The sequence below is a fragment of the Onychomys torridus genome, chromosome 14 (genome assembly GCF_903995425.1).
Source record: "Onychomys torridus chromosome 14, mOncTor1.1, whole genome shotgun sequence".
NCBI lineage: Eukaryota > Metazoa > Chordata > Mammalia > Rodentia > Cricetidae > Onychomys > Onychomys torridus.
Genome location: NC_050456.1, coordinates 39,595,546 through 39,709,039, shown reverse-complemented (window position 1 = coordinate 39,709,039; position 113,494 = coordinate 39,595,546). Strand labels below are relative to the sequence as shown.

Sequence of the window (113,494 nt, the reverse complement as noted above, 5' to 3'; positions counted from 1 at the left end):
GAAACTTATCTGTGGTGTAGTTTGTGTCAGTATTTCCTTTGTAAGAGTAGAGTTGTTGGCTTTGCTTTCTGAAAAGTTCATCTAGTTTATTTAAGACTGAGCCAGGCACCAAGGTTAAACACTGCACGATGCCACTTCAAGAGGTATGAGGGGGTCAAACTCAGAGGTAAGACTGAGGACTTTAGGGGCACAAAGCTTAGCAGGGGACATGAGAAAAACCCCAGAGGTAAAAGATAGTGATGGTCACACAACAGTATGAATGTACTTACTGTCACAGAACTATGCATTCAAAATTCAGTTGTAAAAGTCAACTGCATCAACTTACCTTTTTGTGTGCTGTTCTCTTCTGTTTTATTCAAAGGTAGCCTTGGAACTACAGTGTCTTTAGAAAAATCCTTTGGGCAGAAAAGAAAAGAGTAAGGCCAAATGAGCTGTACAATGACCAGTAATGAAGTACCATTGGCAGCCATGTGACCACTGGGATCTAGGGAGGCAGGCCTGCACATCTTCTTTATCTCATTCCCAACACTACAGGGTTCACAAGTGTTCTGAAGCCACTCAAAGACTTCTCAATGAACGAGCAAGTCGGTATCAGAACAGTGAATGAGGAAACAGAAACGGCACACAATTCTGGTTCAAATCCACAGTGATGAGATGACTCCACCTCAGCTGCTTCAGCTTCCTGTGCTAATTTGGGTCAAGGATGGTCAGCTGGAGGAGGGGGGCAGTCAACACATAGGGTTGTGTGTGTGTTTGCATGAATAGAGGCTAGAATTGATATCAAGTGTCTAACTCACTCCCCCTGTAATCTCTTAAGACATGGTCTCTTATGAGCCTGGAATCCACTAATTCAGCTCATCTGGCTGGTCAAGGAGCATCCTTTCTCTGCTGTCTAGCACTGTTACTAGCCACAGCTTTCAGGATCACTGAGCTCATGTGTTCTTAGAGAGTTCCTCTATGTAGGGTACATCTACTGCTCAACAGCTTTCCGCTCTTGCCTGTAATCTAGAACTCATCCCTAAGACTATTCGGTGCTGACACACTTGAACTCTTGAGGCACTGGATCGATTCCATGTTGCTCTTCACCTTCCTTTTAGCTGCTAAAGCAAAAGAAAACAAAGAGGGCTGTGGAGACGGCTCAGGAGTTAAAGCATTGACCTCACAAACAAGAGGATCAGAGTGTGGACCCCAGAACCAAAGTAAATGTTGGGAGAATGTGGCAGTCTGCCTGTAACTCCAGTCCCGGAAGGCCGAGATGGGGATCCCCAGAGGCAGGTGGTCGGTGAGCTCTGGGGCTGAGAGACTCAATGAACTAAGGTGGAAGGTCAGAGGAGGGTGCTTCCCGACAGCGACCTCGAGCCGTAACATGTACACACACCCCTTACCCTCCATACGCACACACACACGAGAGTGGGAAAACTTATTTTAAAAAAGTTATAGTGATGACATTTTCTAAACACTAATAAGACTAACAATACAGTAGACATATGTAACACCCCACCCTCTTCAAGTCATAGTCTATAGAACATTTCTTGAGCTAGTAAGATGGCTTAACAGGGGAAGGCACTTGCTGCCACGTCTGATGACTCCAACTAGATAGGAGAGAATAAACTCTTGAAAGTTGTTCTCTGACACACAAAAATGGCCTGTGCATGCCCACATACCTACATGTACACAAAATAAACAGATAAAAACGTGATTAAAAAAAAAAAGGCCGGGTGGTGGTAGCACACGCCAGTAATCCCAGCACTCGGGAGGCAGAGGCAGGTGCATCTCTGTGAGTTCGAGGCCAGCCTCGTCTACAGAGAGAGTTCCAGGACAGCCTCCAAAGCTACAGAGAAACCCTGTCTCGAAAAAAAAAAAAAAAAAAAAAAAAAGTGATTAAAAAAAGGTTGGGGGGGCTGGGGAGATGGCTCAGAGGTTAAGAGAATTGGCTGCTTTTCCAGAGGTCCTGAGTTCAATCCCCAGCAACCCCATGGTGGCTCACAACCATCTGTAATGAGATCTGGTGCCCTCTTCTGACCTGCAGATGTACATGAAGGCAGAACACTGTATACATAATAAATAAATCTTAAAAAAAAAAAAAGTGATAAAAACAAAATGAACAAGCGGTGGTGGCACATGCCTTTAATCCCAGCACTCAGGAGGCAGAGCCAGGTGGATCTCTATGAGTTCGAGGCCATCCTGGGCTACCAAGTGAGTCCCAGGAAAGGCACAAAGCTACACAGAGAAACCCTGTCTCGAAAAACCAAAAAATAATAAAATAAAATGAACAAGTGAAAAACAAAACATTTCTCTTCACCTGAAGTACCTAAATAAAACAAAACATGTTGTTAACAAAACATAACTTTTTAAGAACTTGATAATATTGAGGATTTAATACGACTTAGAATTCTTTTACTTACACTTTTATCGGCTACAGGAGAATTTTCTGACAGAAGCTGGTGATGTTTTCTAGCAGAAGTTAAATCCAATGAACCTAAGAAAACAAAGAAATCAGTGAGGGCCTCTCTCATGGTAAGTTCCAGCACTCAGTCACAGGTCCAATCTGAGTGGCTATTAAATCAAAACCTGACCTTCAGCAACTGTATAGACATGATACAAGAACTGAGACCTCTCTATTACCTTAAAAACCAAATGTGAAGACACTTTCCTGTAGAAGAAATTGAGAATATATTTGATATATTCCAGTGGAAGACTTTATGGTTGATATTTAGGAAAATAATGATCAGTCAAAGCAATTAAGTGGGTGAGATCTAAAATGTTTTAGCAGCAGACATGCTGTTGAACATCTTTAATTGCAGTACTCAAAAGTGAATTTCTTTAAGTTTGAAGCTGTCCTCGTCTACAGAGTGAATTTTAGGCCAACCAGAGCTACACAGTGAGATCCTCTCTCAATAAAATAAAATACGATTTTTGTTGTTGTTTTGAGACAGGGTTTCTTTGTGTAGCTTTGGAGCCTGTCCTAGAACTCGATTATGTAGACCAGGCTGGCCTCAAACTCACAAATAACCACCTGCCTGTAGGACTTTCTTTAAAAAAAAACAAAAAAAGATTGATTTATTTATTATGGATACCATGTTCTGCCTGCGTGTAGGCCTGCAGGCCAGGAGAGGGCACCAGATCGCATTATTGATGGTTGTGAGCCACCATGTGGTTGCTGGGGATTGAACTCAGGACCTCTGGAAGAACAGCCAGTGCTCTTAACCTCTAAGCCATCTCTCCAGCCCGCCATCTCTCCAGCCCTAAAAAAACGGAATCTTTTCAGGGGCTGGGGAAGCTGCGAAGCAGGTTAGAGTGGTTGCTGCTCTTGCAGAAGACTGGAGTTTGGCACCTCCAACAGGTGGCTCACTCACATCACCTGTCAACCTAGCTCTAGGTAGATCCAACTACTCTGGCCTCTAGGGGCACCTCTACTCACATACGGTTTGTTTTTTTTTTTCCTGAAAATTCTAAAAGGTATTTATTCAATGTGGAAAAAAGACATGATTCACCAGCACAAACCCGTATGTAGACAGGCATGGTAGTGCATGCCTTGAATCCCAGCCATCAGGAGGCAGATTTCTGTGAGTTCCAAGCCAGCCTAGTCTACACAGTGAGTTCCAAGCCAAGACTCTAAAGGGAAACTCTGTCTCAAATACAAACAAAAATCAGCAGATAGATATAAACGCCTGATCTAACAGAAGGCCTGCTATAGCATGCCTCCAAAAAGCAGCCAGCGTATTGTTCTTCTTGCACACCATTCATTAATATGGTCCTTAAGATAATCCGTACCACTTCACAGCTCTAAACAGGGCAGGTGAACTGTAAATACAGAGGCCACCAAAGACTAAGTTATGCATTTCTCCTATGCCAAACTGGATGGCACTAGAAGGTAGAACATTTGGTAAATATTAAGCAGATTATACAAGCTCACTGTATTCATCATGGGTGGGAACAAGAACAAGACGCAGGGACCACACCGGGAAACACAACGGGAAATATTCAGGTTTCATTCATTCCACATGCTGAAACATTCTGCAGACTGTCTGGCCATTTTCCCCGGGAACCAAGTTACTTTTCACACGTCCGTACAAACCAGACTTGTATCTTACACTTGAGAATGTGATACAAACAAGGGTTGAAAATAAAGACTAACGACTTACAAAAACATAAACAGGGTGGGGAACTGCAGCATTGGGAATCACGTACCATATGAAGCTCCGTTTGAGCTAGTCCTCATGCCAGCAGCCAGACGTTTATTTGCAGACAATGCTGGAGGAACACGGGGCAGCTCATCTTCCACCACAGCCGAGTTATACCTTTGGTTTGGGGAAACGACCTCTCGCAGTCTCCTCGCTGGCATTTTAACCCTTCTCCCCCTTTCCAGGCTAAACTCCAAGTTTTTCATATGGTTGGTCACAAAACAGGTCCCGCGCGGTTCTTAACAGAGGGGACTGTCTTCTGGGTTCAGACTTGAGGACGCAGTTTACCCTCTTTGGGAAAGAAGCAAGGGTAGAATTTTGGATCTGATAAGGAATACCGGAATTCTTAAAAAAGATTAGGAAACAGTCCTTAGCTTAAAAAAATAAAAATAAAAACCAAGACCAAGTATCCACAAAGCTGTACATTTCACGTTTGACGTTTAATCCAGGACCAAACGCGACCAGAATGTCTCGGGTGCCTACCAGTCCCACCGAGTCTGTTAATGCACCAGGGCAACACAAATGAAAGGAATCATGCCAAGCGCGAAGGAGCCGCCGTGGGACCGGTACTAACAAAGCGCTCCCCCAAACCAGGGCAGCCGCCGAAAGCCCCAACAGACGCGGAGGCGGGGAGACGGTCTGAGTGAGACCGCGCCGGGCAGGCGTCGCTGAAATCCCGTTCGTAAACAACTACGGCCCTCAGCTGAGACGAGCGTCGGCGCGTCCTTCCTGCGAGTGCAGACGCAGCTCCGGAGCCCCCGGCGTCGTCCACGGAGGCCCGCCAACACGCCGTCCCGTCGGCTGTCTGGACAACAGCTTCGGTTGCGCGCGGGTCAACACCCTCTGCCCGCGAAGCCCGCCCTGGAGACGCAGCGCGCATGCGCGTAAGGCTCCGTCCCGCCAACCGGAAGTGAGCGCTAGGGGCGCATCCTGGTGCTCTTCCTTTTCCGCCCGGGTGGAAACAAACCCCCCCCCCCAATGTAAACAGACGTCAAAGAGATGTGACTTTAATTTTTTTATTTTAAAGGCAGCCGCTCGCGTTTAATCTTGGATACGACACCAGGTATTCCTCCAGGGCTGAAGAGCTCTCCATCAGCCCAAATGAACACCTCGTTCGTTTATCGAGGGTGATGGACACGGTAGGAACCGTAGACCGTTAGAGACCTAGGGGGTAAGTATATGAGGCTTCCTCCACAGCTCGACAGATTCGGTTGCCGTGGAAAAGGAAAATAACAACACAGAGAGCACTGTCTAACAGAGCATCGCAAGAGTTAATTCTTAGGTGATTTTTAGAATTCACTTGGTGGGGGGGGGGGTAACTGGCTTTCCCTCCTCCGTGTCCCCAGGTTGTAACGAATCCGCGTCACAGGGTCCACGCTCACCTTGACTCCCTTGCCCCCACGTGTTCTCGGCTGTCCAGCGGCGCGGCGCCTTCTGGAGCCTGGAGCCTGGGATCTCAGACTCCACCGCGCACCGCCGCCCCTCAGCCCGGGGCCGGCGTCGGATGCGAGAGCCTGTGGCTAAGTACGCTCGCTTTTCCTCCGCTCTCAGAATGGCGGGTTCGCGGCGGTGGGGCGGGAGCGAGGTGGCCGGAGGGTCCTCCGGGGTGGGGAGCCGCCGCGTGCCCGCCGGTCGTGGGGCTGCGCAACGGGCAGCGCGGCGCAGCGGGAGGCCAGACAGCCCCGGGCCGGGGGCCTTGTCACCCGCGGGTAGTCACCTGGGACCCCCAGACACCGCCTGCCCGGGGCTGGAGGGCTCGGGGCTCGCCCCGCGGTGACCTTGAGCTTCAGACTCCCTGGCCTGAGCCTCCCTAGACGTCCCGGGGCTCCTACCCGCTCTGGAAGACGAGGGCTCGGCCCCTTTCCTTTGCTCTCGTCTCGGAGGACGCTCGGGTTTAGAGCTTTCCCCTTGCGCCTTGCTGGAGGCTGTTAAAACAGTGTAAGCGAAGATAAAACGGGGGAAGATAGCAACGTGAGTGACAAGTTTTTTTTTTGTTTTTTTTTGTTTTGTTTTGTTTTGTGGAGCTGAGGATCGAACCCAGGGCCTTGAGCGCTCTACCACTGAGTTAAATCCCAAACCCAAGTTTCGTCTCTTGTTATTTCAGCGGTGCACGTTCGTTCCGACGAGCCGAGAGTGAAAAGGCACCTCCAAGTCTCACCTTTGGAGAACCTGTTATTTTGTTGTTGTTGTTGTTGTTGCTAGTTAATGAGTTTTGTGGTTAATCATTTTGGTATGCTAATTTTCGCTTTTGTTGTCCCGTAAGTTTAATATGTTGGTTGACGATGGTACGAGTGTATTCAAAGACAGAGTGGCGATGTCAGATCTGCCAGAGACCTTAGAGATGAACTAACTTCCAAAATTTCTATGTAAAACTTAGATATGAAAAAAAAAAATGACCTCCCCCCCCACCCCAATTTCAAAACGCTGAGCAACAGCAGTCATTAAAGTGACTTGGATGATTTGAAATGGACTGTCAAACTTGGGGCTAACCTCCCAAGAAGTCTTGTTCTCATCCTCCAGTATTTGAGGATTCCTGTCTTGAGGCCAGACTTTGGATTGGGAAAACAATATGAATTCCTTTTCTAGTGCTTTTTGCTCTGATTAACAGAGTTAAGAGTTGTCTTATATTAAAGCTGGGTGTAGTGGCAACCTTTAATTCCAGCACTTGGCAAGCAGAGGCAGGCTGATCTCTGAGTTCAAAACTGCCTGGTCTACATAAGAGTTCCAAGACAGCCAGGGCTACACAGAGAAACCCTGTCTCAAAAAAAAAAAAAAAAAAAAAAAAAAAAGAAAGAAAGAAAGAAAGGAATGCCACAACAAACAAACAAAAAAGTTGCCTATTAATCCCACAGTTTGTCTAACTAAACCTCCTGCAAATAATCTAAATGGTCATGTGGAAGATAATAAAATAATTTAGATACTTGAACTCTCAAAATAGAGACTGATAGCCCTTGAACAAAAAGTAGCTCAGGGAATTATTATTTTTTTGTTAACATTTTTTAAACTATGTTTTTCTCCCCACCCCATTTCTCCCTTCCCCTCCCTTCTCACCCCTCCCTGTATACATCTATAGATAAATTTTATTTCACTGAAGCATTTGCAGATACGTTTCAGATATCATGAACTTTGGCCCTAATTGTTTCAGCCTTCTTAAGGACATTACACAGTCTCAGAACATTATTACACATAAGATGACATTTAGATTTTCCTAATTATCTAAAAAAAAATTCTATTATTGTTAGAATAGGGACTGCTGCCTTAAGCTCTTAAAAGACCAGGTCCCACAACTGGAAGTGATCTGCTGTCTCTCTCCCTTCCTCCCTTTCAAAATCAAAGCACAACGTACAACCAAGTGTAGCCCCTCCCAAACACCTGGTAACCGTGCCTTTGCACCCTGTTATGCAGCCTTGGGGAGCAACATCAACTCTGACTTTCTGACCTTGAGTCAAAGCACAAGCTGGAATCTTTGTGGGCTTCCACAGTGGTCCATACCTGTACCCACAGCACTTGTGAATATCCCAAGTTCAGTTCCAGCGTGGGCTACATAGAAAATTCTAGGACACCTGAGACCAGGTCTCAAAAAGCAGGACACAATTAATTATAGACATACTTAATAAATGTGAAGATGTAGTCAAAAATCAAAAGATCTTATAACACTTTGGGCTATATGGAGAATATTGTATAATAATTGTAGCTTATTGGATGTATCATACAGATGTTAGAGTGTAAGGGGGAAATCCTGGATTTTACAGTCTGAGTGCCTCTGGTGGTCCTGACCTGTTCTGGTTAATCTGAAAGTGTAAATTTAGTGTTTGAACTGTTAACTTTCTTTTAGAGTTATCGGAAGAATCCGAAGAAAAGTTTAAGGTTAGCATGACATTGTTTCTTTTTAATATATGCTAATGAACTACAAATTTCAGACTATATAAACGAATTTCACTTAGTAAAGAGGGGCCGCAGCTGTAATTAGGTGATGGAACACTTGCTAGCATGCACGACGCTCTGATTTTGATTTATACTATCATTCATTTTGATAATGGAAATGACGAGGCTCTAAAGTAAATGAGCGGGGCTAGAGAGATGACTTAGTGGTTAAGAGCACTGGCTGTTCTTCCAGAGAACCTGAGTTCAATTCCCAGCACCCACATGGCAGTTCACAACTGTTTGTAGTTCCAGTTCCAGGGGATCTGGCACCCTCATACAGACATGTAGGCACATAAGATAAATGAATCATTGAAAATAAAAAAAGTATAAAATAAAATCAATCAGCACAGGGTGTGTGGTAGCACCTTTGACTCCAGCATTCACACAGTGGAAGGAGAGAACCATCTCCTACGTTGTCCTGTTGCGTGCATGCTAAGACAAATGAAGGCAAGCTTAGAAATTTGGTTTTTTGAGACAGGATTTCTCTGTAGCTTTAGAGGCTGTCCTGGAACTCGCTTTGTAGACCAGGCTGGTCTCGAACTCACAGAGATCCACCTGCCTCTGCCTCCTGAGTGCTGGGATTACAGGTGTGCGCCGCCACCACCCAGCTTAGAAATATTTTTTAAGCCATGAGCAGCTGAGCAGGTAGAGGTGCTTGCTGCACGAGGGAGGCAGAGGCAAGCAGGTCTCTGAGGACAAGGCTAGCCTGGTCTACATTGAGAGACTTTGTCTCGAAAAACAAAACCAAACAAACAAAATGAGCTAGCCAACAGAAATTCATGTTTCATTAAAAGAGCCTTCCAAAGTCGTATAATAATGCATTCAATTTTCAGGTAAGAAATCCAGCCTCACTGAAGACATTCAAGGAAAAGGCGGGGCAGTTGCTTTTCCAGAGCAGAAAGGAAACTCATGCATCAGCAAAGGTTTGCACTTGATGGCTAGCAGCCTGCCTTTACTCTTAAGTTCTCTACTTCTATGAGATGTTGGTTAGCCACAAAACTAGCACTGTCCCTATGGTTATTCGCAGACCTAAGTGAAAGCTCTCCAGGTTGCAGAGGGATAACCAGAAAGTAACCCTGTTTTAACATTTGCCCCTACAGTAACAAGCCATTTGAAGTGATCTCGGGAAATCAGAATCAAATAAAAGAATAACCAGGACTGGAGAGATGGCTCAACAGTTAAGAGCACTTGCTGCCCTTCCAGGAGGTTTCAGTACCCATGTCAGGCTGTAACTCCAGCTCCAGGGGATCTCATACCCTCTGCTAGCCTCTGGAGGTACCTGCACTCACATGCATATATCCACACATAGACACGGGCTCACACAAAAAGGAAGAGATTGTTAGAGACATATTAAGAGACAGTAATAAAGTCACTTAGTCAGGCATGGTGGTGCACACCTGTAACCCCTGCACTTGGGAAGTATTTGGGCAGGAGGGTCAGGAGTTCAAAGTCGTCCTTGGCTACAGAACAAGTTAGAGGCCAGCCTGAGCTACATGAGACCAGAGTGACAGGAGCATGAGAGGATTGGGACATCCCAGTGTACCAATCCCTGATGCAACATTTCAAGATTTCCTGTATCATGCCACTCATGTGTTGCTGAAAAAGTCAAGAATTTTAACCTGAAGAAACATGAGGTTAGACGTAGGGAAAAGAGCCGGATTTTGGTGTTATTATCATGTTAAGTTTTCAGGACCTCTAGGGAAGGAGATCAGAAGTGTTGTCATCATGTAAGTTTCTAAGGACCTCTAGGGAAAGAGATCAGAAGTGGGTTTTTTGTTGTTGTTTTTTGGTTTTTTGAGACAGGGTTTCTCTGTGTAGCTTTGCACCTTTCCTGGAACTCACTTTGTAGACCAGGCTGGCCTTGAACTCACAGAGATTCGCCTGCCTCTGCTTCCCGAGTGCTAGGATTAAAGGCGTTCGCCACCAACGCCCAGCCAGAAGTGTTATTATCAGTGTTATTGTCATGTAAGTTTCTCAGGATCTCTAGGGAAGAAGAAGTCTCATTTTTGGTATGAACTGGAGATAGGCTGGTTTATAAGAGCCTTATATTGGCAGTGTATTAATAAAGCAAGCATGTTTCATTGTAAAGTTCCCATAAAACAGTAGCTTTACTACTTAATTTTATGCACGTTACATTACCAAACGGATACCTCAGGATACTTTCCATTCTTTGTATAACTTAGAAAACTGTGTATTTGTATGTCAGCCACATGGATGCAAGCACCAGAAGAGGGTGCTTGATCCTTTGGAGCTGGAATTATAGGTGCCCATGAGCAGCCTGATGTCTTGGGTGTTGGGAGCTTGAACTCTGGTTATCTGGAAGAGCAGTAAGCACTCTTAACTTATGAGCATTTCTGTAGCCTCTTTATTCTGAGATTATTACTGGCTCACGTAGAATTGTGACATTAGAGATCACGTATGCCCTTTATCCAGCTTTGCACAAAAGCAACATCTTAGAAAGCTAGCGTGCGGGGTCTCGCTTGGGATACAGACAGAATTAGTCCTGGTACAGTACATTTCTATCTCAGGTCTCATGTAGCAGCACCTCACTCCTCTCTACCCCCACTTCTATTGCAACTGCTGCCTTGTTCTACGTCCATGATTCTGTATCATTCCAAGAGGTTTCAGCCAGGCATGGCGGTGTACGCCTTTAATCCCAGAACTCAGAGTCAGAAATAGGAGGATCTCTGCGTCTGAGGCCAGCCTGCTCTATATAGTGAGTTCCAATCCAGTCAGCACTACATAGTGAGACCCTGTCTCCAAAAAAGGAAAGAAAGAGAATATTTCATAAAGTCATACAGTATGTAATCGTTCAGAATTGACTGTCTTCCGTTGAGTATTGAGTACTAGCAGTGTGACGGTTTTAGCTCGGGTGGACTGGTCCTCCCAGTTTGGTCTTCCTTGAGTGTTGAGTACTAGCAGTGTGACGGTTTTAGCTCAGGTGGACTGACCCTCCAGTTTGGTCTTCCTTGAGTATTGAGTACTAGCAGTGTGACGGTTTTAGCTCGGGTGGACTGACCCTCCAGTTTGGTCCTCCTTGAGTATTGAGTACTAGCAGTGTGACGGTTTTAGCTCGGGTGGACTGACCCTCCAGTTTGGTCCTCCTTGAGCTCCTGCAGTCCTTGTCGTTAGCATCGTCTCACCGGTGGAAGGAATCCCGCTGAGATCTTAGTAAGAGTTGCACTAAGTGTGTGTATTAGTTTGGGGGAAGTTGGCATTCTTATTATATTGAGTCTGTTAGTCTATGAACAAAAAATGCCTCTCCTTTTTGGTATTTCTTTAATTAAATTTTTTTTTTTGTTTTCATGTAACGTACTTAGATCATTCCCTCCCCAACTACTCCCAAATCCTCCTTACCTCCTTAACCTATCGTCTTTCTTCAAAAACCAAGAAACAAAACCCCACAGAAACAAACATCAGAACAAAGAGACAAAAAGATGAATAAAACATGCCAGAACCAAGCAAAAAGAAACAGAAAGCCCTCAGGAATGGTGCTGAGTTCATTTCTTGTCGTCTAAATACTGCCTCTCCATTTTGGGGGGTTTTGATGTCTTTCTATAGTTTTCAGGATCTAAATGTTGTACGTGTTTTGATAGGTTGACCTCTGACTCTTTCTGGAAGGGAATCACGGTAATTAGTATTACATTTAATTCCATTGCGCATGTGCTTGTTGCTAGTTGTGGAAGTGCAGTTTGGTTTGTGTGTGTGTGTGTGTCACTAAGACCTTGCTGGGCTCCCACTGGGTTCTGAGTTCTTTGTAGTTGATTGTTTGGGAGAGTGTGTCATCTCAGATGGGGATAGGTCTGTGGCCCTCTTCCAGCCTTTATGTCTTGGGCCTCCCTTCCTTGCTTCACCACACTTAGTAATGGTCTCGTTGTACCTTATAGCAGGCATCTTTGTCTGCAGAGTCCCAAGAAGCCCAGGCTGGCCTTGAACTTACCTCGTACAAAGTTGAACCTCTTGCCTCCACTCTACCTCCCCAATCCTGGGATTACTCATAACACTCAGCTGCTTGCTTCCAGTCTTAGTAGCAAGTATTCCCACTTCCAGTAGGAATGTGGGTTGAATTTTTGTCATAACTGCCAACACTCAGGAAGCCAAGGCAGGGGGAGCATGGGTTTGAGACAAGCCCAAGCTACACAGTGAGACCTTGTCTTGAGGAAAACAAATATCTCAAGGAAAAACAAAAAATAATACCTTTTTGAGGCATGAAGGACTATAATTTATATTAATGTGGAGTTCAGTGAGTTTATGCTGTTCAAGGTTCATTCACCTGCTTGAATTCGTAGGTTTATGTCTTTAGCCAAATGAGGAAACCTATCAGTCCTTATGTATCTCCCCGGCTGAGAGGGGCTAACATGGCGCACATTCCCTGTGTGTCCTCTGCTAGCACCACAGGAGGCCTGATCATGGGAAGAAGGACAAAAACGCAAACCCTGAATCTCCACCAGGCCTTGTTGAGTACAAGAGAGGAGGACGACAGGTACCTCGGGCCTGCCGGTCTCTGGAAGGTTTCACTGACTGTTAGGTCTTGGCCCTGCTGATGGGAATAAAATCTGTTCTTTTATCAACCTTCTCTTGACACCACTCTAGTCCAAGTGTAAGAGTAGCTCATTGCAGCCTCTGGGGGGGTTAAGTCTAGGCTTCCCATTTGGCTTACGCTAATGGTGGTAGGGATATGGGCCGTTGGAATTTGTGTTGTTTCCTGTTTCTGTTTTTAGCAGTGGTGTTTGCTAGTACACTGTGTGTGTGTGTGTGTGTGTGTGTGTGTGTGTGTGTGTGTTCCTATCTTTTGCTGATCCTTTGTTGGTGTTTTGATTAGACTAAGGCTTTGGGGAAGTCTTGTTTTTTACTGATCCCATTTGGAGGTTGCCAGCTTCTCTAGTTTGACACTTACAAAACAGAAAGCTCACAAAGAAATTCGTCCCTGTGCTTCTTAGATCCCAAGGCCCCTGTCAGTCTGCTTCTTGCTCACTACCTCTGTTTGCTTAGATTTCCTTTATATGTGATGCCCAGCTTTCCAGCTGTGTGTAGCAAGTGGATGAAGAAAAGGCACATCTGCACTACCCCTGAACAGTGCATGGTATTTGTAGAGGCCTGCTTCTTTGACTGGTCAGTGGTACTTAACACCCGTGAAATTGCAGAACTGTTCTGCCTGGCACACAGCAGCAGAAGAATTTATATCCTGTTACTATTAAGGCATCCTCTGAAGTAAATACAGTTATGGTTTTCATTGGTCATTACTTCAGAGAAAACTGACTGGGCTGTAACATGCAGAATGAGGCCAGAACAGCACGTGCAGAAGCTCTAATGCTTTCCCTTATGTCTGACTTTGTAAAAATGTCAGTGGTCATCTAACATCTTAGGAAGGAGAAAAAGGATCAAAAACTCAGTGGGGGTGGGGTGGTACACTCATGGGACGGTTCAGGGGTTCAGAGCACTTGCTGCTCTTGGAGAACCCCAGCTCAATTCCTAGCGCCCACGTGGTAGCTCACAACCCCATGTAAGAATATGTAACCCTGTAACTTTGTTGGAGAATTCGAGTGTCGTTCATGAGCCAGTGTTGATTTGACCATAAATAAGATTTGCTAAAAGTAAATGGTGTCTGTCAGCAGTTGACAGGACCTTTGTATTACATAGATTAGTGACACAGATTAAAGTGACAACCAATAGGACAGCTAGGAAAATTTAGGAAGAATTTAAGAGTTTCCTTGGTTTCCCTCAAAGCCTTACTATGAAAGGGGCTTTATTAAGTTGCTTGGGCACTGTCTTATTGGATATGTGACTAAGACAGGGCCTGTGAGTTCCAGAGCTAGCATTAAAAAAATAACTTGACATTAAAATCTGTGAGATTATGGATGGTTTGTGATTATATGTAGTTAGAAATTTATAAAATAGAAACAGCTACCTTACTCTTTGAGTATCTTAAAAATGTATAAACTGATAAGTTTTGGTTTTTTTGTTTTTTTAACTTTGAAATCAGGTGATTGACAAACACATTGAAAGAATATGGCTGCACAGATACCAGAATCCGACCAGATAAAACAGGTAAGATACTATAATGAAGGGAAAAGGATCTTGGCCTGTCATGGTGTTGCATACCTTTAATCCCAGCATTCAGGAGGCAGAGGCAAGCTGATCTCTCTGAGTTCAAGGCCAGCCTGGTCTGCACAGTGAGTTCTAGGACAGCAGGGCTATGTAGAAACACCCTCTCAAAAGGCAATAGAGGTGGGCCAGCCTGAGCTACATGCTTGAGGGTGGAATTATCATGAGTTAAATATTTACTCAAAACGAAGAATATATGTCCCCAAACCACATTTTAAAATATTAAATGCCTATGAGATGACAAAAAGCATTTTCTGTTTTGCTTTTGAGGCCACAAAAGCATCTTATTATGTTGCTCAGTTGGGCTTCTAAGCCTTTACACTCAAGTGATCCTCCTCCTCAGCCCCTTAAGTAGCCAGGATATCAGACATCACCACTGCAGCTGGCTGTAAAAACTGTATTGGACCAGTGGGTGAGGAGAAAAGTACAGCTAGAAAGTAAGACCCTGTGTTGTCCATTAAAGCTGCTTAGTTAGCAAAGGAGTCCAAGCGAAGGGACGGGGTGCCAGGATGTTTCAGAGCATCTTTGCTGTAAGCCTGTGTTGAAAGCACTTCTTATTTCTAGTTTAAGGAGTTCCTGGGAACCTACAATAAACTTACAGAGACCTGCTTTTTGGACTGTGTTAAAGACTTCACAACAAGAGAGGTGAAGCCTGAAGAGGTAGGAAACGTGTTGCTCACTAAAAATTCCCCACGTTTGTTATAAATCACAGAAGCCATCTAAGCATGTCATTTGTTCTGACTGGGCTGCCACTGACATACCATTGCTTAGAGAAACCAAGTCAGTCATGAACCCTTGACACCAAGATCATGATGCCCAGTGGGACTTGACAGTCGCACTGACCAGGCGTGGAATGGATGGCCGAGGTGCACTTGACAGCAGATGGTCTCTGTTTGCCTGGTGGTCAAGTCGGCAGTGCTAAAGAAGCCTGGCCCAGCTCTCATCTGGCCCTGAGAACTTAGGCTGGCTTTAGAAAACGTGAAGTGTGGACATGGTGGTACATAACGCTCGCGTAGACTAAAACCCAGTTCTAATCAGCATCTCAACTTTGTCCTTAGAAAGATGTTTCTATATCTGCTGAGAAGTCAATAAACATTGTGCCAAGATCTAATTTCATTTGTAATTTAACTTACAAAGTTTAAGAGAGATACCAAGGATGATATTAATTTTTTAAAGGAATATGTTTTCACTATTCCTTGCCAATTTCATACTTGTAGATGATGGACCTTGATCGTGTGATACTCTTGTTTTTAAAAACCATACTTTATCTATAGATATATAATTTACATACTAAATAACACTATAGTAGAATGTTTTGATAGAAAACAGGAAAAGGGGGCAAAGATTAAGGTTGTAAAATTTTTAGTCCCTTTTCCAAAATGGGACAGATGTACTCAGTGACCAGTCATGCCAAGTTCGATGGACTTGAAAAACAAACCCAACCTCCAGTCCTGCCTCAGGAATAACACATGCCAGATTCTCCTCCATGCAGAAGAGGTTCTTACTATTTGAATATCCAGAATCCACCATGAAAAAATACAAATTACCACAGATTAAACTAGGAAAAAATAGCTTTATTATCCCCTTTCATGACTGAGGTGTGTCCTTCTGCCCACAGTCCATCCTTATCACCTCACATTACCTTCTCTTGGTCTCCTTTGTGAATTTTGGTACTTTACCTGCATTTATACCCATTTACATACATACATGTATGTATACGTTATCGTCTAGGGTCTGCCTGTGGGGGGAACCTGGAAGGTTCACTCTTTCTGAGCTTGGGTCACCTCAGTTGATATTAAAAAGAAAAGGGTTAAAGTGGGTGAAGTTACATGTGCTTGGAAACCCTAGCATTTGGGAGGCTAAGGCAGAAGATTCTGGAATCCTAGACTGGCCCTGGCTGCATAACAAGAGCTTGCTCAAGAGAAAAGTAAAGGTTGTAGTTAAGACTGTGCAGAAACAAGTTTCTCATGAAAAAGGAAGAAACCTTCTGCTGGGTATATGTTTATAATCTAGTTAAGAAGGTAGGGTTGTGGACCTTGAGTTCCTAGAAAATCTGGTCCAGACCTTCGTGAAGGCAGAGGGCACCATTGCTTCTGATACCTGTAGACTACAGGGATTTTATCATCTTCCAGTCTAGCCAGTGGATGGAAGCATAAACAGTTTGAAGCTGATTATTGCTTTAAGCCAAGAATGCATTTAATGTGCAGATCTACCTAAGGAAAAGCAAAGTTCCAGTGGTGGCTCCTTCAGAATACAAGAATGTTTATTTTTGTGTTGCCTTTTGGACCTCCCCCTTGTATTTCTAGGTTACCTGTTCAGAACATTGCTTACAGAAATATTTAAAAATGACACAGAGAATATCCATGAGGTTTCAGGAATATCACATCCAGCAGAATGAAGCTTTGGCAGCCAAGGCAGGACTCCTGGGCCAGCCCCGGTAGAAACTCCGAGACACAGACTTGCCCTGGGATTGCCGCAGCCGGTGCGCTGGCCATGCAGGTTCACCTGGTAGAACCCTGCAGCAGCGCAGCAGGAGTGGAGGGGAGCCAGCTGTCTAACTGCCTGACCAGTGGGAACCCCTGGAGAAACAAATCACCCTTCACCAGAAGGAAGCGGAATAGAAGGCCTTCCGCTTGTGAGAATGGTAAGAGGCGACATTGTTGAGGCCTTAAGATTCAGCTGCGTGGTCACCTTGATTACAAAAATAAACCATTGTTCCTTTCTTTGTGACTGTTAATTTTAAAAGCAAAATATGTGTCCAATCATGTATGAGTTAGAAAAAATTTATTACTAAAAGTAAAATAAATGAAAATATCACTGAGCGTTGTTTTTACTGTACAGAACACAGTATTCTGTCTGAGTTGTGATGCGCTGAGGTGTTCAGTCAGGACCATCCTTTAAGTACTTCTGTTCATACATGTCTGCCTCAAGTTGCTGGTAAATACACAAAACAGTTACTTGCTAATCATTTCAGCGCACTTTTTCCTTGCTTCTTTTGTTACATTAGATATTACACAGTCTTCTCCTAGCTGCATTTTAATAAATCTTTAGGGAACATCCCTTTTGAGGCTAGCTTGGAAATGTTTATGACTGTTATGCTCTATTACAGACTTAGAGTTTGTTTAAAAACTGGGAGTCCAGGCTAGTGAGGGCTCAGCAGCTAAAGGGACTTGGTAACAAGCCTGGCAACCTGAGTTCCATCAGTAGCAACCACATGGTACAAAGAGATCTGACAACTGACTATTGTCTCCTGCCCTCACTTATGCTGTGGTGCCTGTGTGAATGCATTCACACACACACACCCCAACATGAATGATTTGAGTGTAAATAATAACAGACAACAAATGTGACCAGTTGAGTAAAATGAACCAGTTAAATTTGCTAATAAACTCTAAAGCAAATTCATGCATTCACAGAAAATTCTAGCTGATAAGTTTAAGTACTTTGTTTTTGTTTTTAATGGAAATGGCAAAAGGAAGAGCTTCGAAGTGGCCTTTATTTGTTACCATCTAAAGTCACGTTACAGAACACCGTTAGCCTGTATTTACATTCACAAAGCTGTTTCTCTGTTTTGTCTCACGTTGGTGAGAAGTACCATTCTGCTTTAACATTGAAATGTGAAAACATACAATAACAAAGTACATGATTCACTATAGTAGAACACAGAAAATAAGCTAGTCTTACCTTAAAGAAAGAATAGAACCATAAATAGATACTACTTGAGAACCTTGAGGAGTCCACATCCATTGTTTCTGTGTAATCAAGTCCCCCATGATTAGATAATTTTTCACAAGGATAATTAAAGTTGTGCTCACCTGGCAAATAAGGGGAATTTTGTACAATAGCATCTGAAATACCTCAGGAGGGAGGGTTTGTTTGAAAAACCTCAGAAGCTCCTTCGGCTGCCCACACACTAAAAGGGCATTGGTGAGATGTTCAATCCCTATTCCAGGCTCTCCTGAAACAGATTGGTACATGTTAAGCAAGAAAAAAAATGGTTGTTTTAATGGTTGTTTAATAACTATATGTATGGGGGGGGGGCGGTCTATGAGTGTGTGTACACATGAGTGCAATATCTGTAGTAGCCAGAAAAGTCTGATTCCCTGGAACTGGAGTTGGGGAGTCTTGTTTGTTTTGAGGTAGGGTCTCTATGTAGTCCTGGCTTGATATGTAGACCAGGCTAGCCTAGCCTCAAACTCAGAGATCCTCCTGCCTCTGCCTCCTGAGTACTGGTATTAAAGGTATGCGCCACCACACCTGACCTTCTGGAACTGGAGTTACAGATAGTTGTGACGTACCTGATGTGAATGTTGGGAATAGAACCAGAACCTCTTATAAACTAACTAGTACTCTGTAAGGAAAGAACAGTAGGAGCTTTAACTGCTGAGCCATCTCTCCAGAGCTCAGGCCAAGATTTTAATACTCTTTAAAATGGATAATCTACAAATTATCAAGAAAGCAACAAGCATTAAAAGGTAAATGCATATCAGCCAGGCGGTGGCACACTACTTTAGTCCCAGCACTCGAGAGGCAGAGGCAAGCAGATCTCTGAGTTCCAGGCCAGCCTGGTCTACAGAGCAAGTTCCCGGACAGCCAGAACTGTTATAGAGACAAACCCTGTCTGGAAAAATCAAAAAGAAAAAACTCCTAAAAGAACCTAATGACTACGATGAGTCAAGAGCACAGCGGGGTTGGAGATTTGGCTCAGTGGTAGAGGGCTTGCCTAGCAAGCACAAGGCCCTGGGTTCGATCCCCAGCTCCAAAGAAAAAAACAAAAAACCACAAGAATGGGGGAGAATGCTGGGCTTCATGTGGAGCTGCCGCAGGGTGAATAACTCTATGAGGTTACACAGCTCACTCGCCTTTTCGGCATGCACACTTACATTGGGAATGTTCTGGACTGGGACATGGAGGGTGGCCATGCAAGGTTTTTTTAGTCATGTTTGGTAAAATATGAGAGCTGGAACATCTGGTGTGGTTATTAGTGTTTTGTCTGCATGTGTGTCTGTGCACTGTGTGCATGCAGGGTGTCAACAGAAGCCAGAAGAGGTCATTGCGTGCCCCTGGGACTAGATGGAGTTAGATGGTTGTGAGCTACCATGTGGATGCTGGGAATGGAACCTGAGTTCTCTGGAGGAGCAGCTGGTGCTCCTAACCATGGAGCCATCTCTCTAGCCCCATTTTGGTTGTTTTGAGACAAGATCTCACCATGTAGCCTTGGCTGGCCTAGAACTCACTATGTCAGTCAGGCATTAAGCTACTGCCTCTGTGGTTAAACTTTTAAAAAATAAACTGCATTATCAAAGCACCAAACAAGACTATATAACATGAATCACACGTTCTGATGAAAAAAGATAAGCCACTTTTGAGAAGGAAAAAACACCAAGTTTGCATTTTTGTTTCAATCATTCCCAAATTTGTACCTTACTCACCTGTAAGTTTAAACTATTATGTGATAGCTCTTTGGGAATAAAATGTGATATAATATGTATGTAGTTTTGTATTAGCACCAGAGATGTTCATCAGTTCTCAGACAGTAGATGATTTAATTGAAGAGTGTACTTAGAATAGCCTACTGCATGCCTAGGCCCTATAATTAGTGTACACTGATATGTGCAGTTCACTATTAACAAAAACAGCCTGACATTTTTCCCTGTTGACTTAGAATTCAAATTTTAATTCCTCACATTTTCAATAAAAATTAAAGCTGAAAAGTTTTGTCCATTTCAATTTCTCCATGCCCAGGAAGCATCCAGGTGGTTCTGTGTGAATGTCTCAGTCCCATGCAGTATCAGGATCTGGACTCAAGTTCTACCACTGAGGTACATCGTAAACACATCCACAGCTTGCAATTACCCCAAATTTTATGAGCCCCCTTGGTATGGAATAATAGTTGAAAATGTGCTACACTCATTATGCTGTGGAATATTTAATGATGCAAAGATGTGTTGTATTTGTTCAACTGTGAAGCTGTGTTACTTTGCCTGGCTAAAACACCTGATTTGTCTACTAAAGAGCTGAACAGCCAAATAGCAAGGTAGTAAAGAGAAATAGATGGGGCTGATGGGCAGAGAGAATAAATAGGAGGAGAAATCGAGGGAAGAGAGGAGGATGCCAGGGGCCAGACACAAAGCCAGTCATGGCATAAGAAAGAAAGGAAGTAATAGAAAAAAAAAAAAAAAAAAAGGGTAAAAAGCCCAGAGACAAAACGTAGTTAAAAAAGAACAGGATAATTTAAGCTAGAAAAACTGACGTCACTGAGAAGCTCACAACCTTCTGGAACTCCAGTTCCAGGAGATCTGACTCCCCCTTCTGGCCTTTAAGGACACTTCATGCATGTGGTGCACAGACATACTCATAAGTAAATTAAAAGGAAAGAAAGAAAACAGGTGATGTGATATGCAGGGAACTTGTAAAGCTTGAGGACAATACTTAATAACATGTCACTGACTCTCCATTACCATCCGCTACCCCTTGTCTGCGTCAGCAAATTCTTTGCCCTAGCTGTACTCAGCACCAGAATCAAGACCCCATTACTACATTAGTACAGAGCAGAGCAGACATCATTGACTAACATTTTAACAATGATGTAAGGTCTTTGCAGGTGCTTTTAGAATTAGGTAAAAGTTAAATCACATGTGGTCATGAAGTATAGGCCTCTATTGGCCCCAAATTAACTAATTAATTAAATGAGATAAACTAAACAGTACAGTGGCCATTTGTAATCATTTTTTATCATTAAAGTATTTAGAATATTCAAATCAGGAAAAGTGGTTTTGCTCTTTGAGACAAGGTCTCTCCTTGTAGGCCTGGCTATCCTCTAGCTCACTAGGTAGATCAGGTTGTTACTGAACTCAGAGAAAGCCTCCTGTCTCAGCCTCCCATATGAGGGGTTAAAGGGATGTGAGACCATACATGGCAGGAGATTTTTTATTTCATTTGGTTTTTTGAGACAGGGTTTCTCTGTGGTTTTGGGGCCTGCCCTGGATCTTGCTCTCACAGAGATCCACCTGGCTCTGCCTCCTGAGTGCTGGGATTAAAGGTGTGCACCACCACTGCCCAGCAGGAAAATTTTTATAATGCATTTTAGATGATTTTTGGAGACACTCACTCTGTAGCCCATGCTAGCCTCAAATCCACAGGTATTTCGACTCTGCCTCTTGAGTTCTGAGATTACAAGTATGTTCTACCATATTCAGGTTAAAAATTTTGTTTCTTAACGCTGGGTGGTGAGAGGAGGTGAGTGTTTCCCCTCTCTATGTCATAGTCCAGGCTAGCCTCAAACTCAATCTTCCTGCCTCTGCCTCTCAAGTACTGAGTTTATACGAATATGCCACGATGCCTGGCGAAACAAATAGTTTTTAAAGAAAAATAATTTAAAATTTATAAAATCCCTAGGTGCATGCTCTTAATCCCAGCACTTGGAAGGCAGAGGCAGGCATTTCTCTGAGTTTGAGGCCAGCCTGGTCTACAAAGTGAGTTCCAGGACAGCCAGGGCTACACAGAGAAACCCTGTCTTGGAAAAAAACAAACAAAAACAAAACTTAGAAAAGAATGTTTTTATTCTTACCTCTAATTAAACAAATTTGTCCCATCTGCACCTCTTGCAAAAAAAATTCTTGTAGTTTTTCCTTCCTTGCTGGATCCCATAACTAAAGGATTTATAAAATATGTAACGATGAGTAACGAATGTAAGGTATATCGATGCTGTCAAAATTATTATTTTCAAAGTACCTCTTAACAAATAAATAACATCTTTAAAAAAGAAGCGACTCTTAGGCCAGGCTGGTGGACATATATCTGTGTTCTCAGCACTTGGGAGGCAAAAGCAGGTGGACAGAATGTTCCAGACCAGCCAAGACTACAAAATGAAGTTCTGTCTCAAAGATAAACAACATAAAAGACACCTCTTAACTCTCATCTCTAAATCCAATGGATGGCAAGTGTTTCTCTAATCAATTTCTCACATGGAGTTACAGTTTCAGGGGACAAGAGAATAGCATGGCATCAGTTAGTTGAGATGCTCATAGTAACCCTCATCTCTATTTTAGTAGCCCCGCCTTTAATAGCAGACCTTGGTATTGACACTGAAGGTAGCTTTGTTTGTTGAAGGATCATTTCCCTGTCTGGGTTATTGGCGGTACCTGGTAATTCAGCAGTAGTGATTTTCTGGACCGGGGGAGGGGGGACATTTTTGTCATTTACTTGTAATTCCTAGTCAATGAGCTAACAAAGCTTCTGTACTCACTTTCTCAGAGAGGGTCAGAGTGTATGGTTGGGGGTGGGGTGGCATGGTTGGCGACTTGGCTGCAGCCAAGACCACAGATGACATCATCAAGGCTACTGTGCCTAGGGCTGTGCTTTCAAGCAGATCTGAAAAGGGATCACCTTAGGTCAGTTAAAATGGGAACCATTAAATGATGATAGGTTTTACTGGGTACATGTTTAGCGAGCACTATCAAGAGCAGAGGTCTAGAAACAACTAGAATGGAGACCCCTGAGCCCAGCCCCTCCCCATAGTCTGTAAAAGGATTGGTAGCACGACCTACGCCCAGTCTAATGGCCTTTGGGGCTCAGGGTGGAGAATCAGGGATGGTTCCTTAGAAAAGAGCACTTGAAATAGGAAGGTTAATAACCTTTGATAAGCAACACAAGATTCCAGGGAATCTTTAGATTACACCAGAATGAATTTAACCAAAATAATAACGACCAGTTACTGAAGGCCAACCAGCTATGGAATAGGACTTATCCACAAATTATTAATCACACTTAGGAAGAATGGCAGTTATACAGAAGTCGGTGTGCCAAGATACAGCTGGCAAGATGGGAAGTTACTATGAGGAAAGCCAAAGTCAATATGGAAGAAATGGAAATGAGTATGGGGTATGAGATAAAACACAGAAAAATAAGAATTGAATATTGAGTAGGGAAGATGAGGTGGTTGTTTATGCAAAATGAATTAAGGTCATAGCAGAGATGTCAATGACACCACAAATGGCATAAGGAGATGGGAGAAGCCATAACAAGCAAAAGGAGTGATTTACCTGTGAATACACGGCTGCAATGCCAACGGGAGCATGCAGGTAAATACTGACAGGACTGAAAAGTGGGACACATCTCAGGACAGCTAAGATCACTTTGGTAGGGGAGCAAGCTCTTCCAAGGAGAAAGGGTGGAGGTCTAGAGCCTGAGGGCATTCTGGTTTTCCCCAGAAAGAATCAACTGAGTGTGCTGGTCAAACTGTAGTGTTTAGGCTCCACCCAGACCTGCAAAGTAAATACGGGACCAGGGCTCAGAAGTCAGCATCTCCGACAAGCTCTCAGGTGCGCTTAGGCACTCCTCATTCTTTGACTCGCTGGTGCAGTTAGGGTTTCCTTGGCTATGTCTGACTATGTGAACCAACAAAGGTGTTCTGGTTTGGTCTGCTGATGTTTGTTCTGCATGTTTTGTTTGCATTTGTGCATGTGAGTGCAAGTGTGCATGTGTGTACGTGCACATAGAAACAATAGGATCCACCCAGGCACTGGGATTTCAGGCACACTCCACCAGATCCAGTTCTGTTGTTCTTGGTTTTTGATTGCCAGTGTGGGTTCTGGGGATCAAACTCGGGTCCTCATACTTGCTCAGCGAGCACTGTACTGAATGAGCTTTCTCCCAGCCCTGTTAAGACAGAGTTCTGCTATGCAACCCAGGCTGGCCTTGAACTCACAGTCCTCCTGCCTTAGATTCCTAAATGCAATAGGACTACAGATACGTCCCACCACATAATGGCAGGCTTCTGTCTGCACTTTCTCCTTTCTCAAGGCCATAGTTATATCTAATGAGGTGGACCTGTGGAGCATAGGTAGGAAAGGAAGGCCCTGGTGTGAGGAGAAAGGAAACACCATCAGAGGTATGAAGAGAGAATATTTGTTTTGGTTTATTCATCTACACAGTGAAAAAGTTAAGTTTAAGAATTATGTGAAAAAAATCTGGAAAGACCTGCTTCTTCATCTACCATACTTGAAGTCATTTGGGTTTTCATGATTTCAAATGCAGACTTGTCTGTCTTTAGCCCTTCACCTACCCAAACAATGTTCAACAGATATTTGATGGACAAACACTATTCTAGATGCAGAGTCAATGGAGAATAAAACACAGACAAGGTTGTGAGCAGCCTAGTCTAATAAATAAGAAACCATCTAATAGACACATACACACACACACACACACACACACACACACACACACACACACACAAGTGTAAAGGCAGCCATCATGGATACAGAGGAGGGCACAAGCTGTATCAGACCCTGCCCAAGTGAAACTGGTCAGGGAAAGGCATCTGTGTATACATGTGCCCTGCTCCTTGGACACTCCCTGTGGGCTTCCTTAAAAGTCAACAAATAGACTTTTCCCTTTTCTGTTCTTTTTTTCCTTGTCTCAACCCTCTAACTGGTGAGCACGAACTGCCTGTTCTCCCCAGCTAAGTCGCCTCTGCTCTAGCCAACCCAGTCACCACTGACAACACCAGAGACTGTGATTTTTATTGCTGCTCCCCTGTGTGGCTGTAATAACTTATTTTCCTTTCTAATCCTTCTAGCACACCCATTCCTGATCAATCTAAGGGTTTCTTTTTCTTTTTCTTTTTCCTTTTATTCGTTAAAAATGTTCCTGCTCCAAAATCATCAGTGGTTTCCTACTAAATCTGGATCCCTTAACCCAGGCTCAGACCAAGCCCTCTCAGATTCTGTCCCTACTAAGCTCAACTTCACCAGACACCGTTCTTGGCAGTGATTCCTTTGCAAAGCTGACTTACTGATCAGGCCCTGGCATAGTCCCTGCATCCCTATGCCTTCAACCCTAAAGACTTCCTGATACCATACCCCAAGTTCACTGTCATTCTTGACTCCGATCAGTGACAGCCCCAAAGCCTTATGTAGAAAAAAATTCATCTCCCCACCCCCCCAAAAAACCAGTCACAACAAATATTCCCTATTTTAGAATCTCTTTTCAGAACCTTGTCTCTCTATCATGAGCTGGAGTCTATCTCCTCTCTGCTTGAAATGGAGCAGTCCTTGGGTGGGGCCATGAGGAGAAGCATTGCCTGGCATGCTCTCCTCTCTCTGCATGTATTCCAATGCACTGCTGTTCTCCTCTGTGTTCAGTGCATATCCAGGATATGATATATACATACATGGAACTCAAACCAGTTCCAGTGAGGTCAACACCCAGCATTGTTGGGGAATACTATTTTAAGGTGTGTTGCTTTTGTTGATGTTGCATGTGTTTAACTCTGTGAAGCTGTGTTACTTTGTCTGCCTAAAACACTGATGGTTTGATAAAGAACTGAATGGCCAATAGTGGGAAAAGACAGGCGGGGCTGGCGGGCAGAGAGAATAAATAGAAGAAGAGATCTGGGAGGGGAAAAAAGAAGGAGCCAGAGAATGCAAGGGGCCGGCCACCCAGCTACACAGCCAGCAATGGAGTAAGAAAGACAGCTATATAGGAATAGAGAAAAGTAAAAGCCCAGAGGCAAAAGACAAATGGGTTAATTAAAGTTAAGGAAAGCTAGCAAGAAATAAGCCAAGCTAAGGCCAAGCATCTGTAATTAAGAATAAGCCTCTGTGTGTGATTTATTTGGGAGTTGGGTGGCAGGCCCCCAAAAAGAGACAGAAGATCCCAGAGAGTAAAAGGTAACCAAACACACAGCATCAGCTGCAAACATGAGGACATGCGCTCACAGTGAGATGACTGACTTGACAAATTGCCCTGGAGCCTGCCTCACGGAAGCCGAGTAGAAGGTGTCATGCCCACCCTAGCCGGCTCAAACCGCACTCAGGAGCCGAGGACTGTTTCACAGACACTAAGCTCAACCAAGCTGAAGAGCCGCTGTACTAATGCCACACTGAAAATGTTTTCTCTAGGATCTTGTTACACGTGTTGGCTTTGTTTGTCCACTGCCTTGCTTTGGGGTGATTCTGACACCCCTGTTACTGTTAATATCTGCCAGGCCTACCTGCTGGGGATGTCTTTCTGTATGCTGTGAATGTGTTGCTCTGATTGATTGATAAATAAAATGCTGATTGGCTAGTATCCAGACAGGAAGTATAGTATAGGCGGGACAAAGAGAAAGGAAAATTCTGGAAAGTGGAAGGCTGAGTCAGGAGACGGTGCCAGCCGCCACCACCATGAGAAGGAAGATGTAAGGTACTGGTAAGCCACAAGCCACATGGCAACTCATAGATTAATAGAAATGGGTTAATTTAAGATATAAGAACTAGATAGCAAGAAGCCTGCCATGACCATACAGTTTATAAGTAATATAAGTCTCTGTGTGTTTACTTGGGTCTGAGTGGCTGCAGGAGCTGGGTGGACACAGGAAACCTTCAGCTACACCTACCTTAGTGCCTCACACATAATTGGACCTTAAGTAGGCACAGGTGACCGCCTGGAAGATGGAGTGAGGCTCTTGCACTTTTGCGTTCATGGGAGTTAACTAAAGCTGAGCCAATAACCAAGATGACCAGGTTCTCTTTAAAAATTGTTAATGGGGGGGGGGGGGGGCGGCTGAAGAGATAGCTCTGTGGTTAAGAGCACTGGCTGCTCTTCTGTAGGACCAGGGTTCAATCCTTGTGTAACTCCAGACCCAGGGAGTCAGATGCTCTCTTCTGACCCCCACAGGCAGCAGGTGTGCACGTTGTGTGTAGACAGACATGGCAGGAAAAACATCCATACACATTTAAAAAAAGAAAATAAATAAAATGACCAATCCAGGACAGTGAATGGCTCAGCAGTGCTTTCCAGCAAACCTGACCACATGAGCGGATACCTGGGATGCAATGGGGGGAGGAGAGATTAGACCCCCTCAAGTTGTCTTCTGACCTTCGAATGTGGGCCATCCTTTGGCTGAAAAAACAAACAAACAAAACAATGGTGGTCACTCGCCTGTAATCCCAGCACTCGGGAGGCAGAGGCAGGCAGATCTCTGTGAGTTCCAGGCCAGCCTGGGTTACAGAGAGAGTTCCACAAAAGGTTCCAAAGCTACAGAGAGAAACGCTGTCTCAAAAAAACAAAAACAAAAAAACATAAAAACTCAACTAGTCAATCATATCCCTTGTTGGCTGGCCTGGAGACCTATGTACCCTGTGAGGTTATACGGGAAGTGCAAGTTTCTCTTCTTTCTTCTAAGTGAAAAAGTGCCTGTCCCTACATTTGCTCTCCACACGCCTTTCTTTTTTTATAGTGTCTTTTTTGGCCCAGGCTAACCTCAAACTCTTTTCTGTCTCAGCCTCCCAAATGCTGATCCTTCACACGTGTGCACTGAGCCCTGTTCATACTAAAAAACAAAAACAAAACAAAAAAAACACATTATTTTCTATGTGTATGGGTGTTTAACCAGCCTGTGTATCTGTGAGCACATGCCTGGTGCCTCTTGGAGGCCAAGAGAGGGTGTTTGATTCCCTGGACTGGGTTACAAATGGTTTGTGAGCCATTATGTAGGTGCTAGGAATCAAACCTGGGACCTCTGGAAAGGCAGCCAGGGGTCTTAACCACTGAGCCATCTCTCCACCACTCCTACCGTGTGTCCTTATCAAACCGACTTTTCCCTTCTTTGCTTCCCCTCTGTAAAGAAGGTTGAAAGTCGGTAAAGCAGGTGTCCGGCACTGGCAGGACTCCCCTTGGGTTTCTAGAAGGCTCCGTAGCGGGTCTGCACTTCACCTGCCTGGCCCACGCCTGGGCCTTGGGCTCTCCAGCTCTTCTCCCTGCAAACACAGGCACGGGCGGCTTGGGAGCGCCAGATGGCCTGGGCCCGGGTCCCAGGGTCCCGGGGGCGCCAGCCTGGGAACCGGCCCCGGCTCGGCCGCCCTCCCTCCCTCCCTCCGGCCGCCCTGGCACTCACGGTCCCGCAGGCAGCGCCGGAACCCGGGGTCCCTGCGCCGCCTCCGGTCCAGGTAGACGCAGTAGCCAAGCAGGGCGACAGCGCCGCCCGCCGCCAGGGCCGCCAGGAGGCCGACGCGGAGGCGGACGCTGGGCATCGGGCTGCCCAGCGAGCGTTGGGCGCGGGCCGGCCACGCGTGAGCAAACCCGGGGTCCCGAACCCAGGTCCGCAGGACTCGGAATTCCGAGCCTTCTGCAGACAAGACCCACCCCTGCGGCTTGCCGGCCTTCTTAGGCGGCTTGCATTTCCCTTGGATTCATTGGGTCCCAGATCAGCACGGGTTATCTCAGCCTATTCCCAGCCGGTGCTGGCCAGCCTGCTCTCCTGGGTGCCCTGGGCATCCAAGTTCTCCACCCGCCGTAACTCAGCAGAACGAAAGGATTCTGAAGCAATTGGTCTAGACGACAACACGAAAACCAAATTGTTATTTTGTTGGTGCTTTTCTTTTTGTGTTTGCTTTATTCAGCAGACACAACAACAACAACAACAAATTGCCAGATTTTTGCCCCAAAATACCATAACCCAGATAACGACAAAAAAAAACCCTAAAATTTGTTTTTTTCTTTTTACTTATGTGTATGGGTGTTTTGCCTGAATGTATGTGTGTCACCTGCAATGCCTGGTTCCTGCAGAGGTCAGAAAAGAGGGGGTCTGATCCCCTGGAATTGGAGTTACTAAGGGTTGTGAGCTACCACGTGGGTGCTGGCAAACCTGGTCCTCTCCAAGAGCAACAAATGCTCTAACCATTGAGCCATCTCTTCTAGGCCCATTTTAATCTTTCAACAGTGTTCCGTGTAGCTCATGGTGGCCTGGTACTCTCCTGCCTCAAGTTCCAAGAGTACTTAAGTAATTTTTGTTGTGAGTTATACGACTGTTACCTACTAATTTGCTACTTAACTAGGGTTATTATTGTCACAGGAAGGCAATCCCGACTGATCTAATACTAGTGGGGTTGAGAACTAGCCGTGGCCCTTAGTCTTAGCCTTTGTGGAAGTTATATTCAGCTTTCATGAGTAGTGTATGTTATTCCTATGATAACTTGAGTCTTCTAGTTGGGAAATTTATTATGAAAACCTGTCTGTAAACACAGGCAATATCATGTCTGGTATAATCTGGCACTGTTGAGTCACGAGAATTTTCCTGGGGAGACACAACACACACATATTCACTCCAGATCGGGATCCCACGCACGGCCAAAGTATGGATTCCACCAAAGTCCAACTTAGCGACCAGTGAGTTTGATTTATTTACAGGAATGTGGGCCAGGGGTTACTTAGCGGAGCAGAAATGACTGGAAGACAGCTGAACTACCAAGGCCCACCCCAGCGTGGGTGACAGCTCACAGAAGCTGGAAACCTGGACCACACAGCCAGCCTGCAGGCAGCTCACTCAGTTGGAGCATCCTTTCCTGGTGACATTTCTAAACCTCTTCTGGGCAGCTTGGTCGGTCTCGAGTCTTCTTTGTAGCTTCCTTCCATCTGAGGGGGACTCAGCTTTTATTGTTTACTGTAGCTGGAGTTTCCCTGGTCCTGCCTGGCCCAGGGTCAGGACAAATCTCTCTCACCCGCCAGTCCAACCAAGTAAACACACAGAGACTTACATTACTTATAAACTGTATGGCCGTAGCAGGCTTCTTGCTAACTGTTCTTATATCTTAAATTAACCCATTTCTATTCATCTATAAGTTACCACGTGGATCATGGCTTACCGGTATCTTAACATGTTCTCATGGCTCCAGCGTCTCTCTGCCTCAGCCTTCCTGTTCCCAGAATTCTCTTCTCTGCTTGTCTTGCCTATACTTCCTGTCTGGCTACTGGCCAATCAGCATTTTATTTATACAGAGTGATATCCACAGCAGCTTACAGTGGCAGGGAGGGGCCTAATGAACCTGGTCACACATGCTATGGGTTCCAAACTCAGGTCCTCACGTTTGCAAAGCAAAGCTCTTCACCTACTGGACCATTTCCCCAGCACTCTGGGACTGACTTTTGATTGAGATCCCGAGTGCTGCAGTTAGCTCCCAAAGGTGTTAAGGCTGACTGCAACTTCTACTGCCACAGCCTACCTATGGTATATTGTGGTCTTTGACTTTCCATGATCTACAGGGCGAAGTCTCTAAGAGAGAGGGGTGGGGCCAGAGACGTGTCCAAGTGGACCATGAACAGTGACATGGAAAGGAGGGCAGCGGTGGTGGCGCACACCTTTAATCCCAGCATTCGGGAGGCAGAGGCAGGGGGATCTCTGTGAGTTCAAAGCCAGCGGAACAAGTTCTGGGACTTCCAGGGCTACACACAGAGAAACCCTGTCTCGAAAAACACACAAAAGGGGAGCAACAACTCCCACAAAAATGAGAAATAAACAGCGTCACTTAAAATTACCAGAGCTCATGAAGAAAATGGTTGGAAAAAACCCAGGCCAGTCTCTACGGTAAACACAGATATTCTCCCCTCAGATACAGACACCAATCTTGCTACGCTGGTAATTATAACCCCTGTAAAGCTCCGAGGTCTTCAAACTAAGACTGTATTCATAGCAGTTCTCAAAGCATGGTTCTGCCCTGAGTAATAGCTGCCCTGTTAAAGAGCCCTGAAAACGTGGCTGAGACACAGTAAATGACACGTTTATAAATCACACAACTAGATCAGTTTTGACATACATGTACAGCCTGAAGGTGCCACTGAAACCAGGACAGTGGTCAGACCCAGTCCTTACCCTTTGCCGCCTCCTTCAGTCCTGACATTGGTAATCTGTATCTTCCTCTAGCAGTGGGTCACGACCCCTTTGGGAGCCAAATGACCCTTTCACAGGGGTCACCTAAGACCCTCAGAAAACTGATATTTACATCACGATGTATAACAGCAGCAAAAGTACACCTAGGAAGTAGCAACAAAGATAATTTATGGTTGAGAGTCAGCACAGCATGAGGAGCTGTGTTAAAGGGTGGCAGCATTAGGAAGGTTGGGAACTTCTCTGCTCTAGTTCTCAAGCATCTAACGAGAAGTTTATCCATTCTATCTACTTCCTCAAAGCTCTAGGCAATGCTCTGGAGTCCAGCACTGTCCCATTCCACCCACTCTGTTGAACTACAACTCTGCTGTAGGACATGACATACAAAAAGCACTCAATATGTTGGACCAGGTGCTTCAAGGGAACAAAAAGTGATTTCTGCAAATAAAAGTCCTATTATTAGTACCGATCTGTTGTAGATGTCAGCAGTTTCCATGTCTTTCAAACCAATACTTCAGTAAGATTAGCTATCACCTAACCAAATAACAAATACCCGCAGTGGTAGCCATTTTGAAAAGCTACAATGTTCATTACAAACAATGCTACCACTTGTCCATGTCCTTTATGATAGATACAGTGAGAATTACTACAGAATAAATTCCAAGTGGTCTATCTTGATAGATGTGTGTGCTTTAAGTAGCAGCAAGGTATTACCAAAATACCCTCTCCAAACACACTTCCACACTTATGCTCCCATCATCACTGAAAAGATTTCAGAAAATGCCACTCAGAATTCCGCATATCCTTTGACCTATACAGATACCAATCTTGCTACATTGGTAACTATAACCCCTGTAAAGCTCCGATGTCTTCAAACTAAGACTGTATTCAGTTCCAGTTTCATAAATGTATGCTACCAGATCTTCTGTAATTGGTGGTTAAGATGGCTAGAAGTTAGAAATAAGACTCTCAAAAATAGATTAACAGGCAGTACAGTGGAGTAAACAATAGTTAATGTGGAGTAATTACTCATTAATACAAAACGGTGTTCACGGTAGACATTCCAGTGAAGACAGCTAGCTTTAGGACCAGTGACCAGAGGGATGAGGTGAAATCCTCCAGCAGGGTGACACTGTCCACGCTGCTGAGTCCCTTCTGGTGGCTGCTGGCTCCTGAGAAGTCGGCAGGTGTCTCTCCATCCTTCAGCACCTTCAAAGTTCTACGAATACCAACCTAACCTGTTGGTCTAAGCGTGGGGACCACTGTCTCCATCTTCAAACAACATGATGACGCTGTACAGTATGACAGAAGAAACAAACTGGGATCGACTTTGGAAACAATAATGCAGTATGGCTGTGCATAATGACCACAGCAGTTCCTCTGCATTCACTGACCTGTCAAACTGTGAATGTGAAAGTTGAATGTGAATGTGTTCGTTCTATCAAGTGAGCATTTCTGTAATTTTCATTAATGAAATAAAAACAATGTAAAAATAACATCTATTGATGTTTAAAACAATTTTTATATTTATTTGTGTATGTGTGTGCATGTGTGCACATGCATGTGCCAAGGTGTTTGTGGGATGGTCAGAGCTGTTGGGTCTCTTCTTCACCATGTGAACTCCAGGGATCCAACTCAAGTTGGCAGCAAGCATGTTTACCTGCTGAGCATTTCAATGGGCCTTACTGATGTTTCTCAAGTTAGTGTTTTTAATTTCAACTTTGTTTTTTTGTTTGTTTGTTTTTTGTTTTTTTGTTTTTTTGAGACAGGGTTTCTCTCTGTAGCTTTGGAGCCTGTCCTGGACTAGCTCTGTAGACCAGGCTGGCCTCAAACTCACAGAGATCCATCTGCCTCTGCCTCCAGAGTGCTGGGATTACAGGCGTGCGCCATCAACGCCCAGCGATATATTTTTTTTTTTATTCACAGAGCAAAAGACATACAAGTAAATCCACCAAGATGTGAGACATGGTTATTTCTGGGCCAGCCAGCCAAACTAGCACAGTGAGTCAACGTACCACTCAAAATGAAAACATTAATAGACTGTCTAAACTTTACACTCCCCTACACCCCATCAACCAAGTTTTGGTGTCCTCATATTTTAGCATGTGACAGCTTAAAAGGAAAAATAAAGAATAGGAAGTAACAAGGGATTAAAAGCTAAAAATTGGTGCCTGGTGATTTGTGTTGGTAATCTCAGCACTTGGGAGGATGAGGCAGAAAGATTTTTTTGTTTTGTTTTGTTTTGAGACAGGGTTTCTCTGGGTAGCTTTGGAGCTTGTCTTGGATCTCACTCTGTAGAGCAGGCTGGCCTAGAACTCACAGAGATCCGCCTGCTTCTGCCTCCCGAGTTCTGGGATTAAAGGCGTGCACCACCACCGCCTGGCGGCTGAAGGACTTTGAGTTTAAAATTACAGACCTACATATCAAAGGACTGTCTCAAAAAAGAAAGATGGTTCAATGGTAAGAACCCTTGCTGCGGAAGTGTAAGGACCTGAGTTTGGATTCTAGCACCTACAATAAACTGGACATGGTAATGTGTCCATCTGTAGCACCATGTGGGGGCTGAAGACGGGAATAATTGCTGGGGTTTGCTGGCCACCAGCCTAGGTTCAGGCTCAGTGAGAGACCAGGTATCAAAGGAATAAGGCAGACAGAGCAGGACCCAGGATGATCTTCTCTGGCCTCTGTACACATATGCACAAACACATACATATATGCATACACCACACACTCCTCTGGCCTCTGTACATATATGCACACACATGCACATATATATGCATATACCACACTCCTCTGGCCTGTGTACATATATGCACACACATACATGCACATACATATGCATACACCACACATACACACAGAAGAAAACAAAGCCAACAAGCTCAAAACAACAAACCAAACTAGCACCTAAAGATAGCACAGGCAATTAATTCTTCCTGCTTCTCAAGAGCGGAGCTTGCCGGCATTCCGATGCCTAGCAAATGGTTTTTTTGCTAAGAACGCAACCATAGAGCAGGGGGTAGTGGTGCATGCTTTTAATCCCAGTGCTCAGGAGGCAGAGGCAGAGGCAGGAGCATCTCTGTCAGTTCAAGACCAGCTCTGGTCTCCACAACGAGTTCCAGGACAATAGGGCTATGTAGAGAGATCCTGCCTCAAAAAACTAAAAAAGAATGCTAGCCATTGGGAACAAATGGATTTGGAAGTCTGAAGAAATGCCTTCAGCCTCAGTTCTGTTATTTATGACTATCTTGACAAGTTGGGGCCTGTTTTCTCGTATTTCAAAACCAAAGAGCAATGCTTTCAAAGAACTGAGATTCTATGGATTGTCTCTCCACCATGGAATTGTGCATTAGGCAAGCACTCTACTCCTGAGCCCGTGAGTGTGGCCTTTGGTTGTCTGGCTGCATTCGCTCCCACTGTTTACTTTATCTTACCATCAACTATTTCATTAGGTTATGGTGATATTTTATTTGTGCTGAAATGTGATTTCATTTGTATGTTAATAAATAAAGTTGCCTGGGGGTCAGAGCTAATAGCAAGCCATAGCAGAAGCTGGGCGGTGGTGGCACACACCTTTAATCCCGATCACATGACAGGCAGATCTCTGTGTATTCAAGGACACAGTCAGCATGAAGACACACACCTTTAATCTTAATACCAACCATAGAGACCTGGAGGTCTGTATAGACAGGCAGTGATGAGGAGGTCATGTAGTTGGGTTTACAACCAATGAGAAGGCAGAACAGAAGTCAATAAAGAGACAGACACACAGGAAGTAGGTCTCTTTCTGAGGGGAAGGACAACAGCAACAGCGAGGGGTAAGGCAGTCTTGGTCTTTGCTCTTGGCTGCTGCTCGATCTCTGGGCTTTTAACTCTGTATTTGGCTCTGTTTCTTATTTAAGAAGACTGTTCAGGATTACGTCTACATTGGGTAAATTGTTAAATATACATGAACAGTTAGTTACCTTACGTACATTCCCTGTTATAACTGAATTCGAAAAACTGGGTCCTTTTAAAAGGTTTCTTCAGCAGAAGTTCTACAGCACAGGAGGCTCCATGGTTAAGGCCATTAACATCTTGTGTGAGAAGGTGACTGGTGATACCCAGGCGACTGAAGGCACATACAAGAAAAAGTCAAGGCAGTGTCGCGGTGGAGGTGGAGTAGAGAGGGAGAGACAGGAACGGGGGAGTGGATGAGGGAGCAGGAGTGGGGATGTGCACATACATGGATGCAGGCTTTAAACCAGCTTTCAGAAGACGCACTTCAGGGATAACACCTTAATCCACGAATGGATGGGCTTGTTGATTACGCAGAGCCAGTCACCTGGAAAGACTCCATTTGGTCAGTGTCCTGAGCACTGGGATTATAGGCGTGGACCAACACATGCAGCTTTGGTGCCACAAGTAGCTTTGCTACTTCATGGGAGAATTATTGATTTCCACATCAAATTTGGTTGTGGACATTCAAACTGAAGCAATAATGAAGGACAGAGAACAGCATCAGTATTCAGCTTCAACTTTTACTGCCATACTGCTTTAGTCTTTGGTGTATGTGTGCTGAGGGGCAGAAGCACCTGCTTCTACGTGCCTTTCCTTCTGCTCCACGACCTTGAATTTGGTATTTGTTTTTACACATGTGAGTATATATATTTATGTATATTATATAATTATATAAAATAAAACATACTTTCTCCAAATATAAATGTGTATAGTATAATGTATATTATAATATATGCATACATGTTATAATATACACACATATGTATTGTATATTATAATATATGCATATATATTTGGAGACAAGTTTCACGTAGACCAGACTGGCCTCAAACTATGTAGCAAAGGATATCCTTGAACTTCTGATCCTCCTGTCTACACCCAAGTGCAGGGATGACAGGCATGCATCATGTGGTTAGCTTCCCGCTCCTGTTCTTATGATCATACACACAAAAATCAATGTAGTCTGAGTATCCAAATCTTATAAAAATTATATATTTTAGATAGTTTGACAACTTGCTTTTCCTGACTTGCTTGGGAGGTTTAAAATCCATGTTGCCATAGTAAGCTTGTTCACTTAACTGTTCTGTAGTGTTATCCACTCTCTTTACTCATGGGCATTTGAGAGTCCCCTTGGGTAGAGTTTAGCTTAGTGGCAGTGAGTATGTCCAGCATGCACAAGGCCCTCAGGTCCGATCCCTAGCACTGACCAAGAAGGGTTCCCATCAGTTCAAAACCATCAGTATTTATAGTCTGTGAACCCGAGCACACCGTCAGCTTTCCTCAGGGCATGTGGGACTTTCTTCTCCTTACTGCTTTCAAGCCAAACCGATGTGTTCATTTATACTTGAATTGACAGTGTAAAGGTTTCCAACATGTGAAGGTGCCCGTCATGCTAGTGACATATGACATCACTGCATTAAGGAAGTACACACTAGATGCACAGCAAACCACTGCCATTAATGGCAGAACCACAACCACAATCCGAATATAACCATAACAAACCCCCCCAAATCCCTCCCTCTAACAATTCAGTGAGAGGAGGGTGCCGCTTAACAGGAACTCCCTGTGTACTGGCTGGGGGGGATGCAAGAATGTCGGATGACCTGAGAATCCCGCTTCTGGATATTCACCCCCCAAACTGAAAATGTGTCTACACAAAAAGATGTGTATATACACAGTGGCCTCATTCATTTACAAAGACTTGTCTTTGAAAACCGTATCTTTTACTGCAGAGTGACTTTGGCAAGGGATGAAGACAGACAACTCTGAAGGGTAGTTAACAGGTTAGTGAGAGGGTACCCCACCACAGCCACAAGAACCTGAGTACACACACAGCCGTCTCTCACAATGTAACAACAGGGCCCATCTTGGGAACAGTGTACTTCTAAAATCAGATGTGGCTTCCACACTGGTTCATCTTTAGAAACTAAGAGAAACTTTAGTAATTGCTGTTGTCCACGAGAGACCAAAAAGGGTCTCCTGGAGGACAGTGACGTAGAGAAGAGGAACAAGACAGTTTACAGGGCACCTAATTAAGTTTGAGTTTCAATGAGTAGCATGTTTTCTGCATGGGGTCTATTTACATTACATAATTATTGGTCTGAAATTCAGATTTTTAACCGAGTATCTCCTATTTTTACGTCTAATCTGGCAACTTAAAAAATTAATTACATTTATTCATTTTCAATTTATTATGTATGTCAGAAGTCAGAGAGTAGGTACTCTCTTTCCAGCATGTGGGCTCCAGGCATTGAACTCATGTTATCAGGCTTGGTGGCAAGCACCCATACCTGTGGAGCCCTCTCAGCAGCCCCTCCTCTGGCGACTCCTAGCAGACGGCACTCAACTCAGATTATCTTGCTGGATGTAATTTAAGAAGAAAGCCAATTACTTATACATACATTCATTTATTATATACATAAAGTTCCTTAAGCTTCACAACAGAGCTTGTCAAAATGAATTTTGCATGATACAGAGTACAAAATGAACATAGCTTCATAATTATGCTAACTACAATTATCAAACTTATACCATCCTTAATTTTGTTTTAAAAGATGCGTAACAGGTCTCTATGAATGAAGAGTAGCTTGTGCTTGTCAACATGGAAAATATCGTTAGGATTTGGGGGCGGGGGGGGGGGAGCAAGCTGGAGAACTGAGTATAAGGTACATACCTGGAGTCCCCAAGCTCAGAGGAGGATTATTTTGAATAAGGCCAGCCTGGAACTACCCATAAGGCCCAGTCTCAGGAGGAGTTAAGTACTAGAACAAACTGTACTGTGCTACTGAACACGTATTTGTTGGGAAATTCGTTATCAGCTCCAAATGCCATCCCCAGCTGTTCAACCCCATGACAAGTACTACTGGATGCCATCTTCTTGTGATGGAGTAAAACCGTGTCTGCAGCCACATGGGAATGATGGGGGAGGGAAGGACAGCCAAGGAGAGATGGGAAAGGAATTCACCGGCGTAGGAATATTGTATGTGGCAATTAGGTCATTAGGCAAGTCTACTTCAGTTAATTCCATGGAGTTGCTATTTCAACATTATCATGTTATAAAAAGAGCCCTAAGATCTTAAAAGTCTGGTTTTCTATAGACAGATCAACGTTTTTTTAAAAGCAACTGAGTAATGTTTTCCCTTGAATTGATTTAGCTGGTAACTGACTACTCTGTGTTAGACACTGGCTAGAACTGTGAGGTACACCTATGGCTAAGCAACACTGAAGGAGGAGGCTGCCCAGGAGGGAAAAACACACACATGCACAAACAAGGTGAGCTGTGAGGTGAACAGATTACAAAGCGATCAGGTATCCAAGCCGTCTTCTCCCTTACCTGCTTAGAACACTACACTACCTTGGCGCTCTTCCCATCTCCTTGACCTCGTCACCTTCCTTAATGGGCCTCAGTTTAACTGATGTTTTCTCTTCAAAGCCTTCCCAGACATTCCAGCCTTAAAACAGTTGGTGACCATGTTAGGATGTCTTGGCAACCGAGACTTCATATGCCGACCATACCTGTAACCCTAGCGTGTGCATGGCTGAGGCTTCTTGTGCAATATTGCTTTATCTGGGCAAAGATGTGTGATATTTGTTTTTGCTGTGGAATGTCACTTTAACTGGGTAAAGGTGTATTACATTTGTTTCTGCTGCATTGGTTTAACTATGTAAGGATATGTTGCACTGGTTTCACCTTGCCTGCCTAAGGAAACTGATTGGTCTACTAAAAAGCTAAACAGCCAATAGTTAGGCAGGAAAAAGACAGGTGGAGCTGGCAGGGAGAGAGAAGAGAGAAGAGAACAAGGGGGACGCCCCAGACCAGCCGGACAGCCAGCAGACATGAGAAGCAGCGAAGTAAGATACACAGAAAGAAAAGTAAAATTCCCCAAGGCAAAAGGAAGATAAATAAAGAGAAACAGGTTAATTTAAATTAAAAGAGCTAGCCAGAAATGAGCCTAAACTAGGCAAAGCATTCAAATTAATAATACATCTTTGAGTCATGATTGGGAGCTGGTTAGTAGCCCAAAAGAAAAAGCCTGGTACAGAGGCTCATCCTGGACTAAATAATAAGTTCTAGAAATTAAATGAGTTTAGCCAGGCATAAAAGTGCATGCCTGTCATCCTAGCATTAGATAGGTAAAAGCAGGTGCATCAGAAATTCAAAGCCAGCCTCAACTACAGTCAGTTCAAAATCAGCCTGGCCTGCATGTGACCCTGCCTCAAAAAGCCAAAGAAAAAAAATGTATTTAAGGGGGTCTGGAGAGATGGCTCAAAGGTTAAGAACACTGACTGCTCTTCCAGAGGTCCTGAGTTCAAATCCCAACAACCACATGGTGGCTCACAACCATCTGTAATGAGATCTGGTGCCCTCTTCTGGCCTGCAGTCATACATGCTGTATACATAGTAAATAAATAAATAAATCTTTAAAAAAATGTATTTAATTCAAAAGGGTAATTGATGTCTACCCTACTTGATCTCACTTATTCCATGAAGATAGGAGCCTTTGTGTCTTGCTCACTCATGTGGCTGAGTCTTCATCACGATCTAATATCTGATACACAGCTGGGCGGTGGTGGCGCACACTTTTAATCTCAGCACTTGGGAGGCAGACCAGGCAGATCTCTGCGAGTTTGAGGCCAGCCTGGTCTACAGGGCGAGACCCAGGACAGGCACCAAAACTACACAGAGAAACCCTGTCTTGAAGGAAAAAAAATCTGATACACAGAAGATACTCCATAAATTGCTGATGAATCAGTTCTGGTAATAGTTTTTGTATGATATTAAATATAGCATTGAATGTTTGATAGGTATGTTAAATTATAGGGCCCATAAGGAAAGTACATAAGCAAATCAATTCACAGAGATTTCTATGATCTAAGCCAATTTTCTAGATGTCATAATAGTCTTTTAAAATGTGCTTTCTGGGCTTGAGAGATGGCTCAGCGGTTAAGAGCACTGACTGCTCTTCCAAAGGTCCTGAGTTCAATTCCCAGCAACCACCTGGTGGTTCACAACCATCTGTAATGAGATCTGGTGCCCTCTTCTGGTCTGCAGGTACACACACAGGCAGAAAAACTATACACAGTGAATAAATAAATCTTTTAAAAAAATAAAAAATAAATAAAATGTGCTTTCTTTCTTAGTAAAAGGCTGGAAATTTAATAATAATAAACAGTAAAAGTACACAGAAGAATACTAGCACTGAAAGCTGTATTTTGAATATCTTGATTTATAGATAGTACATTCCTTTTTTTATATATCTTTATACTTTTACTTTCTTAGTCACATGCAATATGCAATAGTCTATTCAAAGTTTAGGCAAACTCAAAATAAGCCCAACATCTGAACTGTAGCGCCTAATCAATACTCAATTTCACATTTTTTTCCTTGCCCCCTAATGAGATAGTTTAGATAGTATCTACATATGTATTTAATGAACATGTAATTTTGCCCTCTGGAGCTACATCCCAATACTTTGGTACCAAATTTCTATCAGCTAAGAGGGACAATATTCAAACTAGTAAGTTATCTCAGATTCACCAAATTGCTGGTCAAGGAAATCACTAACATATCTAAAGTTGCTTCCTAGTTCCAATTGATTTTGAGTAACTTTTTCATTTTTACAATTAAGTACTACAAGTATTTTAAAAATTGAAGAATGTACTGAAATGCTTCATTTCATAGAATCCAATTTTCCAGCTATAAGTTACTGGCATTTAGAAAAAAAATTACTTTAAAGAAAACTAAAAATGTAAAGCCTATGTTTAAGACACGCCCACTGGGCTCTGTTTTTATTTTACATTGAAATACTTTTTTGCTTTGCAAAGAAAAGACAGGAAAGTTCATATTACAAGAGTACTTTTTTGTTTTAATTCTCTGAGAAAATGGAAGAAATCTGAATAACAAGTTCACAACGTGGCGAAATGCAGTTGAGAAACAATGATTTCAGTAATGCTCTGCCATGGCAAGTGTGTTTTACCTGTTTGCCATCATAGTCTGGAGTGCCCAGGCTATCACCTTACAGCATACGAAACACAGAAAAGGAGGCTTCAAAACAACCCCTTTTAATGTACAAACATGAATTTAGAAATTGTTTTTAAAAAAATCACCTTTTTTACATAATGTATATGCAAAACTGCTTTAAATACATGATTTTGGAAGAATTATTTACAAATGTATCAGCCTGTGAAACAATTCACAGGCAAGGCATACATAGTGGCTTTATGTAATTGTTGCATCTCGACTTTGGGAGATATAAATTTATTCGGCAGTAGAGCAAACATAAAACTGTGACAAAGCATCTTAAGGGCAACCAAAAATTTGATCCTCCGAACAGTTTCAATACTAGAACTGCCAAAGTCTCTACACAGGGACATCTGAGTGATCCAGATGCCCGCTTACAGCTGTTCTGTTGGAAGGGCTGACACAGACCGCCCTCAGCACATGAGGCTGTGGGATGCAGCCTCCTGCCAAAGGGCAGCTGACAGCCATTGCCATCCAAAGAGTGAAGTAACCTAGAATGTTCTTTTTTTTCAATTTTATTAATATTTTAAAAAATACATAAAAATACAACCATCCAATGTCTGAATAAATATATTTAACAAGTTGCAAGATAATACCTTATTTTACACAAAAATTTTCAGCTTTAGAAATCTTGTTAAATAACTTCATTGTTGTTATATATTTCATTTTTGTATTTTTGTAACAAAATAAAAACTCTGAAATTACATAGAAAAAAGACAAAATATTTTTGTCAAGGGATAAGATAGTCCACTGAAAACTTATTCACAATTCCACTGTAAACATTAATAAACATTAAAATATTTGCATAATTGTGTGCTCAAAAGTCCTATAAAAGTGGAAGACTTATCACAACTGCGGTTTTCAGTCAGCTACCTTCCTTTCACAATTGATTTTGTCCCATTTACACTTTAGATCTGGGCACACTACTGAACACACACTTTGGCAGTTCTACACAGCAAGTGCTTCCACAAAAAATGAAATAAAAACAACCAACAACATAAAATAACCCCTACTCGCCAAGTGCTCATGTTCAGATACAGCTCAGTGAAAGTACAGCAGTCACTGCTCAGCCAGGGCACATTCTGATGTGGATCATGTGCACTTGCTTGTCTATGACTCTAGAACACCTGAAAGCTTGATTATACAAATTCAAATTTGCTAAGTGCCCTTTTTTCTCTATCACAAAAAAAAAAAAAAGGAAAAAAAATACAGAGGAAAAATTATGACTAATATGGCAGGTCACCTACCCTTCAATTATTAATAAGCTTATTTTTTGCAACAATGAAAAAGAAGAGGATATAGCTACAATCCTGGAAAAATATACAGGAGATACTTAGCCAGCTGAGTGCTTTCTGTGGTTGTATTTCAGGGTTTGGAATTTGTGTCCATGGCAGCAGTCTGCTGGAGGGTGGGGAACCTTTCATCACCTGCACTCTACAGCAAGGACATTTTGGGGGGGAGATGACGAAGATGGGCTCATTCCAGTGTCGGATGAAGCCGATGACATGGAGGCCCCCGCATGAGACACTGTGGAATCAACACAACCAGGTTAGACTAAGGAATGGTGCACAAAGACACCGAAAATCGAAGTAAGATTGGTTGTTTGTTTTTGGAGACCATCTCACACAGCCCAGGCTGGCTCAAACTTGGTATGTAGCCAAGGAGGACGTTACATTCTGAGTCTCTAGCCTCTGCCTCCCGAGTGCCGGATCACAGGCGTGCCCCACCACACCTGGCTAGAACCAGACTGGTAACATCATTCACTTCAATCCCAGGCCAATTAAATGCTGTACAAAGGAGTAACGAGCTGTCAGCTAGTACTCTGTCTGACCCAGTTAAGTGAGGCCGGCATTTGGCCGGTTAAGGGACTTAGTTCAGAAGAGATGCCACAGGCTGGGACGATGGGGTGAGGACAGTGTCCAGTGTGCTGAGCATGCACAGGACCTGGGTCCCATCCCCAGCACTGGGAAACAAAAGGGACGACTAAACAGAACCAGACATCACAAAATGTAAGGAGTGAAGAGAGCTGGTCTGTGGGGTAGGCAGGCATGGGGTGGGGGATAAACTGGGCACAGAACCCACAGCCTTATTCCTGCTAGCTAAGTGCTTTCCACTGAATTACACCACCAGCCATCCCTTCCTCTTGTGATTACAAATACTGTAATGACGTCTATTTACAGTCTTTACTTAAAATGGACAAATTCTAAAGTTGGATCTCTTTCCATTTGCTCCATGCAATTTTTAGTATTAAGAACAGCTGGACTGGTCAAAGTCACATATAACACAGGTCATCCCCAGAAGTTCTGTCCGAGGGAGTGCACTGCTCTCAACCAGGTTGAATCTAACAGGTGTGCAGGTATGTGTGGGCACGGGCGGGTTGATCTAGATGCCTCCTGGAGCCGGCTGGACCCTATCGGGTGTGCAGGTGTGTGTGGGCACGGGCGGGTTGATCTAGATGCCTCCTGGAGCCGGCTGTTCCATCTATTTCTGTTCTCCCTGATCCTGGAGAAGTTGCTTGGCAAACGAGCTCTGCACTGGGCACCCCATGGCCTTTCACCACCACCCTAAGGTCTGCCCTAACTGTTTTCCTGTGGGGAACGGAGGAGGACCCGAGAATGTGCAGTCCTGAGTGAGTGTGTGTTGTTGGGCATGGCCACGTCAAGGACCACGGTCTCAGATCCACGGGAAAACAGCAAAGCCTTCCCAAGGGCCTGAGTGTAGGCGCCACAGTGTGTGCAGAAGTGTCACAGCCTTCTCCCCACTGATGTTTACAGCCTTTCCACTGCTTCCCAGACTGCGCCCTCTGGGGTTAGCTCCAGCTGTGTACCATAAGCCCTGCTTCCTCGGTCACTTGCAGTAACCCCACAGCCTTGCCCAGCTGTATGCAACCACCTCTCTGTCCTTACTCTATGGCGTCCCTGGAGCCATGCAAGGACTCAGCGTTTTTCTATGTGGACTCCTTGTCTGCAGGATCCTACACACTCTTTCTTTGTCTGGCTTCCGGCTTAAGAAACAGGATGCTGTCCACCCACTTCTGTGTGTACCTTTTACATGTAAGCTTTTAGCATCTGAAATTGGACCTGTAATTCCAGCACTGGGTAGAGTGAGGAAGAAAATCACCATGTATACTGACCAGCCTGGGCCAGAGAGTAAGACCCTGCCTCAGAAAACCAAGCTCACCTCCCACTGAAAACAAAAAGCTCCAAGAACTCACTCCTGCCCGTGGAGTGTAAGTTTGGGGGTGTGACTTTCCATAAAGGCACGTTAACGGTGCTGTCTTTTAACACAGGCCTCCCCTCTGGGAGTTGACCCAGCATTGTCCAAGGAGCTTTCCCCATAGTCTCGGTGTTCTCTGCAGAAATCCCACCAGTTAGGGCCCTCACCAGACTCTGCCCTGTCTCTTCTCTAATCTCATAACCCCTCCGGCCTGCCCTCCTCACCACCTACCCCATTTCTTCGACACAACATATCTATACACAGCTTTGTTGAGATGGTGTCTCTATGTAGCCCAGGCTGTTCACCCTCCATTTCTTTGAGTCAGGGTACGTCTATGTAGCCCAAGCATGCCTAGTGGAACTTCCTGCCTTCACACCCCAAGTGCTGACGTTGCATGTATACATCATCAAACATCTGTCTTTTGTACTTTCCGATGGGATTTTTTTCCCCCAGCACAACACATATCCTTTTTATTATTTTTTTTATAATCCCCATGTTGTATTTTCATAGATTCTTCTTTATCTCTGAAAACTTTCCATTTCTTGGACATAGGGTCTTACATAGCCCAGGCTAGTGTTGAATCAGCTAGCTAGCCCAGACTGGCCTTGATCCTCCTGCTTCCACCTCCCAAGTGCTAGAATTACAATCACAGGTATGATGAGCCCCCATGACTGGCTTTAAAGTTTTAGTATATTTCTGTGGGTTTTTTTTTGTTTTTTTTGGTTTTTTGAGACAGGGTTTCTCTGTGTAGCTTTGCGCCTTTCCTGGAACTGACACTGTAGTCCAGGCTGGCCTCGAACTCACAGAGATCTGCCTGGCTCTGCCTCCCAAGTGCTGGGATTAAAGGATCGAACCCAGGGCCTTGTGCTTGCCAGGCAAGCGCTCTACCACTGAGCTAAATCCCCAACTATTTCTGTGTTCTTTTAAAATAACAGTTCTCTGGGATTTTCCCCCCTCCTCTGTCTTTACACAAAGGATTTCTGCAAATATCTGGTCATGTGGCTTCCAGACGCAGGAAAGGGCCATAATAAGCTTACTAGAAGCCATGTCCGAGCTTCGCAGCTTTCAATGTGGTCAAAACACATGTGATTTGCAAGGGTCTTGCTTTTAGGTTCAGAAGCATCCAAATGTTGGTTTCTAGGGTAGACCATTTGTCTAGGCATAGTTAGCTTCTTCAGAAGAATCTTTTGGCAGTTAGTTTCAATGGTCAACTTGATTATATCAAGAAGTACCAGGGAGATTAGTAAAGAACTCCTCTGGGTATGTGTGTATGTAGGGCTTCCAGAAACAGAGCTCTCTGACCTAATCAGTGGAGCAATCCCATGACAGATTCAAAGGATGGTCTTCTTGGACAAGAACCACTGGAGGAAAAAGATCATTGGGGCACATCCTTGGGACTAGACTTTGTCCAGATTCCTTCTTACATTCTTTTGGTGAGAGCGATGTGAAAGTCACTAATACAAGAGCCGTCACATTTCTTCTGCATGAACTCCACAGAAACCTCGTCCTAGTTTCTCCCTCAGTGGGCATTACCATCCTGGACACTATCCTTCCCTCCACTCACACTGTGAGTGATCATTGCCCTGTGTTCTGGTCTGAGTACTAACGAGGTAGGGCACACACTTTCATTTCCTTTGCTCATATTTTGGCAGAGCTTGGCTAGATTCCTTGTCCAATGTTTGACTAGCTGGCAACTCTGTGTTCTTAAGGTCTGGCACAGACAGCACTCTTCTTAGGATTATTTAAAGTAACCTAACCGCCAGACTGGCAATATCACTCAGGGCACATTGTCCAGCAGACGTTAAGATACTGAGATCAAAGTCTGTGCCTAATTTGTCTTACCCCTGCACCACCTGCAGAGCCCCTGGCACGAGACACATGCTCATCAGTGTTGCTAAGCTGCATTAGATTGTAGATGTTTATGAATGATTTATGGTTCCAAATAGGTAAATGCTGAGGATACCTAAGGCCTATTCATCTTGGAGAACCTCATAATAACAACTATAGGGGCAGCCAGTTAACATTTGTTGGGCAGAGTATGCCCTCCTGGAACACTCAACATGCTCAGTAAGTCAGACTGTTTGAAAGAGTTCATTCGCCTTTCAAGGGTGTCATTTGGTTAATTCAGCTGCAGACACACCCGCCTCCTGCATCAGGAGAAAATCCTAAACGTAAAAGCAACATCTACTGCACATGAACTTATCAAATGATCTGAAATAAGAGAGATACACTTATAAATGATCTGAGTGTATCCAAAACCGAGGGGAGAGAAAGAGCATTACCTTCTCTGTCTTTCTTTTTCAATCTTTTCCTCTTCCTGTCGATGGTTGCAACTTCAGACTTCAAAGACATGTAGTATTTTCTGATTTCCTGTAGTTTTTCTTGGAGAAAAGAGATTCTTTCTGTACTGTTCATATTATCTAGTTCATCTAAAAGGAAAGAAAGTTAATCTGAATTTTGAAACAAAATAACTGTAAGACAAAAAGAATGCAATTCTATAGAGTCTAAACTTGCAAATCAGTAAAAGCTTTAGTTTACTATGACCTGACACAAGCTCTTTATGGAAGATCTGATTAAATTAAATCTATGATTAAGAGTTCTTTAGCCCAATATTCCATATTAAACATGTATCACTCTGGGAGCTGGAGAGATGGCTGGATGGCATCTCAAAACTGTCTGTACTCCAGTTCCAGGGGATCTGACACCCTCATACAGAGTATATACAGTCAAAACACCAGTGCACTTCAAAGAAAGAAAGACAGACAGACAGATAAGAAAGAAGAAAGAAGTCTAAAAAAAACCTAAAACAAACATGTATCACAAAACATAAGAAAACATTAAAAGAAAGCGACTGACCTGTAATGTAACTACATTTTTAAGTGTTAGTGGCAGAGAGGGCACTTTCTTTTCACTCATTTATATAACTCATACATCATACAAAGTCTGTGTGGCTCAGGTTGTCCTTGAACTTATGATCCTTCTGCTTCACCCTGGTGAGTGCTGGCTTACAGGGGTGAACCACACACTCAGTTCATGTTTTGTGTCTTAACTGAAGATTTTGTCATACTTACTAAGTTAGCATTATCCAAATTAAAAAAAAAAGAAAAGCAGATTTATGTACAAGTGATGACTATCGATTTGGAATGGCTACATAATTTGTTAATGATTACTAACACTATATCAAATCAACATTTCAAGACACGTTGTTACGCTTTACAATACACATTCAGGCTATCTGGGAGACCCTTACTGAGTTGGAAGCTCCACTTATACGTCCTAGGGGATGGATTTGGGTGCTTTTCTCTGTACTTCTCTTTTTCTCCATCTTTGATGTGAGGCGAGGTCCTTGCAGGGGAGCGAGCCAGCTTCTGCGGCTTAGCCAGGCTGAGATGCTTGACTGGCGTGCATTTGCTCGAACTGTCTATGGCAGGGAGGTCTTCACTGTCGCTGCTTTGTCCTGTAATGAATTTACTCCAGTTACCCATGACGGAAAGCCTCAAAGATCAAAACGCAGCAGAAGCGATAACACTTCTTGGTCTCACACAGGTAAACATATATATCAAGAGTTACAACAGGAAAAAAAGGGGAAATGAACTCTTGGGCTCTGGCAGCAGAGTCAAGACGACAAAGGAGCGTCATCCTCTGGAAAGCATCACAGTAAGATGTACACTATGAGCCGCCGCTGTGGCTCTGTGGCTCACCACCTTCAGAAGTCAACCTGTGGCAAATGTGGCTACCCGGCCAAGGCAAGAGAAAGTATAACTGGAGTGTCCAGGCTAAGAGACGAAACCCTACCAGGACCAGATGGATGAGACGCCTATTGTCTATTGAAGATTCGGACATGGATTCCGTGAAGGGACATCACCTAAACCCCAGAGTGCAGCTGTGGCAGCATCCAGTTCATCTTGAGGATTTCAACCAGTCAGAAAGTAAATGTTCTGGTTTCAAAAAAACCATGGGGGAGGGGATATGGATATATATATATATAACCATAAGTATAAAAAAATGTCTCAAAGTGATGTATTATTGAATGCTTACTTTTTCTCCCCACTGTTTGATTTCTATCATTTCAAAAAATGAGCTACAGGGACTGTGAGATGGTTCTGTGGGTAAAGACACTTGCTGCCAGGCCTGATGATGTGAGCTTGTGCTCAGGTACAAGATGAAAGGAGAGAACTGGCTCCCACAGGTGCCCCCCACACACTGTGACACATGGGCACCCCTTCCAAAAGTAAAAGAAGAATGAGCTACAGTTCACAAGAATAATGATAAAAGATCTAATATATTACTAAATGGAAAGGAGAGTTATAATATAATATTCTGTAGTTCTGTAGCTCCATGGATGCTGAAATAAAACATAAAAAAAAAATCTTAAAAAAAACCCCAGCTCAACTATGTATGAAGCACGCAAACAGATCTTGTTGTAAACGTGTCCAACATTTCTTTTTCTTTTCCTCTTTAACATTTATTTTTAAAAGAATGACCTTGATAGCCCAGAAAGTCAGTAACTAGGCCAAGCTATCCTGGAACTTATGATCCTCCTGCCGCAGCTGCCTGCGTGCTGTGATTATAGGCATGGTGGTCTACGCTCAATTTCTGATATATGTGTTAACAAAGGAGAATTCATTTCCAATTCATCCTAAGGGATGCTCGGATTTTCCCATAAAAACAAGCTGGAATTTCATTTTACATTTTTACCCCTACCCTATCTTTACTCTCAAAAGCCAAGGATTACACACTCAGTTTCCCAGCCTGTCTCCTGTCCTGCATCTGTCCTATCTGTATGGCTTTACTACCCTTAAGAAAAACACTTGATTGCTGTGTGTAGGATGGAGGACAGGCTGCAGCACATGCTGTGGAGGACATGTGACAGTCCCACCTTTATGGGTTCTGGGGACAGAACTCAGGTGTCAGGACTGTGTGGCAAATGCTTTACCCACTGAGCCATCTCACCGGCCCCCTACTGGGTCTTAATTATAAGGTTACATTAAGATTATTATTTGTCCTCAAAAGAAGAGTTTGAGCCAGGCGGTGGTGCACGCCTTTAATCCCAGCCCTCGGGAGGCAGAGCCAGGCACATCTTTTTGAGTTCCAGGCCAGCCTGGTCTACAGAGCGAGGATCCAGGAAAGGTGCAAAGCTACACAGAGAAACCCTGTCTCAAACCCTCCCCTCCCCCAAAAAAGTTTCAGTGCAAATTAAGAAGAGTTTGCTTTGTAATGCTCTACTACCAGGTCCCCTGGCATGAAGATCCTTGGGTTAAGTACCCATGTTCTTCAACTGTCAGATTCCTGTTTCCAGAGTCTAGAGCTGCCTCATTCTTAAGGGAGGGTGGGGACAGAGTAAGCTCTCTGTGGTGGGAGCTTTTTTCCATCTCTTCAAATTTCTTGAAAAGGAAAAGGAAAAGGAAAAGGAAAAGTCTTGTCAGCCAGACTGTGCTGGTGCACACCTTTAATCCCAGCACTCAGCCAGCAGAAGCAGGCGGATCTCTGAGATCGAGGCCAACCTGGTTTATAGAGTGAGTTCCAGGACTGCCAGGGCTACCCAGAGAAACCCTGTCTCTAAATCCAAAAGAGAGAAATGTCTTGTCACTGACTTCCTATCCTTCTAACTATGCCTGGGACTCACTGTGGACCAAATTCAACAGGTGAAGACGATCCTTACACCCCGCTCCTGCTGATTTCACCCCTTACTCTATTTTTGTTTGTTTTTCTCTTCTTTTCTCTCTCTCTCTCTCTCTCTCTCTCTCTCTCTCTCTCTGTGTGTGTGTGTGTGTGTGTGTGTGTGTGTGTTCATGTGTGTGGAGGTATGTGTGCACGTGCATACAGGCCAGGTCAACCTTAGGCATTATTCCTCAGGAGATGTCCACATTGTCTTCTGAAACAATCTCTCACTGGGAACTGGGGCTCACAGATTTGACGAGGCTGATACCCAGTGAACCCCACAACCTGCCTATCCCCTTTTCCCCAGCCTTGGGATTAAAAGTGTGCAAAAGCACACCTGGCGTTTTACATGAGCTCTGTGGATCACACATGAGTTCTCAGGCTCCCGTGCACTTGACAGACTGAGCTGCCCCCCACCCCCACCCCAGCTGTTTTCTCACTGATTCCTTTCCCACAGCAGTCTCATCCTCTTGTGAAAACAGACCTCTCTACACAGACTTTCTTCTAACCACCACACACCATCTATTTTCCTAATCCCGGGTAGCAACAACTCCATATTCCCCCAGACTCTTCCAACAATCTGCTGCCAGGTCCTATGTTCCGTATCGAAGTTAACTAGTCCTTGGTTCAGTTAGCGACGACACTAATCACACTGAGTCCTATTAATTTTACTGACTTCACCTCGTCATCGCCTTCATCCACGGCCTCCCGCTAAAGGAAAAGCCAATCATGCCCTTCTTTTACTCTTTACAAATTAGAAAACTATACTTGTGAGTGGGTGTTAAGTGTGGGCATCATGCATGTGCCATGGCACAGCCGTCCAGGTTAGAGGACAATGTTCAGGTGTCACTTGTCTCTGCACCCGGTATAGAGGCAGTCAGTCTCTCCCACTCCAGGACAGCTGCCCAGAGCTCCTGAGAGTCCTCCTGTCTCCACCTTCCATTACTCAGCAGCAGTCCTGGGATCACACATGCAGCCAGCATATTTAGCTTTTCCCATGGGTTCTAGATATTGAACTCAGGATGCCAGGCTGGTGGTACAGCTGGTACATTTACCTTCCGAGACACCTGTTTAGCCACTTCCTTTTTTATAATCTTTAAACTCTTACTTGAAATAATTTATACACTTATAAAAATTATACAGAAAACCAGAAATGTTTTCCAACCCACTTGAGGGTAGTTGCCTCATCACATCCAAATACTTCAGCATGAAACATTTCTTACAATCAGAACAATTTTTCATATTAGTTATCTAGCCCTAACTCAACTGGTTTGAAACAACAAACATTTGGTATCTCACATGGTTTCTGAGGAGCAGCTTGGAGCAGCTTGACTGGCTGCCCTGCCCCAGGAACACAGGAAGGGCTCACTTTAACTTTAGCCAGGCTTTGGTCTCGGAAGGCCTGACTGACTCACTGGCATGGCCACTGCTAGAGTTTTGGTTTTCTCCTGGCCCATGGCAGAATGCCTACAGCTCCTCACTGCGGACTTCTCCACAGACACACGGATATCCTTATAATATGGCAGTGACTTTGTATCAGGGTAAGAAGGAATCTGTGGGGCCTTTTATGACCCATTCTCCAAAGTCGCTGTCTTGGTTATTTCTCCTGTTGCTGTGATAAAGAAAAGACCCTGATAAAGGCAGCGTGACAGTTCAAGGGTACAGTCCACCCTGGCAGGGAAGCCACAGCAGAGAGGGCTTGGGGCAGCTGTCACCATGTAGGAGTGTCAAGCAGGGAGAGATGCACGCTTGTCCTCAGCTCGCTTGTACCTTTTCACAGACTCCAGGATTCCAGCCCCGGGAATGGTGCTGCCCACTGTGGCTGTGTCTTCCAACTGCAATTAACCTCCTCAAGATAATGTCCCACAGGCATGTCCAGGACTAAATCTAGCTAATCTCTCTCTCATAGTTGTGCCCAGGTTTGTCTCATGTGATTCTAGATCTTGTCAGGTTAACGTTAACCATCACAGGCACATATTATCACTATGCTCTGTTAGACACTAATCACTGAGCTCATCTCAGTCAAGGGAGGGAAGTTAGGTCTCACTTCTTAAAGGGAAAGATCAATGAATTTGTAGACTTTAATTTTAGGCCAACATATTCCTACACAGCTATCAACATTAGGAATTCACACAGATTGTAGTTTTCAGACATCCATTTGATGATCTAAGTACTCTTTAAATCGAGACGATCCAGGTGAGAAGCATGTATGCACTTAGTGGCCTTGTCCCTGAAGGCTCTTTCAATCCAGAACATTTTCTCTTCTCATTGCATTCATGACCTTATGGGCCTGACTAGTAGAAGCCTGTTACTGTGCAGGATATCCTCCAGGCCTGACTAGTAGAAGCCTGTTACTGTGCAGGATATCCTCCAGGCCTGACTAGTAGAAATTGCAGCCAGGATGTAAAGTAAATAAAATTTATATAAAAAAATTCTGCCACCCCCCAGCACAGCTACACACACAGGACTGAACTTGAAACACCTGAGCCTTTGTGAGACACATGTCAACCAGACCACAGCACAGGCTTCTCCTTGGCTCCTGTGAGTAATGTGGTTACTGATTTTAGGACAGAAGTCCATTTGTCTGAGCCCCTGCTTCCATCTATCTACCTATCTACCTACCTACCTACCTACCTATCTATCTATATATCTATCTATCTGTCTGTCTGTATCTTAGCATCTTATTTTATTGTTAATTATGTGTATATGAATGTGTCTCTTTCTGTGTGTGGTGTGTGCAAATGAACTTAGGTGTCTTGTGGACACCAGAGGCATTAGGTTCCCTTGGTGCTGCAGTTACAGGAAGTTGTGAGTTACCTGACCCGGGTTCTAGAAACCAAACTTGGGCCCTCTGCAAGAACAGCCTGTTGCTGTGTAGGATATCCTCCAGGCCTGACTAGTAGAAGCCTGTTGTTGGGCAGGATATCCTCCGGGCTGAGTTTGTTGTAGTCCTGAAGTATTGATTAGATTTACATTGTGCATCTTTGATGGGACTATCTCAGATGTTGCTGTTACTCTTTTCTTACTGCATTCTGCCCAGTTGTAGGTGATTTTAGTTTGTTCCACTGCTATGTAGCCAAGGCTGGCCTTAAGCTTGCAATTTTCCTGCTCTAACCTTCCAAATGCTGGCATTAAAGCACATGCTACTGTGCCCAGCTGGGTGTTCACCTCAATTACGCTAAGGTAGTATCTTCTGGATTTATAAACTATAAAATTATGCATATCCCCTTTGTCATTTCTAATCTAGTCTGCACCGTCCTTTTGTTAGGATATGAGCTGTTTTACTTAAGGCGTTATCTAGCAACAAACTTGTCAAAATCAATCGTTTTGACTATTGAATTTGTTCATACAGAGTTTGCTTTTCATGTAGTCTAATCCATTCATACTGATTTACTATTATCATTTCTTTTGGTAAGAATTAACTTTTCAGGAGGAAGAGATGGCTCAGTGGTTAAGAGCACTGACTGCTCTTGCAGAGGACCCAGGTTCAGTTCCCAGCACCTACACATTGGCTCACAACCATCTGTAACTCCAGTTCCAGAGGATCTGCTGCCTCTTCTTAACTCTGTGGGCACCCAGCAGGTGCATGGTGCATGAACATACATGTAATCAAACATTCATCTACATTAAATAAATATTTCTATACTATTTATAAATCAGCTTTTCTGACTAACGGAAAACATTTTCACACGACAACAAATGATTATTTTTCTTTTCTTCAAGATCTGGAAATACCTTTCTAATATTCAATCTTTCCATAAAATAATTTTAGCTATCCCAGTTCTAAGTAAAACTACTAGATAGTTTCAGATTAAAATGGATGGCTGGCAAGACGACTCAGTGGGGAAGAATTCCCACCATACAAGCCTGAAGATCAGATTGTGATCCCCGGAACTCACATAAAGACGGAAGGAGAGAACTGAGTGCACAAAGTTGTCCTCTGACCTCCACTACACTTGGCGGCATGTCTGTGCACACATGTATGCACACACACACACACACACACCCCATAATCCCAGAACGTAATAAACTCTCCTCACTCTAGGACTGCCTCAGGTGATCAAGCCACGCCTCTGCCGCTGTACAAACACCGGCACTGGGACACACCGACCTGTTCCGTTCTTTTCGCTCTTGGCTGCGCCACTGGTTCGCTTTGGGGTTCGCTTCTGCTTTTTCGCCACCAATCCACTACTTCCGTCGCTTGGCCTCTTCTGACCTGAAATAAAGGAAAAGAAAAACCTTGAAAACAAACCAACAGCTAGAAACAGACAGGTCCGTTTACGCACTTGTCCACATCATTTCTCTATTTTTAAAAAAGACAACAGTAAAATTCTGTCATATCTAAAACCTGAATTGTTGATTTCAACACAAAAGCAATTCCCCTAGAAAGCCTTACCCTTCTCTCTGCTCTCTCTCTCTTGTACAATTATACTACAGGTACCAGGGGCAGCGCTGGCTTCAAACCCGTTTGCTGATCCCCTCTCACAGAGGCCTTCTTGCGATTCTTCGGCAATACTATCAACTTCAATTGTTATATCGCTCTCGCTCTTTACACTTCGGGACTCGTCTTGACTGAGAGTAAGTGGGGAAGCTACTGAAAAGTTAGGCTGTGCTACAGGAGGTGGGGCAGGCGGAACAGAAACCAGACAGTTAGACTCAGAGCTTTCAACTAGCACATCCTCAATACTGGTCTTATCCTTCTCATCCAAATCATCCAAGTCTACCTCATGGCAAACCAAGGTTTCGGGCCCGATCAGAGGCATCCCGTCCTCCTCCTCTTTGAGTGGCGTATGGACAGGTTCTTCAGCTGGACTGTCCAGTTTCTCATGGGCCACCTCTTGGATGCCCTGGTTCGGCTCCGCGGTCAGTGATGGCATTCCTTCAGTTCCTGTTTCAAAGTGCTGCTCCAAATGTGAGCCTTTCCTGCCCTCAGCTCCCACACCATCGCTGGCCCTCTCTTGGGACCCGCCAGCTGCCGCTTCGGTTCCATTCTCAAGCCTTATTTTTTTCTCTGGTGATGAGTGTTCCAGGATTTTCCGTTTCAACTTTTTCTCTTTCTCATATTGGTCAACCTCATCTTCAGTAGAAGAAAAGTTTTTACATTCTAGTGAAGAGAACTCCAGGCTGTGAGTGTCCGAGTGAGCTTCACCGCCTGCTTCTTCCTGGCTGGATGACGACATCTTCATCATTTCTAAAGAAAGGTCTTTCGTCTTACTCCGCCTTCCCTTCCCCTTAGGGGACTTTTCCACCTGTTTCTTAACTTCTTCCGCTTGTTCCGCTTTGTTTCCAAAAATATGTACTATGTGATCGCTGTCCTCGTCCTCTACCTTCAGGGGTTCCAAGAGCTGCATCTGAGTCCTGTCATTTTCTTGTAACAGATGTACAATCTTTGGGTTCTCTCCATCTAGTTTATCATCGTTGACATTTTCACTTTTTTCGAATTCTTCTTTGATATCAGGAGAAAGCTCTTCATTTACCAAGCTCTTCTCCAAAGTGTCTTCTGCTTCACTATCAGATGAACAGGAGTCTGTAAAGAGACAGTACATTGTACAGATAGTTAAATTAAACACCAATGTAATAATTAAAATCTTACGAAATATGAACAAGATCCTTTATAGACTTCTGAATCCCTATAGATATTTCATATATAAAATAGATCATAGCATTTGTGTGTGCTAAAATATAAGGAGAAAGACTAAAATTAAAACATGTGATGACAGAGAGCATGGTGGTGTAGGCATTTAATCCCAGTGCTCTAGAGGCAGAGGCAGGCAGATCTCTGAGTTATAGAGCAAGTTCTGGGTCAGCCAGAGATACACAGAGAAACTCTGTCTCAAAAAAATCAGAACAACACAAAACCAAAAAAACAAATAAAAAATCCCCCTCAAAATCCAAATAAACAACAAAAGTGAAGATATAAGACTAGGAAGCCAGCTCAGTTGGTAAAATGTACTGTGTGAGCATGACCTCAGTTCAAGCCCCAGAACCCACATCAAAAAGCTGAGCCTGGGGCTGGAGAGATGGCTCAGAGGTTAAGAGCAGTGGCTACTCTTCCAGAGGTCCTGAGTTCAATTCCCAGCAACCACATGGTGGCTCACAACCATCTGTAATGATATCTGGTGTGAAGGTACACATGCAGGCAGAGCACTGTATACATAATAAATAAATAAATCTTTAAAAAAAAAAAAAAAGCTGAGCCTGGCTCTCATGAGTAATTCCAGGCCTGGGAGGCAGAGACAGGGATCTCTCGATGGCCAGACAACACAGCTCAACCACTGAGCCCCAGGGCAATGTCTCCAAAAAAACCAAGTCAGGGCTAGAAAGAAGGCTCTGAGGATAAAAGTGCCTGCCACCACCAAGACTGATGATCTGAGTTCAATCCTGAGGACATGGTGGCAGGAGAGGACCAATTCTAACCTCCAAATGTGCTGGACTCCCCCAAATCAATACACAAATGTGAAGTTGACAGCTCCTAAGGAAGCTGCTCAAGATTGTCCACAGGAATGCAAACACATGTGCATGTGCTCCCCTTCTTCCATAAACATGTGTGCATGTGTGTACATACAAATAATAAAAACACACTGTGTAGAAACACAATGCACAGCATGTTACCATGTCAGTTCTGTACGAAGAGGTCTTCAGTAGCCATCACGTTTAGGTACAGTACCACTTGAAAAAACAAAGAGCTGGGTGTGGTGGCACACTCCTTTAATCCCAGCACTGGAGGCAGAGATAGGCGGATCCCTGAGGCCAGCCTGGGCTACAGAGTGAGTTCCAGGACAACCAAAACTACACAGAGAAACTCTGTCTCAAAACAACAACAAAGAGAGAGAGAGTAAGAGAGAGATAGAAAGCAAGCAAGCATGAACTGTATTAAGACAATGCTATGCTAGACAGTGGTCATACACGCCTTTAGTCCCAGCACCTGGGAGGCAGAGGCAGGTGGATCTCTGTGAGTTCAAGGCCAGCCTGGTCTACAGAGTGAGATCCAGGACAGCCAGTGCTACACAGAGAAACCCTGTCTCAAAAAACAAACAAACAAAAGACAAAACAAAAAACAGAAAAACAAACAAGCAAAACAAAACAATAAAAAGATACAGCTAGTATGTTAAATGACTTGACCTGATGTAATAAAAAGCTTACCACTTTGTACCCTAAGGAGGAAACATGACATTCCATCTAAAGTTATTCTGGAAAAAGGATGTTTAAAACGAGCCATGTGAATTCCCCAACCCTCAAATGTTCTTATTAACACATGAGAAAGTACAGGCAAGCCACCTGCATGCAAGACAAAATTACTCACTTTATATCAGAAAAAATTTCAAATAACAAGGTAGCATTCTAAGATTGTATAAAACTATATGTTTATAAATAAAAATTTATGAACTTACAACACTTATACCCTCCCCAGAGAATTTTAAAAAGGGAAACACTGAGTGTTCATCTTTTTAAAAGATAAGGTTCTTAGTGTGTAGCCCCCGCTTGCCTCAATAAAGAGACCAGGCTGCTCTCAAACTCACAGAGAACTACCTGTCTCTGCCTCCCAAGTACCAGGATTAAAGGTGTTTGCCACTATACTTGACAAAGTTTTATGTTTTCTGCTGTTGGTTTTTCTTTTTTAGGATTCACTTTTATTTTATGAATAGAGTGTTTGCATGTATGTAGTGTACCATGTTCATGCCTGGTACCTGTGGAGGCAAAAGAGGGTGTCAGATACCCGGGAGCAGGAGGTACAGGCTTCATGAATGCCATGTGGGTGTTGAGAACTGAACCCCAGTCCTCTGCAAGAGCAGCAAGTGCTCTTAACTACTGAGCCATCTCCCCAGACCCCTGTGTGATTATGAAGAAAGGTATATAAATTTCTTGTGGTTTTAGTAAAAGTTAAATGTAGAATTCCATTTTCTCGTGTCCAAACATTCTTCATTATGCAGTTCAGTGTCAATGACGTTGGTTGTGAAGGCCGTACACTGCACCAGGAAATACCTCCTGAGGAATGCAAGCTCTCACTGCCAAGAAACCTTGAGTTGGTGTATAATGCTAACCAGCCAGCAGGGGGCATGGAGGAGGAAAGACATGCTTTCATGGCCAGAACACGGCAGCTAATGGTGAACCTGACCTTCAGGAGAGTTTTTCTCTCCAAGGAGGGTAATTTTAGAATATCGCCATCTCAAATCTCTTAAATTGCACAGATGAAATAAATAAGGGCAGAAAAGTGGAGGAAAATATTAAGGCACAGTAAAATGTGCTCACCTGTGCTCCTCACAAGTATTCTTATACCCTTAGTTTCTGGTCTCAAGTCTCAGCTCTGAGAACGGCCAGGGTCACAAACCTACAGCAGACACTGGTGCATCGTGGTTTGATGCTGAGCACAGCACACACTGCAACTCAAGGATGGTTTAACTTCCCTGCAGTTAAACTAGCTGTGTCTAAAATCCTTACGACAGACTGGTATCCGTTGTTAATATCACTAGAGTTTAAATTAAAATATACAGCAAAGTAAGTATTAGCTGCCAGTTAAATTGTGTAGTTTTAATCATGCTAAATCAAGATAGCCTGCTATGACTCTCACAAAGTGGCCTTTTCATTAATCATGGGCAACACGGCTATATTTCGGCCAATGATGGCTGTCTATAATTGTGCTTCTACTACCTCGGGACACTGCAGTTCTTCAGTCTGGTAAGCACCTTTATGACATCTGTACAGTGATGAGGCCTTCTTAGAAGTGGTGCATATGTATATGTAATGTTTTAACAGTCTTCAACACTCGAGAAACCTCCCGTCTCACCGGGCAGAGGGGAGCTGCCTGTCATACGGCCATGGGCATGTCTGGTACCTGATTTTCCTTCACTGTTTGACGTCTTAGATAAGCTGTAGGGCATGTTTGGCGAAAAGGCAGACTTTAAAGGAGGTCTTCCCCGCTTTGACTTCTGTCTCTCTTCGTCCCTCTTTTCGTCTTTTCCACTGTCTTCTTTATTCTGGGTAACAACAACAAAACGCATGAGAAGGGCCAAGACCTTTCAAAACTGAACACTCTAATTCTCCAAGAAAAACCATTAACTCCAAACTAAAAGGTCAGTTAATTTAAATGTCAACTCCTAATATGTGCTTATAGAGAAATCCAGAACAGCTTTCTCTCCGATTCACCTGAGTACAACCACTCCCCGGGTCCCTCACTTCCTGCTGAGGGAATGAAAGGCATTAGAAACAGTCAGAACACTAGGCAGATCTCCACAGCAGGAACCATGGCTGGAAGGTGTGGGCAGTGTGCAGTGGGCCAGCAGACAGCTTTGACATGGTGGAGGCAAGAGGAAGACAGTGGATTTCCAGAGGGATGGGGTCCTCTGTGTAGCTCTAATGACGGTAACAGCGATCTGTCCAAACCTACTGAAGGCACAAAGACCCAGAGTTGTTTGACAACTTGGATGTACACACCACCCCAATGTAAACTGTGGCCTTTACCAACTAGAACAAATGGTCTCCTCTGGTGAGGGTAGGGGCTGACAGTGTGGAAGACCATACCCACCCTAGGGCAAAGAGCACACTGGAAATCCTGTACCTTCTCATTCTTGCTATGAACGTAAAAGTACTTTACAACAGAATCTTACAGAAAAGATACACCTTGAATAATCCCTCTATCGTAAGTGATATGAATGTATGAACATACCTTAACTTTCTTCTTTTGTTTTTTCTTTGGTCCACCTTTGTCCAAGGGCCAGATTATCCTGTCAGCCTTTACCCATTCATCATATCTTAAAGAAAAAAGTTTAGCTTTCACAATGATATCCTATTTGAAATATATTCACACACACACACACACACACACACACACACACACACACACACACACACACACTCCATGCTCCAGTTTCTAGTGTTGGCAAAACTGTATGGAGAATAGGAATGCCTATTGGTAAGACATGCTAGCATCTGTCCTAGGTACTCTGTATAGCCACTAGTGATGGAGCCATAATTAAAGAGAAAAAACCAAACCCGGTGGTGGCGCACACCTGTGATTCCAGCACTTGGGAGGCAGAGGCAGGTGGGTCTCTGTGAATTTGAACCAGCCTGGTCTACAAAGCAACATCTAGGACATTACACAGAGAAACCCTGTCTTGAAAAATTAAAGAGAGAGAGAGAGAGAGAGAGAGAGAGAGAGAGAGAGAGAGAGAGAGATTGAGATTCTCAGAATTAAGAGATTCAGAGGTCTGGGTTAGCAAACTCTTGATTCTAAACTATCCGAACTGCTTTGTTTCCCAAAACTCTCACAATCTGAACTTATCAGCAGATTTTTGTAGTAGAATTCATTCTACGGATAATGTAAAGATGTCAATTTGCAAACAACCAGTTCCCAATCATTTATCAAGTCCCCTTTCTTGTCCTCCCCAGAGCTCTAGTATCTGCTATTTCTAATAAAACTTTATTATGAAATATGTCACTATTAAGACTGAAGTTACAGGTATTTGTATGTAATCTCCTTTATCTACGTTTGTTTTCTTTAGCCCAAGATGAAGACTCATGTCCCTTGACCCTTCTTCAAAACACTGTCAACACTTGAATTTCAACATAATCTTTCCCATTACTAGGAAGAGATAAATAGATTAAATTATTCAGAACTAAATAACACTTCTTGTATTACACAATTGCAGTTATTTATAGTATTCAGTAACATTGTAAACTAGTTGCCATGGAGACATACAAAGCGCATGGCCCAAGTATGTACAGGTTTTAGCTGCCCTGGTACCATGATGCCTATACTACAGCCAAAAAACCAGTTCCTGGTAGATTACCAGACATCTAAAACTTTCGGAACAGAGATGGCTATTAAAATCTTATTTAGAGGGGCTGGAGAGATGGCTCAGCGGTTAAGAGCACTAACTGTTCTTCCGGAGGACCCAGGTTCAATTCCTAGCACCCACATGGCAGCTCACACCTGTCTGGTACTCAGGTTCCAGGGGATCTGACATCCTCACACAGGCAAAACACCAATGCACATAAAATAAAAAGAAATTAACAAAAAAAAAAATCTTATTTAGAAACAGTTTTTTAAAATTGGTTTTTCAAGACGGGGTTTCTCTGTGTAGCCCTGGCTGTCCTGGAACTCACTCTGTAGTCCAGGCTGGCTTCAAACTCATAGAGATCTGCCTGACTGCCTTCTGAGTGCTGGGAGTAAATGTGTGTGCCACCACTGTCCCGCATATTTCTTAATTTGGTCATTTACTGAGGTCCTACTAAAGTACCAGGCATTATAAAACATACAGAGAACAGATAGAACAAGGCCTTGCTTCTATGTCTGATATAAAAAAATACACTGCATAATTGAGTACAGTCTAGTAAATACAGTAAGAATGATATATACCGAACCCAGGGCTAAAACGAAGAAAATATCTTGCTTCTAGTTTCCCAGAACACATCGGACCAAACAAAGCACAGGCGCCGTCCTGTCTGGAGGAACTCAGTATGGGCCACCCTGGCCTGGTCTGAGCGGTACGTCAGGCAGGTTCTTCTAGCAGCTACATTAGGGCTCCTCTCACACTTGCAGATGCTCCCATTTTAGAAACAAGACTAGATTATCTAGAAACTATAAGGATTCTTTGAAAGCCAGAATTATGCTAGCTTTCAGGACGATTTATGGACAACCAGAGACGCCTGAGTAATCAGTGGGTGACTAATGAGAAGAAGGACAGAAGCTGAGCACGTGACAGAGGAGCACTGCTTAGAGCCAGAGAGGAAAGCCTTAAGAAATGAGAAGGACGACAGGACAGAGCTGTTCTAGCACAACTCGGCTGCACACAGGGTGGACGGCTGTGAACAAAAGTGAACCTGAGCAGAAAGGTGATCCAACATGCTGCTGCTGAGGGGGAGTAGTCCCTCTCTGAATTTATCAAGACCAGATATTTATTAAGACCCTGTAAGGTTGTGCAAACAGCTAACACAGAGCACTCACTATGTGCCAGGTACCGTTCTATGCACTTCATGCGCTAGTTAACATAGGTATTACAATTCTACAAGTTATTTATACAGTAAGAACCCTGAATTCCCCAATCTGGAGAGGAAGGAACTGAGTCATAACAGAGCATACACCTAGTGTGTAGGAAAGGTGTGTGGCAATGTGTCAACCCAGAGCAGTCTGCATCCACACAGACACACACACACACAGACACAGACACACACACACACTCTCACACACTTTCAAAAGGCTTAAGAGAGAAGCAGAACTTAGACCGGCTGGGCCTCAGTGTTGCTCTAGCTGGTCTGACTCTCGAGGCCAGACTGAACCGTCTTCCCTTGAACATGACCAATTTCCCAGGACATCACACCAGACAAGTCTGCTACATGCCCATGGAGGCTCAAAACAAATCAGACAACTCCCTGATCGTGTCTGAACACAGAAAAAACAGGGAACATTGTCCAAGCCATGAAATGACAAAATATCCTCTCTCTCTAATGAGCCACTTCCGCTTCTCCACAATTACAGGATTAACTTTGATCTAGGCTTCCCTCTTTCTAGGTAAGATTTGCTAAGAGAACCAATCACAGACCTACATCAGCTTCCTGACTGTGTGCACACACAGCAAAGATTTCCTTAAACCTAGCACACAACAAAAGCTCAAATCTAAGTCCTACCCAGTACAGATTTTAATTGCTTAGCCAACTCAAAGTTCTCATAGCGCTTGACACTGGCCTGACTTCTCACAAAGGAAACAAAGATATGCACGGCCAAGAGGTGTGGGCCTCACCCCACAGAGTGCTGAACGATTGCCAACTCCTGAGGTGGACCCCAAGCTTTCAGACTAAGCCATCACCCTGGGACAGTGATGCCCCATGGCTTCCCTTCAAGTGTTCTGCCACCCTATAAAAAAAGGAATAAACTCAAGTTGTTCTGCTGGTCTCTGGTAGAAGGCACTGTTTAAAAAAACAGTGCAAAAATCAAAGTCCTCAAAAATGTGGAACCACGGTGTGCCTTATAAGCACACTCAAGAGTTTCCTACAACACTGCTCCTTGTTAACCAGGTAAAAGAACATGGTTTATTCCTCACCTGACATTCCACCCATAGTAGTGCACCAAGTATAAGATCTCCCCGTCATCAATCTCGGTGCCTTTGATGCTGGCTTCGTAAATTTTCTGAGTCTTTCCTCGGCCATACTTCACTTTCACTTTGGTTCCGGTCAGGCAGGGTTCTGCGTCGTCTCCCTCTTCCTCCTCTTCTGAGTCACATTTGCTTTCAGTTTCTTCCCTGCAGTGAATTACAACATTGATAATGCTACTAACCACTCCGGGGAGAATCAAACACAAGTGAACGAGAATCCAGCATGGAGGGGCTGTACAGCCTGCGTTCCCTTAGCAACATGTCAGTGGAGGAGAAGGAGAAGAAGGAGGAGAAGGAGAAGATTTCATGGACTACTTACTAAGGAATTTATTATGTAGAGGTGCACTGTACAAAGGTAAACCCATACTTCCTAAAGGCCAATCAATAATCACAGTTAATGATGATGCAGTAAAAAAAAAAAAAAATCACTTTAAACAAACAAACAAAATGAAAACCATATGCCCTGGAAGGGCTTTGGGATTCATCTCAAGTGCCACCTTACTAGAGAGAATTTTCTAAAGCTGTGTTGTAACTTCTTGCAACTCACTATCTTAAATCGACTTTAGTAGCCTTAAATCGACTTCTCACTTCAGAGTGGTTCTTAGCAAGATTTGTTTGGTGTGTAAAATAATGAACAAGGGCTGCCTACCTCAGGAACCCTGTCTCTTAAACTGGTGCAGGTTTTACACGAGGCTACTTGTTGAAACTGTAAGAAAGTGATGGTGGAAGAAAGCTTGATAGGGTTTTGTTGGTTTCCAGTTCCATTTCTAACTCCTTCCCCAACGGCTTTTCTTTGTTTTAATAGTTAAACATGGAGGGAAGTCATATGGAAAGTCCAGTGGAATTTGGAAACTATAACCACAGAGTGAGTGTATTGCCTATTAACCTGGCGAGGATTCAGAAGATATGCATGGGGTGTTCTAAGAACTTCAAAAGCTTCAGGAGCAGTCTTAAGGTCTCGTGTACAGGGCGTCAGAGCAGTGGCCCCTCAGCACACGACTGAAGCCTTGGTAACTCGTTTGCATCGGGAATATCTGCTCTCCAGGGACACTTCTCATGAATATCCTGAAAAAATCATTCCAAAACACATATAGAAATCGCCACGATTCCTGATACAGACTAAGAATGTGCCCTGTTTGTTATTTGCACACTCAAACTTTTATTTAATAAAATAGAATATTATCCTTCACACTGAAGATTGAATTCTGTGTTCTAAAATATTTGCTCCACTTATATATCAAGTATTTTAGCCATACATTTATTTATAGAGTCATTATTATAATTAGACCCTACTTTTTAAGTAGCTCACCTTTGCTTAGTGTTTTAAATATTTAAATACTGTACTCACTATTCTCAGCTCCCAATTATTTCCTGCTACTTTTTAAATCCTAATTATACTTTTCTTATAACTTTTTAGAACTGAAGTACTTCCCAGACAACCACATTAGCTCATGTGCCCATTTACCAAGCATCCAATACCTCTCCTAATCACCACTTACACTTTCCTTAACACTCACCCTCCCAGTGGTTTATTTGCAAATGGTGTTAGCTACCATTCGGATACAGCAGGCCACCTTCCCCAAATCTGGCTTAAGATCTCAAACTTCTAGTCAATTTAGCATTATGTAATAAAATAACTAACAAACAACTGGAGAAGAGCTTCTGTTTTCAAGTAAGTGTGTTATGCTGCTGTTCTAAAACTTCTTTTATTAATATCTAAAAATTAGTAAATCCATTTGATCACATGTACAAAATGGCCTACTACACGGCACAGTGAGACATTACCTTGATCTAGCTGAACTACTTAATTTGGGGCTATTTTTAAGTCACTTCAATCCATGCAAGTCTAATACATGGAAAAAAATACAGTTTTCACTCAACAGCAAATTGAACGGACATTAAAAAGCTGGAATTTACTGATGAGATGTGGGGCAAGAATGTACAAACTGGGTCAGGGGTGCATGCCACTTACTCTGATACAACTGAAGAAGACAAATGTCTTAACTAAGCTAACACACAGAGACATCTGCTAGCACTGTGCACCCATGTGGCTGTTAGCTTTCCCACGTTGTACCTTTTTTAAAATGGAAATTTTGCTGTCGCTGTTTCCTCTTGTCCACTTCCTCCATTTTTCTCCAGCTCCCTTCCCTGCTGTCAACTGCAGGACCTTTCTTTTGACTGGGTGGCGCAGCCTTCTTTGAGGCCACTGTTTAGGGCACAAGTGCTATTAAAATGGTGCGACCAGTATATTCTCCAATTCCGAAAGGCGGTACACATCATCTTCACAATGTGTCTCACCTTCATCAGACAAGAGGAACGGAAGTCCCGATAAGAAGACATTCCCTCACACCTGAATCTAAGCAGGAACAGAGAGCTGCTGGACCCCAGACAGGTGCCTCTGGAGAACGGACATAAGACAATGTACCTCTCTTGGCTTTTCTCTTCCTCTTCCTCTGACTCTTTCTCAGAATCCTCTTGCTTTCTAAGTTTCCTCTCTTTGGGCTTTGGCGTGGTTTTTCTCCCGAGCAGCAGCTCATTTTCTTTTTTCTCGGCTGTTTCATAGCCATCATTGACATCCTTATTTTCGGTATCGTCTTTGATGAATTTTTCTTCTATTTTCTCTTCTTCTATTTCTTTTTTAATGGAATTTGCATCTCGAACAATTTTCCTCCGCCCCTAAGAGAGGGGATAAACGCTTTGAGAGAGCCAACACTACAGATGAAGACGGCAGAGAAAGACATCTCTGCAGCTGTCTCTAAAGCCTCTACAGCAGTGACTGTGCTGCATCCTGGCTTGGGAGCAGAATCTGAACAAGAATGAACTCATATGTACTCTTCCTTTGGAAGTAAAAGATCACTCAATATAAATGTCTTAATTAGGTCCAACACTACCATGATCCTTGGACACATTATTATGTATGTTCATAAGGAAACACTTTTTCTCCCAGGGCTAGGAATGCAGCTCAGTGGGAACTCTAAAATACCTGCTAACCACGGTTAGAAAATATTAAACGAATTATCTACATGCCAATGATAGAATTCCCTACTAGTTATGCCGTGCTGGCAAGATGGGTCAGAGAGTAAAGGGACATACTTGCCACCCAGCCTGATGACATGAGGTCATGACCTATCTGGACTCACATGGTGGAAGGAGAAAGTGACTCCCACAAATTGTCCTCTGACCTTCACATATGTGTACACACACACACACACACACACACACACACACACACACGGTAAATGTTTTTAAATAAAATGTTTAAGTTACTAATGATAATCTTCATAAACCCACCCTCTAACTTATGACCGCTTTGAAAGTTCTGTGATCTCCAATCTCATTTTTTACTAAAATAAAAATCAAATGGCAATATATTTTCTTACAATAAAAATCAAATATCAGTATATTTATGTGTTATTATGCTTTAAGGACCTAATGGCACCAATGTCTACAAAATGCGATTTTGGACTGGAGAGATGGCTCAGTGGTTAAGTGCACTGGTTGTTCTTCCAGAGGGCCCAAGTTCTCTTATCAACTCCAGCTGCAGGACTTTGAGGGTATCCACGCACAAGTGAAACATAGACATACATATAAAAACAAACGAACGAACGAATGAACTAAAGAGGGAGATTTCTTTGAGTGAGGACCCAGAGCATTCACTGGGTCCCAGGAGGCACTTGTCCTGTTTCCTGTGACCTCTAACAACCCTCCAGCATGCCAACTGACTATGAAACTCATGAGCCTCTTCAAGACCTTTTACATTTTCCTGAAAGTCAGCCTACTATGATGGCAGAACACAGGAGGGATTTGAAAAAAAAAGAAAACAATAAAGAAGGAGCTGGGGAGGTGGCTCAGCATGTAGGAGTATTCACTGTGTAAGCCTGAGGACCTGGGTTCAAATCCCTTGCATCCACATTAAAAAAAAAAAAAAAAAAAAAAAGCCACACATGCACCAATAACCCCAGTGTGGGGGTGGGGGAAGGACCAGACAGCGGGTCACTAGGATTGCTGGCCACAGCCTACTTGCGGGTAGTGAGAAGTCAAATTTCAAGGGCCGAGGCGAGAGGAGCACCCCCCCCCACACACACCCCAAAACAAAAACTGAACAGTTGAATAAGGTAAGGTTTAGTTCACCCCGGTAATCCCAACACTTGAAAAATGGATGCTGGAGGGTCAGAAGTTCAAAGTTATCCACAGCTATACAGTGAGTTGAGTCTAGCCTGAGCTATTATGAGTCTCTCTCTAAAATTAAAATAAATAAATAACAAAACTTTAAAATAAAGAACTTAAATTTACATATTTCATGAAATTCACTAAAAGATTTCACTTATTCGATGACAGAATGGTCAGTTTAAAATCAGGATGTGTGGATGCTGGAGAGATGGCTCAGTGGTTAAGAACATTGATGCTCTCGCAAAGAACCTGGGTTTAATTCTCAGCACCCACATGGTGGCTCACAACCACCTGTAACTCCAGTTCCAAGGGGTCTGGTGCCCTTTCCTGGCCTCTGTGGGCTCCAGGTATGCATGTGACACACAGACATACATGTAGGTAAACACCAATACACACAAAATAAAACTGAACAAACCTTTTTATAAAGAGAGAAAAACAGTGCCTCCCCCACTCCAAAAAAAAAAAAAAAACCCACAATTTCTGAACATCTACAAGGAAAGGTAACTTCACTTTTCCCTTCCATTAAATATGGCTTCAACAACAAATAAGATATATTAAGAACTGAAAGCCAGGCATGATGGTACACACTTTGAATCCCAGCTCTTGGGCGGCAGAAGTAAGCAGATCTTTGTGAGTTTGAGGACAGCCTGGTCCAGGACAGTGAGAGATACATAACAGACAGACCCTGTCTCAAAAAACAAAAACAAAAAAGGAACCAAAATTTGATCGTATGGCAACCCATAAAATGATAAATCATGCTATGTAGCTACCACTGGGCGTGGATCAGAATAATGAATGGTAATCCTTTATAAATCTTTAGCCAATGGAGAGAAATACAGGCGGCAGTATGTGTGTGTGACAGAGAAAGAGAATGTGTGTGTGTGTGTGTGTGTGTGTGTGTAAGAGAGAGAGAGAGAGAAGATAAAATCAAAGTGTGCACAAATAAAGCCATATAGTATGCACACAGACTTACAGCTATGGCACAGGAATTACCAAGAGGCAATTCACCCAACTAGTTAATGAGCCCTTCCTATGTGCTGTGCTTCTTTATTCTAGAAGCATGGGGTCTCGTTAATGAGCAAAATCAACACTCATCCTTGCCTTCAAGGAATGCAACTCTGCTACAGAGGGAGGAAAAGAGAGAACACCAACCTAGACATTGCAGACAAGAGTCAGACAGGAGACAGGTAGCAATTATAAAGACAGCAGCCAGTGCGGGTTTCAATGAGGTGACATTTTGGCAAGAGACTTGAAGAAGCAAGAGTACATGGGACTAAACCAGAAGATAGAGACCCGAGCAGACTGTGAATTCTGCAGGTGTGTGTGTCGCTTTTGTCCACTTGGTTAGGTTGTTTCGTGCTGTGGCTCAGGCTGGCCTGGACCACACTGTGCAGCCCAAGTATGACAAGGCCCTTGCCTTGGGATCCTGAGTGCTGAGGCATGAGCCACCCACCATGCCTGGAGAGGAGGAGCTTCCCAACAGAGGAAGTACACCGTGTTGTCCGGGAAAGGTCCCTATGATAACCTTGTTACAACATTACTAAATACTGCAACAGGAACTAGGAGGACTGCACAAATCGTGTGTGCGCGTGTGTGCATGTGCACAATGAAACTTTTAAACTGATGCATGAAGCAGATAACACGAAGCACTCACTCTTGGAGACTTCAGTTCGGGGTCTTCTCTGTCACTGTTGCTGTCTGAATCGGTGTTCTCCTCGGGCTCACTCTTCACGTCCATTAAAGGCATTTCCTGTTCCACTTTCAGAGCCTCTTCCATTGAGTCTTCCAAGTCTTTTGTTTCCACTTTTACTTTTGGTTCATGGTGGTGAATAGTTCGGAACTGAATATTTGCAGAACGGCAGTACTCCTCAAAACCATAGAGATATCTAAACACACACAATGTTCATCTTAAGAAATCTTATGTCTTTGCATTTATCATGAATATAAGATGCATAAATAGCAAAACCCAAGGCTTTTAAAAAGCATTCTTTGGGGGTTGGGGATTTAGCTCAGTGGTAGAACGCTTGCCTAGCAAGCGCAAGGCCCTGGGTTCAATCCTCAGCTCAAAAAAGAAAAAAAGAAAAGAAAAAAAAATTCGGTGTAAAAAGCATTCTTTGGGGCTGGAGAGATGGCTCAGAGGTTAAGAACACTGGCTGCTCTTCCAGAGGTCCTGAGTTCAATTCCCAGCAACCACATGGTGGCTCACAACCATCTGTAATGAGATCTGGTGCCCTCTTCTGGCCTGCAGTCATACATGCTGTATACATAATAAATATAAATCTTTAAAAAAAAAAAAAAAAAAAAAAAAGCATTCTTTGTATGTTAGTAATCTCTGAATGCCTTTGTTACAATAAAACACAGGTACCAACTAAAACACTGTCCTGAGAACCCGAGACTGTTACAATTTAACAGAGCTACCTCAGAACTCTGCTCTAGAACTGAGGTTCTCAACCTGTGGGTCATGACTCTTTAAGGGTCAAATGACCCTTTCACAGTGGTCACCTAAGATCACCAGAAAGCATAGATATTTACATTACGATTCATATATGAAGCAGCAACAAAAATAATTTTCTGGTTGGGAGCCACCATGTGAGGAACTACATTAAAGGGATGCAGCATTAGGAAGGTTGAGAACACTGCTCTAGAACATGGATGTAACGAAAACTACAGCGTATGAGCTGGAAGTGCATGCTGTGGATTTCACTCTGTATAAATAAAATGCTGTTTGGCCAGTGGCCAGGCAGGAAGTATAGACAGGACAAGAGAGAAGAGAATTCTGGGAGGTGAAAGGCTGGGGTGGAGAGACACTGCCAGCCGCTGCCATGAGAAGCAACATGTAAAGACACTGGTAAGCCACAAGCCATGTGGCAAAGTATAAACTAACAGAAATGGGTTAATTTAAGATAAAAGAAGTAGATAACAAGAAGCCTGCCACAGCCATACAGTTTGTAAGTAATATAAGTCTCTGTATGCTTACTTGGTTGGGTCTGAGAGACTGTGGGACTGGTGGATGAGAGAGATTTGTCCTGACTCTGGGCCAGTCAGGAAAACTCAAGCTACAAGTGCAGATGATGAGCACCCCACATCCCTGACTTTAAGTAGTAAAGATAGTGACTTCTAGTTAGGAAATCAGCATCGCGTGGGAAACAGAATACCTTTCATTCACAAGTGTCTCCCAGCCACCTGTGAACATTTGCTTTCCTTGTTTGGAGTGCTAATGCCTAAAAAGGAGGCTGTTCCCTGCAAATATTTGTTTTATTTTTCATTTTTTTGGTTTTTCAAGACAGTTTTCTGTGTGTAGCCCTGGCTGTCCTGAAACCCTCTGTAGACTGGGCTGGCCTTGAGCTTAGAGATCCACCTGCCTCTGCCTCCCAAGTGCTAGGATTAAAGATCTGTACCACCACACCCGACTGACATTTATTTATTCCTTAATGAAGCCAGGCCAGACTACTTACTTTCTATAAGCAGTTTTTACATTGTAGGATGCAGCTGAGTTCAAAATTGGAATGCCAAGGTCCATATAAATTTGCTTCCACACAGCACCACTATCAATCTGAAAAATTAAGATTTTGTTAACAACTGTCAAAGGAAATAATCATTACACTAGCATTCTGTGTCCTTAAAAAAAAAAAAAAAAAGCATATGGGGCTGGAGAGATGGCTCAGAGGTTAAGAGCACTGGCTGCTCTTCCAGAGGTCCTGAGTTCAATTCCCAACAACCACATGGTGGCTCACAACCATCTCTAATAAGATCTGGTGCCCTCGGGTTGGGGATTTAGTTCAGTGGTAGAGTGCTTGCCTGGCAAGCGCAAGGCCCTGGGTTCAATCCTCAGCTCAAAAAAAAAAAAAAAAAAAAAAAAAAAAAAGCATACATCAATGCAACATCAAACTCCTCATCACACAAACACGTATTTCCCAAGCAATGTTATACTTACATTGTCACATCCCCCCTGATGATAGACCAGTCTAAAGAGCTTGAAGAGATTGAGATCTTTATAGCCCAAAACAGGTGGTTTGTTGATTGGAGTGCCTTTTTAATGTCAGAGGGAAAAATAAAGCATTTAGTCAAAGGGAAAACACTAATTTGAAAGTAAAGATAGTGACTTCTAGTTTGGCAAAATCCACTTATTGGCGGTATACATTTAAAGGTCCTTAAGTCACACAAGACAATCTCCTTCTGTGTTCTTTATACAGTTGTGTGAGCTCTCTGTTTTAGAAGCCGCACACTTCTATTAGCAATCAAGTTAGCTCTCTAACTAAAACCAAGTTAAACCCAAGACTGCTACGTGTGGTGCCACTGCTGGTTCACTACAGCTTAAGCAAAGGAAGCAGGAGGGTTATGGCTCCACTCTGGCTCTTAACCACATGGAAAGCTGTGTGCGGGTCTCTGCAGGATTACTTCTCAAAGCCCCAGAATGGCTAGGGCCAAATTACCTGAGGATTTTCTAGGACTAAAATGTCAGAGTGTGATGATTTATAATGGTTCTATTTCTTCTATTGCTATGGAAATCCTGTCCCACTCAGAGAGAGACGGCGGTCCATTATCTTCAGCTTGTGGAGACCAAGGATCAGGTGGGTTTTCTCGCCTGAGTACACATTACCACTGTAATAAATGACTACACAGAGTAGCGTTATGATTGGTCACTTTCTACTTCTATTTTAATCTTTTCTAAATACAAGGGAGACCAAATTTAATTATGTAAATACTGATTTCCTAGGGTTTTATTGCAAACATTTAACTACTATCAGGTAAAACTGATGGATTGTGGGCTTTCAATGGGATACAAGGCATTCCTAAGACAGCAGAAACAATGCCTATACCTCAAACACAGAGCTATAAAAATGACATACCTCTGTCTTCCATAAACTTATAAAGCTGTTGGAGGAAGTTGTCCCTCTCTTCAGGGTCAAGTTCTTCCTCAGGCTATAAAGGCAAGCACAGTGAAGAGAAAGAGATACAATATTATCTTGGTATCCAGGAAGCCCTGGGAGTCACATTTTAATGCTTTGGCTCCTTTGCTGTCGGGCTCAAACTCTAGGCCTCCCAAAGGGTGCACCACCACCGGTCTGTGCTCTGTCCTCAAGTCACATTCTGATGACAAAGACCAGCTTCAACTGTAGACCAAGCTATCCCTTTCATCCCACCTTCCACTCTGACCCTGCCTTGAGTATCATCAAAAGACTAGTGAGAGTTGAGAGGAAGATATTCCAGAATGCAGCAAGACGACTATTTTTACTTCATTTGACTTTATTTGGGGGAAAAGAACCCAAAAAACAAACAAACAAACAAACAAAAACCCAAAAATGACTATCATATGGTCCATACAAATATATTGGGAGATAAGCACAATAATGACAATTTTTTTTTTCCTTTTTATTTTTTCAAGGCAGAGCTTCTCTGTGTAGCTTTAGAGCCTTTCCTGGAACTTGCTCTGTAGACCAGGCTGGCCTCAAACTCACAGAGATCTGCCTGACTCTGCCTCCCCTGGGATTAAAGGTGTGTACCTTCACTGCCCAGGCTCTATTTAAGTGTTCCTATTTACTAACTATATAAATCTAATAGTATTTTCCTATAATATTATTACAGATTAAATAAAATATCCTTGGGCTGTCAAGATGAGGTAAAGGCACACACACACACACACACACACACACACACACACACACACACGCACACACATAAGTAAGTGTTTCAAAAATAAAACCCCTGTTGGTAGATTACCCATCAGCAAATATTACAATTTTTCTGGTTTTGTTTTGAGACGGTGTCCCAGGCAGGACAAGCTAACCTCGACTCTTCCTGAACCTCCGCCATCACCTCCCATATGCTGAGGCTGTAAGAATACACCACATCTGATTACAGAAATCACTGAAAACTCAGCAGTACTAATGAGAAATTAACAAAACACTAATGTTTCTTCCATATAAAGGATCATGACTTTAGAGGATAACTTTACTGTGTTCTAAGAGAATAATTCAGACTATTTGCATTTTAAAAACGATGTTCAGATAAAAGCAATGTTCAAGCAATAAATATCGATTGTTCTGTGCCTGGACGGCAGCAGGCACTTTAAGATCCTGTTAGCCTTTAAGAATTTTAATAGCTAATACTATAACCAGGATCAATGAACATGTAGTCAATTAAAATATATAATAAAATCTAGGAGGCAGGAAGATCTCTGTGATTCCAAGGCCAACCTGGTCTACATAGTGAGTGCTACCATAGCCAGAGCTACATAGTAAGACCTGGCCTTGAAAACAAATAAACAAATAAATAAATAAAAAGTTGTTCTTCATACAAAAAAGGAAAGTCAACCCACTGACTACAAATGGGGCACAAATAAGGTTCCAGCAAGCTATAAATTTTTCATGATTGAGTATAATTTTTACATATTAAAAATTGATAGCTTAAAGGCATTATATTAGTGGATAATAAAAAATAAAATTTTAGACTCTGAGGAAACATCATGAAATTTTAAGTTTAAGTACAGTTTTAAGATACAAAAACAAAATCAATAAAAAATCCAATTTACATATACCTACTTTCTTGAAAGGAAATTTCCACCAAAAAATAAACCATCTCCTAAGGAATCCTTCCCCACAATTTTAAGGAGCTGTGTTACATACACTAGAAGACGCCTCCCTGTCCTAAAAACTGCCTTTGTCTGGGATTCAGATCTGCTACTGGGTCTGCTGTCACTGTTCCCACGTCTCACCCTGCTCGCACCTGATTGGGAGCCAGCTGCATTGTTCAAGGACGGAGGTGTGGGAAAGAGCAGGGAGAAGAAAGGCAGAGGATTCTCTGAACTATCAACCTTCTTCCCTTCATGAAATCAAGCACCCTCTTTGGGTGCTTTGGAACTACACACTCAGTCAAAATGCCAGCTCAAGGAAGAGGATTTTAAGGATACAGACAATACATGTACATGATTATAATGTTAAGAAATTTATAATGGTATGGGCACCACTATATTCTACTTAGTATTACAAGTAGCTGTTTATCTACACTATCAGATTTCGACTTTTCTGACAAGAGGCATTATGTCTTTAAGTTCAAGTACTTCTTAACCATTAAAGCCTAACTCAGGAGTTGGAGGAGAGTGCTGTGGATGGAAATCAGAGCACATGGCACCTTTCTATTTTTGCTGCTTTGATTTTGGAAAGTGATGCGGACGGGCAGAAGAGGCCAACACCCCAGGTTGTGTAAGTGCAGAGTGCGGGAGCAGGGATGGAGTGGACAGTTCTGCTGGGATGGAGCTGCCCACTAACACTGAAGAAAGCCTTTCAGTGGGGCCGGCAGTCCCCAGACGGGGAACAGCAGGACGTGCATCTGAGGGACGCTGTGATCAGAAAAGGACAGCGGGATAAAGAACTGAACTTGCCGGGTGCACACGCCCTGTAATCCCAGCATTTGGGAGCAGAGGCAGGAGGATCCAGGAAAGGACCCAGAACCTGCTCGATGCCATAGGAGATATGAAGTTTCCAAAGAATTAGGTGCGTGTTTTACAGTTTTCAGCCGTGAATGGGACTGCCACATTGGAGAGGAAGAGGAAGCCATCACAGCAGTCCAGAAGGAAGAGGAGGAGGAGGATGCTGTAAATCCTGCCTTCGGTGAAGGAGAAGGGGAGGAAGTTGGGAGGGAGGGAGTTAAGGGTGAAAGGTTCGGTTGGTTGCTTTCTCTTTTCTTTAGTTCTTATGCATGCTGGCTGTGCTCAGGAGGCCTGTGAGCTTCGGGGCGTGGTTACTGTAGTCACATCTCTGATGACTGGCATGGAGTTAGACAATCACTGTGTGATGAAAAGACATTTTTGCAACTGAGTTCAGAAGATTTTCCTTCTGTGTTTCACACTGGCTGCTAAAAACAAATGCTCAGCAACAAAGCCATGAAAACATGGAAGAAGAAGGATGGTTCCAGATGTTCTTAAGACGCAGGTGACTGGCAAAACTGCTCACCTGTCCCTTCCTCACATACCTCTGGGAATGAATGCTCATTCAGAAACGGCGTAAATTCTAGTGACAAATGGATTTTCTACCACTTTATGGGAAGATAAATAGAATTTGTTACCTTTTTTTTTTTTTTTTTGAGTGTTTTCTTCTGCAATCTGGGCTAGCCTCGAACTAATGGCAATCCTCCTGTCCAAGTGTTGAGATTACAGGCATGTGCTACAAATGAAGTAGCACACACTCCGTGTTTGCTGTTAAGTTTCCTGGCTAGAAAATCTACTCCACTGGCTGTAAATCAGGAATTACTCAAACTGTCAAAATGCATACGGAGGCTGTCCTGGAACTTGTAGCTATCCTCCTGCCTCTGCCCCCGACTAGAATGCTGCAATGACAAGTGAGCATCACCACTGGTTTTACTTTCACTGTATTTACCCTGTGATAGTCAGCAGGGAGGAGAGAAACAGGAACACAAGGCCAACATTTAGCTCAGATACCCAACGATGCAACCAGGGGCTTCCGAGCAGTATCTGAGGGGAAGCTGGGAGGGATGAGACATGGGAAAGTGAAAATAAGAATGTGAACAGGAGTCAGTTCGTGAAAGCCAGACTTTCAAAGGTCAGTGATGAAAAGATATAAAACAGCAAAACTGATACCAAAATCTAGTGTTCATCTGATATGGGCTGAGAACTATTAAAGGTTTTCCAGTGAGCCAATTACAAACAAGCATTGTTAGAGAAGAACTCTTGGGCAAGGTCCAGAAAATCTCAAATTGGTCAAAGGAAAAAAGTTATTTAAAAACCACAAGAGTATGAGAGAGATTACTTAGAGTATACTGTCTAAGAAGAGCTATTTTGAAGAAAAGTTGTGTCAAAGACTGTTCTAATTAACCTTCAAACAACAGTCCGACACCTTGTTTCAAACAGTAACTTCTCAAGATTTTACATAATCCACATTTATTCACTTATTCAGAAACTAGGTGATGAGGGTTTAATATGGGCCAGACTCTTAGTGCTGGCTGTCTGGGTCCCCTGGGGAGAAAGGGTGAAAAACAAAATCCCTGACATGCCTTGGGAAGAAGAAACCAAAACCTAAAGGGCTTGTGAACCCTCAGCCTAAGTGTTCTCCTAAGAAAAAATTAGAAAACAGACAAGGTACTGCTAGTGTAGGAAGTCTGTGTTAAAGGAATCATGGAGTAATATGGCTAAGTTCCCTCCATAGTCAGACACACACACACACACACACACACACACACACACACACACACACACTGAAATTTACATACATATACTGGTAAGAGGGTTATGTAGCTTTCATTTAAAAACCAACAAGTCTTTAAAAATAAGCAGGACATTATTTGGGTTAGTTATCTTCACTAGTTCAAATACAGAGCTGCCTATTTTAACAATGGTAAGAAAAGATGCATCTTCCTGGTGGCTGATGTTTCAATACAATAGATAGATCACAACACCTCAGTGAAGCAGTTAATAAAGACTTCAATTTAAAAAGAAAGTCTTTAAATTTTTTAAATGGTTAGAGAGAGAGTTTCGCAGTTAAGAGCACTTTATGCTCTTGCAGGAAAAGGATTTGGTTCCCAGTACCCACAGTGTCTCGCAATCATCTGTAACTTCCGTTCCAGGAGATCTGATGCCTGATTTTGACTTCTGTGGACACCAAGCATGTGCACAGTGTACAAACATACATTAAAACAAAACTCATACTCATATACTCTGAAGGCAGGGCCCAGAGACCTGTGTGAGCACAAGGGAAGCCTGGGTACATAGTAACACCCATCTCACAAAACCAGAGAGGGAGATGGAAAAGGAGGAAGAGTTTAAAATCTTGATCTTTGATGAACAGAATTTCAAGTACAAAAGCTGACAGTTGAGCAGGAAACGGTGGGATAGAGCTGTAATCCCAGCACTTGGGAGGTAAAGGGAGGAGGAGCAGTTCAAGGTCATCAGCAGCTACAGAGCAAGTCTGAAGACAACCTAGGTTCCAGAGCTCCTGCCTTAAATACAGAGGGGAGATGGCTCGGCCGGGAAGGGTGGTTGCTACTAAGCCTTAAGTAAAAGCAGCAGGACCCACACGGTAGGAGAGAACCCACTTCTAAAAGTTGTCCTCTAGCCTTGAGACAGACTCTATGGCATATACCTGCCTCCTCCACCCAAATAAATGTATGCATACACAAATGAGTCAATACAAAACAAGAAAAATAAGTTTAAAAATTAAGTGGGAAATATTTGTGTAACGTCCAAGAGCTCTGACAGCAGTGAATTACCTGTATAAACAGACCTGGAATAAATGTGACATTAAGTAATGTTCAGCACACTGCTTTGAAAGAGAGATGGCATTACATAACATGCTTTAGAAATATTTCAATTCAAAAAAGGTAAAAACCACAACCTCTTTTGTGCCCTAAAATTATTTTATTCCCCAAGGGATCACATGTAGTTTCTGTTTTAAAAACTGACTTCAGGTCTAGTGCCGAGACCGGCATGGAGGAGGGTAAGTGTGAACACAACAGCGGGTAGGTGCTACCGCATTAGTCTGGGGGAAGACAGGGGCCGCCTGGACTTCGGCCGGCGCAGTATTTACTGAAAGAATTGGGCAGATTAAGGAGCTATTCAAGTTGGTATAAGACACAGGGTTTGTGTGCCTAAGTGGGTCGGGTGGAGAGGACCAAGAAAAATCCAAATGTCATCCGTGTGTTCTGTGTATCTAGCTTAGGCAACTGGGTATGGTGCTTCTACTGAAGTAAATTAGCAATGGCCAGGGAAGGAGAGAGGAAGGTAAGTGAGGCTGTGTGCATACTGAGTTTGAATACTTCCAAGTAAAAAGAAATTCCCATGAACAGTTTAACACAAATGCCTGTCGCTAAGAGACAGCTGAGATGCACATATAGATCCAGAGTTATTCTATCATTTGGTTGGGAAGTAACCCAGAAAACAAATGTCACATCATGAGAGCTGAATGCTACTAAGGAGTAAGATGAGCTAAGACACACTTCTGCTTGGCTGAAGGTTTCTGTCAGCAAAGTTGTTCTGGCTGTGATAACAGGACAAGACTTGATATAGTCATGAGGAGTCAGGGACGCTGCGTGTAACTGAGCAGCCTGGCTGGAGGGCAAACATGGCCAGCAGGTGGGGGATGCCAGGACCAGAAGTGCAAACAGAATGGGATGGGTTTGAGGAGGCAAAGACTTCCTGATCCAGAGCAGAACCCCAGGGACCTAGCTCTCAGACATGACACACTGGTGACTGGGCCCGAAAGGGCGGCACATTGTGGGCTGGCTCTACAGCTACTCCCGTGCAGTGTATAAGGATTAGGGAAAAGGCTGCTCCCATTGGAACTTACGAGTTTCTTTCCAAAGCCGGGGTGTAGACAAGGAGACATTCAAAGAAGATGACTTGATTACAGACACCGAACTGACCAGTAATAATTGGGGGCCCAATGCCACTTGATCCCAAAATTTACAGGCATACCATCCCTCACTGTTACGCACATGTGGAGCACTTCTAGGAGCCCAAAGGATGTGATACAGTCACAGTGAGACACTGTTCCACAACCTACCAATGTCTCCTTAACAACTATACAAACTACTGCCGTTAACTGTCCCCATTTGAAGTGGGGCATAGGTTGTATGGGACCATCAGGATAGGACATTGGTGCTATCAAGTTTTCGTATCACTCAAACCACTTAGATGACACAGACATAAAGTGTTATTACATAAAAAATGGTACACACACACACACACACACACACACACACACACACACACACACAAATAGAGCTGTATTAGAGTGCTGGAGAGATGGTTCCACCATTAAGAGCACTGACTGCTCTTCCAGAGGACCTAGGTTCAATTCCCGGCACCCACATGGCAGCTCACAACCATCTGTAATTCCAGTTCCAGGGGATCTGACACCCTCTTCTGGCCTCCATAGGCACCAGGCATGAAAGTAGTGCAAAGTCATACACAAGCTGATATAACACCTATACACAGTAATTATTTTGAAAATGTAGCTGTATTTGTGTGAACAAATGTATAAACCTCATTGGTCTCATTAGGTGAACTAGTGCAGTTCAAGCTTTAAGTTAAAACAGTGAAGATTCTTCAAAACATTAAAACTTTTCAAAAAAGATGTATGTATGTATGTATGTATGTATGTATTTATTTTATGTGTATGTGTGGTTTGCCTGCAGGTATACAAGTGTATCATATGCATGCAGTACCTGAGGAGACAAAAAAACGGCACTGGATCCCCTGGAGCTGGAGTTACAGATTGTTGTAAACTGCCATGTAGGTGCTAAGTACCAAACAGAGGTCCTTTGCATGATCAGCTGTGCTCTGGACCCCTGAGCCATCTCCAGCCTACAGCTAGAACATTTTTTATTTCCTTATTTGGTAGTCTAAATTTAAGCAAGTTGTTATATTTGAGTGTAAGCGAGTATCTAAGTTATTCATTAAAGGCTGGTGTTTCAGATTTTCTTAAAGCTTAGTTTAATTGAAGTTATTTGATATAGCTATAATATTTATATTACATTTAAGAACCTTTAGCTTTTATTGACAGTTTTCCTGAGTTATCAGGTATTTACTATGGATCTATACACAAAGTGATTTTGAACAATTATCAACAAATGTCTCTAATCTACACAGTCATAGATTGACACAGGTGACATTTTATTTAAATACCAAAAAATTAATATTCATATTTCCAGGAATTAAAAAACTTAAGCAGTTATGACTTTTACAATAATGGAAAATTATCTTGGGTACCAAATATAATGGTAATCCCTAGAAAATTCTCAAGATTGGAGAAATGAGTGTATCAATACATTAGCCTAAAAAGAGCAGTTCTTATAAAAAACTTCACTCATTTTAATTTTCATTGCTAAACATGAAATCTGAAACACAAAGCCATTAAATCAATGATGATTTAAGCTAAAACTAGTTAAATTCCTCTTGATAATTAATCTTCTAACTTCTTACCTATTTTTTTTCCAATAAATCATGTCAAGAAAAATGAATAACTGTCATCATTATTTATATTAATCTGGACTTTCCAATAAATTTCCAAGCTCAAAAAAATTTAGTAATGTCTTTTCTAATATAACATTTTCTTAAATTTTTTTTTCTTAACAAAGACATTTAAATAAGACCCAGAAAATAATCTCTGGGCTTTCTCCAGCATAATTACCTATTTGTTGCAGTTAATAATACAGACAGGGACTACTACTTTCTGTCAGACCCTCTTCCCAAGCACAGCATGAGACATATTGCTTACTCTCAAATCCTGAAGTAGCATGTGAATAGGAAATAAAATATTAAATAAAACAGCTACTGCTCCATTATAAAGCTGTTGACTCTCAAATCTTCCTGCTCCCACTTATGTTTAAACATCTGAAACATGATGGGTAAACAGAGGCTACTGCTCATTCGCACTGCAGAGATGGCTAACACTTGTATGATTCTGCTGCATACGCTTGCCTGCTAGTCTACACTGGGTGACAATATACAGTGCAGTTTAACGGCTTACAAAATGTTACAAAGGATCTTTAGATTCTTGAAAAGCATCATTCAGTCCTCCTAAGAAGTACACTATCAATACATCTTAGGTAGAATCATGATCTGTAATGCAATACAACAGCTTAGCCTCACTGGTGTGGGAAAGGCCCAGAATGACTAAGCCAGGTAGGCCCTGACTTATCAGATTATGCACTATATACCACACTCATGTTTCTCCCCTTGCTATGTATAGTTTAAAGCATTTCTTGGGTGATCAGTATATTAAATGTTTTAAAATTATTCTTCAAGACAAGTAAGAATGATTCAGCAACTAAATCTCACTCAAATGCAAGAGCAAGGAAAATGCAGCTGATTTTTTTCCCTAAAACAACCTAAATCTCACTCAAGAAAACCCACTAAGGTTGCCAGAGAACTAGTTTACAACAAGTATGTATCAATAAAGCAAATGCTATGAAAATGAGCATCTGAAAAATAATTTAAAAGAAACTGTTTGAATCATGCCTACACTTTGACTTTTTTTTTTTTTTTTTTTTGCTGTTATTTTTTTAGGACTAAAGCAACCATGCTCACTAAATTTTAGCAAGTTCATAAGTAACATATTGTAAAAAGATACTACTTTTCTAAGTGTCCTTATCTTTTAATTTTTCTTTACTATTACATTCAAATAATAGCCTCTGCTCTATTCATTTTTCCTAACACTTATCACTCGCAGCTTGACTGAAACATTACAATATTATAAAATTAATCACTGTAACATGAGCACTATCCACTATTTTATAGGCACCCTCTGCAACTTCTTACAAAGCTCGTTTTAGCCTTTGTTTAAAATTTCAGGGTATTTTTGAAGAGTAGGTAAAATGCATTCTGGAAGGAACACCTATTAAAAGTATTAGCAAAAATAAAGAGACTAACCCTTTTTTGGCATTTGGCAATATAAGATCCTAATTGATGTTAAATAAAAATCCAGAAGCTAAACCACAGACTGTTAACAGTTCACACCCTGAAAATGTGGCCTATTTACCCTGAAACACAAAACCTAAACCTAAATACAGATAAAATACAGCTATCACATCCAATATTCAGTTTTTAAATCCTGAATTTTACCAAACTGTCTCCTGACTGACATTCCTAAAGCTATCTTATGTTTGAGAAAAATACCCTTTACCCTCGAATCCTCTAAAAATAGATTCGTACTGTCTTTTTAACAAGAAACAATTAATGCTTGGTTATAAGCTCCACCGCATCAGCCACATAATCAACACCCAAAATTTTTACCTAATCCCATTTTTCACAATCCAAACAATAACTAAAAATTTTTTTTTTTTTTAAATCTTACCTATGTGCTGCATCTCCTTTCAAATGCAAAACGGTTAGCTTCCACTTCTACTTAGTCAGTGCAGGGTCTGGACATGCCAGGCTGACTGGCAAATCTCTGCTGTCCCTCTTAGGGCACAGCGTCCGCGGGGTTATACAGCACTACTTACATTCTCCTCCACATAAAAATCAGACATTACATGAAAGGGAAAGAAAGGCAGCCCATTTCAAAGCGGCTGGCAAACCTCCATTGGCAACCTGCCAAGCCTCTGCTAAACCTTCCTGTCTTTCTGAGCATGCTCACTTAAAACCAACAGCATGTTACTATGGTAACTCTGTAGGCAGCCTGGAAGTATGAACCGCCATTCTGATTCCAGAGTGGAAAAGCCAAATGCTGCAGGGAGTCAGAGGAGAGAGCTAGCATGTACTCTTCCTCACACACAAGTCTAGTCATGGCATTCCAGAAGTGCACATTTGTGCACTTCCACAAACAAAAGCAGCCCACATTTTCAGGGCTGATTTCTTCATGCTCAAATAGATCTTCGTTTTCAGTAAACTCATGCTCTTTGTTTTGCCTCTCAACAACCCAAATCACACTAGAATATTTATCCCAGTTAACAAAACACTGGTGAATAAACAGACAAACACCATGTGAGCAACCATGGTAACTCATGGATGATTTCTATAATCATCCTATGAACAACACAGCAATATTACAAAGAAAACCACTCCTGATTAAAAATACAACCTAAATCTCTTCTAAGATTTGCCAAGACTCCAGAAGAATTTTTCTTTGGGTGTAATTAAGAATTCCTAGGTTTCCCAGTTAGGAGAATCGAGACCTGGGTTCAAATCCCTCAGCTCTGGTTAAGCTGTGTCTGCTGTGGACAGTACCTTTCTGACTCTCATGGCACCCAGAAAGCAGGATGACAGTCACTTCACACACTGACAGTGAACACACAGAAACACCCAGCCCCCACCCCCTTGTTGATTATCCCTGAAAAGTACTTTTTGGTAACTTCACCCTGAAAACTGGTACTGATTCAAACACTGCACTATGAGCTGAAGAGCCACAACTCCTCAACCAAATTAAGCTAAGAAATGTTTCAGACAAAACCAAACAACAGAAAATCTAGACAGGGACCAAATACATGGAGGTAATTATTTTCACTAGAAAGAAAGTTTCCACGTTGCATGGAATCGAACCTACCGGTTCTTCTTCCTCCTTTTTGGGCTCTTTTTCCTTCTCCTCTTCGTTCTCCTCAGCTGGGCAGTCTTCATCGTCACTGCTGGAGGACTCAAGGATTTCACTTATATCCATTTTCCAATTATCAGGAACGATTCTAGCTTTTAAGAAGACACTTGCTCTCCGGAGCCCTGAAAGGAAACATGGACTTGGCTGTTCCCACAGGATGAAGAACATGGAATTAAGGGAGATGCATGGCACTCAGGGTCAGAAAGCTAAGTCCACACCCAGGCCTCACTCATAAACTAGTACAGGGCATCCGAGTGTGTCAGGAGTTAGAAGATTATGTAGCCTTTCTGACAGTCTGTTGGAATCTTTGTTTATTTACTGTTGTGAGACAGGGTCTCAACTGTCACTATGAAACTCAATCTAGCCTGGATCTTGTGACCCACAGGCCTCCACCTCCCAAGTGAAACCATGTCTGGCAGAGATTAGAAACAGTCTTTTAGAAAAAAGATTTCTATTTATGTGTATGAGTGGTCTACCTATAGATATCCAGTGGCATTAAGTCCCCTGGAACTGATTACAGATGACTGTGATCTGCCATGTGGATGCCGGGAACCAAACCCGGGTCCTCTGCAAGACTAGGAAGGGCTCTTAACCACCGAGCCATCTCTCCAGCCCTACTATTAGATAATAATCGTCAGCCAGGTGCAGAAGTGCACGATTTTAACCCCAGCCCTCAGGAGGCAAAGGTAGGTGGAGCTCTGTGAGTTCAAGGACACAGGTCTAAATAGTGAGTTCCAGGACAACCAGAGCTATGTAGAAAGACACTCTTCCCGTACCCTTCAAAAAGAAGAAATATTGCTGGGTGGTGGTGGCACACATCTTTAATCCCAGCACTCAGGCAGAGGCAGGGAGCTCTCTGTGGGTTCAAGGCCAGCCTGTTTTACAGAGTGAGTTCAAGGACAGCCAAGGCCACACAGAGAAATCATGACTCAAAAACCAAAAAAGAAATATTATTGACCAAACAGGCAAAGTTAAATTTGTAAAATTTACAAACCGGGTATTTTGAGACATGACAAAAATGCCATTAAGTAAGGGTGTGTTCAACATATTATCTGTGAGGTTTATACTCAGGAACCACGCAACCCAGCAACAAGAGAAGGAAGAAACCAAACGACTCATTGTTTTAAGTTAATGATTTTGTACTGACCACATGAGTCCATGGACCACAGGCTGGACACAGAATTTCAAAGAGTTAATGTTAGGTAACAGACTAGTCAGTACTGTTGCATATGTGAGTCTCTGTACAGTCAGTCACAGCATGAAATGATACGCTGACTCAGCTTCTTTTACCTGGCTTAGCATAGAGCTCAGATTCTGGTAGACTGAGAACGTCTAGTTCCTTAATGTCCTTTCTTGCTACAGAGTAACTACGAAAAAGAACAAAACGGGGGGAACTACTTATTAAATAGAAACATCATTCAAACAGTCCACATTAATACATACATAAGACCTCAAGAATCAAAATCATTTTGTCAAATAGTGTTCTAAAAGTTGTAGGCTATGAATATCCCGATCCTTAATAAAGTACTGGAGATAATACAAACAAAGGTAGTATTTTTTAAGTTTCATGACCTCAAAATACTCTTATTTGAGAGCCCTAAATTCACAATAGTTCCAAATATACAACTTTGCTACAGACAACAGTAGGAAATGAACAGTCATTTCAATACTTACAGATAACACCTATTTTGTTCAGTATTTCCTAATTTTTGTTAATGTGTTAAGATATTCTTATGATTGTCATATATATTATGGTATATTTTCCACAGAGAATAACAAATATATACTTAACTTTACTCTTTTTGTTGAAGAAAAACATGAAATTAAGGGAAAATTTCTAAAAGTCTGTTTCCTAAAAAGTGGAGTAATTATTCTACTAATAAAAAGTCTATTAAGAAGTTTCGTAATTCATACTATGAAATAGCACATGATAAAAATCCAGAATTTTTCAATTAAAAAACTATACACACTTTATTAACAAATAAATGCTTTTTATACTGTTCTCACTTATTGTTCAATTTTTATATAAAATTTATCAGCTAAAAGCATATATATATAAAAACTTAAACACATTAAGTAACAGCTTCTCAACTCCATCTTGAATGACTCGCCTTTATGATGGGTGGCCAATCACCGTGTCCCATTCCCATGAATCATTACCGGGTGTTTCATTACTCACAATTTAGAATCAATAAATGATCGAACTAAACACTGATCCTTTTTCACTGTGACATCATCATTGCAGCTGGGAGAGATGACCTGGAATACAAATTCAGAATCTACTGACTCCCCTTGTTAAAAAAAAAAAAAAAAAAAAAAGCAAAGACAAAAAAAACCACATTTATTTACTTATTTACTGACTAAAAACAATTTTTTTTTAAGTTCTAAGTAATTAAACCCAAAGCCTTTTGTATGTTAGGGAAACCCACAACCACTGAGTTATCCCCCTAACCTAGACTATGTTTAACCTTTTGATTATGCCTATTCGTTTGTGTGCAGGGCAGGGAGAGTTCAAGTATGCTATGACGCTCATGGAGGTTAATGTACAACTTGTAAGACGTGGTTCTCTACTTTCACCACGTGGGTCTCCAAGGGAGCCAACTCACGCTGTCAGAGTTAGTGGCAAGCATCTTTACCTACTGAGCTACCTTGCCAGGCCCAAAAAATGTGATTTTAAAAATAACCTGGGGGCAGGGGGACTGGAGAGAAAGCTCAGCAGTTGAGAGGACCTAGATGCCCCAGGTTCTGTTCCCAGTGCCCACATGATGGCCACACTTGTCTGTCACTTGAGGTCCAGGGGATCTGACACACTCTTCTGTGGTACACAGCATACATGCAGGCAAAACACCCCATACACAAAGAAATAGAATTTAAAATATTAATAAAAAAAGGATTTCATTAGCTTTCTAGATACTTAACACAGTCATTAGATAAAATAAATAACAAAATATAAATTAAAATACTATTGCTTTAAAAATTCTTACCTAAATAAAATTTTTTACTATGTTTACTTATTTGTGTGGGAGGGCACACATGTATCACAGCATTCTGTGAGGGTCAGTACTTGTTATAATACCTTTCTTCCCCCATGGGGGTCCTGGAGATCAAGATCAGGCTACAGGCAGCATGAGCACCTTACCTTGGAAGGACCTCGCTGGCCCAAGACTATTTTGTATCCCAAAGCAGTAACATTTATGGATATATGGGCTGTTCTCTATTTTTCAAATAGGGACTTCAGCTCACCCAGGCTGGCCTCAAATTTACAATGTAGCAAGGAATACTGATCCCGGAACTCCTCCCTCTTTACTAAGGGCAGTCTGCAGGTGGGAGGCACCACGGCTGACACAAATGTACCACCTGCATTACAGTTTGTTTGTTTGTTTTAATTGTTGGAAGCGGTAAGGATTTCTTTTGAAACAGGGTTTCACTATGTAGCCTGGAAATCACTATGTAGATCAGACTGGCCTCAAGCTCACACACAGAGCTCTGCCTGTCTCTACCTCCCGAGTTATTTTAATTGTGTGTACACAGGTATGCACTCACAGAGACCAGTGGTGCCAGACCCCCATGGGTGCTGGGAACCTCCCCATGTGGCCTTCTGCATTCGGGTCCTCTGCAAGAGCAGCATATGCTCTTAATCACTGAAGCATCTCTCTAGAGGGTCAGTTTAAAAAATATACCTGAATATGCATCTATTTATAAATCCAGCTATTAAAAACCATGCAAAATCTTTTTTAGCAGGGTTTGAACAGTTTTCGTCATTCAAAAAAGACCTAACAAAGAGATTTTTTTAAATCTAGCCTTTGAAAGTAAAAAAAAAAAAAAAAAACCACCTTACCAGTGTCATTAATAAACCATTTCTGTGTTGGGATTACAGGCATGGTCACATCTTAACATCAGATAGAAATACATGTCCAGTAGGTGCTAGAAACTGCCAGACTAGCAGAGCAGTTGTGCTTTTCCTCAAGAGTCAACATTGTGATGGAGGGCCAACGTAACACACACGTGTCACACTTGTGAGCATGCACACGCACACATCTCACAATTGGAGCATGATGCAGTGGTACACCAGTGGCACAGGACACTAGTGAAGGACAGAGTTGGCCCCAGTAGGCCAGAACAGGTGGAGCAGCAAAGCCACGGAGGACGAATAAACAACCCTAAGCCTCATTCCATCACCTGTGAACTAATGGCCTCCATATTGACTCTTGTCACTTCCGGTCTTTCTAACAACGGCGCAAACAAAGTGTCTTATGAACATCCCCAAACATGCAGTGCAAATGCCATTCTTTTGGAAACCTATGTGCAGAATCACCGCCTACTTTTCCGAGGACCATATGAAGACCCTTCCATCTCAGGGGTCAGTTATATTTGCGGCTGCCGTCTCATCTCCCCCAACTCTCACCTAACAGTCAGTCAAAGAGGACCCTCAGGGAGATAAATACCACCGAGAGGTCTTTTTCCTCGCATAAAATATCCTCTATTCTTCAAACTGCCATTTCTAAAACTTAAAAAAATCTAAGTGCATCCTTCCTAATGTCCTTATTCTCGTTTATGTACCAGTACTAAAAAATTACTATATACCTTCTCTTTGGTTGTTTTTTTGGTTTTTCAAGACAGGGTTTCTCTGTGTAACAGCCCTGACTGTCCTGGAACTTGTTCTGCAGACCCAGGCTGGCCTTGAACTTACAGATATCCACTTGCCTCTGCCTCCCGAGTGCTGGGATTAAAGGCGTGCTCCATCACCGCTAGACAAGCTCCATCGTATACCAAGTTAGCGTCCAGCTCCTAGGTCGAAGCAAACGTCCTGTTTTGGACTCCTGAGTGCTGTTTTACAGCCATGCAGCACCATGTCTGACTAAAGATTGTTGAGAATGCAAATTTTGTGAGGTTATCACCTATTTGATGATTTCTCCTCATAACTTAGATCTAGGTAAGTAGTCTGAATGTAGTGAAGATTAAGATGTCAGGTATGGTGGCTTATACCATAGTCTTAAAACTTTAGAGACTGGAACAGGAGGATCGCTATGAATTTGAGGCCAGCCTGGGCTACACAGTAAGTTCCTGGCCAGCTTAAACTACAGAGTGAGACAAACAATAAAAAGGGTTAGGGACCAACTTAAAAGCCTGAAGATGTAAAAAGGTAAGGGACAGAATGAAGAACACATCAGAGGAAAAACACCCGAGAGATCTCAATAAATGATAACAGAGAATGGGTAATTAAAGACAATGGCCAGTTGCTGGAGACCTGACTTTTAATTTCTAAACACATAATAAAATCATTAAATTTGTAATATTTCCAATATATGTCCAATAAGTTTTTCAAAGCCATTTTCAACAAGAAACACAGCTGACTAACTTTGCAATGACATTTCACTTACCAAAGCAGGGTACCATTCAGTCCTCTCGGCCGTGGACGCCACCCGGACAACCTTTCCTAGAAACTCATCACTGAGACGCCGCTTGTCCTCCTCCTCCTCCTCCTCGCCGCTCTCTTCTTCCTTTTCATCTTCAGTGCTAAGAGTCAGAACAGCCTGGTCGTTACGCTAACACAACCATCACTGGTCCCATCGGTGCTGACTGCTGCATGCTCAGCTTGGCTCCCAAGGCGCCTCGCCATTCTGACCAGGGCTGAAGACATGGACACTCTCTGGCCTCACACAATTAACTGAGCGACCTGAGTAACTCCTGAGTTCACTTCACTGCATCAGTGAATACCTGGACTCAGGTTCCCGGCCAGGACAGAGAAGCCTAATTATATCACCAATGTACTTTGGGTTTTTTGTTTGTTTGTTTGTTTGTTTGAAGACAGGATTTCTCTATGTAGTCCTGGCAGTCCCAGAACTCGCTCTGTAGACCAGGCTGACCTCGAACTCACAGAGAGCCACCTGCCTCTGCCTCCCAAGTGCTGAGATTAAAGGCATGAGGCACCAACTCCCTGCTTACCAAATGCACTTTTAAAATGGGTTAGCATTCTGGTTTTTAATGCTAGAGGCCAAATAACATAAGTTTAATTTTCTAGTGAGTTTTGAAAATAGTCCAGAAAAAGCATATATGGGATTTATTCAAATAATTTATCTGGGATAACCATTTACTCTTAAGTGTCTATAATATGCATGAATTATAGGTCCATACTTTTTAAATATAAAATAAAAATGAGTATGCACTCTCATTTAAAATCTTGATGACTATACACTGACATCTGTCATTCACTATGGCATACCATGCTGTTAACTATTAAAAGATCTGGAGGTATTTGGTTCCTTGTCTTTTTGTATTTTCATTTCTTCCTCTCAGATTCATCGCCTAGGAATCACCACATGTCTTCCTTTCTGCAGTGACTAATTTTCCTGTTAGTTCTAACACCTCTACTTGCTTTTGAGTGTCCTGTGTTAAAATATCAGTTTACTCGACTTATTAAAAATTATAATTATTAAAGACAACAGTGCTATTTTAGGAATAGAAGTATCACAGAACGGGGTTGGGAATTTAGCTCAGTGGTAGAGTGCTTGCCTAGCAAGCACAAGGCCCTGGGTTTGGTCCTCAGCTCCAAAAAAAAAAAAAAAAGTATCACAGAGCAATAATGATTTATTAAATCAATATCGTATACTGAGCACTTGTTACACTATGAAAAAACGCACCTAGCACTATATAATCGTCTCCCAAACTGGCGGACATTATCAATCCCATTGTCCTCAGCTATGAACTAGCACCAGGATTTTGTAGCATTTGTTTGTGTGTGTGAGAACTAGAATTAGATAATGTAAACACAGTCACTGTAATAAGGAGACACAACCACTAAGTGCCTGGACTGAGATTTCCAGTCAGGGGCCTCAAAGGTTTCTGAAGTTGCCTTTTTTACATTTTTGTTATATATGCTTCCAGCAGGAATGCACACAGCCAATATCTGGATCTGGGTTCCTAAGTATTTCTTTCCTATAGAAAGGAACAAAGGTCCCTGGAAAACTGGCAAATATCAAGGTTTGAGGCTGGAAGAAAAAGATCATGAACTCATGACACTGCACAGTGCCAGGAAGTGGCCATGTACTCAAGAAATGGAGACATGTATAAGAAGGATGCAAACCAGCCTGGGGAGCTGCCCACTGGCTAGATCTGGAGTAACTTGAATATCAAAATAAAAACTTTAAACAATGAATTATAGCCCATTATGTAAAATTATAATCTATGAATACATACTGATGATAAGGAAGATTTTCTTTAAAAATTTTAATTTTACATTTAACTATTCAGTGTGTGTGTGTGTGTGTGTGTGTGTGTGTGCTTGCATGCACGTGTGCTACAGCACACACATGGAGGTCAAAGGACAACCCCCACTGAGTTGGTCCTCTTCTCCCACTCTGTGACACTCAGATAGTCAGACCCGGTGACAAGTGCCTTCAGCCCTGAGCCACCCTGCTGGCCCAGGAAAATGATAACTAAATGTAACTAAAAAATGAAGCAGGAACAAAACAATTACAAGATCACCATGTTGCTCTCATAGCAGTACTGATATACCAAAGGAGCCTCAGTGAGTGATAAAGCCACTGAAGGAATAAGTGCCTGAGAAAGAACAGCATATCTACTAGCAAAGTAGCTCCGCACAGACTAATTAATTATCCAGGGAGAGAGGTAACTAAGAGAACTCTAAGTTCAGAAATTAGGCAGGAACCACATTAACTCGGTGATCAAAGGTAATGTCACCGATTATGGGACAAATGATAGTATGTATTTATGATGTACTTACACTGAGAAGAACACATATCACTTACTGTCAAAAATGTATAATTTTGAACTACAAATAAAAAACACATGAAAAATCTGCATTGAAGACCAGTCTACAAAACAACTTGCCTGGCCGGGTGGTAGTAGCACACACCTTTTATCCCAGCACGCAGGAGGCCAAGGCCGACAGATCTCAGTGAGTCTAGGACAGCCAGTGCTACACAGAGAAAACCAAAAAAAAAAAAAAAAAACCCAAAAATAAATCCACACAACTTGCCTGTACTCTTAAATGACAGTATTATGAAAACCAACCAGCAAAAAGCTAATGAATGTTTCCAGATTAAAGGGAACTCACAAACCAAATCACAGAATTGAAGCACATGAACGTGACCTTGGTTTGGATCCTGAAAGGATGATCTGAAGGCATCTAGGAGGACAGATGGACTTTGAAAAGCTGATAGCAGGAGGTAAAAGTCTCCTTAAGGTAAACTCTGTAAGCCAGGTAATGCAGGCCTCTAGGCCCAGTACTTTAGACCAGGAGGCAAGATGATCCTGAGTTTGGCTGTGCGTTACACATTTTACACATGTGAAACTGAATTTTCTGATTATGATATCAGTATTTTACTTAAAGGCAAATGATTGTTATGATCTCTGCTTCCTTTCACATTGCTCAGTAAAATAAAATTATAAAACTGGCCAGGCGGTGGTGGCACACGCCTTTAACCCACCTCTCAGGAGGCGGAGGCAAGAGCAGCTCTGTGAGTTCAAGGACAGCCTGGTCTACAGGCAGGGCCACAAAAAAATTACAAAACTGAAAACTAATTATAATAAGTATAACAGAGATGGAAAGATAAGGCAACAGGCCAGAAATATTAAAAACTGGGTAATCTAGTCAAAGGACACACAGAAACCCTTGGTATTATTATTTTAAGTTCAAAATTGGTTTTAAATAAAAAGATAAAAACTACAAATAATTACTTAGTAATCGAAACTCATACCAGTTAATGATGTTGGCAAACAAGTTGAAAGAGTCTTTTGGAAAATGGAGTTTTGATAATGTCTGGGCAAAGTAAAGGGAGTAATTGAGAACAAAGCCTACTGAGGATATGATGTCCTCCTTACAACATGCCATGGAAACGTTACCAACAGAACATGGCCTTCTGGGAAAGTCAACTGTGGAAGGCTGGAAGGCCTCAGCACCGTAACCAAATGTGAGACACTCACACAGGAAGTGAGGATCTCCTCCCTCTGTTCATCTTCTTGGCAATGACTGGTGTTCCAAAATGCTCGGGGTTTGTTAAAGGGAGCTGGTCAAGCGTCTGCAGAAGAGACAAATGAACTCAACTCACACTTCACGTCCTCATCAGTCGCCGCCGCTCACAAATCCACCCGACCACCTTACCTCACTCTCGGCAAAATGCCTCTCCCCTTTCAGGCAAAGAGAGGTGCGCCTCAGGGTTTTCTCGTCACCGTCATCAAACACTGCAACAATCGAGAGATGTCTGAGACTTTGTGCTCATCACTTGAATTAAAAAACCACTTAGATGTAAACAATGCCATTACTGCTATTTCAGAGCCGAATACTCATTACCTATTTCTCAGCTATTTTTCAATACCTTCCAAAATGAATACACCACAGACTCTTTTTATAAATTTCAAACAAACCCAGGTTTGTTCATGGCTGTCCCCGTAAGTCAACTAATTAAGTATCCCCACTTGCTTTACAGTGTCTATGCTGCAGAATCACCCTCTTTTTTTAAAAAATCATTTATTTAATTTATGTGCATTGGTGTGAAGGTGTCAGATCCCCTGGAACTGGAGTTACAGTTGTGAGCTGCCATGTGGGTGCTGGGAATTGAACCCAGGTCCTCTGCACAGCAGCCAGTGCTCTTAACCGCTGAGCTATCTCTCTAGCCCCAGAATTACCCTCTTAACATGATCTCTGTCAAAGAACAAATGTAAAATTGCCTTCAACCCTAGACTGAATAAAACCAGGTCTCTAAAAACAAAGCATCAGGTATTTTTCTGCACAGTTCTCAATGGAATACCTCTACTTTCCACAAATGTCTGATTTCTTCTTCTCCTCCTCCTCCTCCTCCTCCTCCTCCTCCTCTTCCTCCTCCTTCTTCTTCTTCTCCCTCCCCTTTCACGTTTCTTAATACAGGGTCTCTCTACACAGCCCTGGCTGTCCTGGAACTCATTATGTAGAACAGGCTGGCCTCAAACTCACAGAGATCCTCCTTGTTCTTTCTTTGTGTCTGATTTCTGATAATGGTGATAGATTATGTTATTTCTACTAATTTATCTAATAAATAACTTCTTATACTAGAAATCCTGGCTACCCAAATCTAAAATTTCCATAATGCAATTTTTTTCTATTACTAGAAAAGGCTATAAGTAATTAAAAAGGAAATACCTAAAAGATATTTTGATAACCTTTTAACTTTGTTATTTATTCATTGTGCATTATTGTCCAAAATATGTGTGTCAAAATTACAATATACGGGCTGCCACAGTGATAGAATGCTTATCCCCAGTGTGTGAGTGGGTATGGGTAAAGGTGATGTATGCAGCATTATCAAGCATAACAGATGAAAAATCCCAATCCCTGGCCTCACAAACCAAACTTAATATAATTCTGCATGTATCTGTATCAATATATCAATTTTAAAGTATAAAAATTTTAAAGAAAATTTAAAAGAATAAATATTTTAAAGAATAAAATATTCGGGTTGGGATTTAGCTCAATGGTAGAGTGCTCGCCTAGCAAGCGCAAGTGCAAGGCCCTGGGTTCGATCCTCAGCTCAAAAACAAGAAAAGAATAAAATATTCCATATTAGCCAGGCAGTAGTGGCACATGCCTTTAATCCCAGCACTCGGGAGGCAGAGACTGGCAGATCTCTGTGAGTTCGAGGCCAGCCTGGTCTACAGAGTGAGATCCAGGAAAGGCACTGAAGCTACACAGAGAAACCCTGTCTGGAAAAACCAAAAAGAAAAAAAAATTCTATATTTTAAAGAATAAAATCAAGCCAGGATGGAGGAGCACACCTTTAATCCCAGCACTCAGGAGGAAGAAGCAGGCGGATCTCTGTGAGTCTCAAGTCAGCTTGGTGTACTTGGGAAGTTCCAGGACAACCAGAGTTACAAAGTGAAACCTGTCTTTCAACACACACACACACACACACACACACACACACACTCCAGTTTTCCTTTCTGCCTCTAATGACATGGACACACATTGGAATGAAGTATGAGGAGACGAAGGGAAAGTATACCAGGATGGGATCTGGGGATTAGGATCACTGGCTGCTCTTACGGTGGACCCAGGTTCGGTTCTCAGCACCCACATGGTGGCTCACTCAGGTCCAGGAGATCTGTCGCCTTCTGATTACCACAGGCCCCAGACATGTACATGGTGCACATACATACATGTAGACAAGACACTATTACACATAAAATAAATCTAAAAAAAAAAAAAAAATTTAAAGACCAATTGGCACTGTCAAATTTATGTAAGAAAATATGCTCCGAGACCTAGAATGTTCCAATTTGGGAACCTCAACAATGTTTTCTATAATTCTTGTTTTATAAATATCACTTTGAAATAAAATTGTAATTTTGATGAGAAAAATGTATTTTGTTTCAACATCTATTATTATGAGTAGAAAATACTGTTAAAAATTTTCGTTCTTTTTAGGTTTTTCAAGACAGGGTTTCTTTGTGTTGCCCTGGATGTCTTGGAACTTGCTCTGTAGACCAGGCTGGCCTCGAACTCAGAGATCCACCTACCTCTGCCTGGGATTAAAGGCATTCTCCAGTCACCACACCTGGTGGGATTTCTTACTTTTAATTTTTAAAACCTTTTATGTATGTACTGTGGATAGGTGTTTGGCCTGCATGGCTATGTCTGTGCACTGCATTTATGCCTGGTGCCCATGGAAGCCATGGGACTGGGCTTACAAACAGTTGTGAGCTGCCATGTGGGTGCTGGGAATCAAACCCCGGTCCTCTAGAAGAGCAGCCAGTACTCTTAACTACAGAGGCATCTCTCTAGCCCCCAAATGGATTTCTGGAAAATAAATAGCTACTTTGTCATCTTATACAGGAACCTTCTGGTAAACAAAGAGAAAGTTTAAGATTCTAATTCAGCACTCATGAGGTAGAGGCAGCTGAGCTTCGTGAGTATAAGATCAGATCAGCCTGGTCTACACAGCAAGTTGAAAGCCAGCCAGGACTACAGAATGAGAGCCTGTCTTAATTCAAACTACACAAATGTAGATATCCAAGTACTAATTTTTACACTTTTCTGAAAGCCATGGAGAACACAACAACACAGTGGGTTTATTAATCCTGACATCACCATTATCAAAACCACAAGAGACACTCCAGGTACCACAATGACATGAAAGCCAAGTGGAGGGTAGTCCCAGCACTTGGGAAGCTGAGGAAAAGACTGCCCTGACTTCCAGACCAGCCTGGGCTACACAGCAAGAATGTCTCAAACAACAACAAATGAAATCAACTGTTCTCTCTAAGCAGCTGCTTTTCAGTTCAGACTTAAGAGGATAGCATATCAAGTAAAATATACAAAGACTTAATCATTTCTGAAACATTTGATGCTGCTCAAAACATCATATGTATAGATAATTCATTGAACATTTTATCACAGCCCAAAATTAGTCAATCTGATTATTATATAAAAATAAATACTAAAGCTTATTTATAGAAAAATGGCAAAGCTGAGACTCAAGACAGTATTAATCCTTTTTGCTTGTTTGTTTGTTTATGGTTTTTTGAGACAGAGTTTCTCGGTGTAGTTTTGGTGCCTGTCCTGAATCTCACTCTGTAGACTAGACTGGCCTTGAACTCAGAGATCCGCCTGGCTCTGCCTCCCGAGTGCTGGGATTAAAGGTGTGTGCCACCACCGCCCGGCAATATTAATCATTCTAAATAGACAAAATGATGCAAACACAAAAAGTATGAGCCCTAGCCCCAATCTTCTAGAATTCCAAGAAACAGATAATCAATAGGAATGTAATATGATATGCTACTAAGCATAGAAGACCTGTCTACCTGTTAGCATAAAACTGATTGATACCGTAAGACAATAGAATATCTAAAGTAAGTCATCTACCCAAAGATATTATAATTGACCATCATTTACTAAACTTCAATCACATCCTAATCCATTAAATAGCATTTGGATGCTAGAAGTTGCAATTTTCTCTTTATAGGTTAAGTTACAATTTAATTAACCAAAGACACAGCTGGTAGGTATGAGGAAGAAGTAAAAAAAAGAATGTGCACCACCCTAGGTGGCCTATTACACACTAAGTTATTGCTGTGAGGCTTGTTATAAGGAAGGAGGAGGAAGTCAAAGGTTTAGAAAAATCAAATTATTGGTATATATGTATACAGCAGTTATGACGGAACAAAGTATTTCACGTATTGAAAGAAAAATTTTAAATATGCCTATGTTTGGTAGAACCAATTGTCCTTTAAATATCATTTACTTTTATTTACTTAGCTGACAAATCAAACTATGAACATTTACAGTATACAACACATTTTGAAACATGTGTGTACATGATAACATATTAGCACGTGTATCACCACATTTTTTTGTGGTGAGAACATTTAAAATCTATCTCAGCGCTGGTATTAACTGGCCAGCGCCTCTTTAATTGGCCCCCTCCTCAGTGCTCTGTTTTACCCTGGCGCAGACTCTCGCCATGGAGCCCAAGCCTGCCTGACTTGCAGCCCTCCTACCTTTGCCTGGAGTGCTAGGATTACACAGCTCACCAATCCCATTTGACTTACCAGAAATCCGTATCATCTGATGAACACCCCCAGCCCCTCAGCCCTCCCGTCCCGTTCCCTTCATCCTGCTTTCTGTGAGTCTGACCTTTCAGAGTCTACATATAAAGGAGATGCTAGAGTATTTGATTGTCTGTGTTGAGTTTATTTCTGTTAGCCTGATGTCTCCAGGTTCATCTATGCAGTTACAAGTGGAAGACTTTCTAGTTTTATTAAGACTGAGCAGTATTCCATGGCAACAGACCACATTCTATCCAGTCACCCACTGACGGACACTTAGATAATTCCGTACCACCACTGGGCGGGAGGGGGTCCCAGTGAACATGGGAATACAAAAGTTCTCTGATGTCCTGGTTTCATGTTTCTTTAGAAATAAATGCAGAAATGGGATTTCTGGATGCATAGTAGCTATGTCCATTTTGCAGTCACGTGTTGTCGGTAGCATCCCAAGCACTCAGAAGGCTGAGGCAGAAGGACTGTGAGTTCGAACCAGCCTGGGTTACAAAGAGAGACCTTGTCTTGAAAAACAAAAGTTCAAGTTTTAGCTTTTTGAGGACCCTCCCTACTGTTTTCCATAGCAGTTTTACCAATTTATACTCTTACCAACAGGAGGGAAAGGCTCCCTTTGCTCCACATTCTTATGCTAACAGCTATTCTAATAAGTATGAGATGACATCTCCTGACAGTTCGAACTTCCTTAATGATCCATATGCAGTCATACAGTGGGAGTATATCCTGAGAAAGACACGGCTAGGTGACCGCAGCATTGTGAGATCATCTCAACCCTCGATGGTTCAGCCGCCACGCCTAGGTGACGCCACACCTAGGTGATACCAAATGTGTCATTGCCCTCAGGCTGCACGCCAAGCATACTACTGTACTGTACTGTATTGTAGGTCTCAACAACAGGATCCTAACATCTATAAAGCGAACACTTAGACACAGAACACGAACAGCAAACACACAGTACAGAAGGTAAAGGAGGGAATGCAGAGGCGGCTTAGTGCGCAAGAGCACTGGCTGCTCCTCCAAAGGACTTGGGTTTGAGTCCCAGTACCCACATGGGCTTACAACCTTAACTCCAATCCCAGGGGATCTGACACCCTCTTCTGGCCTCCTTGGGCAGCAGGCACACGTGGTACACAGACAGTCAGGCAGAATACCCACACACCTAAGCTTTAAATGGTGGCCTGTAAAGGCCACTTATTGTGAAAGAAACATACAGAACGTAAGTCAGGTAGAAAAGAATGAGTGTGAGGGCTGGAATATCACTCCACACCACCACTCTTCATAAACACAAAATAATGGACATTATTTTGTTCCGCAATAATAAATGTTAGATCACTGTAAGTCTATTTATCAAGCTATCTTTTAACTTGTTTTCATGATGGATCTAGCAATCACTACCAAGACCAGGCTGGCCTCAAACTTAAAAGGGATCTGCTTGCCTCTGCTTCCCAAATGTTGGGATTAAAGGCATGCACCCCCACACCTGGCATCTTTTAACTTGTCTCATGTAATAATACTCAGCTTAAAACACAAGCCTGTTTGTACAACTATACAAAACTATGCTTTTCCTTTCTGTACTTATTCTGCTCTCTTAAAGCTTTGTTGCTAAAAGCTCAGATTCAATCACACAGTAGTCTAGGCCAACACAGGACGAGGATCGCCAATAGCGTCGTCTTCTAACTCTCCATCTGGTCCCACTGGAAGGTGTTCAGGGACAATAACATGCAAAGTGGGATCATCTCCTATGATAACTTGGAAGAGTGTCTGAAGGGCTAGTCTCAGGCTGAACTCTGACACTAACAAGTAATAAACAAGGCATAGACACCAGGGGCTGGAAAGATGGCTCAGTGGGTAAGAGGCACCAGCTGTTCCTGCAGAGGATCCAGGTCCAGTTCCCAGCATCCATAGACTAGTTCACAATCATCTATAACTCCAGCTTCCAGGGGACCTGATACTCTGTACTGGACCCTATGGGCACCTTCATGTACAAGATGCATACAAATGCACAAACATACACACATAAAAATAAAAATTTAAAAAATGCATTCAGCGTAACTAAAATGTCATTATTTAGAGCAGTAGTTCTCAGCCTTCCTAATGCCGTGACCCTACCCTATAAGACAGTTCTTCATGATTTAATGACCCCCCTCCCAACCATAAAATTATTTTTGTTGCTACTCCATAACTGTAATTTTGCTACTGTATGAATCGTAATTGTAAATATCTTGTCTTTTGGGGGCCGACCCACAGGTTGAGAACTGCTGATTTAGAGCATGATTACATTTGCTGTATTTTTATCTTGGAAAAATGTCTACTGAAGTGCTGGATTCATCAACTTTCCATTACACTGACAAGTCCAAATTCATCTAGTACCACTTCAACTTCTGATAAGGACCTAATGATTGATGGCGTAATTGCAGGCAGATCGTAAGTTTAAATCTGAATCATTTTTCTGTTGTTCTTCACATGTGGTATAATGTGATGGTCTAGTTCCACTCTTCATTGAGAATACCTAGTTTTCTCAAAACATTTATTGTTATGCTCCTGGCACTTTTTCCAAATGTGACTATCCCCAAAATACACGGGTTTCTGAGCTCTCTTCTCTGTTCTATTGGTTCTCTCGACCTGCATTTCACATCAGAAAAACTATCTCAATGATTGCAATTTAGTAGATTAAGTAGGCAATGAAGGGCAGGCAATGTTCTCAGAGATTTAAATCAACTGTCACCAAGCTGACATGAGTGGAATTACTGGGATCCACATGGTAAGAAAGAACTGAGTTCCAAAAGATGTCCTTTGACTTCCACATGCACACTGTGACATGTACATGCCCACATGTGTTGTGGAATATTAGTTGAAGATGTGTTACATTTGTGTATGTTGTGAAATATTTGTTTATTGATGAAAAAATGTGTTGGATTCTTTTATGCTGCATTTGTTTAACTCTGTGAAGCTGTGTTACTGTGCCTGTCTAAAACACCTGATGGTCTAATAAAGAGCTGAATGGCCAATAGTGAGACAGGAGAAAGGATAGGTGGGGCTGGCAGGCAGAGAGAGTAAGAAGAAGGAGAAAAAGAGGAGGAGGAGGAGCAAAAAAAGGAGAAGGAGAGAGGACACCAGGGGCCAGTCACCCAGCTACACAGCAGATACGGAGTAAGAAGTAAACCAAGGTACATAGGATAGAGAAAGGTAAAGCCTAGAGGCAAAAAAAGGTAGACGAGATCATTTAAATGAAGAAAAGCTAACTAGAAACAAGCCAAGCTAAGGCTGGGCATTCATAAGAAAGAATAAATCTCCATGTGATTATTTGGGAGCTGGTAGTGGGCACCCCAAAAAGCAAAGAGTGAAAGAAGCTAACAACACACATGGCTGCACACATCCCAAATAAATGAGTGAATAAACAAACTGAAATTAGTAATGTCTTGAAGCTTGTTCTCCAGAATGGCTTTAAACTTGTCACTTAAGACTTAAGACTCTAAATACGTCAACAGAACTTTCAAACATGCAAAACACTTTCAGCACAGCAGCCAGACATGAAATCAACACACAGAAGTCATTAGCTTTTCTGTATACCAATAATGAGCTGAAAATGAGATCTGGAGAAACCTGATTAAAACAGCATGCAACACCAATCATTGTAGAGGTGGGAGACCTCTACAATGAAAGTTTTAGAATGCTGACAAAAGAGAATGAAGGTAACTAGAAGGTATGAAGACCTCCCAAACTCATGGATTGGCAGAATGCTGTAAACACACCTTTACTGTTGAAAGTAACTCTAGATTCAATGCAATCCCCCATCAAAATTACAGTAATATTTGGCGCTGGAGAAATGACTCAGAGATTAAGAGCACTGACTGTTCTTCCAGAGGACCTAGGTCCAATTCCCAGCAACCATATGGCAGCTCACAACTGTTTGTAACTCCAAGACCTGATACCCTCACACAGACATGCATGCAGGCAAAACATCAATACACATAAAATAAAAATAATAAATTATCTTTTATAACTACAGTAGTATTCAGCACAGAGCCATGAAAAGAACTCTGAAATTGATATGGAAGCACAAAAGACCTCAAACACCCAAACAATCTTAAGCAAAAAGAACAATGCTGGAGGCAAGTGCCACAGTACTGATCCCAGACTGCACTCCGGAGCCAGGGTGATAAAAACAGCACGTCAGCAGGAAAAGACAGGTAGATGAGAGGAAGAGAACAGAGGACCCAGAAATAACTCCGCAGACGAGGAATTTTTGACAAACATGTCAAACCTTGAAAAAAAGACACCATCTTCAACAAATGATGCTCATAAAACTTCATATCCCCACATCAAAGAATAAAAATTGGTTCCTCATCTTTCACTGCACATGGAAATCAGTATAAGCCTGGAAGCTGGAAAGCGCAAGAGGAAGACCCAGGCAAAACACTTCAATTCACAGGTCCAGGATTCCAACAGAACTATCAGGATGCTTTACATAAAATTAAGCTTCTACACAGCCATGGATACAACCACTACAGTGAAGACAGAGCCTAGAAATGAAAGCAAGTCTCTGTCAACTATATACCAGACAGGAGATTAATATCTAGAATATATAAAGAACTTCAAAAATTAAACAAAAACAAACAAACAAACAAACAAAAAAATGAGCTAATGAACTGAGTAGACTGCTCTGAAAAAAAACGACAAACAGCCAAGAAATACTTGGGAAAGTATTCAATATCCTTAGCCATCAGGGAAGTGTGGATTAAATCTGCTTTGCAACTGTCTCACCCCAGTCAGAATGGCTGTCATCAAAAACAAATTGTAACCAATTCTGGCAAGCACACAGGGAGAGAAGAACATTTAGACACTGGGAGAAGGGGAGAGGAGAGCAAACTAGTTCAGCCACGAAAGAGAACTACCAAATGACCGCTGGACCACTCTTGGACTTGAAGGGATTTGAGCCGACGAACCAGACAGACACTTGACAGCCATCTTCACTGCTCAACAGTCGCTTACGCCAGGAAATCAGATAGCCTCGCTGTACAGAAATGTGGTCCACAGACAACAGAATTTCATACAGTCGTAAAGAAAATTGAAAGTATGACATCCGTAGGTAAATGAATGGACTTAGAAGTCACTGTGTTAAGTGAAATAAGCCAGACTCAGAAAGACAAATATTGTAATTTTTTCTCTTCTATATGAAAGAAACCTACACTCCAAATGTGTGTGTGTGAGTGTGTGAGTGTGTGAGTGTGTGTGTGTGTGTGTGTGTGTGTGTGTGTGTGTGCATGTGATGAAACTATAAAGGGAACTATGAGAGGGGAAGAAGGAACTTAAGGAAAGGCAGGAAGAGATGGTAATGGGCAACGGATGATGAGAAAGCAGAAGAAAACTATCTGAGGGAAGGAAGAGAATCTCACGCTTCATCTTCCCAAGTACTACACATGAGCTATCATACCTGTGAGAAATATTTCTAATGTTCCCCAGAAACAAACAAATAAAACCCCAAGATTGCTGCTACTGGAGATGCTGAGACACAAGGACTGTGAGTTTGAGGTCAGCTTGGCCTACACAATGAGACTCTGGTTTTAAAACAAAACACCCGATGAGCTGAGATTACATACAGTTCAGTATTAGAAAGCAATGTGCTATTAGACTAAACAACAAACAAACAAAGACAAAAAAAAAAACAAAAAAAATTCCTTCATATACAGAACCCTCCAGCTGAAAGGTAATATTGGGGTTCAAACCCAGGGCTCGTTAAGCAATTGCTCTCCACTGAGCCACATTCAGCCCCATATTCTCTTTCAAACTTGTTACTCAGCTATGACAAAAGAGAACTGTCTATATTACATTAAAGATTTACTATCGGGGTTGGGGATGTAGCTCAGTGGTAGAGTGCTTGCCTAGCAAGCGCAAGGCCCTGGGTTCAGTCCTCAGCTCTGGCAAAAAAAAAAAAAAAAAAAAAAAAGATTTACTATCACTGATTATGATGGTAAGTCACATCACCACTGATCCTAACCCTATGTGGTCCCAGCAGAAAGCCTAGGTCCTCATCTGTCCCCTTTCAATAGTTCTATGTAACTTCAGGTATCTTTGGAGGTCAAAGAAGGTCAAGACCTGCTAGAGCGCTTTCTGTAGTTTTCTAATCTACAGTGCTGTTAGAAATTTATGTGACGCAAAGGAATTAAAAACAGTACAACTCAACAGGCAAAAAGTCCTCCCTGGAACGCACTTTGTTATACACACACACGCACGCACACACACACACACACACACACACATGCACACACACACACACACACACACACACACACACACACACGCAGTTTATGACCTGAGAGAGCTCACACATCTCATCTTGCCATGTTTTACAATTGTAATTATCCTCATTATCCTCTCACCAGCCTTTCGCCGTCCACATCCCTGTAAGACCTTATTTACAGCAGGGTGGTATTTGGAGTACACGTAAGTGAATAATGACTTTCAAACCCTTAAACACTGACAGAGCAATCTCATTTACACACTGAAGTGTAAAACTCCTTAATATTCTTTGTTCTGTTCTTATGGTATGGGGATCAAAGTCATGGCCTTGTAGACAAGTATTCTATCAGTCAACTGTAACTGAAGTCCTCCTAGTGATTTTTAGTTTTTCCCCCAAATAAGTGTTTTTGTTTGTATGTTCTGCCTTTCTTTTTCTTTTTGTAAAATTTACTTACTAAAAATATATTTTAATTATTTTTAAATATGTGGGGGAAGGGGTACGTGTATGTGAGTGTACACACCCATGGAGACCAGAGACACTGAATCCCCTTACAGCTAGCTACATGCAGTTGTGAGCCGTCCAATGAGGGTGCTGAACTGAACTTGGGTCCTTTAGAAGAGCAGTATGTCACCTCTATGATATTTACTTATTAGTGTGTGTGTGGGGGGGGTGCATGCATGCATGCACATGTGAATATTTTGAAGGGTTAGTTTTCTTCTACTACATAGGTTCTGACAATCATCCCAATTCAGTCGTCAGGCTTTTATGGACCACTTCTGCCCATGGAGCCACCTCACTGGCCCACATAGCTTGTTTTCTATGCATGTACTATGTGCATCAAAATCATCCAGTGTTTTAACAAAAAGAAGGCTGGCATTGCCATCCCTAGACCTACTGAATTTAAGAGGGTAGGGGTCCTCATTTTATATTCTTTAGATAAGAACCAGTTGTTCTTACATATACTTAGACATGCTTTTTAGTATCTCAGTCAAGTTAGCTTTTAAGTGGTTTGAGTTAAGTCACAAATGTATACGTTCATCTCTAATTATCCAGCACAGAAGAGCACTATAAATAATGCTTACTAGCAACTACTTTCTAGAAATGACAAAATGCTATTCATGTAGAGGATGGACTCATAATTCAATGATTATGCAATTTTTGCATTCTGGAATGCAAAAACAGGAAATGTGAAGATATGCAGGTATTGCTTCTGCAGAGCATAGTAAAGCTTAATACAGGTCATGAATGCAACCTTAAAGGTGAGTGCCAAAGAAGACATATCAGTATCTGAATATGCATCACATAATCTCACATAACCCTGCATCTATCAACTCGTTAACCTTTACCAGTACCTTGCTTAATATAGCACAATTCCATCAACTTCATCTCAGAGTCAGTATTACTTGCAGTTTTTAAATATTTAAAAACTCTGAATAAGGCAAGTGGTGGCGGTGGCGGCGGCGGTGGCGGCGGCGGTGGTGGTGGTGCACACCTTTAATCCCAGCATTCAGGAGGCAGAGCCAGGTCGATCTCTGTGAGTTCGAGGCCAGCTTGGTCTACAGAGTGAGATCCAGGACAGGAAACAAAAACAACACAGAGACAGAGAAACCTTGTCTCCAAAACAAAACAAAAAATAACAAAACAAACTATGAATAATAATGACTTAGCTCAAGGGAACACGTCTTGAGAGTTACAGTACCACATGAACCACAATTTCCAGGACGCCAAAGAAGAATTGAAACCTTTGAAAAAGTACTTGGAAAGAGTACATTTAAGACCCAACAAGGTTCTGGGTGTCAGTGTAAACACTCGGATAAAGTCCACGGACACGCTTAGTCTCGAAGTACTGAGAGGAGGTTTGGAAACATCACTCCAGCTATGCTACTCAATATAACCTCGGTACTTCAGTGCAACTTTTAAGTTTTAATTTGCATGTATTGTGACACTGGTTGCTTCTTGTTAAAGGATTTTAGTTCACAGACAGGGTCTCATGTACCCCAGAATGGCTTCAAACTCAGTACATAGGACTGCCTCCAATTCCAGATCTTTTTGCCTCTTGCCTCTGAGTGCTGGGATTACAGGAATGGACCATCATACTCATAGGGTCTTGCTATATTGCCTTGCCTGGACAGAAACTCACTATGTAGACCAGGGTGGCCTTGAACTCATAAAGACCCACCTGGCCCAACGCCTCTGAATACTGGGAACAAAGGTATTAGCCACCATTCCATTTTAGCCACTTTTTTTTTTTTTTAAAGCCAGCACAAGTTTACACATAGACCGGTAAGAATGAACTCACATTAACATGTACATTGTACATGTCGTTCCTGAAAGTGCCTAAGAGGAGAACCCACTGCACAGACCGTCAAACATGAAGCTACAAGCACTGAGGTTCAAATCCACTCCTGCAGACCTTGTCCCGTCTTTCTACCTGCTGTGACACCTACATTATCCTTGGTGTGTCAAGTGGCGGTAACCCCTGTTCATTCCTAACTGCAATTACAGAAATCACGTTAAAATACTGTCTTATGAAAAGAAAAAAAATCGGACTTTCGTAAAGACAAAACGTCCAAGGAAGCCACAACAGAAGTACTTTTAGATAAAAGATAAAAATGGCCCAGTTATCTGAACGATACTTGCTTTTGTCCCAACCGAATGTCACTACAATTTTAGCTAGCTCTATGCAGTAAGTTCACAGGAGAGAATGCATGTTCTCTGCCAACACACACATCAGTGTATTTATAAGGTAGAGGTATACCCGCCTCCAGTCAAAGCCATGTGTAAAGTTACTACTTACCCACGGTATACCAACTAGCATCTGTCAACTTGCTGATAATAGCTTCCTGGAAGGATCCATCAGATGTCCTTGTTTCAACAATAGCTCCGACCTAAAACACGAAGCTCAAATTTTCTCACAAGATTTAAACACACAGACCGAACCATCCCCATCAACGACATGAGTAGGAAACTTCTCAGTTGGGGTGCTCATCTCTTCATTGTGAAACCTGAGCTCCAAGTTCTTCAGCATAAGTAAGGGACTTGATGCTTGTATTTTACAAACTGAAAAGATAATTTGCAGTGTCTAGGATTCAAATCCTGACGAAAGATCTTACTTCCGAGTTTGTTCACTATATTGTATTATCTCCAATAAGCTTAGCTATATATAACAAATGTCAAACCATAAGACAACAAAAATACTTTGTTTCCTTTCACCAAAATATTGAGGATGAAATTCAGTACTTGTATTTATATAATTAGATTTAGAAACCTTTAGGTAAAGGTTCAGCTAGAGAGAGAGAGAGAGGAATGTACTAGTTAGCCTTCTTTCAACTTCCAGACCACTGTATATCAGACATGAACCAAAGTGGTACTTCCATATAACAAAGGTTTACTACAGAAACACATGGTCAGAAACGGATGGAAAACACAACATAGCTATTCATTAAATTGAATAATAAAACAAATACAGTTTATCGGATAAATCAAATGAAAAGTTTATGATATTTGGCACATCACAGGCATCATCTTAAATACTGCAACAATGTAAAAAGATAACAAGGAATATATTCAGCTGAGTAGGCAGCACATAACCACAGGTAGATCTCTGTAAGTTCAAGTCCAGCCTGGTCTACATACTGAGCACCAGGCTAACCAGGTCTAATTAGTGAGACTCTGTATCAAAACAAACAACAAACAAACTATATATACATATGTATGTATGCATTCAGTCCATGAACTCAAACCTGTATAAGGCAAGTGAAGCCGGGCAGAAGTGGTGCACACCTTTAATCCCAGCACTGGAGTGGGGTGGGGGGCAGAGCCAGGCAGATTTCTATGAGTTCGAGGCCAGCCTGGTCTAAGGAGTGAGACCCAGGACAGGCACTTAAACTACACAGAGAAACCCTGTCTTGAAAAACCAAAAAAAAAAAAGGGGGGGGGGGGGCAAGTGAAAGCACATCCTAAAAGATGTATGAAACCACTCTGTGAGCCAAGCACAGTGGTGTACAACTGTAATCCCAGCATTTAGGAGGCAGAGGGCTGTGCTACAAAGTGTTAGGGCAGCCTATGCAATGAGACCATCTGAAAAACCAAACCAGAAACAAAACAATAAAGAAATAAATTATCCAGCAATGTTTGATGTTCTTCAAAGATACAATCATTGCAATATCTGAGTTTACACTATGGTATCATTTGTATTTTGTTTTCTGATTCAACATTTCTATAAAAGCATAAGTGTATGTACAAATGCAAAGTCTGATCAATTATGGCATCTGCCTGTGGTTCACTAGCTTCAATTCCGAAATGTTTGACATACGTACTCGTAAGGGCCCCTTTACTTGGTCATCTTGCACCAACTGTGTTGTGTTATCCTGTTTCAGCAATACCTGGAAAACAAGACAATCTGCAAGTCACTTTTTTTTTTCTTTTTCTTTTTTTTTGGAGCAGAGGATCGAACCCAGGGCCTTGCGCCTGCTAGGCAAGCACTCTACCACTGAGCTAAATCCCCAACCCCATGCAAGTCACTTTTTAAGCAATGCCTCTGTAGTAACACTGCAGATGCCTCCTTAATACCCTGTAGTTACCTCTGGCCTAACAGTTATTACAGTGTCTTGTATTTATGTTTATTTCCTTTCTCATTAACTAGGAGCTCCTTGAGGGCTGGAGCCCTTGTTCATTACTGTTTCCCTTGTAGTTAGCAAGTGTCAGTGCATATTACAGCCATTTAATAACTGCTTGCCAAATGAACAAACCATAGATTTATAATCCCATGATACTATAAAAATGTAAAACTGCTTCTAGTGCATTCTACCAAGTCATAAAAGGTTTTGATTGTCACAAAATATTTTTGAAACCCTTCAATTTTTATTGCCTACTTAAAAACAGAGCTCTCATGGGCCTTAAGCCTTATGAGGCTGGGCCAGGTGTTGCATGCCTTTAATTATAGTACTTGAGAGGCAGAGAGAGGCAGGCAGATCTCTGTGAACTTGAGGCTAGCCTTGTCTACATATCAAGTTCTGGGACAGCCAAAGTTACACAGAAAGACCATGTCTCAAAAGCAAACAAACAAACAAACCTCTTATGATATTAGAAGGGATTCAGTTATGAATGAGCATCTCTTTCCAGTGTTCTTGGCTCTTGATGTCTACCAAACGTACAGGGAAACATCACAGCAGAGCAATTCCCCAAGTAACTCAAATTCCGGGTAGCAAGTGTGTTATGTGTTGTCTTAAACAACTGCTGTATTATTTTAGATCAACAACTGCGAGCCACAATAATTTTTTTAAAGGTTAAAATTGTCAAGGATTCTCAAATACTCAATTTTATAGTTTACACAGTAAAAGGCTGTATGAAATGAAGAAGAAACCAAGGTCAAATGGCATCCTAACAATTAAGTATCCCTAGCAGATCTATAGCTGGGCCTGTGACTGCGTGAGTCGCATTCCCTGCGACCAAGGACTCCTACATCGTAATTGTATTTGAAAAGTTAGGCTTGGTAAAACTACTCTCAGAGATTTTCACTGAGCTGTAAAATATAGTCCTGAGAATCTCCATCTTGAGCAAGTCTCTAAGAGGGGCTAATGCTCCTGATCTAGGAACCACAATTAAAGAATCAATGTTCTAGCCAATTCATTTGTTCATTCATTCATTCACTCACACATTAAACAAACTCTGAGTGGCCATAAGATATGAAGCACTACTGTAAGAATCAGGAGTAGAAACTCTAAGATGTCTTCTCCTTCTTATGGTATTTAACTCTGGTAAGAGAAGAGATATGTAACTGAATAAGGCATATAACAAGCAATAATACATGATACAATAATAGTAAAAATGATGCTATGACAGTTACAACAAAATATGGAAGCCAATAGAAAATATTTAGGGGCTGGAGAGATGGCTCAGAGGAAAACAGCACCGGCTGCTCTTGCTGGGGTCCTGAGTTCAATTCCCAGCAACCACATGGTGGCTCACAAACATCTTCTAATAATGAGAGTTGGTGCCCTCCTCTGGCATGCAGTCAAATACTGTATACATAGTAAATAAATCAATCTTTAAAAAAGAAAATATTTGGGATGTTAGCAAGGACTTTCTTCAATTACACTTTATGGTTCTATACTGTTAAAAACATTTATATACACAAAGCTATTCTTGGATTTCCATTAGAAGGGTATTCAAAACAAGAGACTAAGATGTGGCTCAGGTGGTAAAGGTATCTTGGCATGAGTAAGATTGTGAGTTCTAGTCTTAGCATCATAAAAACCAGGCGTGGTAGCTTATGCCTCTAATTCTTTAGGGTGGAAGCAAGAGGATCAAGTTCAAAGTCATTCTCAGATACTTAGAGAGTTTGAAGTCATTTGGGGCTACATAAGACCCCATCTCAAAAAAATAGAAAAAAAAAAAGGAACTATAGATTGGAAAATTTTCTACAGAAAAACAAACTATGTGAAGAGAGTTCTGAAAAGTTGTAGATATTTATTCACCTGTCCTTTTCTGTATTTCCTTCTATATTTCTAAATTCCATACAGGAATACACTAACTTTCTTTGTCTGGCCTTAAAAATGAACCTCTTGGCCAGGCACAGTGGCTCACTGTGGCTCATCAGCACTCAGGAGGCAAAAGCAAGATGATCACCAGAAACTGTCTGAAAAAGCCACAGACAGACAGACAGACAGACACACACACACCCTCAACTCCCGGAATCATTTTTAGTGTTATCTTGAAAACAGAATTCGACTGCACTGTACTTTCTAATCACTGAAACTGTCACTATCTGATGCAGAAAAAGGAACAACCAAATAATAACAGCAGGAGCACATTACCACCAACAGGAACGAGCCAAGTCACACAAGCATCACACCTTGGCGTTTGGACATTCTGGAATCATTTCTCAGGTTGAGTTCTTTATTTTTCAATTCTTAATCGACCTTGTAAGTTTAGTATACAATGGTGCTTGCTCGCAGCACTGGCTCAGCAGAAAGACCGATAAAGCGCAATCTCTTCAGCGTCCTCCAAGAAACTGCTACATGACAGGAGTGACCTGCCTAGCTTTCCCTTCTGTCACGTGCAGCACACCAAATACACCTGTGTATGTTCTGAGGGACAGACAGCCTCAGGAGCCCCGGGGGGCTGACAGTCTGCAGCACCTTACCTTGACTTTCACCAGCCTCTTCACGGTCTTGATCTTCGCCTCACAGAAGGCCCCTCGGTACTTGGCACTGACGTCAGTTCCCACTGTCAGGTAGGCGGGCTCATCCGCCGCCTGAGGAAAGAACGGAAAAGCTGCACATCACTGCTGTTCTCCCCGACCCCAACCTCCAACAGCATCAGAAGGGGCTACATTCCAGGTCCCTAGAACATGAAAATTACTTGCCTTATAGCAGTGACAATTTGGGGAATACTCCTAAAGCAAACACCTTATTAACACTACTTCATTTTATAACTCATTTCCTGATGCTGTAAAATGTTTTAAAGTTGCAACTGGAAACTACCAGGGGGGAAAATGATTTTTTTTCCAGATACAACATGTTTAAGAAATTCTACAATTTAATATATAGGAAACAGAAAGATAAGAAAAAACAGCAGGAATGCATTTATATTGAAAGTCTCATAAATTTTACTAACTTTAGACCTCCAGGTAATTCTGTTTCCTAGTTTAAAACGAAATATTGCTATAAAATTAATATTAACAAATACATAATTAAACATTTAATGAGACAGCTTTATAAAGGCAACATCTTTTGCTTGCTTTGGGCTTTAAAGACCAAGTGCAGGCTGTCTCAGTCTCCTAAACTCTAGGAGAGGCCAGGGCCACCAAGCCTGGCTGAGGCAGTCTCTTTTGATACAGTGTATCTCTACAGACAGAGAGCAAGCAAACTCTTTCAGAAAATGCATTGGCTGGAGGTTGCACCTGAAAGGCTTAAGTCTATTCAACTGATGAAAGCATTTATAAACTGATAGCTAAAGACTGTAGCCATATCTACTTTGCAACATTAAACTTCTCCGTATACTTAAAAGGAAATTTTATTAAGAAATGCCCACTTTAAAAAAAAAACTGGTCATGATCAGCGTTATACACTGAAATATGTGAGGAATTTCCATTTACAATTCATATTAATCTTGACTGGAAGAGATGATTGATATCTCAGGCTGTCATTTTTACCTATTTCAAAAACTGTATGTATTCATACAATTCAATTCAACACTACAAGTGCAAAAATATCACTGTACACTTTAGCTAAATATTTTTAAGAAACAATTTTTCACTTTCTGAAGTAATATTAAAGGAGGTTCCACTACTCCAAAATAAGAGAACAAGAGAAAGTTTGAGAAAGTACATAGATTATGTACTTTGAAACGTCAGTCCACTTAGGACAGAAATTGAAGAGGAATACTTTTTGGCAAATAAGTATCTGATCAGAAACACTGCAAGGGCCATAGAATCCCAATGCTAGGAAAGCTTCCTTTCCCTTTAAAAGGCAGACATTGACGTTTGTAAGGCTAGGAAGCTTCAAAAAACTCTACATGGAATGCATGCTTTAAGATATATCCTATGAAGACTGAACTAATCAACCTAAACACTGCCATCACCTTAGTTTACTTGATCCCAAGAAGAAAGACCCAGGACTATCTCCCTTACTCAAACTAGGCGTCATTTCTGTTAGAAAATGGCACTGGCAGTGGAAAGGGGGAAGTGTGTTTGGGTTTTTTTTTTGTTTGCTTGTTTTTTTTAAAGAAAAGAGCAAAACAAAAAAGCCTCCAAAAAACAAAAAAACAAAACAAAACAAAAAAACCCAAGGCAGGTCAAAAGATTACTAGCTTTACTTCAAGAAGGTACTGCCAACACAGGAAGTGTTTGAAAATCGAAAGGCTGCACCGACCTTTCCAAAGTGCTAACTGCTAAAGACAGAACTGAACTGCCTGCATTTTTACACACACACACACACACACACAACCCATTCACACGTCATTTTCCTGAAAGTGCTGCTTAGTAGAGAAATCAATTTGGAGTAACAAAAAGCTGCCATTCCACAACAGCCACTTCGCGACTGGCATCGTCCAGGGCACCAGGCTGGGAGGAGTTGGCTCCACTTACCTTCATCTTGACTGGTGACCTGTGGGGTTCCAGCTTCAACGAGTTCTCCTCCCGGGCGCTGGAGCCAAGGCAGGGGAAAGAGAGGCAGAGGATCAGTCCAAGGCGGGGTGCGACCGGGAAAGAAAGTAAACAAATGCGGGCGGGGAGGGGCTGAGCACCGCGGCCCGGGGGGCAGACCCCCCAGTCCGGCGACCACAGCGCAGCGGGCAGTGAGCAGAACCCCAGGCGCGCCAAAGGGCAGCGTGTCCCGCCCCTGCACCACCGGACAGCCCACCGCGCCCCCCGCCTCGCCGGCTACAGGGAGCCCTGCGCCCCGGCCTCGCGGGTCCGCGCCCCGCCGGGCCCCGACTCTAGCGCGCGCCCCGCCTCCGCCGCTCGGCCCCCTTGGCCCGCCCCGGCCCGGCCCGCGGCGGCGGCGGCGGCGGCAACGGAGTGTCACGGCGCCATTGCTCTCCTGCCTCCGCTCTGCACCATGTCAGGAAGGAGAAGCGCTCCTTCACCCGGGGGGCAGAGGCGGCGGCCTGCGGCGGCGGCCGGGCACGGGGGGGGGGGGGGGGGGGACCCGGCGGGGGAGGCGCGGGGCGGGGGGGCGGCCGGACAGGGTGTGGGAGGGGAGCGAGCCGCACCGCCGCAGCGGCCGCCTCCTCCCGCGCCCGCCTCAACTTTTTGTAGAGCCCGGAGAGGCGCGGGTCCCCGCCGAGGACACGCAGCGGAGTTGGGGGCCGGCTCCCCCGGCAGCCCGCTCCTCCTGAGCAAACTTAGCGGCGCGGTCAGCCCCACAGCCATTTTCCCGGGGAGGCGACCGAGGCGGTCGTGCCCGCAGTTGCCGCCTCGGATCCCGATCCCGATCGCTGCCCGGCACCCCGGGCACGGCCCGCTCTGCATCCCCCTCCCCGCCTGCGGAGGTCCCAACTGCACCGGGACCCCATCACCGCAGCAGCTGCTCCCGCCGCTTCGCCCATTCAGCGGCCCCCGCTGCCCCGCTGCCTACCTACCTACTGCGGGTGCAGCGCGCTGTCAGCTCTCCAGTCTGCCGCCTTACTGACCGCCGTGGGCCCCCGTCCGGGAAGCACCGCTCCCGGCCGCAGCGGCAGTTCCTGCGCCGGGTTCCCCACTCGCCCCGATTTACTGCCACAATCCACCAAATAACAAGCTGTTGAGCAGACTCGCTTCTACACGAACTCCTATTGGCTGCTCATGACGCCGAAGAGCTTCGGATTGGAGCCCGCTGTCTGCCTTTCTCATTGGATGTAGCTGTGAAACTTCCATGATTGGTGCGGAAAACAGCAGGTAGGACATCGTCCACTTCTGATTGGCTGGATGCGGAAACTCACGTCATTGGAGGAGAGGGGATTGAGTAAGAGAGCCCAGAAAAGTGATTGGAAGAGCCGACTCCGGATGTGCTTGACTGAGCACTGATTGGAGAACAGAGGGGTCAGGAAGAGCAGTTCCGCACGAGGATTGGGCGGTGGCGTGTCCCATGGAAACGGAATCCAGAACTGCAGCCAGGGTTTTGCACGGGGGGCGGAGCCGGGTCTTCCCCGGGCGCCTGCG

The 113,494-nt window shown here is 42.7% G+C and overlaps 3 protein-coding genes and 1 pseudogene across 6 annotated transcripts; 2 read left to right on the top strand and 2 right to left on the bottom strand.

Moving 5' to 3' along the window:
• Positions 1 to 5,393: 5,393 nt before the first annotated feature.
• Positions 5,394 to 17,034, top strand: Timm9 (translocase of inner mitochondrial membrane 9). Of its 3 annotated transcripts, XM_036206068.1 has the most exons (7): positions 5,394 to 5,466; positions 5,554 to 5,708; positions 8,942 to 9,031; positions 11,705 to 11,738; positions 14,092 to 14,156; positions 14,778 to 14,873; positions 16,520 to 17,034. In XM_036206068.1, the coding sequence occupies exons 5-7, from the start codon at positions 14,118 to 14,120 to the stop codon at positions 16,652 to 16,654; spliced, it is 270 nt and encodes an 89-aa protein (XP_036061961.1). In that variant the 5' UTR covers positions 5,394 to 5,466; positions 5,554 to 5,708; positions 8,942 to 9,031; positions 11,705 to 11,738; positions 14,092 to 14,117; the 3' UTR covers positions 16,655 to 17,034. The 3 variants fall into 3 exon arrangements, with proteins under 3 accessions (XP_036061961.1, XP_036061962.1, XP_036061960.1); XM_036206069.1 differs by lacking the exons at positions 8,942 to 9,031; positions 11,705 to 11,738; XM_036206067.1 differs by lacking the exons at positions 5,394 to 5,466; positions 11,705 to 11,738 and having other exon boundaries at positions 5,553 to 5,708.
• On the bottom strand, positions 17,035 to 28,231 carry Tomm20l (translocase of outer mitochondrial membrane 20 like). Its single transcript, XM_036206065.1, has 5 exons — positions 28,096 to 28,231; positions 27,915 to 27,958; positions 21,784 to 21,865; positions 18,029 to 18,171; positions 17,035 to 17,147 (listed from the first exon to the last, which is right to left on the bottom strand). Exons 1-5 carry the CDS (start codon positions 28,229 to 28,231, stop codon positions 17,094 to 17,096), a joined length of 459 nt encoding a protein of 152 aa, XP_036061958.1. The 3' UTR covers positions 17,035 to 17,093.
• Positions 28,232 to 40,711: 12,480 nt separating this feature from the next.
• Positions 40,712 to 113,134, bottom strand: Arid4a (AT-rich interaction domain 4A). Of its 2 annotated transcripts, XM_036206253.1 has the most exons (24): positions 112,936 to 113,134; positions 111,941 to 111,998; positions 109,997 to 110,107; positions 107,169 to 107,234; positions 105,647 to 105,737; positions 92,182 to 92,261; positions 92,004 to 92,098; positions 88,439 to 88,574; positions 85,237 to 85,316; positions 84,348 to 84,424; positions 83,013 to 83,179; positions 71,868 to 71,940; positions 70,952 to 71,046; positions 70,473 to 70,570; positions 68,672 to 68,903; positions 65,273 to 65,523; positions 62,797 to 62,994; positions 59,424 to 59,508; positions 58,593 to 58,734; positions 54,156 to 55,286; positions 53,871 to 53,975; positions 47,349 to 47,555; positions 46,381 to 46,527; positions 40,712 to 42,409 (listed from the first exon to the last, which is right to left on the bottom strand). In XM_036206253.1, exons 2-24 carry the CDS (start codon positions 111,944 to 111,946, stop codon positions 42,306 to 42,308), a joined length of 3,777 nt encoding a protein of 1,258 aa, XP_036062146.1. In that variant the 5' UTR covers positions 111,947 to 111,998; positions 112,936 to 113,134; the 3' UTR covers positions 40,712 to 42,305. The 2 variants fall into 2 exon arrangements, with proteins under 2 accessions (XP_036062146.1, XP_036062147.1); XM_036206254.1 differs by lacking the exons at positions 40,712 to 42,409; positions 46,381 to 46,527 and having other exon boundaries at positions 47,448 to 47,555; positions 54,484 to 55,286.
• Positions 47,582 to 48,007, top strand: LOC118595604 (annotated as a pseudogene).
• Positions 113,135 to 113,494: the final 360 nt, after the last annotated feature.

Excerpts from the sequence above, each read along its gene's own strand:
- Timm9 (XM_036206069.1), top strand. The coding sequence starts at position 14,118 with ATGGCTGCACAGATACCAGAATCCGACCAGATAAAACAG. Across the intron at positions 14,157-14,777 it reads AATCCGACCAGATAAAACAG|TTTAAGGAGTTCCTGGGAAC; the intron begins GTAAGATACTAT and ends TCTTATTTCTAG. Across the intron at positions 14,874-16,519 it reads GAGAGGTGAAGCCTGAAGAG|GTTACCTGTTCAGAACATTG; the intron begins GTAGGAAACGTG and ends TTGTATTTCTAG.
- Arid4a (XM_036206253.1), bottom strand. Across the intron at positions 83,180-84,347 it reads TGAGCTCTATGCTAAGCCAG|GGCTCCGGAGAGCAAGTGTC; the intron begins GTAAAAGAAGCT and ends GTTTCCTTTCAG. Across the intron at positions 70,571-70,951 it reads ATCAGGGGGGATGTGACAAT|ATTGATAGTGGTGCTGTGTG; the intron begins GTAAGTATAACA and ends TTAATTTTTCAG.
- Tomm20l (XM_036206065.1), bottom strand. The coding sequence starts at position 28,231 with ATGCCCAGCGTCCGCCTCCGCGTCGGCCTCCTGGCGGCCCTGGCGGCG. Across the intron at positions 27,959-28,095 it reads CCGGCGCTGCCTGCGGGACC|GGAGAAGAGCTGGAGAGCCC; the intron begins GTGAGTGCCAGG and ends CTGTGTTTGCAG. Across the intron at positions 21,866-27,914 it reads CCCAGGCGTGGGCCAGGCAG|TTATGGGATCCAGCAAGGAA; the intron begins GTGAAGTGCAGA and ends TAAATCCTTTAG.